The sequence below is a fragment of the Notamacropus eugenii genome, chromosome 3 (assembly GCF_028372415.1).
Source record: "Notamacropus eugenii isolate mMacEug1 chromosome 3, mMacEug1.pri_v2, whole genome shotgun sequence".
NCBI lineage: Eukaryota > Metazoa > Chordata > Mammalia > Diprotodontia > Macropodidae > Notamacropus > Notamacropus eugenii.
The window spans coordinates 96716474-96860652 of record NC_092874.1 but is presented as its reverse complement, the minus strand read 5'-3'; the positions used below and the strand labels follow the sequence as shown (position 1 = coordinate 96860652).

Sequence of the window (144179 nt, the reverse complement as noted above, 5' to 3'; positions counted from 1 at the left end):
TAGATTCTTTCTATGCATCAAGGACCAAAACACAAATGCCAAAGAGGTAAGCACTGAGACTTTACTCCCATCTGAAACTTCAGAAGGGAATATGAACTGGTAGGAAGCACAAAGAGCCTTCTTGGAAGAGCTTGGAAGAATTTAAAAACCCAAATCAAGGAAATAGAAGGAAAACAGGCCAACGATTTTAAAATTATGAGAAAGAATGCACTGAAGAGAACAGCTCCTGAAAAAAGAAAATTGGACAAATGGAAAGGGAAGTATAAAACCTAATTGGTGATAATAATGCCTGAGAACGGTAAAATTTGGACAGATGGAAAAAAAGATACAAAAGTTAACTGAATAAAATACTTTGATAAAGAATAGAATCTGGAAAGTAGAAGCTAATGAATCTATGAGACATCAAGAATCAGTCAAACAAAATCTATAAAATGAAAAGATAGAGTAAAATGTAAAATATCTAATTGGAAAAACAACTGACCTGAAAAATAGATCCAGGAGAAAAAATCTGTTGGTCTACCAGAAAGACAAAATGAAAAAAAAGAGCCTGGACAATATCATCCAAGAAATCATCAAGGAAAATTGCCCAGAAATCCTAGACGGAGAGGGCAAAGTCGTCATCGAAAGAATCCATTATTCACCTCCTGAAAGAGACCCCAAACTAAAAACACCAAGGAATATTGTTGTCAAATTCCAGAATAAACAAGTGAAGGAGAAAATACTACAGATGGCGAGAAAGAAACAATTCAAATATTGAGGAGCTACAGTAAGGTCACACAGGACCTTGCAGCTTCGATATTAAAAGATCGAAGAAATTGGAATATGATATTCTGCAAGGTAAAGGAGCAGGGATTACAACCAAGGATTAATTACCCAGCAAAGTTGAGCATAAGATTTCAGGCAAGGAGATGGGCATTCAGTAAAATAAGGGACTTCCAGACCTTCCTGATGAAACAGCCAGAAATCAATAGAAAATTTGATCTTCAAACGTAGGTCTCAAGAGAGGCATAAAAAAGTAAACAGAGGGGAAAAAAATTTGTTACACAAAATAGAAAAACTGTTTACATCCCCATAAGGGAAGATGACACTTGTTAACTTTGAGGACTAAGTATTTACTATGAAATGTAAAAGGGATATACTTAGATAGAGGAAGTGGATATAAATAAAGTGATGTGATGACAACAAATGTGATTTAAGGGTATGAAGGGATTGTAATAGGGGATGTAAAAAGGAGGAGGCACAATAAAAATAAATTCCATCACAAGAAGAGGCAGAAAAATACATTAGACAAGAGGGAAAAGGGGGAGGGAGATGAGCAGTTTTTGAGAGGTACTCTCATCTGATTGGATGCAAGGAAGGTAAAACAAACTCAGTTAAGTATAGAAATACAACTAGTTCCATAGGCAATAGGAGTGGAAGAGGGAAAGAAAAGGGAGAAGAGGTTAAAAGGGAATGGAGGAGTAGAAAGAGAAAAGAGGATTAAAAGGGAGAGGAACTGAAAGGAGGGAGGGAAGACTGAGGGAGGCAGTGGTCAAAAATTAAAACTGTTGGGGAGGGGAAGGGAAAAGGGAGAACTAAAAGCATAAACAACGGGAAAGGGGATGGAGGGAAAGACACAAATAGTCATCATAACTGTGAATGTGAATGGGATGAACTCTCTCATAAATGGAGGTGGATTGCAGAATGGAGTAAAAAAACCTTAATTCAATAATATATTGTTTGCAAGAAACTAGTTTGAAAAGGGGAGTTACACAAAAGTAAAAGGTTGGAGCAGAATTTACTGTGCTTCAGCTGACATAAAGAAAACAGGGCTAGCAATCCTAATCTCAAACAAAGTAAAAGCAGAAATATGTTTCATCAAAAGAGACAAGGAAGGAAACCATATCCTGCAAAATGGCACCATAGACAACAAAGGAATTTCATTACTAAAGATATATGCACCAAGTGGTACAGCATCCAAATTCTTAGAGGAGAAGTTAGGGGAGTTACAGGAAGAAATAGACAGCAAAAATATACTAGTGAGAGACCTCAACCTCCCCCTCTCTGAACTTGAAAATTCAAAAGGTGTCAGCAAAGTGATTTGTGTCCAGATTTATTGAACTTTCATAACATCCATTGCAATAAGAATCACTGATCTCTATTGAGAACAAGAAAGCCAGGGAGGGGCTCAGGTGTTCAAAGTTCTGTCTGAAACACCCTTCCACTTCTCTCTGCTCTGACCCTCTCTGCCTGTCTCTCTCTTTCTCTTTGCAGTTCCCTATCCCTAAAGCTTAAAACTTTGGTTAAATCATGAGGATATAGGAAGCATTTTCTTGTGGAGACAATATCTTCCAGGCTTCTGGGAATTTCAAGACAGATGTAACTTGAGAAGGAAAAGGTTTCAGAGAGGACAGTTTACCAACCCAGTGAGTGACCACTGAACCCCTGAAGGAGACATAAGTCCCTACTGGATTCTGCATAAAACAGGAGAGTTTTTAGCCTTACATATAACACATGAACTCAAAGTACTCCTGAATATTTTATTGCAGAAAACAAGGGCTAACTAGGAACAACATGCTGAGGTAAAAAGGCCTGAGACTGAGAACCAACATGACAGACCTGAACCCAGTCCCTAGGAGACCCCGCTTGCCAGAATCATTCCTGTAAATGTAAATTATATCTAACAAATACATGTATCCCTCAGATTTCCAGAACTGAAAGCTGTCCACTCCTGATGAGGTTTTCTTCACATCAGACATCACAACTGCTAGAAAAAAAAGGAGAGGATATCTTGGAATGAAATATTCTGAAAGGGAAAAGATAGAGTCTTAGAATCAAGAAGAATTTGCCCTGTACAATTGAGTATAATCACACTGAGCAGACATGGATTTTTAATGCAATACAGAACTTTCAAGCATTTCTGATGAAAAGACCAGATCTGTCTAAAAATATTGCAGCGATAAAACAGGAATCATGAGAAACCTGAAAAGATGACTTTCTTTGAACAAGTGGCTACATGGTTTTGGAATACTACTATTGTAATGGAAGTGACTGTGAGAGACAGGAGGGTGAGAACAAATGTCTCCTCAGAACCTTAATGTTCTCAAGGGATACTAAGAAAGTTAAAGAAGAAAAAAAGAGACCCTAGAAGGGAATTGGTTCTATTCAATGGATTTGAAGAGGAGGAAAAGAAGATTAAAAAAGGAACACATGAATGCAGGAAAGTGAAAATATGTTAAACTCAACAGGGAAACATAGTGAGAGGATGGCTGCTAGGGTTGGAAGCTCAATTCCATGTGGACAGTCTCAGGCGGGTAAAGGTGGGAACTTCTAAATCTTAGAGTTCTCACGAGGCCCCCCAGGAAAACGGCTGGGAATCCAGGTGAACCGAGCTATCTCGTGTATTTCCGCCTCTTCCCGTGAGAAACGTGATGGGAGAGAGCTCTCCCCGCCCTCGAGATTGTCCCGGATCTGGGCACATCTAACAGCACGGTATTCAGATGCAAACTATGCGGCTGAAGAGCTTAAGTAGGATCAGGAAAGCCTGAAAGCTTTCTTGGACGGAGGGGCCACATGTGAGGACACAAGGCTCCGCTTTTCCTCTCTCTTCTCTCCCCTCCCCCTCTCTCCTCACTTATACTTCTACTTCCAATCTCTTATTGTAAGATCTTTGCCTCCTTGGGAGATTCTTCGCTCCCTCCTAAGGAAGAATTCCCCTGCACTTGTAACCAGACCCTGAAATAAAGCTCAACCCTTGTTCGACTCTGGAACGTCCTTTCTCTCATACGAGCATCCGGCTTGACCAGCCGAAGACCTCGAGAGGTGAGGTAAGAAGACTCGGGTAGCCCACAGGCCTCTAGGCTTGGCAGTTGGCGTCTCCGAACAGAGGACAGGGAGTGCAGTTATCCTGGGTGCTTTGGGAACACCCGGAAGGGGCTGTGAAAGACGCGAGTCCCGAATCCTAGATTCGGAAGGAGAGAAAGAGTGAGAGTAGCTTCCCACACCCATGGGAAAAGGGCAGGGATGGGGAATCAATTGCCAGTAATAAAGCCAGAGCAACAGGAGGTCTGGGCTGAGATACTTTACAGGGAATGCAGGGAGGCGGGGGTCACTATAGAGTTAAACGACCTCTGAGAATTTTGTAAAAGGATTTGGAAAGTTTCTCCTTGGCTCGAGCAGACCAGAATATCAAGAGAAAGATGGGGAGCGGTCGGAGAACAAATGACCGCTTATGAGCAACTATGCCCCGGGGAGCTGGAGGATTTAGATTTCCTGATATTCGGTGTGATTAAATTAGAAGTGCCGGAGAGACCAGGGCAGGATTGGAATGAGAGTGGAAGTGGAGAGAGGGGAGGGGAGAACACTGGTGAGCAGAAAATTAAGGAGTGTAGAGAAAAAATAGGTTCGGAGCTCCATCTAGCAGATGGGAAAGGCGATGCAGGAAAGCATATACCGTGTCTTCCCTCTGCGCCTCCTTATAGCACGCTCCATACTGGAGCGGATAGGACCTGCCTTAGCGGTCACTCAGTACCCCAGCACTAGAAGCTTAAAGAAAGCCAGAGACCAGTGTGGGGAATAGGAGGGTGCCAAAATACCTTAGAGACAATGCACCCAGTAAAGTGGGAGGCAGAGGATCGCCAAGGGACCGTATGGCCGTTGGTGATTCCAGGACTTAGTTTTAACATCTGGGGCAGAGACATCATGACCTGCCTGGGGATGAAGCTATCAAATTTTTAGTAAGGGCCATTGCTGTTGCACTGGAGTCCCCACCCTTGAATTGGAAGTCAGACACCCCAATTTGGGTGGAGCAATGGCCCCTGACTCCAGAAAAACTCCAGGCACTACAAATACTGGTTAAGGAGCAATTAGCACCCTGGAATGCTCCTGTGTTTGTTATAAAGAAAAATCCGGGAAATTCAGGTTCCTTACAGATGTTAATCAAGCATTTGTGAGCACCTGGCAGCAGCTATACCAAAGTAAACAGCCACTATGCATTCTTATCAATTTCACCTTAAAGGCAATTCTCGCTAAACAAAAAAGGGGGAGATTAAGAGATTGCCTAACACAATCAGAGCTTGATACAGCTGTGTATACACACAATTTTTTGCATATCTCAAAAAACTCATATACTACTCCAGCTATGAGACATTTTGTGACTATTCCAAGACAACCCCGCAAGGAAAGTAATACCCAGGCTGAAAATATGGACACATGGGCCATGGTAAAGGATATGGCCTCAAGGAAATGGAAAGGTCCGTATAAGATACTAATATGGGGTCCAGGGTATGTTTGGGTCTCCACAGGAAAAGGGAATGCGTGGATTCCCATTAGAAGGATCCGTAGGTGTAAACCAATGTCGGAGACAACGGAGACGCAGTGAGGTGGAGACCCTGGAGAGCCCGGAGACCCCGGAGAAGGATCATGCACCACCTGAGTCTGCTGCTAACAGCTTTAACCCTGCTGCCCAGAGAGGAAGCAGCACTCATCCCAACATTGCTGACCACTCCATCTAGGCATCTCTTTCCAGTGGCTGAAGGAGGACTTTGATATCACAAACCCAGGACATTGTGGGGGGAAGGGGTGACCAACTTTTCGGGAGATGACCAACTTTTCGCCTGAATACCACAGGCTTGGCCATTCAGGCTTGGCCGTTGAGATCCATTTGCATGACTGAGGGGGTGGTGATGTGTAAGGCGCCAGCACTAGCTGCTTCTCTTAGAATATGCTTTGGAATTAGTGATTGCCCTTCCTCTTGCTGTAACTCAGCCATTTAGCTTCATCTTTGTTTTATTTGATGCCTCTCTTTGTCAGTTGTGCTAGCTGCAGATTTCTGTGTAAATGAAGTCTTGTTGTGGGGTATTCATATGCTAAAGGCCTTCCTAATCCACTCAGCCTCCAGCCACTGTTTGCTCTAGAGCCATGTGCACGCCGCGCAAAACAAAGAAGGGGAGATGCTGGGACTGGAAGCTCAATTCCATATGGACAGTCTCGGGCGGGTAAAGGTGGGAACTTCTAAATCTTAGAGTTCTTACGAGGCCCCCCAGGAAAACAGCAGGGAATCGAGAAGGAGACTGAGCTAGCTCGTGTATTTCCGCCTCTTCCTGTGAGATACGTGATGGATGGAGCATCCCTGCTCTGGAGGCTGTCCCGGATTGGAGCACACCTGTTCAATGGATTTGAAGAGGAGGAAAAGAAGATTAAAAAAGGAACACATGAATGCAGGAAAGTGAAAATATGTTAAACTCAACAGGGAAACATAGTGAGAGGATGGCATCTTCAGAAGGATAATATTGGAAGGAAATTGCAGTAAACAAAACAGACTTCTAAATTCTGAAGAGATCATTAAAAGGGGGGAAATAAGAAATGAGCTAGCATCTAAAGACGATTACATCATTTGGGGAATGACTGAGCTAATGACAGTATTATGCTTGTAACTGAATCTTCACTATGCCTAAGAAATGAGAAAGGATGATTTCTATGAATGCACAAAACTGATGCATGAAGATTGAAGTGAGCAGAAACAGTACCATTTCTATAAGAAAAACAACCTTGTGAAGAAAAGCAGTCAGAAAGACATAAGAAATCTGTTAAAAAGAACAACAATTATCAAACAAGTCCTCAGAGGAACTATAATGAAGCATATTATCCAGCTCTGAAGAGAGAGGTGATGAATACAAAGATCAGAAAGGGATGTTTATTGTAGCAAAAGAGTATCACCTTGCTTCTCCATCGGTGGGAGAGGAACTGGAGGGAGAGAAATTTGGAACTCAAAATTTAAAATGAATATTAAAAATTAAATAAGTAGATGGTGGAGTAGAAAGACAAAAAAAAAAATGCAAGCTCTCCCCACACAACCCATAAAATACCTGTAGAGAGGGCTTCCCAACAAATTTTGGAGCAGCAGAGTGGAGCACAACAGAATGGAGGAGATTTCCAGCCCAGGGTGACCTGAAAGGCCCACAGGAAACATCAGTTGCACTGGACATGGAGCCGAGCGTGGAGCCCAGCCCAGTCTTGGCCACAAGGCACAGCGTGACACGGCTCTGGGTGGAATCTTCAGTAGCAAAATCCCCAGTCGCAGCAGCAGAGTTCACAGATCCCTGAACCCACAGTTGCCAAAGGTCAGTGACAGGGGTTTTTTCAGCTGGCCAAGAAAGGAGAAGGGCCTTCCCATAGCTCTGGCCTCAGGCAGTGGCCCACAGAGGGCACTTCAGGCAGACAGCAGGAGTTCTCACAGCAAACTCCACAGCAGCCTGAGACCATAACTGGATCGTAAAAACCCCTAGGGACACTGAGGGAGCTGGTCTTTATCTCTCACTGAATGGTGCGCCTGCCCCCACAGCTTGACTGAATCCCACCCCCCCCAGTGCTAGCTTGGCAGAACTGGGGGTCAGGTACCTGTGGAGAGGAAACTCTGCTAAGATTATGGGCACAAAAATCCTTCCCAGTGCCCAGATCAGTACACGCTTGATTGTGCCACCTTGGAGGAACCGAGATCTTACAGGTCCCCAGAGTATACCCTGCTCTTGACAAAGGACCCAAAAGTCAAGTAACTGTTTGGGAAAATGCCCAAAACAGGGGAAAAAAAATAAGACCATAGAAGGTTACTTTCTTGGTGAACAGATATCTCCTCCCATCCTTTCAGATGAGGAAGAACAATGGTTGCCATCAGGGAGAGACATAAAAGTCAAGGTTTCTGTATCTCAAACATCCAAAATAAATATTCCATGGCCTCAGGCCACAGAAGAGCTCAAAAAGGATTGTTAAAATCAGGGTAGAGAGGTGGAGGAAAAACTGGGAAGAGAAATGAGACAGATGCAAGAAAAGCATGAAAAGCTGGTCAACACCTTGCTAAAGGAGACCCAAAAAAATGCTGAAGAAAATAACACCTTGAAAAATAGGCTAACTCAATTGGCAAAAGAAGTTCAAAAAGCCAATGAGCAGAAGAATGCTTTAAAAAGCAGAATTAGCCAAATGGAAAAGGAGGTTCAAAAGCTCACTGAAGAAAATAGTTCTTTACAAATTAGAATGGAACAAATGGAGGCTAATGACTTTATGAGAAACCAAGAAATCACAAAACAAAACCAAAAGAATGAAAAAATGGAAGATAATGTGAAATATCTCATTGGAAACAAACTGACCAGGAAAATAGAACCAGGAGAGACAATTTAAAAATTATGGGACTACATGAAAGCCATGATCAAAAAAAGAGCCTAGATATCATCTTTCCTGAAATTATCAAGGAAAACTGCCCTGGTAATCTAGAACCACAGGGCAAAATAAATATTTAAAGAATGCATAAATCATCTCCTGAAAGAGATCCAAAAAGAGAAACTTGTACGAACATTATGGCCAAATTCCAGAGTTCCCAGGTCAGGGAGAAAATATTGGAAGCAGCTAGAAAGAAACAATTCAAGTATCATGGAAATACAATCAGGATAACACAAGGTCTAGCAGCTTCTACATTAAGGAATCGAAAGGCATGGAATATGATATTCCAGAAGTCAAAGGAACTAGGACTAAAACCAAGAATCACCTACCCAGCAAAACTGAGTATAACACTTCAGGGGAAAAAATGGTCTTTCAATGAAATAGAGGAGTTTCAAGCATTCTTGATGATAAGACCAGAGCTGAAAAGAAAATTTGACATTGAAACACAAGAATCAAGACAAGCATGAACAGGTAAACAGAAAAGAGAAATCATAAGTAGGACTTATTAAAGTTGAACTATCCACATTCCTACATGGAAAGACAATATTTGTAACTCTTGAAACTTTTTTCAGTGTCTGGGTAGTTGGTGGGATTGCACACACACACACACACACACACACACACACACACGCACACACATACACACAGAGAGAGAGACAGAGAGACAGAGAGCATGGAGTGAATTGAACAGGAAGAGATCATATCTTAAAAAAATGAAATTAAAGGGTGGGAGAGAAATATATTGGGAGGAGAAAGGGAGAAATGGAATGGGGCGAGTTATATCTCATAAAAGGGGCAAGTAAATGACTTTTCAGTGGAGGGAAAAAGAGGGGAGGTGAGAGAAAAAACATGAAGGTTACTCTCATCACATTCGACTAAAGGAAGGAATAAAATGCGCCCTCATTTTGGTATGAAAACTTATCTTACAATACAGGAAAGTGGGGGAGAAGGTGATAAGTAGGGTGCAGGGGATGATGGAAGGAGGGCAGTGGGAGGAGGGAGCAAGTTGAAGTCAACACTCTTGGGGAGGGACAGGACCAAAAGAGAGAATAGAAGCAATGGGGGACAGATTAGGATGGAGGGAATTATAGTTAGTCTTACACAACATGACTGTTATGGAAGTCATTTGCAAAACTATACAGATATGGCCTATATTGAATTCCCTGCCTTCGCAAAGGGAATAGGTGGGGAGGGAGGGATGGGGAGAAGTTGGAACTCAAAGTTTTAGGAACAACTGTTGAGTATTGTTCTTGCAACTAGGAAATAGAAATACAGGTAATGGGGTATAGAAAGTTATCTTGCCCTACAGGACAAAAGAGAAGATGGGGATAAGGGAAGGGAAAGATGTTAGAAGAGAGGGCAGATTGGTGATAGGGGCAATTAGAGTGCTCTGTGTTTTGGAGTGGGGGGAGGGGAGAAATGGGGAGAAAATTTGGAACCAAAAATTATGTGGAAATGAATGTTGAGAAGTTACATAAATAAATTTAAAATAAATAAATAAAATTAGTATGAAAAAAAGATAATACATTGTTAGACTCAGTTACTGAGGAAATTTATGTCATTTGACAATATCTGTTACAATTTTCTTTCCTCTTTAGTGGGGAGCAACTTGAAGTAAGAAAAAAGAAGGAAATTCAGAAGGAAGTACAGAGAAGCAAGACAGTTTTGAAAGTAATGTGTGGAAGTTATTCTAAACAGACAGTTCTTGCTTTATGTAAGTACATCATTCTGCAGACCTTTATGGAAAATCATCTTTACATAATTCAAATGTAGTTACCCACTCACTTGTCCTTAGTCTATATAACAGAGGCATTCACAAAATAATACCTTCACACATCTTAGAATAAATGCTAAACGGCAGACATATTAAACTGTGCCATCATAATCAACAGCATTAGGAAATAAAAGGTAAAGTTAGTGATAAAGTATTCAACGTATTGCATGGCAAAGTTATCATAGGTGTGCAGTAGGGTGCCCCTTGTCTACTCACTGCACCTAGGCTTTTCCACTGGTGCTTGGCATCATAGCTTTTTTTGTGAATATATGGAGAGATGTTTGGATGCTACCTCTCATTTTTTTCTTTTTATATCACATGATAGCAAGGAATATTATCCTCAACTATTCAATAAACTTTTAAAAATCTTAAAGTATTTGGATACATATTTTCAATATATGAAAAAAACTGACAAAAATGATGAAATGTTTCTACCAAGGTTCTCCATGAGAACCTTTCTGCTTTGACTTTAGGTTCCAAAGTTTCTCTTTCTTCTTCTGAAATCTTTACAGATCAGTCAGATCCCCATTGGACAGTTCTTCCCCATGAGACTCAATCCACTCCTCCACATTATTCTCCTTCACTTCACTCCAGTTCTTCCAATTTTACAATCTTGTTGCTCACTTCTTTCAAACTCTCATGTTTGTCAGATCCAGGGCAAGTAGAATGAACTGCAGGCATGCTCTTTCCCAAACTCTCTTCATATATGTTTCTTTTACATCTTCCCGTGCCACAGAAAAACAAAATCCAAGCTCTCCCACTGCACCCAGGGCCATCTGCAGGCATCATGATCTGTATTTTGCCACTGGACCCAGATGGCTTAGGAGGAGAAAGTGAGGCTGGTGATACACAGCCCTACCTCACTTAAATACAATTCACTTTCATGTTATTGCAACACAATTTTCTCACTCATTTCTTCCTTCCTCCTTCCTTTTTCTTTTTTTCTTCTTTTCTCTTCCCTCTTCCCCCTTCCCTCTTCCCACCTCTTTTCTTCCTATCTCTTTCCCTCTGTCCACATAGGGTATCCTACCCTTATCTGCAGGTGCTCTGCCCAAATGAATGGAAATTTTGATCACTGAAAGCTCCAAGATATCTTGGGGTTTATGGCCTAGATTTCTTTCTTAAGGACCATGCCTTTAGCCCAAACCACTCTGGCTCTCATTGACTGGCCAAAAATAGGCCCCAGGCCAAACAGCCTAGGGCCACAGTCCAGTCTAGAAAAGGAGATACAAAAGGCCATAGTGGAAAGGTCCAACTTCACCATAAAGGCAATCCTCACTAAACAAAGAAGGGGAAGAGGTTGCCTAACACAATCAGAGCTCAACACAGCTGTATCAAAAAATTCGCACACTACTCCAGCTATGAGACATTTTGTTACTATTCCATGGCAACCTCAGAAGGAAAGTGATACCAAGGCTGGAAATAAGGACACATGGGCCATGGTAAAGGACATGGCCTCAGGGAAATGGCAAGGTCCATATAAGGTATTAATATGGGGTCCAGGGTATGTTTGTGTTTCCACAGGAAAAGGGGATGCGTGGGTCCCCATCAGAAGGATCCGCAGGGGGGAGCCACCTTCATAGACACCAGAAGCGATGAGTCTGAAGGCCCCAGAGTCTGCTGCTGACAGCTTTGACCTTGCTGCCCAGAGGGGGAGCGGCACTGATCCCAACCACTGCCACACTGATATAGTGCTGGGCACACTTGCCAAATCCACCATGGCGGGTCCTCATCCAGTGAACTGACACGTTGCCACCCATTATCAATCAAGGCAACTCCTCCCAGTGGCTGAAGGAGGACTTTGACATCACGGATCTAGGACGTGCCAGGGTGACAAACTTTCACCTGAACTTCACAGGCTTGGCCATGCAGCCTATTTGCATAACTAAGGGGGGTGGAAAAGTGATTAGGAGCCTGCACTGTACCACTTCTCATAAAATATGCTTTAAGATGTTAAAAGCCTCCCTAACCCACCTAGCTGCCAACTGCTATTCTCTCTGAGGTCACATGCACTCCATGCAAAACAAAAAAGGGGAGATGTTAAGTACCCACCAATCCACACCATTAGGCAGGTTAATGGAGGAGGTGGCTAAATGAAAGGGAGGGGGAACACTTAGACCCAGCCACAGCTGACAGCTCAGGCAATCTGCCTCTACAGAGAAGGTTTGGAGATGAAAGAGAGGGAGGCTTTAGCTCCTCCTCCCTCAGCACAGTGTGGGTAATAACTGGAGAGAATCACAAATGATTAGGTATCAGTTGTTAAGAAGCAGTTACAATATTATGACCTCTGGGATTATTTATTTTACAAGTGTAAACACTTTTTTTTTCCTGGCATTGGAGTGAAGAAAGAAAGGATTAAGAATCCTCTGGTGAGGAAAGGCATTTGTTTTTATTGCCACGACAAATAAAATAGAGATAGGAGGATGAACATTTTTATTTTACAGTAAAAATACTATTTCTCCTTGTCAATGTTTGAAGTGCTTTTGGACATGTAGGAAAAATTTGAGCAAAGAGAAAATTATTTGGAAATCCTTGTGTCATTCAGGAGACATACCTGGTCCTTCCATAAATGCTTAGAAATAGTTAAGACTACCAACAGTCAAGGCAGCAGGAGCCAGGCCTACCTGAGGTCACATCATGCAGTGTGACCCCTGAAGGAAGGAAAGATTAAACTCTATACCTCACAACCCAACGTTCCTCCTCCCCACCCCTCACCAAGTTGTCCATTATACAGCAGCAGACACTATATGCAGCAGCTGGAGAGTCAGCTAAAGAGAATCCTGGAGATACCTGAGGGAGCAGAGACACAGACTCTCTAGGAAATCACAGATAGAGAGAAGCCATTGATCCAGAACAAAAACATTTTCAATAAGTGGGAATTCTGACAGTAGAAAAAAGAAACAACTCAAGATGGCTGTCAAGAGTGAGATGGTGAGGAAGGGGAGACTCTGTGAGTCCAGATGTGAGAAATCAGTCCACCAGAGATGCTGAACTCAGGAGAAAACTTCTAGAGGGCTCTATAAAAAAGAGGCACAGAAAGTTGGTGGTGAACTGGACAGTGTGTCAGGTCTGGAGTCAGGAAGACTCATACTCTTGAGTTCAAGTCTGACCTCAGACACCTAATAACTTGTGAAATTGCAAACTCCTCCAGTAATTTTGCCAAGAAAAGCCCAAATGGGGTCAAGAAGACTCAAAAACCATTGAACAACCTACAGAGAGGAGAGGAAATATATTACAAAAAGAGTCGCCTATTTAGACATGTTTTACACTTACTTTCTAACACCAGTCACTCAGGGATTCCTAGGCAACAATCCCAAATTCCTGTCTCATTACAAGCCCCAACTGGGCAAGGATACGACATTTTTGCCCCTGTACTGAAGGCTTTCCTGAGGGGCTTCCCCCTTCTTCTCTGGAGCCTTGATGAAAACTCCCTTTTACCTGCACCCAGGGATGCAATACTGCCACCATTTTACCTAAGGGATCCTCTTTATTTCAGGTGAATTGACTTTGCCCATAATTGAATGAAAAGAGTTTCCCCTTTCCCATAGAATTAAAAGGCAAAACCTTTCCTACTATGTGTACACCTTGGTCTCTCAAACTCTTTATAAGAAGCATCTGGGAGAATGGTCCTTGGGGAAAGGAATCCTCACATTTTAGAAGGTCCTAAACCACTGTCTTGGGTTGCATAGACCCTTCTGAGGAAGCAGAAACCTCAAGACCCAGGAGACTGCCTACAGGATATGGGATAAGGAAGGACTGCAGGAGGTCAAGTAGGCTCAACTGTAAAATTTATCCATCCTTCTAGGGAAGAGAGAGTTCATTAAGGCCAGTTTTAAGGACCTACTTGAGGAGCCCATCCCATACTTAGTACTGTGCTGATTTAACAAACATACAGCTTCTCAAAGCTGGGACATGTAATGCTGATTGTCATGGGGATGATGATGGAAGTGATGCTTTAAAGGCCATTCTAGGAATCAATAGTGCCACCTGCCAAAGGGTGGAGAGGAGAGGGAGAGCCCAGGGAATATGATAAGAGTGGGCCCAGTCTCCTACCTCCTCTGCAATCAAAGTAGTGACAGACTCAGAAGCAATGTCCCAGCAGGACCCATAAGGAAGAAGACCCTGATGTCAGGGCTTGAATGCTGGCTGCCCCAGGGCGCTCATCATTGACATGAGAAGGGAGCATACTGAAGAAGAATCTCTTGGTGCTAGGGAAAATCTCTGACTTTGAGTTAGGGGAACAAAGTAAAGGTCCTCAGATTGCTAGTCAGAGGCACGTTGACCATCACATCAAAGGCAGATCTTTCAAAAGCAGCTGCTCCAGTTCAGATGCCTAGCAGTCACTGGACTACAGATCAGTCCAGTCCATTCCATTACCCTCCATAAACCACCATAGCTTGTGGAGATGGACCCTCAGTTGGTGGAACAGGGAATCCCGGCTCTCAGCCTAGAGCAACTCTGCTCAGAATATCATGGCTCCAGAATCTGGATGCAAGGATTTGGGTGGCTCAGAAGAACTGAGTGTTTGGGGAGCTATTTTAATTTTGCTGAAGCTGACGATCAGCTTTTTTTTTTCTTTTTGGTAGGAAGATCATAAGTTTTATTCTGGAAAGACAAAGGCTGAGTTGGTATTTGATCAAACTGTGATATTATAAAGGAGGTAGATATATACAATCAATTTTTTTCACAATACATTGAAATATAAGACCCATGTAACAACCAATGAAGATCCAAAAAAGTTAATTGATGACATGGGAAATACTACACATGGTAGCTTTGTAATGAAAAATATCCCAAAATGTGATACAGTTTGAAAATGGAAATTGCTTCTTGAAAACAGCACAAAAAACAGTACCTGAAAGGTTGTACACTTCTAGTTCAGATCATCCAAAACCTTCTCGTTAACATCAAGCAATATGGTTATATTCCCAGAAAAACATGAGAATCAGACAGAATGCATGTTGAATTGAACACGTACCGTGCCTTTCACCATATTCCTATTACAAACTCGCAGGTTTCATGTTTATTATCTCATTTAAACCCTATAATTTCCCTTTAAGAAACTATTTTTCTTAAAATTTCAAAAGTATTAGATTTGGATTTTGAGAACCTGGAAGAAAATTCAAACTCTTTCATTTACTGTTTGACTTTAAAATAATAAAACAAACTCTCAGTGATGAAAATTAGACATGTATAATATAAGAAACTATTATTCCCATCTTATAAGTAAAAGGAAACTCAGAAAACATTGATGTGTATACTTCCATACAGTTCTGAAAAGTCAGAGCCAGGTCCAAACTAAGCTCTTCCTGCTCAAATTTAACCCTTTTGTCCATTATACCAAGTGCATCTGCAAAATGCATATCTCATTTACTCCACGAAAATCCTCAGTAATGCCTATCTTTATGTTTTAGTATAAAACCCTGTTCCAAATTGGACTTGATTGGACGTTTCTAAATTTTTTCCCTTTTTATTGAATGTTCTTCTGCTTGGTTAAACTAAATAGTTTGAGGAAATAGAAAATGAATTTTATTGAGAAATGTTAGGTATGGTAAGGAAGTGGAAAAATAAAATGTGTCCCCAACAGAGTGGTTTCTAAAGAGGTGATAAATTGACATTGACTTTTAAGTGCAATAGGCTACATATGACCTTTTCATGCATTTTCATTTACAAAATAATCATATTAGTAATCTCTTCATTTCAAAGAGGCCTTGAATATAAATGCCACTATTAGAAACAATCACACACAGAGATTCATTTTTTAAATTATTATTTTATTAGATCAAGATGTAAGGTATTTAATTAAAGCAAATTTTAATTTCTTTGAACACCCAGGCAAAATATTTATATCCTATTTAAAATGCTTGATAGAGTCTAATTTTTTCTACTGCATCTGTTTCATTCTATATCAGCTCATACCAGCCGTCCTGAATGTCTTTGAAACCAACCCCTTTGCTGTTTCTTATGACACATATTCCATCCCATTAATATACCATAATATCTATACAATAAAGAACTTTATAAGACAAAACCATCAAATAATACAATGACGAATCATGATGCCAAGCCATTGTGATGAAGAAGGTTGCCAAGCTCTCGACAGATGATGGATTAAATATATAGAATGAGACAAACAGCTAGATATAGTCAAATGTTTTTATTATACATATTTGCAAGGAAGGTTTTAAAGGGAGGTAGAGGACCCAGAGCACTCGGTTTTCTAGACTGTTCTCAGTAACTTCCTGTGTGACCTTAGATAAGTCATTTCACCTAACTGAGTGTTGGTTTCCTCAACCATAGCAAAAAAGGAGAGGATTGGATGATTTTCAATTTGTTTCTTGGCTCTGAATTTTCTTTTTTTTAATATCTAAAATTATTTCATTTATATTTCGTTTTCAACATTTGTTCTTATAAGATTTTGAATTCCAAATTTTCTCCCCATCTCTCCCTTCCTCTCCACTCCAAGATGGCATGCATTTTGAATACCCCTTCCCCCAGTCTGACCTCCCTTCTAATACCCCACCACACCCCTGGTACCCACTTCCCCCTTTCTTTCATATATGGCAAGATAGGTTTCTATACCCAATTGCCTGTATATCTCATTTTCCAGTTGCAATTTTTGAACATTTATTTTTCAAACTTTGAATTCCAAATTCTCTCCCTTCTTCCCTCCTTACCCACTCTCAACGAGAAGGCAAGTAATTTGATATAGATTATACACATGTAGTTATGCAAAACGTTTCCATAACAGTCATGTTGTGAAAGAATAACTATATTTCCCTCCATCCCATCCCAACCCCCATTCATTCTATTCTCTCCTTAGACCCTGACCCTTTGCAAAAATGTTTCCTTTTGACTATCCTCTCCCCGCATCTGCCCACCCTTCTTTCATTCCCCACTTTTATCCCTTTCCCCCTTTTGTCTTAGAGTGTAAGATAGCCAATTGAGTGTGAATGTTATTGCCTCTTTAAGCCAAATCCAAGGAGAGTAAGGTTCATTCATTCCCTGTCACCTCCCAGCTCCTCCGCTTCATTGTAAAAGCTTTTGCTTGCCTCTTTTATGTGAGATAATTTACCTTATTCTATTTCTCCATTTTGATGTCTCCTAATATATGCCTCTCGGAACTCTTAGTTTTATTTTTTAAATATAATCACATCATGTTCAACTCACTCTGTGCCTGCTCTATAGATACACATATATATATACATGCATAAATATATATATGTATGTATGTATATATGTGAATGCGTGTGTATATGTATGTGTATATATATATATTCACATATACATACACACACGCATATATATGCATATGTGTATATATATATAATCCCTCCAGCTATCTTAATACTAATAAAGATCTCATGAACTACAAATATCTTTCCATGTAGGAACATAAGCAGTTATACTTTAACAAGTCCTTTATGATTTTGCCTTTTTGTTCAGTTTTTCATGTTTCTCTTCATTTTTGTATTTGAAAGTCAAATTTTCTATTCAGCTCTGCTCTTTTCATCAAGAATGTTTGCAAGTCCTCTATGTCTTTGAATATCATTTTTTCTCCTGAAGTACTATACTCACTTTTATTGGGTAGATGATGAGTAGCTTTTCAAAAAACATTAGTAGGACAGAAATAACAGATAATACTAGGATTATCTCTCTGCCATTTCCTGATAGAGTGTCTTCCTGCCTCTGGTACTAAGCCAAGGCCAGGGTTCAAGGCTGATTCCACCAAACATAGCCTCCTTCCTCTTTTAAAGTGAACACACCTCACCCTTTGTATCTCCCTTCACACTAGAAGGAGCTGGGTGGTACAATGCTGAACCTGGAGTCAGGAAGACCTGAGCCAAATTGAACCACAGACACTACCTAGCTGTGTGACCCCAGGCAAGTCATTTGGCCTTGGTTTGCCTAGTTCCCTCAACTGTTAATTGGAGATAATAGCAGCACCTACCTTCCAGGGTTGTTGTGAGGACCAAACGACATAATATTAGTAAAGTGCTTTGCAAACCTTCTAGTGGCATGTAAGTACTTATTCCCCTTAAACAAACTACTTCCTCTGATTACTCTCTAGCTCTGCCTCTGCCTTCTCCTAAATCTTTAACAAGATTCTATCTAAGAGGGCGGAGCCAAGATGGCGGAGTAGAAAGACGCACATACACACAGCTCCAAACCACAACCCATAGAACATCTGTATAAAGTAACTCACAATGAATTCTGGGGCAGTGAGGCCACACAACAGTGGAGCGAAGGAAATTTCTGTTCCAGAGGGACCTGCAAACCTCTCGCAAAAGGTCCGTCGCACTGCAGATGCAGAGCCCAGCCCAGCCCTGCCGTGGCTGCGGCACCAAGAGGAACAGACCCGAGCAGGCTTCAGGGACGGGATCTCCAGTGGCCGCGCAGGTCCCTCCACCCACAGGTGACAGGGGTCGGTGAGAGGGTCTCTTTGGGGGGTCGAGAGGGGAGTGGGGTGCCCCCATAACTCAGGCCCCCTCGGGAGGCAGAAGCTGAGGCAGCGGCAGACCAGGGCTCCCCAAGCAGGCAGGAGCCTGGATCCATTGTTGAAGGTCTCTGCATAAACCGCCTGAGGGAACTGAGCCTGAGAGGTGGCCCTGCCTCCACCTGAGCACCTGAACTTAATCTCACACTGAATAGCAGCCCTGCCCCTGCCGAAGCCCCGAGGCTGGGGAGCAGCATTTGAACCTCAGACCCCAAGCTCTGGCTGGGAGGATCAGGAGGCGAGGTGGGTGTGAGGAGAATATTCAGAGGTCAAGTCACTGGGTGGGAAAATGCCCAGAAAAGGGAAAAGAAATAAGACTATAGAAGGTTACTTTCTTGGTGAACAGGCATTTCCTCCCCTCCTTTCTGATGAGTAAGAACAATGCTTACCATCAGGCAAAGACAGAAGTCAAGGCTTCTGTGTCCCAGCCCACTCAATGGGCTCAGGCCATGGAAGAGCTCAAAAAGGATTATGAAAATCAAGTTAGAGAGGTGGAGGAAAAGCAGGGAAGAGAAATGAGAGAGATGCAAGAAAAGCATGAACAGCAGGTCAGCACCCTGCTAAAGGAGACCCAAAAAAAATGCTGAAGAAAATAACACCTTGAAAAATAGGCTAACTCAATTGGCAAAAGAGGTTGAAAAAGCCAATGAGGAGAAGAATGCTTTCAAAAGCAGAGTTAGCCAATGGAAAAGGAGGTTCAAAAGCTCACTGAAGAAAATAGTTCTTTCAAAATTAGAATGGAACAGATGGAGACTAATGACTTTATGAGAAACCAAGAAATCACAAAACAAAACCAAAAGAATGAAAAAATGGAAGATCATGTGAAATATCTCATTGGAAAAACAACTGACCTGGAAAACAGCACCAGGAGAGACAATTTAAAAATTAAAGGCCTGCCTGAAAGTCATGATCAAAAAAAGAGCCTAGACATCATCTTTCATGAAATTATCAAGGAAAACTGCCCTGAGATTCTAGAACCAGAGGGCAAAATAAATATTCAAGGAATCCACAGAACACCGCCTGAAAGAGATCCAAAAAGAGAAACTCCTAGGAACATTGTGGCCAAATTCCAGAGTTCCCAGGTCAAGGAGAAAATATTGCAAGCACCTAGAAAGAAACAATTCAAGTATTGTGGAAATACAATCAGGATAACACAAGATCTAGCAGCCTCTACATTAAGGATCGAAGGGCATGCAATAGGATATTCCAGAAGTCAAAGGAACTAGGACTAAAACCAAGAATCACCTACCCAGAAAAACTGAGTATAATACTTCAGGGGAAAAATTGGTCTTTCAATGAAATAGAGGATTTTCAAGCATTCTTGATGAAAAGACCAGAGCTGAAAAGAAAATTTGACTTTCAAACACAAGAATGAAGAGAAGCATGAAAAGGAGAACAGCAAAGAGAAGTCATAAGGGACTTACTAAAGTTAAACTGTTTACATTCCTACATGGAAAGACAATATTTGTAACTATTGAGACTTTTCAGTATCTGGATACTGGGTGGGATTACACACACACACACATGCACACACACACGCACACACACATAGAGACAGAGTGCACAGAGTGAATTGAAGAGGATGGGCTCATATCTTAAAAAAATGAAATCAAGCAGTGAGAGAGAAATATATTGGGAGGAGAAAGGGAGAAATGGAATGGGGCAAATTATCTCTCATAAAAGAGGCAAGCAAAAGACTTATTAGTGGAGGGATAAAGAGGGGAGGTGAGAGAAAAACATGAAGTTTACTCTCATCACATTCCACTAAAGGAAAGAATAAAATGCACACTCATTTTGGTATGAAAACCTATCTTACAATACAGGAAAGTGGGGGATAAGGGGAAAAGCAGGGTGGGGGGGATGATGGTAGGGAGGGCATGGGGAGGATGGAGCAATTTGAGGTCGACACTCATGGGGAGGGACAGGATCAAAAGACAGAATAGAAGTAATGGGGGACAGGATAGGATGGAGGGAAATATAGTTAGTCTTATACAACATAACTATTATGGAAGTCATTTGCAAAACTACACAGATTTGGCCTATATTGAATTGCTTGCCTTCCAAAGGGAAGGGGTGGGGAGGGAGGGAGGTAAAGAAGTTGGAACTCAAAGTGTTAGGACCAACTGTCGAGTAATGTTCTTGCCACTAGGAAAGAAGAAATACAGGCAAAGGGGTATAGAAAGTTATCTGGCCCTACAGGACAGAGGAGAGGATGGAGACAAGGGCAGAGAGGGATGATAGAAGAGAGAGCAGATTGGTCATAGGGGCAATTAGAATGCTTGGTATTTAGGAGGGGAAGGGGATAAAAGGGGAGAAAAATTGTAACCCAAAATTTTGTTAAAATGAATGTTAAAAGTTAAATAAATAAATTTTTTAAAAAAAGATTTTATCTAAGCTGAGCAAGTCAATCCATGGTTTCTGACTCCTTTGTGACCTCCATATGTCTGATATCTTTCCATCTGAGGGGAGTCACTATCTACTGCAGGAATCTTGGCTAACAGAGATGGCGGGAGCTTAGTCACTGAGCAATGGGTCACTTATGGGTGGGTCCTCCTGAAAAGTGATAACTACCCTAGACTTCAATTTTCTTTCCTTAGGGAAATGGCAGGGAAAGAACTTCCAAGCAGCCTGAACTTGAAAACCACAATGGAGATCCCAGCTCTTGGTCGACCCTTACATCTGGGAACACTGGATGACTGTTGCTCAGATACCTCCATCCCTGGTAATTACTCTTTTGAATGCAAGGCCTTGTTCCAGATGTCAACAGAGGGCAGTGTTACAAAAGAGTACTTTCTAGAGGAAAAAATGATCTAGTGTAAGAAAGTCAGATTCTGAGAAAGACTCCATGATTAGTGTCTCATCAGCATTTTTCTCCCACTTACAACCCACCTGGATCATTTTGTTCTGATGGGAGATGATACATGATGGCAAATCTCAGTCAGGAGTGATGAGAGCTGTCTCAAGAGGTCAGGGAAAGGAGAGGCTCATTCACCCTGGAAGGATGGAGATCAGAAAAAAAAGTACTTAAAAAAAAGACTTAACAAAAATATGACTGAGCTTTCTTAAAAAATAAAAACAAATACCTTTAGCCAGAGAGGGGTCAAGGCCTTAATTGCATCAGAAACAGTGGTGGGAGGTAGAGAAGGCAGATTGTTACACACAATCACTCACACACACACACACACACACACACACACACAAGCACACACATCTATGGTGCTTGTGCATGTTAACCATTATAGTTGAAATTCAGTTGAAAGGCAGCCTTGAAGGAGAAAGGATTGATGGTTCAGAATGAGGGATTAGGGGGAAGGTGGAAGGGTAGGCAGTTCCATCACTTTCCCTTCAGAAGGGGGAGGGTTACAGGTTGTTCGAATATACATTAGTTTTTGATACTGAGCAGCCTCTGGAAGAGAGGCAGCTGGTGCTTCAGTGCATAAAGCACTAGACCTGTAGTCAGGAAGACATAAATTCAAATTCAGACTTAGGCAGGACAAGTCACTTAATCTCTGATTGCCTCACAAAAAGATCCACTAGCTGCACTGGAGAAGAAAAGGGCAATCATTTCAGTGTGTTTGCCAAGAAAACCCCATGCACAGTTATGGTACATGGAGACAGGAAGAGTCAGAAACTATTGAACAAGAAGTATTTTGAAGACCCACTTTATTCTACCCCAGTTCTTGCCTTCCTAAGTCACACCCCAGAACCCAGTCAGTAGTATGCAGGTAGGTGGTACAATGCATGGACTTGAATAGACTGGACTTGGAATCAGGAAGACTTGAGTCCAAATCCAGGCTTCAACACATCCTAGCTCTAACACACTGGGCAAGTCACCTAATTCTGTGTGCCTTAGTTTCTTTCTTCACTCAAAAAATGAGAAAGACAATAAAAGCACCTACCTCTCAGGATTGTTCTGAGGATCAAATGAGATAATATTGCAAAGTATTTTGAAAATATTTCTTTATTACTTTTAATTTTATTTTTTCAATCACATGTAAAAACATTCATTTTATTTTTTTATTATATATTAATTTTATTTATATTTAGTGTTCTAAAATGATACTTAGAACTTAGATTTTCTTTCCCCTACCTACCCCCACTTCCCCTCTCTGTCCCCAAGATGGAATACAATTCTATATAAGATTTATTTCATACCTTTCTATTAAATACATTTTCACGATGGTCATGCTGTGTAGAACTAAAATGAATGGGAGAAATCATATAACAAGCCAAAACATGATGCACAGACACACACGCACACACACACAAATGATCTGCTACATTCTGATATTGAATTTCGTAGATATTTTTCTGAACATGGAAGGCATTTTGCCTCAAAAGGCCATTGGGAATTTTTTTCTAGTTCTTGCATTGCTATGAAGTTACAAGTCTACCAGAAAAAACTCTCACACATTGTGGTTGTTGCTGTGCACAAGGCTCTCCTGCTTCTGCGCCTTTCACTCAGTATCAGATCATATAAGTCTTTCTAGGCCTCTCTAAAGTCTTCCTGTTCATCGTTTCATATTGGGCAATACTATTCCATTACATTCATATACCATAACGTATTCAGCCATCCCCCAGTTGATAGGCATCCCTTTGATTTCCAGTTTTGGGGCATTTACAAAGAATGCTGCTTTACATATTTTTGTACATGTGGGTCCCTTTCCCACTTTTATGATCTCCTGGGGATACAGTCCTATAATTCACATTGATGGGTGAAAGGGTATGCACATTTTTGTAGCTCTTTGGGCATAGTTTCAAATTTTTCTCCAGAATGGTTGGAGCAGCTCACAGCTGCACCAACAATGAATTAGTGTTCCAACTCTCCCACATCTTCTCCAACATTTATCATCTTCCTATTCTATCATGTTTGCCAATCTGATAGGTGGGATATGGTACCTCAGAGTTATTTTGATTTGCATCTCTCTAAGCAAAAGTGATGTAGAGCATTTTATCATAAGATTATAGATATCTTAAATTTCTTCTTCTGAAAATTGTCTATTCATATCCTTTGACCTTTTATGAACTGGCGAATCATTCTTGTATTGTGGAACATTTGAGTCACTTCTCTATATATTCTAGAAATGAGGCCTTTTTCCCCAAGATTAGCTGTAAAAATTCTTTCCAAATATACCACTTCCCTCTGAATTTTGTTTGCCTTGGGTTTGGTTGTGCAAAAACTTTTCAGTTAAATGTAATCAAAATTATCCATCTTGCAATTCATAATGCTTTCTATCTCTTCTTTAGTCAAAAACTCTTCCATTCTCCATAAATCTGAGAAATGCACTATTCCTTGCTCCTCCAATTTGTCCATGGTATCAATCTTTATACTTAGATCTTGTACCCATTTGGACTTTATCCTTGTGTACAGTGTCAGGCATTGGTCTGTGCCTAGTTTCCACCACACTGTTATTCAGTTTTCCCAGCAATTTTTGTTGAACAGTGAGTTCATATCCCAGAAGCTGGGGTCTTTGTGTTTATCAAACAGGAGATTCCTATCTTCATTGCCTTCGGTGCCTTGAGTACCTAGTCTATTCCACTTGTCTACCATTCTGTTTCTCAGCCACTACCACGTGGTTTAGATACTTGCTGCTATATACTACAATTTGAGATCTGGGAATGTTCAGCAACTTCCCTATCATTTCTTTTCATTAGTCCCTTTCATATTGTAGACGTTTTGTTCTTCCAGATGAATTCTGATATTATTTTATCCAGCTCTGGAAAATAATTGTCTGAGAGTTTAATTGGTATGGCACTAAATCAGTAAATTAACTTAGGGAGACTTGTCATTTTTATTATGTTGACTAGGCCTACCCATGAACAACTGATGTTTCCCCACTTATTTAGATCTGACTTTATTTGTGTGAAAAGTGACTTGTAATTGTGTTCATATAGTCCCTGGGTTTGTTGTGGCAGGTAAACTCCCTAATATTTTATAGTGTCCACCCTAGCTTTAAATGGGATTGCTCTTTCTACCTCTTACTGTTGGACTTTGTAACTAATACATAGCAATGCAGATTTGTGCGGGTTTACTTTGTAACCTGCAACTTTCCCAAAGTTGTTTATTATTTCAAGTAGTTTTTTACTTGATTGTCTGGGATTCTCCAAGTATATCATCCTATCACCTGCAAAGAGTGGTAACTTAGTTTCTTCATTGCCCTTTCTTACTCCTTCAATTTCTTTATCTTGTCTAATTGCTACAGCTAACATTTCTAGTACTATATTGAATAACAGTGGTGATAGTAGACATCCTTGTTTCATCCCTGATTTTATTGGAAATGTATCTAGCTGAAGATTTTTTCATCATGGCTTTTTGGCAGGTCAATAATTCTTAAATTTTCTCTCCTGGATCTATTTTCCAGATAGGTTGTTTTTTGAATTAGTTATTTTACCTTTTCTTCTATCTTTTCATTCTTAGGTTTTGTTTGACTGATCCTTGCTGTCTCATAGAATCATTAGTTTCTACTTGCCCAATTCTAATTTTGATCAAATTGTTTTCTTCAATTAACTTTTGCATCTCCTTTTCCATCTGTCCAGTTATTCCTCTTATGGAATTATTTTCTCCAGTTTGTTTTTGAACTTCCTTTGCCATTTCTCCAATTTTCCCAGTCAGGTTTTTTGTTTGTTTTTCCATTTGTTCAATTTTCTTTTTTAAAGGGATGTTCTCTTCAGTAATTTCTTTTTTCATACTTTTAAAATCATTGGCCAGTTTTTCTTCTATTTCCTTCTTCAGCTGTTCCAGGAGAGCTTTTTGTGCATGCAAGCAGTTCATAGTGGTTTATGAAGTTTCAGATGGAAGTACAGTCTCAGTACTGACCTCTTTGGTATTCGTATTTTGGTCTTTGTCCCTATAGAAAGATTCTATGGTTTTTTTCTTCCTTGTTCTGCTTTTTCTTGCTCATGGTGGTGATTGTGTATTGTGGCTTCTGGTTCTTTCAGTTAAAAGTTGCAGAACTTGTTGTTGGGCTGACTAGTGTGAAAAAGCTAGGGGCAGGTGTATTTTTATCTTTTAGTTTTGTGTTTCCTCAATCAACCCTGGTGCTAGTGTGTTAAGCATGGGGGAGTGGAGGTCTGTTCACGGGAGATCTCCTCACCTGAGCTGAGGGAAAGGTAAGCTCAGGAGTTAGTGATCCTAGCTGCCCTATTGTCTTCCCATTTCCCGTGGAGCCCTGAGGTATTCCTGGATTCTAGTGTGAGTTTACACCCCTCCTGAGGCCCCTCTCCTTCTGGTTCACCCCTGCCATAGTAGGAGGAATCCCACTTAGCTATTTTCCTAGGCTCAGCTGTTATGAGACTGTTTGCCCCCTCAGCTGTTCCCAATGATCCAGGATCTTTCTGGGGAAATACTTTATCCTTTTGAGGTCAACAAGTGGGGAGGAGAGAGCATTTACTGATCACTCCTCCATCTTGGCTCTTAGAAATTCAAGTAGGTGACTTACAGATGTTTAATCTGGGGGCTGAAAGTCTCAGGAGCTGCAGTGGCTGATATCCAGGGCTCAGCAGTTGTCGCTCACTCAGCTCCACTGGTCTCTCACCTGAGGCTGCCACTCCACCATCTGCCTTCTGCTGCCTCAGGCCTCCCCAGGGTCCTCTAGGTGGATGTACTGTGCTGTGCACTGTGGGCTCACCTCCATGGAACCGATCCTTCCAACCTTGTAGTCTATCCTGGGCTGTCAGTCTGTCACAGTCTGTCTCATCTTGGATTCTACACCTTCAAAGTTTGGTCAGATTCTCTCCTTAGAGGTATTTGAAGGAGTTTGTTTAAGAGCTTAGGTGAGACCTTGCTCTCAAACCACCATCTTGGCTCTGCCCCCAAAACACACATTTTTTAAAAAATTTTTAACCTTTTTAATTTAATTTTGAGTTTCAAATTCTCTTCTTTCAAATTTCTCCCCTTATGAAAAAAATAAGAAATTTCCCCTTGATTATATATGTGCAGACATAGAAAACATGCCTGGGAAAGAAAATAGACAAAAGATGCAACAAAAATAGTTTCAAAATAAAATAACTTTTACATTCATTTGTTGCAGGTGGGCTGCATTTGCACCAAAACTTCTTCAGTTTTATATCATAGATGACTGCATGGTTTGAAAGCCCTAAGTCATTCACAGGTGAGTGTTGTTCAACACTGCTCTCACTATGTACTGTGGTCTTTTGGTTCTGCAGCAGTTCATGTAAGCATTTCCAAGTTCTTCTAGAAGCATCCTGCTCATTCTTTCTAATAGCACAATAGTACACCATCACAACCATACACTACAACTACCTCAGACCTTCCCCAATGTTCTGGAAATATTAAAGTACTATGGTAATGTTAGTGACTACTATTATTATTGGTTAGCAGCATAAAATATCTCAAAACAAGTGGCCTGTCCAAGACAACCCAAAAGGAGGTGTAATTCTTCACAGAAATAGCTACTGTTTTTCTGTCTCAGAGGATGTTTCAAAAATTGCATCCTCGGCTAACTGACAAAAGTGCTAGGTACATACAACATTCCTCCTCCACTCACCAGGCATTGACCTCACTCTGGGTCATCACCTCTTCTCTGTCTAGGGAAGGCATTATGTAGGCTACTCTTGGAGTCAGGAGATCAGGACCCTGCTTTGACCTTGACTACTTCTATGTTCTCCAAAATGTTAACCAATATCTCTCTTAGTCACACATTCTCTGGAAAATGGGGCTAGTGATGACAACACTACTTAATGCATAGGACTGTTGGGAGGAAAATGCTTTGTCAACACTGTGAAACCTATATCACCTGGGTCATGTTTCAGGATTCAGTCCACAGGTTGGGAGGAGGAGAGACTTCCCTACCTGTGGAAGGAACTGAGGAGTGAAGTGTGTACTGGGGCTGTTGGGTGAGAACAATGAGGATCCAGATTCAGGAGTTCAGAGGAGGGAGGGGTTTTGGAAGGATTCTCACTATCAGTAGGCTCAGAGGAGCAAGGGAGTTCCAAAAGCATAGAGAAGTTCTTTCCAGATCAGGAGTGGGATTTTCTCCACCTCTGCCATCTGGGTCTCTTGCCCTGCCTACCCTCCTTCTACCAACTGCCTCCCAGGTTCAGTTGTCCCTGCTGAAATGAACACCCTAAAGTGACAAAATGTGGTCCCTCTGCAATCTGTGATTTACTACCTAATGTCTATGTCCCATTAGGAATCACCTTGTGGGACAGGGAAAGCCTCCAGAAAAATGTGGTCACAGAAGAGCAGTACAGGACTGACTGACATCATCACCTCTGACTCTCTTGATGAGAAGGTCAATGCCATGAATATCCCTTCATAGCTGAAAGCAAGTGTCCTGGGGTTCTGGTTGAAATAGGAGGCTCTGCCAAGTATTAAATGACACAAAGACATCCCAACACCAAGCTCGGGTCACCCTCAAGTACAGTATGACTGCACAGTATTCCCACCTCATGATGAACCACCTGGGATATCAGAATATTGCTTACCCTGATGTGTTTGAAAATGGAGCAGCCACCCACGTGGTCATTGCAGTGTTCTATGGGGCTCAGGCTTTCTTTGTGTTTGATCAGAAAATGTCCACCAATGAAAATGTTGAGGATATAGAAGGAATATTAGAGGCTGAAGTAAAAAAGATTCCTCAAGTATCAGGAAAAGTGGGTGGAAACATGAAAGGGGAACATAGGCAGAGAAGATCAACCAAGGAATTCATGTGCAAGTTTTATGGGGATTTTGTCCTTCAGACCAACCCAGTGACTTATGAAGATGCAGTAAAAGTCTATACCTCACTTCCTAAGCTGCTTAGGGCCCGTGGGGTGCCCCTCCTAGTATGGCTCTACCCTCTGGAGAAGCTGAGCTCCAAGGCAGCCGCGCTGGCTCGAGGGATCAGCATTAGCTTGATGTGGGATGCCCAGAACACTCTGGAGAAGTTATCTAAGTGTGACAACAGGTGTAATGATATGTTGAAGGTACCAGGATTCTCAGTTTGAAGTACAGCCAGGGAAAAGATCAGGCTATTCCAAGAGCTAAATAAGCAGCACAGACAGCTGTTACAGAAGGAAATAGCCAAAGTCTTACCTGAGATCAGGGCAGGCAGAGTAGAGGAAGAGGAGCTAACCAGGATTTTAACCAGGGAAAACCAGTCCCCATTCAGCACTAGGAGGCTCTCAGAGTTTCTGGATCAGAAGCTCCAGGAGGTGACAGATGGTAAATTCCTACTTCAGCCTTCTGAAAGAGGTGCCAGTCACAGCTGACCAGAATGAGTTGGGTGATATGGTACTTAGACTCTCCCCACAGATTTGTCCTAGTGTTTTCATTCACCTCCTTACAGGAGAAACCCTACTTAGCAGATTAGAAACAGTGGCTATGGAATCCAGCATCATTCAGTCCTGACTGTGATCAATGGACATATTCCTTATGTCTGAAGGACAGAGAGAAAAGGAGAAAAGCAAGACAATTGGCAGAATCCTTTTCAATGTCTGCCAAGGCCAATCATTAAACTGAGAATACTCAGTTCATTGTGGCACCTGAACCAAATCAAGAGAACAAGGGGGTCTCCATTCATCTCTATGAAAAGGGCCTGCTGGTCAGCACCAACTTTGAGCTACCAATCAAGCCTCCCACTCCCAAAATTGGTGGGGTCACACATGACTGTGTAATGCTCACAATGATCCCAGCATTGGGAGGTTGTAGAGGATCAATGGCTATCAGGTAGAGGACCAAGTTGTAGGGGAAGAGGACTGGACCACCATCCCTGTGTCTCGAAGGCCAGAGGTCTTCAAAGTGAGTGGCCTTGAGCCTTGCACAGAGTGTGTGTTCTGGTTTGCTGAGGTGTGTGAGCTAGGACTCAGTGAGAGCAGTAATGTGAGCCTTGCTGTGAGAACACTTCCCCCAACCTGCACTCCTGGGAAACCAAAAGCTGTTCTTGTGAGACCACACTCTGTGTCCCTGAGCTGGGAGGGTCCAAGTATTGTTGGAGCAGGAGTCAAGATCAAGGAATACAGAATAGAGTAAAGAGAGGAAACTGAGGCAGTGGGTAGGGAGGGGGAAGGAAAATGGCATGAACAGAGAACAGGAAATAACAAGACTTACTGTGAGATTGATGGACTGACACCTCAGACTGCGCACAGGTTCCAAGTTTCTCCCATCTATGATAGTGGCTGGATGAGTGAGAGCAGTGACAGGAGTGACCCAGTGAAGACCCTCTCAACCATAGAGGAAGCTACAATCTCAGGTAAGGGGCTGTTAGCAACTATAATCCATTGAAATGTTTCTCATTACTGTAATATTTGAAGTGTTGCAGGGGCTGAGCACCAGATTCTCCTTAATTTCATAATCCACTCCAAAGGGCATTGACTCACTAAAAGTGAGAACTCAAGAAAGACTTTAGCTTAAAAAAGCCAAGGTCCTACACTGCAACCTGGGCCATTTCCAGGCATCCTGATGAACATCAGGCCACTGGACCCAGATGGCTCTGGAGGAAAACTTGAGGCTGGTGACTTTGCATGGCCCTACCTCACTGAAATCAAGATCAAGCCCATGACATGTCATCATGATTTCATTGACATCTTAGAGAACAAAGGACAAATCACACAATGAAATTACAGGGATCAGACTTTGAAAGACTTAATTTGCAATTTGTAAGGGTCCCTTTATTGTGGAGGGATTTGATCAAAGCACTTTGATCAATCAAATGCTCTCCTCCCCCTCCCAGGAGAATGTCAGATAGATAAGATATCTACTAATTCAAATTATTCAGTTAAGTGCCTGAAAGTATTACCCAGTTGAAAGTAATTATCCAGATTTTTCTGAGCTGTGGTTTTTATTCTAGGCATATAAAAAGTGATCCTTGACAAATTTTCTAGAGTTGAAAGGAGTCATAGAGCCTCACCTCTTCTGACCTCTGGCTGCAATAAACTTCATCACTACAATATTTCTTTGTGGAGACTCAGACATCTGTCTTTTCTCCACATGTAGGGTTACCTCTTAGAAGGCAGTGGGAATACTGCAGTTAAAATATTCCTCTGTCCTGTGCACAGGGCTCTAGGCACCCTCACAGGTTTTTCCCAGAGGCAGCTGGGGATTGCAGTGGATAGAGAGCTGGCCCTGGAAGGGAAAAGGCTTCCTGTGAAATCTAGCTTCAGAATCTTAAGAGCAGTGTGCCGCTGAGCAAGTCTCAACCTCAGTCTGCGTCAGTTTTTCATTTGTAAAATGGAGCTCATAATAGTACCTATCTTCCAGAACTGCTGTGAGGATCCAAGTAGATAATATTTCTAAAGCACTTTGTGAATCTCAAAGCAATACAACTTCCCCATCATCTGTTTCTCTCATTACCATCTGTCATGAGACTTCTTCCTGACAGGAAAGTAGCAATTTCTCATGGTATAGCTGATGTTGGTCACATTCTCAGTTGAGGACTGCATGGAATCATGGGAGTTGGAAACAACATTATCTTCCAACATCTAACCAGAAGAACAAATCTCCTTTATGATATGGTTAACAACTGTGGCCACTTCCAGTGATGGTGAGCTCACTCTCTCCCAGTCCATTCCATGGTAGGGGCAGCTTCAATTGTTAGGACATTCTTTCTTTTTAATGGAGCTAAAATCTTTCTCCTTATAACCTACACCTTTGGCATGAGCTTTCCTCTCTGGTACCAAGAAAGATGACTAATCCCTTTTCTTTATGATATTTCTCCAAACACCTGAGGGCACTGACCATGCTGTATCCAAGGCTTTTCTTCCCTAGTCTAAACATCCCCATTCCTTGGATTCTTCCTTCTGGCCCATCAACTCCACACCTACCACCTTCCTCACTCTCCTTCTCAGCATGAGTTCTAGCTGGTCCTGAAGGAGGAGATAAGAATAGAAATCAGAGGACCTCCAGTCAAATCCTGGCTCTGTCTTTTGACCTTTGTGACTTTGAGCAAGTCATTTAGCCTCTGTGACACTTAGTGTCCTCATTTGTCAAATGAATGAGTTGGATTTATACAACCTTACACACTCCTCCTAGCTCCCAAACCCATGATGCAAACTTCTGCAAATGTGGTGCCCAAATTGGAACATGCTGCTGCACATGGGACCTGCCTAGTCTGAGGTAGAGTAGGACTGTCCCTTCCCAGGATAAAAGCCTTGTACTCCTACTAATATATTCTAAGATTTTGTTAGCTTTTTTGACAGGTCACCTCACATTAAGTTTTTTTTTTTAATCTACACCTGTAATATTATCACAATTTCATGAAAAACTCCACAATGGAAACTCCTGTGCAGAGCAGGAACTCATTAGTAATTTATGCCTTAAGAGCAAGAGTTCTTGCTGTTTTTTCTCTTAGATCCCTTAACAGTGTGATGAAGCTTATAGACTCCCTCTGCAAAAGATTTTTAAAAGGATAAAATCAAAGAAGGGATCACAAAACAAATCAATTATATTCAAATGCAATTTTCAAAATGTGTATATTTTAAAATAATTCTACAAGTCTGTGGATTCCAGTGTAAAGACACTTAAAATTCAGGGATTTGTTGGAAGTGCACTGAGATTTAATGGCTTCACCTGCCTTCACATGGGACATGAACCCAAGTCTTCCTGACTCCAAGGCAGACCTGCATCCATTATCCCACACTGCTTCCCTCAAGCTTCTAGAGAGTTTCTAAGCACCAGGTCTTTCTGAATACCTCATATCACTAGAGATACTGTACGGCACAGAACTGGTATCTTGGATAAGAAACCTCAGCCACTTGTGATTCTATTAAAGTAACCTAATACTCCAGGAGCGTTTCAGCTGCCATGTCACCATGATGCCTCATTCAGGCTCAAGGTGAGTAGCTCACTAAAATATCTAGGCTGTGAATAGTTTTCCAGTCTTAACTGTTGCTTCTGTGTTTGCATCTGGTAGAATTCTCCCTGAGGACAGAGACTTTAATTTTTGTCTTTTTTTCTCCTTTAAGTCTACTGCTTCATCTGTTTTATGAATTCAATTTGCTCAGATCTTGTTTGCTTATTTCTGTTGGATCAAGCCCTATTTTCCTCTCCTATTTCCCATACACCCCTCCAGCCCCATTAGTACCCTGCCACCCTGGGCCCTTTGACTATGCACAGGGCTTAAAACTGCACTAAGGTTTTTGGGACCCTCAGTATGTATTCTGATGAAGCACTATTTCCCTAACCCCACCTCCTCACTCCTCCACCATCAGCCTGGGTCCTCTCACAGGACCCAAATCTCTTTCTCGCTGGTGGCTCAACATATAACAAAGTAAGCACAGCTGTTCTGGAAAGAGGATACCACGAACCTAGAAGCATGGCATCTGTTGCCAACTAAATCCTGTTATTTTCACAAAAACATACACCCCTCTCTTCCTCCCCATTCATGGCTCCACTCCCACCCCTAACAACCCCTGGGTTATTCTCTTGCCCTACCCTACCCTTACCAAGGAACTTCAGGCCACAGCAGAAGCCTGAGTGGAGACTCCATCTGAGTTCAGGAGGTTTAGAAGTGAGGACACTGGGTCAATTCCTCAAACCCATTTCAATGATTACACCAGGAGGGAAAGGCCTTTCCAAATCAGTGATTGTGTGATAATGTACCATCTGTAGTAGGAAGAGAAAGGAACAAAAACCCATGGGAGACTTAGATGTCCAAAAGAGATCTGTTAGAGGATATTCTTCACAGCTGGCTAGAAATGGGAAGGAGATTTTCAGTTAATTAAACCAGTCAAATGAGAAGTATTTACTAAGTGCTTACTAAGTGTCTAACTCTATGCTTGGTGCTGGGTGATACAAATACAAAGAAAGAAGAAATTTCTGCTCTCGAGCTCACATTCTATTGGGAAAACTTACATTCTCATGAAGGCCCCTTCCCGATGTGGGGGGAGGGTTTGGCAGTTCCTCCTAAGTTAGCTTCCCAGGTTTCTCCTTCTGTACAATAGAAATTCCCTTTTCTGATGGGTGTAAGGGATGTGCTCTTCTTTTGAGATGGGGAGAGGGGAGAAGGGTACAGAGTGATAATGGATGGGAGATGAAGTGCTGTCTGCCACTTTGGCTTCCAGATACATATGCTGAGATCTTTGGTCACTGTCATAGGGGGAGGGACATGCATTATAGGACTGGAATGTAGCCCCCACCTACTTGAGGTCAGCAAAGACACAGGATTCCACATTTCTGATCCTCAGTGCTAGATAGTTCACTTGGCTCAGGTGGACACTTATCTATAAAACCCTAATTGAGCAGACAGAGGGAGAACTCAACTAGGGCTCCTCACTGGCAGCAATGAGAACAAGGGATTCCTGAGTTTGAGGAATGTTGCTTTGGGTATTTTTTTTAAAGGAAGAAGACATATTCAAGGTACCCTACCTGTTTCCTTCATTTTGTGGTAATGAGTGATTATGTGGTAACTCAAGTGTCCACACTAGGAAGGGGGAAAAATATTCCAACCATAATATTTATGTGGTCAAAATTGACATTAAAAGTTATTCCTATATAGTTTCCCAAGGCCCAGCAGCGCTATAGATTAGAATGGTCCAAATCTACATTTGAATTGGGGTAGTGTGGAGGTTCCAAAAATGACTTTTCAGTTTCTCTTTATTGTATATGAAATATGTATATGTAGATCTCGTCTCTGATAGAGTAGTCTAATTTGGGTAGGGGTCAGGGTTAGAGATTCCAGGCTGATGCTATATGAGAACTAAGATGTTATTTGTTACCTCAGTTTCCAGATCTGGGTCAGCAGGCAAAATAGGAGCACAGCAACTGGTTGAGGAAAAAAGCGTAAGGAACTGAAAGATTCCTTGATTTATTCAAGATTGACTGGCAAGGAAGCTATAGAGAAACTTATCTGTGATATCAGGTGATATGGGCCATCTCAGCCAAGATGGACACTCCTCAATGAAGTAAATTGAACATGATGGAGAAACCTTCTTGACTGGTTTTAGAAGCAATAGCAAAAACTAATAGACAATTAATAAAAGGAAACTTGCCAATTAACTGTCAAGTGACAGGAGAATGGCCTTGAGTTGTTCTCATAAGGGAGGAATCAGAGATTTATAGAGATGCTCACATTAGTTTGTATTTTTTTTTCTGGGATTCTAGCTGTAAAGTGCGAATCTAGAAGGGATGAGAAATAAACTTTCTTTCTCATATTTTTTTATTTTGTTTAGTATTTCCTAATTACATTTGTAACTTTTTCATTCTTTTTTTTATTTTGAGCACCAAATACTCTCCCTCCATCCCTTACACAACCCTTTGAGAAGATGCGTTATACATTAGAAGTCTTACAAATCCTATAGCCATGTTAGCTATGTTGGAAAAAAAAGCAAGATAAATGAACAAAAAATATGTACTTCTATCTGCACTCAGAGTTCAAAGGTGATTATAGCTTTTCTCTTTTGGGATCCTCACTATGAAATAGGAATTAAGATTTGTTAGAAAAGAGAGAAATAAACTTTGACATTACAGAAAGGTCTTATTGTGAGAAAAAGCTTCAATTACTAATATAACTGGGTATGATGTGGCTATCTATAAATGTGTACATTCATGCATGTGTTTTCCAACAAGCAGCAATGATTCCTTCATTATATGCCCCAGAGGAAGGATAGAATTTTCAGTTTTATAAATTTGAGAAATGCTATCTCCTAAGATCCCTCAAACAACAGTCTCCGGGGGGTGATGGCCTTCCTTCTGCTGACAAGGATCTGTGAATTTCACTAGGACAATAATGAGTTGGCCATGCTCAAAGCTTGTCTAGATTAATAGGATCTTTCTCAGCTAGTGCTCTACTGGCATGGCCTTCACGAACCTAAGGGTCACCTCCTTGTCATGCTGGGATTTCTGAGAAAGGCTTTATTACAATTATCTAGAAAATCCAGTCATTCACTCTTCTTTCCTACTTGTTTCCTACAGACCCAGACAACCCTGGAGGAGGCTCAAGGGAGCCAGAACTCAGAATTGTCCTTGTGGGGAAAACAGGGGCTGGGAAAAGTGCAACAGGAAACACCCTCCTGGGCAGGAGAGAGTTTGAGTCCAAGCCTTCAGGAGGGTCACTCACCAAGGTCTGCAGGAAAGCCTGGACCACATGGAATGGGAGGGATATTGCTGTTGTTGATACTCCAGGCATTTTCGACACTGATGGTAAGGAGGAAAAAAACTTGAATGAAATATCTCATTTCATGACACTATCCTCTCCAGGACCACATGCTCTACTCCTGGTGCTGCAAGTGGGTTGTTTCACCCAGGAGGAGAAGTTAGCCATTGAAAGGCTTTATCATATTTTAGGAGCTGAAGCTGTGAAATTTTTAATCATTATATTTACCTGAAAAGAAGACCTGGGAGAAGAAAGTATAGGGGATTTTGTAAGAACAATTGATGATTCATATTTCCAGAAGTTGTTGGAGAAGTGTGAAAACCGATGTTGTGCGTTTGACAATAATGCTAGTGGAGCCCAAAGAGATGCCCAGGTTTCAGAGTTGATGGCCATGATTCGGGCAATGGTGCAAGCTAATGGGGGCACCCACTATACCAATGATATATATAAATCTGTGGAAGATCTCCTCCAGAAAGACACTGAGGCTCGTCAGCAATGCTACAAGGAGGAGTTTGAGAGAGAGAAAGAAGAAATAAGACAGAAATATGGGAAGCAAGAGGAAGAATTGGAAAAAAAGCTGAAAGAGGAAAGTGACATGGATGAGAAGCTGAAGGAAAATTTTGAGAAGAAAAAGAGGATCTGTAAGGATGAGAAAAAGGAAGCATTAAAAAAATTAAAGATGGTTTATGAGAAAGACTATAAAGGTGCCCGAAGTCAGGCAGAAAATAATCAGAGCACACTTTTTAATGTTGCAACGATTATTTTGTCCATTCTATTTGCTTTGATTGTACTTAAAAAATAGCCCTTCTGACAACCAGAATCATTTCATAGCTAGTTTCCTCCAATAGAGCTCCTGATACAGTGACTTTAAGTAACAGAGGTCACATGGTTAATAAGGGATTCAGACATCAGCTGAACCCAAGTCTCCTGACTACACGTCTAATGTTCTTTCCAGTCCATCACATGCCTCACTAAACAGTAATGTCCTTCAGGAAAATGTATCCTGATATTTTACAGTAGCAGATAAAATTTCCTAATTTCTTATGTTCAGGCTATGGGAACAGCCAGGAGAAGCCAAGAATTCAAAATTGAGTATGTACAATTAGGAACTAAGTGGCCGAGTTCCATTCTATGCTTTTTCCTCCCAGGAAGCCCTTTTCCTTAGCTATCACTCCTATCATACTCACTCTTTCAAAAACAGCTACAAACACGTAATCTCTTCCCAAAACTTCCCTACCTACAATCCCTGTCCACTCTATTGATGCTTGTTCTCTATCTTCTACAGCACTTCCTGGAGAGGTTTGATCAGATTGTGAGTCATGGGTTGCCTTATCACTGTCACCATTTAGGCTCACAAGTTTATATTGTTTTTATAAAAGTATTGTAAGTTTCTTGGTTACTGGAGGCTTGAATTAGTTATTTGTCTTCTTGAATTATCAGTCCTTCTAAGAATCCCTCCTCTACACCCCATACTTGTTAGTTACTATTGATGGGTTGTAAAAATCAGGATGTAGAAACCATCTCAAGTTAGTGAGAAGTTTACTGATTGTCACATGCAGTAAGCAGAAAGCATCCATGTATAGGCTGACTACATACCTGCAGGTAGCCCAAGAGACAGAATACAAAATTCCCCTAAATTGTCCCAGTTTTCATACTCTTATTTAACAACTATGGCTTCTCTTTAACAAACATAGTTCCCCCATTTGACATAATATTGATGCAAGTCCTTTGATTATCCTGAAGAAATTCTGTTTTCAAGAAAAAAAGAGGTCTCCCATACAAAGAATCCTGCAGTTTTTATCAACAACTCTATTGCCTCCTTTTTCTATTTTAGAACCTTGTGGTTCACCACAGATTATTTTCCCTTACAATAGTATTCTGTTATAGTCATGCCCAAAATTTAACCTTTCAAGATTTTAGGGGACACCATGTTTCACAGAGCAAAGGCCCAGCAAGCCAACTGTGCCCTGAATTTGGAATAACAACATGCCTCTGCACTCCGGATAATCTCACCTTCTAATAAAATGTATTGCTTTGACCACCACCAGATGTTCACTGCCCCCTCTTTCCCAGGGACAAGAGAACCAATGTGCTGCAGCCTAAAGCCATCCTTTATACCTCTTGAAATGCTCACAATCATTGTTTCTTATAACTGCTAAGTAAACCAAACCAAGTCCTGCACTCCTGTCCCCACCACACTAACTGGTTCTCTACCCTGCTGTAAGATTATCAACTTGGAGACTGTTCCCACAGGACCCAGGAACACCTGCATTGTGCATGTATGAGCCAGCACCAGGAACTGCTACTTAAGACCTAAGAATCATTGTGCTGTCATCCAACCCCTCCCCTGCCCCTACCTTGTGGCCTTTATGTATGTAAGCACTGTCTTTGCTCCAGCACGTGAAGCTCTCCTCCTCAGGAGGATTTCTGCTTATAAGTTTCCTCACTTTAAAATTAAATTTCTATATGTGTCCTGGGTCTCCTGCCTCTGGCCTGTTTTCTGTGGTTCCCACCACTCACAGATTAGAGGCTGGGTCTTCTCTGGTTAACATTAATTGGTGTCTGAAGTGGGATTAGACACAGAACTGGCTCATTGGACTCTCCAAAACCAGTGGAAGTGAACTGGGTACCATCAGAGATTTCTCCAGAGTCCAACCTCCCCCCTCTTCCTGTTCCTGTTGGATTCTCCTGGACTCACCCTTGATTGAGCTCACCTTTCTTTATGAGAAAAACTCTAGGGCCCATCCCTTGGCCTCCTTCTGGAAAGGGTATCCTGTGGACACCTCTGTTTTCCATTAGCCTCTATAAATTTGGTGCTATGTGCCTCTGGTTGATTTCTTTTTTGTTGTTTTTTCTGCATGCTTCAGAGCCCTGTGCCTCTCCTAACTGACTGTTCCAGCATGCTCTGTTGGACTCCAGTCATCCCCAGGTTAGAGACAATAAAAAAGGCCATTATATGTAATGGGGATAACCTAGAAACCTTCCCATTAAGCTCAAGGATGAAACAAGGATACCTATTATAACCATTACTATTCAATATTGTACTAGAAATGTTACCTTTACCAATAAGAAAAGACAAAGAAAGTGAAGGAATTAGAATAGGCAATGAGGAAATAAAACTGTTGCTCTTTGCAGATGATATAATGGTATTTTTAGAAAATCTTCTAAAAACTTTGCTAAAGTCGCAGGATATAAAATAAACCCACATAAAGCATCGGCATTTCTACATATTACCAGCAACCTCCAGCAGCAAGAGATAGAAATAGAAATTAAATTTAAAACTCCAGTCCATTTATAATTCCATTATAAATACTTGCAAATTAGTCACCAAGACAATGCCAGGAATTATATGAACACAATTACAAGGTACTTTTTACACAAATAAAACCAGATCTAAAAAATTTGGAAAATATCCATTGCTCATGGTTAGGCTGAGACAATAGAATAAAAATGTCAATTCTACCTAAATTAATTTATTTACTCAGTGCCATATCAAACTACTAAAAAAATTTTTATAAAACTAGAAAAAAAACATAACAAATTCATCTGCAAGAAGAGAAGGTCAAGAATATCAAGGGAATTAATAGGGGGAAAAAATACTAATAAGGTAGCATAGCTATGCCAGATCTCAAATTACATTACAAATGTCAATCATGAAAACTCTGTAGTATTGACTGAGAAACAGAGTGGTGGATCAGTGGAACATATTAGGTACACAAGACATAGTAGTAAATGACTATAGTGGTCTACTGTTCAATAAATAATACAAAGACCCAAGCTTCTGGAATAAGAACACACTCTTTGACAAAAACTGCTGGGAAAATTGGAGAACAATATGGCAGAAACTAAGTATAAAACAGCATCTGACACGATATACAAAGATAAGGTAAGGTCAAAATGGCTACATGATTTAGACGTAAATGGTGATAGTATAAGCAAAGGAGGAGAGGAAGGAATAGTTTACCTGTCAGATCTATGGAGAATAGCATAATTTATGACCAAACAAGAGATAGAAAACATTATGAGATGCAAAGTGGATGATTTTGATTATATTAAATTTAAAATGATTTACACAAACAAAACCAATGCAATCAAGATTAGAAGGAAAGCAGAAGGCTGGAAAATAATTTTTATAGCAAGTGTCTCTGAAAAAGGCCTCATTGCTAAAATATATATAGAATTGATTCACATTTATAAAAATATAACTCATTCTCTAATTGAGAAATTATTAAAGAACATGAACAGGCAGTTTTCAAGTAAAGAAATCAAAGTTATCTATAGTCATACGAAAAATGCTCTGAATCACTACTGATTAGGGAATGTACATGAAAATAACTCTGAGGCATCAGCTCACACCTATCAAATTGGCTAATATGACAGAAAAGGAAAATGATAAAGGTTGGAGAGGATGTGGGGAAATTGACACACTGTTAATGAAGTTGTGAATTGATCCAACCATTCTGGACAGCAATTTGGAAGTATGCTCAAAGGGCTAGAAAACTTTGATCTAGCAATATCACTACTAGGTCAAAAGGAGAGGAGGAAGGATATACATGGACAAAAATATTCATAGCGACTTTTATTGTGGTGGCAAAGAATTGGAAATGGAGAGTATGTCCACCAATTGAGGGAAATGGATGAACAAGTTGTGGTATATGAATGTAATGGAATGTTATTGTGCTACAACAAATGATGAGTGGGCTGATTTCAGAAAAACCTCAAAAGGATTACAGGAACTGACGCTGAGTAAAGTGAGCAGAACCAGAAGAGCACTGTACAAAGTTACAGAAACACTGTTCAATGATCAGCTATGATTGACAATTCAGGCAGCCTTGAGGCTACATGTGGCCTTCTAGGTCATTAAGTTCAATCTTTTGACTGAATTCAAATTTTACAGAACAGATATTTTTATTTTGATTAATACATTTTTGTTCTTTTATCTTTTAATTTTATTTTTATTTTTAAATTATTTATTTTTAGTTTTCAACAGGCACTTGCACAAGATTTTGGGTTCCAAATTTTCTCCCTATGTCTCCCCTCCACCAACCCCAAGACAGCATGTATTCTGATGACCACTTTCCCCATTCTACCTTCGCTTCTATCATACCCCTTCCTTCTCATATCCCTAATCCCTCTATTTTCTTGTAGGACAAGATAGATTTCTATTCCCCATTACCTGAATGTCTTATTTCCCAGTTGCATGTAAAAACAATTTTTAACATTCATTTTTAAAACTTTGAGTTCCAACTTCTCTCCCTTCCTCCATCCTCACCCACCCCATTGAGAAGGCAAGCAATTCAATATAGATTATACATGTGTAGTTATGTAAAACACTTCCATAACAGTCATATTGTGGACGATGAACTGTATTTCCCTCCATTCTATCCTGCCCCCCATTTTTCTACTCTCTCTTGACCCTATGTCTCCTCAAAAGGGATTCCTTCTAATTCTCTGAAGCCAGGAGTGTCCCAGAAAGAATGATTATCAATAGTTAACTGTTGTCTTTCCCTCCAAGCTCCATTTACTTATTTTTTTCTTTCTTTTGTTCATTAAAGGGGCCATTCCCTGTTTACTTCTTAAAGAGGCCTATTCACTGAATGGGCATTATCTAAAGAGGTCAAGGTCTCCCAGTGCATTCTGGGCCTTCTCCAGTCATCCTAATGAATATCTGGTCACTAGATCCAGATGCCCAGGTGGGGAAGTGAGGCTGGGAACCTTGCACAGCCCTCTCTCACTCAAAACAAAGTCAAGTGCAAGTCATATCATCATTTCTCTGATGTCATGGTCTTCTTCAAAAATGAAGGATGAACGCAGGCAAACTTCTAATTACCTTCTCTTCCCATCTGCCCTCCCTTCTATCAGACCCCCCCCCCACTGCCCCACCCTTATCCCCTTATCTGCTACTTTCCTGTAGTGCAAAATAGATTTTCATACTAAATTGAATGTACATGTTATTCCCTCCTTAAGTCAAATACAATGACAGTAAGGTTCATTCTTTGCATCTCCTCTCCCCCCTCTTCCCCTCCATTGAAAAAGCTTTTTCTTGCCTCTTATATGTGAGATAATTTGCCCCATTCTTTTTCTCCCTTTTGACTCCCAACATATTCCCCTTACCCCTTAATTTTATTTTTAGATATCATCCCTACCTATTCAATTCACCCTGTGCCCTCTGTCTATATGTATACAATTCCTTCCAACTACCCTAATGCCAAGAAAAGTCTCAAGAGTTGTAAATACAGTCTTTTCATGTAGGAATGGAAACAGTTCAGCTTTAATAAGTCCCTTATGATTTCTCTTTTCTGTTTACCTTTTCATGCTTCTCTTGATTCTTATGTTTGAAAGTCAAATTTTCTATTCACTCATGGTCATTTCATCAAGAATACTTGAAAGTCCTCTATTTCATTGAATGACCATTTTTTCCCCTGAAGTATTATACTCAGCTTTGCTGGGTAGGTGATTCTTGGTTTTAATCCTAGCTCCTTTAACCTCTGGAATATCATACTCCAAGTCTTCTTGTCCCTTAATTTAGCAGCTTCTTGATCTTGTGTTATCCTGATTGTATTTTCACAGTATTCAAATTGTTTCTTTCTGACTTCTTGCAACATTTTCTCCTTGACCTGGGAGCTCTGGAATTTGTCTACAATATTCCTAGGAGTTTTCCTTTTTGAGATATCTTCCAAGAGTTGATTGATGGAGTCTTTCAACATCTACTTTACCCTCTGGTTCTACAATATCAAGTCAATTTTCCTTGATAATTTCTTGAAAGATGATATCTAGGGTCTCTTTTTGATCCTGACTTTCAGGTAGTCCAAAAATTTTTAAATTGTCTCTCCTGAATCTATTTCCCAGGTCAGCTGTTTTTTCAATGAGATATTTCACATTGTCTGCTATTTTTTCTTTCCTTTGGCTTTGTTTTATAATTTCTTGATTTTTCATAAATTCATTAGCTTCCATCTGCTCCATTCTAATCTTTAAGGAATTATTTTCTTCAGTGAGATTTTGTACCTCCTTTTCCATCTAGCCAATTCTGCTTTTTAGAGGGTTCTTCTCCTCATTCCCTTTCTGGATCTCTTTTGCCATTTGGGTTAGTCTATTTTTTATTTTTATTTTTATTTTTAACACAGTTTATAAGAGATGAAGCAATTCAAACTTTTGGTCAGGTGATACATCTTTTTAGCCCATTTACAATATGGACCACAAAAGAATTTTTTTAAAAAAAACATTAATCTGCTGAGACACAGATATAATTTATGTTGCTAACTTCACAGGCTCTTGACCTAATTGTCTCCACAGTATTACTAAGAATTAAAGGACCTTAACTTAATGTTGTTGAACCAAAGTCCTATGCTTAATAGCTAATTTTAGACAACCTCAGATGTTCACCTATCCATAATCTATAATTGAATAGATCTGGTAATAAACTGACAAACCTTTTGACTATAGGAAATTGCCACTAATAGTAAGGACATTGCAGGGATACAATATCTCCCCAACTTCATGTTAATTCCAGACAGGAATTGCATTCAGTCAGGCTTCAAGTCTACCAGGTGTCAGTGGGGAAATTGAGTCAGGAGAATCCCACCTCAGCCCATGCTAAAGAGCTGCTCTCCCACCATTCCCTTGAGATCATCTATGCAGTTCATACCAGCATCTCATCAACTTACTGGCATCATGTATTGGAGGCTCAGTTTGCCTTTCTTGCTACCCATACCTGGAGTTAGACTCAAAAGAACATTTACTTAGTAGTCCCATAGCATTTAAAAGTGGCAAGTTCCAATAACCAGGTTTCAAATATGATTATGGTTTCACTTTGGCTAAGGAACATCTTCTGAGGCAAGTCTTAAGTGGCTTACATGCCTTTCTATACATGTTCTAGTTCCTGATTTAATGGCAATCATAAAATCAAATTTACCATTAAAACCTTGACTTTTCCATCAATGCCAAATTTTACCCGAGGTTACCTTCCTCTAGGAAATTTAGACTGAAATTCTTTTCTCCAAACTAAAGATGTCATTGATTTATTCTCAGTAATTAATTCAGTCTATTATTTTAATACTAATTGCTTTTACCTCACTTTGAAACATGTCCAGTTTTCTCCCCATCACTCTCCTCCCCCCGTTTCCTAATACTTTGCATTCTGATTACTCCTTCCCTCAGTGTACCCTCCCCTCCAACACACCCCACCCCTCTCATGTCCCCATCTTCTCTCTTTTCTTGCAGGGCAACATGAATTTCCATACCCCTATTCCTGTAGTTCTTATTTTCCAATTACATGCAATAAAAGTTCTCAACATTTGTTTCTAACACTTTGAATTCCAACTTCTTTCCCTCCCCCCCTCCCTCCCCAGCCCCACTGAGAAGGGAAGCAATTCAATACAAACTAAATATGTGTTGTGTTGCAAAAGACTTCCATAGTAATCGTGTTGTGTAATACTAATTATATTGCTTTCTGGCCTACCCTATCCCCCCTTACTTCCCCCCTACAATTCACCATGTCCCTTCTTGAAAGTGTTTATTTCCAGTGACTCCCTTCTCCCATTTGCCCTCCCTTCTAAAATTCCCCTCACTCCACTTGTCGTGTCCTCTCCTACTTTCCTGTGGTATATATAAATTTTCATATCAAATTTAGTGAGCATGCTATTCCCTCATTCAGCCACATGTGGGAAGAGTAGCTTTATTCTCCCCACCCCCCTTCTCCTTTATCTCCTCCATTGAGTAAGATTTTTCTTGTCTCTTTTAGGGGTTATAGCCTGCCCTGCTCCATTACTCCCTTTCTCTTCCCAGAATTTTCCTCCTTCACCCCTTAATTTTTATTTTATTTTATTTTACTTTGTATGTGTGTGTGTGTGTGTGTGTGTGTGTGGATATCATCTCTTCTGATATAACACACCATATACTCTCTATCTATCTATGTGTAAGTGTATGTGTATGTACAAGCTCTCCAACTACCTAAATACTGAGAAAAGATTCAAGAGTTAAAAATATTTTCTTTCCATGTAGTAATGTAAACAGTTCAGCTTCAGAGAGTCTTTTATGATTTTTCTTTTGCTGTTTACATTTTCATGCTTCTCTTGATTCTTGTCTTGGAAAGTCACATTTTTAAATACAGATCTGGTCTTTTCCTCAACATGAAATTTTGAATCTTGCCTATATCACTGAATGACCATTTTTTCCCTTGAAGTATTATATTCAGATTTTTTGGGTAGGTAATTCTTGGCTTCAATCCCAGCTCCTTTGACTTCTGAAATATCCCACTCCAAGCCCTTCCATCCCTTAATGTTGAAGCTGCCAGAACCTGTGTTATCCTAATTGTATTTCCACAATACTCAAACTGTTTCTTTCTAGCTGCTTACGGTGTTTCCTCCTTGATTTGGAAACTCTGAAATTTGGCCACATTCTTCCTAGGAGTTTCTCTGTTCAGGTTTCTTTTAGGGGGTGTTTGAAGAATTCTTTCAATATCCATTTTTCCCTCTAATTCTACAACATCAGGGCAGTTTTCCTTGATAATTTCATGGAAGATGATGTCTAGGGTCTTTTTTTGATCATGGCCTTCAGGTAGTCGAATAATTTTAAAATTATTTCTACTGGATCTATTTCCCAGGTCAGTTGTTTTTTCAACGAGATATTTCACATTGTCTACTATTTTTTTCTTTCCTTTGGCTTTGTTTTATAATTTCTTGATTTTTCATAAATTCATTAGCTTCCATCTGCTCCATTTTAATCTTTAAGGAATTATTTCCTTCAGTGAGATTTTGTACCTCCTTTTCCATCTAGCCAATTCTGCTTTTTAGAGCGTTCATCTTCTCATTGGCTTTTTGGATCTCTTTCACCATTTGGGTTAGTCTATTTTTTAAAATATTATTTTCTTGCACATTTTTTCAGTCTCTTTTAGCAAGCAGTTGACTCGTTTCTCGTGATTTTCTTGCATCACTCCCATTTCTCTTCCCAATTTTTGCTCTACTTCTCTTACTTCATTTTCAAAATCTTTTTTGACCTCTTCCATGACCTGAGACCAATTAATATTTTTCTTGGAGGCTTTGGATGGAGGAGCTTTGACTTTGTTGTCTTCTGTTTGTATACTTTGGTCTTCTTTATCACCAAATTAAGATTCTATAGTCTGATTATTTTTCCAGTTTTTCCTCATTTTCCCAGCTATTTGCTTAACTTGTGAGCTCATTGTCCAGGTAGTTCTCTGCTTCCAATGGGGGTGGAGGGGTGTACTGTCAGCCACTCAATCCCTCCACAATCTGTGGGCCTAGAGTTCCTAGATCCACGGCCCCTGCCCCTGCTACTGCTGTTGTGGGCTCCTTCTCTGCAGGATCCTTCAACTCCTCCAGTGCCCTGGAGCCAGGACCTGACCAAACCACTCTGCTCTCTCCCACACATCCCACAGATTTTCTCCATTGACTTTCCAATTGTTCCTCAGCGTTTTGGGGTCATTAAGTCTCAAAACTGACACAAGTGCCTGAGATTCAGTTCCCCCAAGGCCTGCTCAGGTCTCATCTGTGCTGGCATGGCCCACACTGGATTATGCTCTGCTCCCAGTGCTGCATGATAGACCCTTCCCAGGGAACTTCCAGGCTGTCTTGGGCTGGAGATTTACTTCACTCCATCATTCTGTGGTTGTGCAGCTCCAGAATTGAATAGAGTATTTTTTTACAGGTATTTGCTTGGGTTTGAGGGGAGAGCGCTAGAGCAAGTCTGTGCTGTTACTCTGCCATCTTCAATAAAATACTTTTTATTTTATTTTTTAAATGAATGTGTTTAAAATACTAAAGAATAAAATACGATTCAATGAAATAGTCCTTCCAGATTGACCAGCACAATTACAACATTAGGAATCCAAAAGGACCAAATTGGCAAATGCTATGCTCATGGTTTAATTCTAACCTCCCTGCTTGGCTGGTGCAACTACCACACAAAGCTGGTTGGGAAGAGTTTTGAGGGGTTGAGTATACCAGTCTGTTATCAGCTTTTGACAGTGGTGCACTGTGTTTCTGTTTGAAGTGGATTTGTAAATAGTAGCACAGTTTGACAGTATTTTTTAATTCTGTTTGCTTAATAGCCAATCATGTCAAAGAAGACCAAGAGAACACTGAAAGAAGAAAACGTTTTTTAATGTGGAGGAATTGCAATATTTTCTTGTTTCTGCTAAACATAAGATGATTTGCTTGCTTTGTGATACTGCAGTAGCAACATTAAAGAAATTCAATGTTCATCAGCATTATAACACCCATAAGGATCAAAAGTGTTTTAAATTTAAAGGGAGAGGCACTAAAGGTTGCATTGCAGAAATTAAAAGATGAAAAGCAAAAACAAAGATTATTTTTCAAGCAGCAATAAGACCTGGAAATAATGCCACTGAAGCCAATTATAAAGTCACTGATACATTCAGGAAAAAGATAGGCCATTCAGTGATGTGAAAATTCGGGGAAATGCATTCTCAAAATTGTAATGCAGACAGCCAGTACTGATGGAGTCTGAAATGTGAGTAACTTGAGACTTGTACTAGCATAAAGGCTGACATTCTCAGGATTGGCCCACCATTCCATTCCTGATAAGCAAGGATGAGATTGTCCTGACCCTGATTGTATACCCCAAGGTTGGTACGCAGAAGGAACTAAGATAAGGGAGGAAAAGATGTAAAAGATGTAAGCTAAAAATGTTCTCATGGGAATAACCTTCCTTGATTGCTTGCTAAAGAAAGTATATAAATCTTGACCCTCAGATCAATAAACTGTTCATGTACAGATGATATAGGCTCACCTAGCCCCCGCTGCTGTTATCTCTTCCTTTTCTATAACTGCCCCACCTCCAATTCTCCAGTTACTGGCACTGTAGGATGGTTAGACCCCAAAAATGTTTCAAAGTACAAAAAACTGCCTCTTCTAAGGAGAGCCAGCAGCATGAACTAGCCTTCAACTTAACAGAACAACTTCATGCAATACTTCAAAAGGAAAATATATATGATTCAAAGGCTTTGGATGAATCAGGTGATACTACTGACTCAGCACAGGTTTAATACTTCATTCAGGTCATGACAAAAGATTTTCTTTGCTATGAAGAGTTACTCACTTAGGGCACTCTTGCAAACAGAACACTGGAAACAGATATCTTCAACAACTTTCAAGATAAATATCGTGAAGTTCAACTGAATTTGGGAGATTTAGTGAATGTATATACAGACAGTGTACCTTCCATGACAGGAAAACATGAAGGGTTTGTTGCACAGATAAAAACAAAAAGTATTAGCAGATGCAGATACTCTCCGTCCTTTTCATTGTATCTTGCATCAGCAAAATCTCTATGCTACAGCTACTATTTTAAGTGAAACTTTGCTACAGGTTGTGTGTATTGTTAACTATATTAGTGCAAATGCAGCACGGCATCATGAGTTTTGTAACACGCTAAAGCTGAACAATGAGGTATTCAGTGTAGATTTGCCAAATCATTCTGAAGTGAGTTGGCTCTCACAGGGTCAGTGAATATTTAATCTCTGAGAGAACAAACAGTTAAATTTCATGAAGAACAGAATCAGTGATAAGAATATTGAAGGAAGATTGCTGTAGAAATGCTTCATTTCTCTGTACTATGTCAAATCAAAACAACTTGAATGCTTCTTTGCAAGGTAAAACTAAGTCTGTATATGATATCTGGCAAAAAAAAAAAAATCCAAGCATTTCAAAACAAAAAAGCTATCTTTTTTCAAAACACTTCTTCAAAAGGAAATTTTGAAAGAACATTTTCCCCAGTTAGCAAAGGTCATTGATGAGCAAAGTGATATATGTGAATCAATTGAAGAATATGCAGCTGTTATAAACCTGTTAACTGGAGAATGCAATGAAAGTTTCACTGACTTTGAAAATCATGACATCACACTCAAATTAGCATGTCATCCTCACCTCACTGATATCACCAAGGCACCTAAAGAACTACAGATGGAATTGATTGAGCTCTCAGTAGATGACATTTTAAAGTCATTATTTGATGCTAAGAAAGATCCAGTTGAAGTTCAACAACATGCCGAAAATGTTTTCTTGCTTTTCATTCACTTATTGCTGTGAATCTACATTCTCCTACCTAACCCAAAAAGAGATGCCCAAAGTGAACTCAGACCTCCTGTGGCTACAGCTGCTCAGAAGGTTTATACAGTCAGAAGCCAAGGGTTTTAACTGCCAGACATGAGGTTAACACAGGTCAGAAGAGTAGACAAGTATGACCTCATCTGACTTCCACTCTAGGTTTTATGGGCCTGACGAGCACTTCACCTAAGTGACTCCATATTGGTGTTCTAGCATCATAACTGTAACATCAAATAATGTAAAGATTACGATTTTCACAGTCCCCATTGTCTCTAGGAGAAAATTCAAATTCCTCCCCCTGCTGATTAAAGTCCTTCATAATCTGGCTCGAGTCTACCTTTACATGTGTATTTCATGTTACTCCCCTCCATTTTCTCCATACTCCACCCAAATAACCTTTCTGGCCTCTGAAGTTGCCATTCCATCTCCTCCCCTTAAGCCCTTCTTTGCTCAATTCATCCCCTAGAACTGGGGATTCTTTTTCTTGCTCACCTCTGCCTAGGAGAGTCCTGACCTCCCTTCAGTGCCCAGCTCAGGTGACACTTTTTTCATGTGGCTTCCCTTGCTTCCCCAAGTTGTCAGCATTTTCTCCTTCTTCAAGAACAGCCAAGTGGACTGAATCTGTGATGTCATTAGTACAGGGAACTCTCAGCAAGTAGACTCCCTTTACCAATGCAGGCTGGCAATTTCTCTGCAAGTTACATGCCTCAAGAATGGGAAATTAGGGAACGACTGAATAAGGTGTGATATGTGATGGTGATGGAATACTATTCTGATATTAGGAATGAGGAAGGAGGTCATGAGTGAAATTCAACAAAAGCTAGACTGTGGCAAGTTCTCTCTGGGAAATATACTAGTTCATTATCAGGCAAAGAATTGAAGATTCAATTTCTTTGAATGGGCATAGAATGAAGACCAGAACAAAACAGATGGGAAAATCGTGCAGTTGGTTATAGGTTGGCAGCCTCATGGGGGTAAGGAATTGATTACACTGAGGGATGAGTTTAAACTCACAGAAGTGAGAACAGGGCCTCCTTTCTCTCTTTTGAAGAAACTTAGTGGCATCTGGGAATGAAGTAAGACCACTTAAAACTGGGCAATGATAGGCCAATTTAGGACAAAGACAGCACATTGATGTCATGGAACTGAAGTTATGAGGGATAACAAGCTTCCTTGGCACAAAGTGGTTTATTGGCCGGTGGTGCTAGGAAAGCAGCTCCCTTAGAGATAAAGTGTTTTATGAGAGTATTGTACTTCTAAAGTTATCTCAGAGTTTTTCTTTAACTGAAATTAATCAATAAAAAGAATAAACTTTGATCTCTGGCTGTGAGAGAAGACGAATGAATTCTTGAACTCATGTTTCTTCACTTCAAGACAAAGAAGACTGACGTTTGTTATACAGCATGCGAATAGGGTTGCAGAACAGAATCAATTACAGAGTGAAAAATAAAATATTGGATCAATAAATAATTCTCACAGGAGAATGGTTTCAGAAAAATCTCGGAAGAAGTCTATGAACTGATGTGAACTGATACAAAGTGAAATGAGCAGAAACAGAACATTGTACACAGCCACAGCAACACTGACACAAGTCAAGTGTGGAATATTTAGGTATTCTGATCCATACAAAAATCCATGATAATTCCAAGGGACTCACAGTGAAAAATGCTCTCCAGCCTCAGAGAGATGACTGATAACCTCTGAGTAAAGATAAAAGCTTTTTGTTTTGACTTCATTATTCTTGCCTTTTTCTTTTCAACAGGGCTAATATGAGAATGTTTTACATGACTTTGCATACAAAAGGTGTATCCTTTGCCCTCACAGTGGGTGGGATACAGAATGAAGGAAAGGAGAGAATTTGGAAGTCAAGGTTTTAAAAATTAGTGTCAAACATTTTAAATATTTTTTAAAAAAAGAATGGAAAGAAGAGAATCTTAAAGCAGTCACTGACAGGGTATAACTTGCCCAAGGTCAGCTAGTATGAGGAGTGGGACTGGAAACGAAGTCCTCCTGACTTTGAGTCTTGATCTCTATTATACCACACTCCCTGTCTTCCTCCAATTTCCTTCTATTTAATTATTTATGCACATACTGTAGCCTCAAGTAAAATGTGAGCTCTTTGAGGACTGGGAAAAATTTTGCTTCTCTTTGTGTCCTCAGGGCTTAGCACAGTACCAAGCACATAGTAGGCACTTAGCAAATGCTTGTTGACTTGTTGATCTGCCCAGAAGGAAACAGTTATGAGTAATGGCATAACACAGTCATGTTTCCCAGGGAACAGACATATTCCTCCCCTTAGCAGAGAGATGACAAGGGCAAAGGGATGCACATATTGGACAAGGTAATTGTTTCAACTGATTTCCTTTCACTCTTTTCTTTGTTACAAGGGAGGGCTGCCTCATGGGGGAGGGCAGAAGATCTAGAACTGCTTCTGATGTAAAAAAAAAAAAAAAGGTATCAGCAAAAAGATTTGTGTCCAGATTTATTGAACATTCGTGGCATCCATTGCAATAAGAATCACTGATGTCTACTGAGGACAAGAGAGCCAGGGAGGGGCACAGGTGATCAAAGTTCTGTCTGAACACACCCTTCCAACTCTCTGCTCCCAATCTCTGCCTGGAGCTGCTAGAGAGGAGAAGGGAGAACAGAGCCTGCACCTTCCCCAGGGACAGGAAATCATCCCCTCAAGATCAGATGTGTTGACCTGAAAGTTGGTTAAAGAAAATGCAACAGGCAAAAGCATACATTTTATGATTTAATTAATTAAAAAATTCCCTTTTAAAGGAAATGGTACATAGCGCTATAGAGTCAGAGGTTATCTGACTGACTCAGTACAGAAATCGTCTGGCTTCAATGTATTTCACTGTGAGAAAGGAACTCTCTTAGTTAAACAAATTGTAAATTTAGTAAGACAAGACAATTAACAAAATAGTGTCAGTTGGGTTTTATAATCCCAAGCTGTGTAAATTTCCTCTCTGTAGCGTTTGTCTCCCTGACATACAATAAGAAGAAAATACCATCACTCTGATGGCAGGCATCCTGCCATAAACAGGTCCTTGAAGTCACTGACACAGAGTTGACAAAGTTAAAATTACAATCCAGGACATCTATGTTTTTCCTTATCACTAAGATGCCAGGAAAGGGTCTAGTAAGGAAGTTACTAAGTCAGCCCCATTTGCTTCTCTGACATACCAAAAGGCATTCTCTGAGTTTCCTTAAGATAGCAAAAGAGACTATTAGGTCCAGATTCTTCTTAATTCAAGTTCTGCCCCTTATTAAAGTCCAAGATTTATATTAAATATTATCAGATGGGTAGCCACTGGGAAATTGCTGCCAGACCAGCTGCTGCTGCTGCTGCTGCTATTCCCACCCACTCCCCTCCTCCCCATCCCAGCCTGCAGTGTTAAGCCTCACTTCCACTTCCCACGATGTTTCCATTCTCCTCATCCCACACCAGAAAACTGGAGAGGAAGAAGAGACCAGAGGAGCAAAGTCAAACAGGGGTGAGGAAACTGCCAGCAAACACCAAGACTTATTCATCAGTCTTAGATTATTCATCAAAAGGGGAGCTGAATGCAGGAAATTCAAATTCAGAAAAAACACAGACCCGGGAATCAAGGGCCAGGAGTCTGAGAGCAAAGGGATCTTTATACTAAAAATCCAATAGTTAGCTCTCATGAGCATGTTTGAACTGCCTCTAGCACCTCATGGTTATGAGAGTCAGGTTGTCCAAATCAAACCCCTCATGTAAGAGGTGAGGAAACTAAGACCCAGAGAAAAAAAGTGATTTGGGGATTTTTCACCAGACATGAGAAGATGAGGCCATTGCAGACCAGGGGGGAAAGACAGTTTGAGGCCACATCACACTTTCTCCTAACAGTAAAGGCTCATATTGATAGAGGCTTTATAAGTTTACAAATCACTTTTATAGATATTATGCTATTTGATGTGAACCTCAGAGAGAGAAGAATTGTGGTGGAAACAGAAAAACTTGTATGACATTTACTACCGTGTGAGCATGGACAAGTAACCTAACTTTTCTGGGCCTCAGTTTCCTTGACAGTTAAAGGGAGTTGGACCATGTGACCTCCAAGGTCCCTCTAGATCTATGACTCTCTCTGACTGTCTGTCTCTTTCTCTTTATATTTCCTTGCCCCTAAAGCTGAAAATGTGGTTAAACCATGAGGATATAGGAAGCACTTTGTTGTGAAGATAATGTCCTCCGGGACCCTGGAAATTTCAAGAGAGATGGAACTTGAGAAGGGAACAGACAGTTTCAGAGAGGGCAGTTTGGCAGCTCAGTGAGTGACTATGGAGCCCCTGCAGGGCAGTCCCTACTGGATTCTGCAGAAGAGAGAGTTTTCAGTCCTATATATATGACATATGAAGTCTAAATACTCCAGAACATTTTATTTCAGAAAACAAGTGCTGACCAGGAACAACACATTGAGGAAACAAGACCTCTGTCTGAAGATTAGCAGGACAGATTTGAACCTGGTCCCTGGGAGACCAAGCCTGACAGAACCATTCCCATGAATGCAAATTATGTCCACCAAATGTACGTGTCACTCAGATCCCCTGAACTGAAGGCTGTCCACTCCTCATGAGCTTTCCCTACTCTGACTATGGGGAAGAGGGTGGTAATTACCCATCCCCTCAAAATCTCAACTGCCCCATTCCCTCTCTGGCATCCTAGAAAATACTAAACTAAGAGTTTTCAGTATCTGAGAAGAGTCCCAGTGGAAGTTCCTGTTGTATTTTACCTACTCATCCTTCTGAACAGGGCCTTTGGTAAGACTGTAACTGACAGTCATGTCAATACCCACAATCATCTGTAGTGGGGACATGAGAGTTGGTGGGAGTCATATCATTCATAGGAGTTGGGTTGACAGGACCTTAGGAGTGTGGGGTGCTATTAATCCTCGTCCCATAACCTAGAGTGGATTTAGCTGTCTAGCAAGACCAGGTGTAGACTTAGTCTGAGGTAATCCTTACAGTGGTAGCATTTTGGACCTGCACGTCCTCTGAATGGGCTGCTTAATTCAGGATTACAGAATCAGGTCAGAAGGATCACTAACAAACTCTTCCTGCCTGAAGAGAATGTTTAGCTTAGGGAGGAGGTAGTATCAGGGAGTTCCCTATTTCTCTTCTGAAGAATACCATGAGAGAAAAGGAAAGAGCCTGTAATATATGCATCTGACAAAAGGGTGAAGATGGTAGCTTAGGGTGGGCTATTCCAGCTGGGGATGCTGGATAACTGCTGCCAAGGCACCCCCTTTCCAGGTCAATGCTCACATTGGGTCTGAAATCTTAGAAGGTTCTTCAGATCTTATCTGGGTGAGTAATGGGTGGGTTTCATATCTAATTTGTAATATTCAAAAAGGGATGCTGACAATATTTGATGAGATCTCAAAAGTTCTGATCTCATTGAATGGGGAAAATTCCCTGAGAATAGTCAGGGCCTTGGTGCTAGAGTTTCAGATATTGGTTTCAATTATATCAGCCAGGTGCAATCCAAGTTTCAGGGCCTGCTCAATATTAACCAGGCTCACAATAGATTTGGTGCTATCAACTAGAAAGTCAGTTAAGTAATATGTAAGGAGAGATTTTACTGCAGAGGTGACCAGAACACTCCATCAAGTGATAAAATGTTTAGACTGGAGGGCGTTTTTAGGCTGGTGCAGCATTTTCTCCTAAGGAAGGGATTCTATGGGGAAAATACAATGAAGAAGGGAAGCATCCTTGGGGAGCCTGAGACAGATTTCTCTTCTCCATATGTAGGGATAGTTTTGTGGAGGTGAGAGGGATGCTCCTGTTGGAAAATTCCTCTCTCCAGGGCCCAGGGCTCAAGGCACCCAGACAGAGTTTTCCTAGATGTACTAACTGTCACTTAGAGAGGTCGGCCTGGAGATGAAGAGCCAAGTCCAAATGCATCTTCAGACCCTTCCTAGGCATGTGACCCTGGGCTAGTCTCTTAACCTCTGCCTCAGTTCCTTCATCTGTAAAACTGAGATGATAATAATGCCCATCTTCCAGAACTGCTGTGAGGATCCAAGGAAATAATATTTGTAAAGCACTTTGCAAATTTTAAAGCAGTACTTCTCAATTAGCCTTTCCTCTCATTAAAATGTGTATTCAGGCTTCCTCTTGAAAGGAAAGTAGGAATTTCTAATGGTATAGCTGATGTTAGTCACGTTATAAGTCTAAGCTTTCAGAGAATCATAGGAGTTAGAAGCAACTTTAGAGTCTAACATCCTCCCTGAAGAATGAATCCCCTTTATGATACCTCTAACAATTGTGGCCACTTCCAGTGATGGTGAGCTCACTGTCTCCCAGTCCATTCCATGGTGGGGGCAGCTCAAATGGTTAGGACATTCTTCCTTTTTAATTCACCTGAAATCTTTCTCCTGGCAACTGTAATGTTAAGGGAATTTGAAGATCTTCCTTCCCCTTAATAGGCCCGTGTGACTTGCTTTGAACTTTGGGCCCAGCCCACATCCTGAGTCACATGGAGTCAGTGGTGGGAGGAGCTTGCTAAATGGGTGGAGCAGGAAGGGCACAGCCAGAAGACAGAGGTAGAACTGAGAGAGAGAGAGAGAGAGAGAGAGAGAGAGAGAGAGAGAGAGAGAGAGAGAGAAAGAGAGAGAGAGAGAGAGAGAGAGAGAGAGAGAGAGAGAGAGAGAGAGAGGAGACAGGGAGGCAGAGAAGCTAGCATAGGTGAGAGAGGAGCATTTTGCCTAAGGGAGCTTGTTCATGGGGGGGGGGGGGCTTGATAGAGGGAAGGCTTGGGGATGGCCATCCTCCTTCTGTTGGTGATGTGTACAAACTTTATTGTTACCATGGTAAAACTGGCTTTCTGGTATCTGAATAAATATTTTGATTTCATGTTTGAGGAAGAAAGTTTATATTTTGCAAATTTACCCTGGAAATACACCTGCATATCCATAGTGGCTGCCATGGGAATTGCATTGGTGCTATGGCAGCCTACACCTTTGGTACCAACTTTGCTCTCTGGGGCCAAGCAATATGGTGAATCCCTTACTAAGCCTTATCTCTTCTCTTCCTTCTATTCTTCCTTCTTGGCAATCATGTCCACACCTTCCACCTTCCTCATCCTCCTCCTCAGTCCAGGTCCTGAAGCAGAAGGAGATGAAAATAGAAGCCAGAGGATCTAGAGTAGGAGTGGGGAACTTTTCCACTTTGGGAGGCCACATTGATATTTAGCTGTAATCAAACAAGGCCACATTCAAGAAACTTCAGTTAGATATACTGGAAAATGTACAGTACTTTATATGTACTTAATAATTTCAAAAAATGAAAACTCTCTGTTAATTTTAAAGTTAACTAACTTTTTAATGATTCTGTTGTGTCTGCTTTTTATTGGAAAGCAGTTGAATATTTGGTTGCAGCATGGAGGTTCAAAGTTTCAGTTGATCCTCTGGATGGCTATCAGTCGTTTGTGACTTTTAGGATGTCTTGATTTAGGTTAGGGAGGAGAATGTGGATTCACAGCAATAAGTGACTTAAAAGCAAGAAAACTTTTTTTGCATGTTGCAAAAGGCATAGGTATCCACTGGGCCACCTAACTGTCCCATGTTTCCCTTATTAATGTTAAAAGTTAAAAAATAGAAAACAAAGTGAAATATCAGATCCAAAATACAACTGACCTGCAAAAAATAAAGGAGATCATTTTAGAATCAATAGTTCACCTAAAAACCATTACCAAAAGGAGACTCTAGACATTATATTTCAAGAAATTATAAATGAAAAATGCCAGATATAGTAGAATAAGAGGTATTGGGAGAAAGACTCTATTGATCACCTCCTCAAGCAAACCCCAAAAGGAAAAATCCTAAGAATGTCATAACTAAAATCCAGGGTTCACATATCAAAGATAAAATGTTGCAAGCATTCCTTGTCCTCCTAGAAAAAAAAAGAGCAGTTCAATTATGAAGGAACTCCAAGCAAGATCACACAAGATCTGATAGCTGCTAGCAGAAGTACAGAAGATCACGGAATGCAATATTCTGAAAGAGGAAAGATAGCCTTTCAATCAAGAAGAATTACCCTTCAAAGTAGAGTATAATACTGGGCAGACATAGATTTTTAATGGAATACAGAACAGCATTTACTCAGCATTTCTGATTATAAGACTGAAAAGCTGCCTAAAAACATTGAAGTGATGCCATGACATGCAAGTGAAATAGTTTTAAAGAAGGGAGGGCTGTGCAAAGTGACTAGCCTCACTTTCTCTTCTAGAGCCATTTGGGTCCAGTGTCAAGATATAGATCAGGATGACTGGAGATGGCCATGGATGCAGTAGGAGCCCTAGACTTTTCTAAGCCAAGGTCTCTAACAGGTCTCAGTTTGACTGAGGCAAAGCCCATTCGGTGAATAAGTTTAGGTAAGAAATGAGACAAAATATACACTCTTTTACTTGGTCAAAAAAAATCCATGTGTGAGGAGAAGAGCCTCTGAGAATAGTCTCCAAGTTGGTTGTCTCACAGCAGGTTACAGAGCCCAGTGACGGTGATGAGAACAGTACTTTGCTTGGTTTACTTAGCAGTTCCAAGAAAGAGAGATTGTGAGCATGTCAAGAGGTGGAATGGATGGTTTTAGTCTGCAGCACATTGGTTCTCTGGAATAGGCCTCATGAGAGTGGGGAAGAAAGGAAGCAGTGAAGGTTATTGCCATATGGCAAGAAAACAAAAAAGAAAAAGCAAGATTAAGTGAAAAAATATATTTTTCTATCTGCACTCAGAGTTCAGAGGGAATGACAGCTTTTCTCCTTTGGGATTCTCATTATGAAATAGTCCTTCACATTCCTTGGGGAAGGAAAGAATAGACACAAAGATCCTAAGATGGGTAAAGGCCTTGACACTGAATATAGCTGGGCATAATGTGGCCATAATTGTGGGAAGGGTTCTTGTCTTCTCCTAGCTATTCCTAGCTGCCTGTTCACATGGACTTAACATAAGAAATTAGGAAATTCTATGTGTTACTGTAAAATATCAGGCTGCATTCTTCTGAAAGGCATTGCTATTTAGCAAGTAATGTGATAGACCAGAAGGAACATTAGACATATTGTCAGGAGACTTGGGTTCAACTGATGTCTGAATTCTTTATTAAATATGTGACCTCTCTTAAACTCTTTGTATCACCAGCTCCCATGATGCAGACTAGGTAGGAAGTGATTCTAGTTGTCTAAAGAACTTCTTGAGTAAACCTCTGGTGGCAACTGGTATAACATTGTACAAAATTAATTTTGCAACTTTCAAAAGAGAACTCTCAAGATTTTCAGCCTCACTTCGAGCACCATCAGAAATTTTCTTGTACTTCTTCCCCAAGTATTTGAACTCTTCCTTCTTCTTATACTCATAGGACTTCTTTTTCTTCTTATAGTCTTCCCATTTCTTATCATCCTTTTCTTTTTCCTCTTTCCACTTTTCTTTTTCCTTCTCTAATTCTTCAAATATCTTCTCATATTTCTGTCTGATTTTTTCTGTCTCCGTCTCCAACTGCTCCTTGTAGTGTTGTTGAAGATCCTCTACATTCTTCTGGAGTAGATGTTCCACAGATTTGTATGTATTATTGGTGTAGTGGGTGCCTCCATTCGCTTGCACCATTGTCTCCACCATGGCCATCAGCTCTGAAACCTGGGCATCTCTCTGGGCTCCACTAGCATTGTTATTAAATGCACAGTATCTGTGCTCACACTTCTCCAACTCCTTGAAAGAGGGGTGCTCAATGGTTCTTACATAATCCCCTACACTTTGATCTCCCAGTTCTTCTTTCCGAGTGAAGATGACGATTAGAAACTTCACTGATGCTTCTCCTAGAATGCCATAAAGCTGTTCAACAGCTGCCTTCTCCTCCTGGGTGAAACGACCCACTTGTAACACCAAGAATATAGCATATGGTCCTGGAGAGGATAGTGTCATGAAGCGAGCTATTTCTTTCAGATTTTCTTTCTCTTCAACAGCAGTGTCAAAAATGCCTGGAGTATCAACAACAACAATTTCCCTCCCATTCCATGTGGTCCTGGCTTTCCTGCAGACCTTGGTGAGTGACCCTCCTGAAGGCTTAGACTCAAACTCTCTCCTGCCCAGGAAGGTGTTTCCTGTTGCACTTTTCCCAGCCCCTGTTTTCCCCACAAGGACAATTCTGAGTTCTGGCTCCCTTGAGCCTCCTCCACTGCTGCCTGGGTCTGTATAAAACAAATAAGAAAGAAGCATGAATGATTGCTTTTGCAGATGATTGTAATAAAGCCCTGCTCAGAAATCTCAGCAGGAGGAGGTGACCCTTAGGTTCCTGAAGGGTATGCCAGTAGAGCACTAGCTGAGAAGGGTCCTAGTAATCTACACAAGCTTTGAGCATAACTATGTATTGTCCTAGTGAAATTCACAGATCCTTGTCTGCAGGAGGGAGACCCCCCCCCACCCAGGTGACTGTTCTTTGAAGGTTATTAGGAGGTGGCATCTCCTAGGTTTATATAACTACAAATGCAACCCTTCCTCTAGGGCATATAGTGAATGAATTATTATTGCTTGTTGGAAAACACATGCATGTATGTACACAATTATGGCCACATTATGCCCAGCTATATTAAGCGTCAAGGCCTTTACCCATCTTAAGATCTTTGTGTGATGTGGAGGTTTATTCCTTCCTTCCCTAAGGAATTTGAAGGACTTTTTCATAGTGAGAATCCCAAAGGAGAAAAGCTATTATTCCCTCTGAACTCTGAGTGCAGATAGAAGAATATATTTCTTTCACTTAATCTTGCTTTTTCTTTTTTGTTTTCTTGCCATATGACAAATATGAATATATGATTTTCATGACTTCAGATGCATAATGGGAGTCATGCTGCTCCTCTTTTCAATGGTTGGGTAAGGGATGGATGGAGAGTGAGTATTTGGAGCTCAAAAAAAAAAGAATTTAAAAGGTACAAATGTAAATAGGAATCACTTAACAAAGAAAATAAAAATTAAATAGAAAGTTTATTTCTCATCCCCTTGAGAGTCTGAATTAGTAATAAATATGCAGAATTCCAAAAAAAAAAATGCAAACAAATATGAGCTGCTCTGAAAATTTCTTATTCCTCTCTTATAGGAACAACCCAAGGCCATTCTCCATTCACTTGACAGATAATTCCCAAGTTTCTCCTAGGGATTGTCTATTACTTTTTGCTATCCCCTCTAAACATGTCAAGAAGGTCTTTCTGTCTTCTCCAATTAACTTCTGTTCCATGGGGGTGAGCCCACAGTGCACAGAGCAGAACATCCAGATAGAGGGCCCTGGGGAGGCCTGAGGCAGCAGAAGGCAGATGGCAGAGTGGCAGCCCAGGGTGAAAGACCAGCAGAGCTGAGTGAGTGCCAGCTGCTGAGCCCCGGATATCAGCCACAGCAGCTCCTGAGACTTTCAGCCCCCAGATTAAACGTCTGTAAGTTGCCTACTTGAACTTCCAGGAGCCAGGATGGAGGAGTGGTCAGTAAATGCTCTCTCCTCCCCACTTGTTGACCTCAAACGGATCATAAAATATTTCCCCAGAAAGATCCTGGATCATTGGGAACATCTGTGGGGGCAAAAGGTCTAATAACTGATGAGCCTAGGAAAATAGCTAAAGAGGATTCCTCCTACTGTGGCAGGGGTGAAACAGAAGGAGAGGGGCTGCAGGAGGGGTGGAAACTCACACTAGGATCCAGGCATTCCTCAGGACTCCAGGGGAAATGGGAGGACAATAGGGGAGCTAGGATCACCAACCCCTGAGATTGCCTTTACCTCAGGTCAGGTCAGGAGATCTCCTGTGATCAGACCACCCCTCCCCCATGCTTAACACACTAGCACCAGGGTTGATCGAGGAAACACAAAACAAAAAGGTAAAATACATCTGCCCTTAGCTTTTTCACACTAGTCAGCCCAACACCAAATTCTTCAGCTTCTAACTGAAAGAACCAGAAGCCACAACACACAATCACCACCATGAGCAAGAAAAAGCAAAACAAGGGTGAAAAAACCATAGAATCTTTCTTTGGGGACAAAGACCAAAACACGAATACCAAAGAGGTCAGTAGTGACACTGTACTTCCATCTGAAATTTCAGGAACCACTGTGAACTGCTTGCATGTACAAAAAGCTCTCCTGGAACAGCTGAAGAAGGAAATAGAAGAAAAACTGGCCAATGATTTTAAAAGTATGAAAAAAGAAATCACTGATGAGAACATCTCTTTGAAAAAGAAAATTGAAAAAATGGAAAAGGAAACAAAAACCTGACTGGGAAAACTGGATAAATGGAAAAGCTAGTTCAAAAACAAACTGGAGAAAATAATTCCATAAAAGGAATAATTGGACAGGTAGAAAAGGAGATGCAAAAGTTAACTGAAGGAAATAATTTGATAAAAATTAGAATTGGGCAAGTAGAAACTAATGGTTCTATGAGACAGCAAGGATCAGTCAAGCAAAATCTAATAATGAAAAGATAGATGAAAATGTAAAATAACTAACTGAAAAAACAACTGACCTGGAAAATAAATGCAGGAGAGAAAAGTTAAGAATTATTGACCTGCCAGAAAGCCATGATGAAAAAATCTTCCAATATCTTCCAGGTAATCATCAAGGAAAACTGCCCAGAAGTGGTAGATCCAGAGGGCAAAATAATCATCGATACAATCCATCATTCACCTCATGAAAGGGATTCCAAACTAAAAACAACAGGGTTTATTGTTGCCACATTCCAGAACTATCAAGTGAAGGAGAAAATACTAAGCAGTATCCACCTAAAACCTTCAGCAAGCATTATATACAATTGGGATAAGCTAGATGCATTTCCAATAAAATCAGGGGTGAAACAAAGATGTCTATTATCACCACTATTATTCAGTATAACACTAGAAACGTTAGCTGTAGCAATTGGAGAAGATGAAGAAACTGAAGGAATAAGAATGGACAAAGAATAACCTAAGTTACCACTCTTTGCAGATGATAGGATGATATACTTAGAGAATCCCAGAGAATCAAGTAAAAAACTACTTGAAATAAGAAACAACTTTGGCAAAGCTGCAGGTTACAAAATAAACCCACACAAATCTTCTGTATTGCTATATATTAGTAAAAAGTCCAACAGCAAGAGATAGAAAGAACAAACCCATTTAAAGCTAAGGTAGACACTATAAAATATTTGGGAGTTTACCTGCTGAAAGAAACCCAGGGACTACAGCAACACCATTACAAGATACTTTTCACGCAAATAAAGTCAGATCTAAATAAGTGGAGAAACATCAGTTGCTCGTGGATAGGCTGAGTCAATATAATAAAAATGACAATTCTCCCTAAATTAATTTACTGATTTAGTGCCATACCAATTTAACTCTCAGATAATTATTTTCCAGAGTTGGATAAAGTAATATCAAAATTCATCTGGAAGAACAAAACATCTAGAATATCAAAGGGGCTGATGAAAAGAAATGCCAGGGAAGGTGGCCTAGCACTGCCGGATCTCAACTTGTATTATATAGCAGCAATTATCAAAACCACTTGGTACTGGCTAAGAAACAGAAGGGCTGAAAAATGGAATAAACTCGATACTCAAGGCACAGTAGGCAGTGAATATAACAATCTCCTGTGTGATAAGCCCCAAGGACCCCAGCTTCTGGGATAAGAACTCACTGTTCAACAAAAATTGCTGGGGAAACTGGAAAACAGTGTGGTGGAAACTAGGAACTGACCAATGCCTGACACTGTACACAAGTATAAAGTCCAAACCGGTACAAGATCTAGGTATAAAGATTGATACCATGGACAAATTGGAGGAGCAAGGAATAGTGTATTTATCAGACTTATGGAGAAGGGAAGAATTTTTGACTAAAGAAGACATAGAAAGCATTATGAAGTGCAAAATGGATAATTTTCATTACATTAAACTGACCAGTTTTCCACAACCAAACCCAATGCAACCAAAATTCAGAGAAAGTGGGATATTGGGAAAGAATTTTTGCAGATAATCTTGGGGTTAAAGGCCTCATTTCTAGAATATATAGAGAACTGAAGCAAATGTACAACAAAACAACAATTCACCAGTTGACAAATGGTCAAAGGATATGAATAGGCAATTTTCAGAAGGACAAATTCAAGATATCTATAATCTTATGAAAAAATGTTCTAAATCACTTTTGCTTAGAGAGATGCAAATCAAAACAACTCTGAGGTACCATATCCAACCTATCAGATTGGCAAACATGGCAGAATAGAAAGATGATAAATGTTGGAGAAGATGTGGGAGAATTGGGACATTAATTCATAGTTGGTGGAGCTTTGAGCTGATCCAACCATTCTGGAGAGCAATTGGAAACTATATCCAAAGGGCTACAAAAATGTGCATACCCTTTGACCCAGCAGTATTGCTTCTAGGATTGTATCCCCAGGAGATCATAAAAATCAGATACGGTCCCACATGTACAAAAATATTTATGGCTGCACTCTTTGTAGTGGCGCAAAACTGGAAATGAAAGGGATGCCCATCAACTGGGGAATGGCTGAATAAATTATGGTATATGAATGTAATGGAATAGTATTGCCCAATAAGAAATGATGAACAGGAAGACTTCAAAGAGGCCTAGAAAGACTTATATGATCTGATACTGAGTGAAAGGAGCAGAAGCAGGAGAAGTTTGTGCACAGCAATGACCATAGTGTGGGAGAGTTTTTTCTGGTGGATTTGGAACTTTGTAGCAAAGCAAGGACTAGAAAAAAATTCCCAGTGTTCTTCTAAGGCACCATGTCCAGAAAAAGATCTATGTAATTCAATCGCAGAATGCAGCAGATCATTTTTGTGTGTGTGTGTGTGTGTGTATCATTTGGTTTGTTATATGATTTCTCCCATTCATTTTAATTCTTCTACACAGCATGACCATAGTGAAAATGTATTTAAAATGTAATTTAAATGAAGGTATGTGTAAATCCTATATAGAATTGTATGCCATTTTGGAGACAGAGTGGGGAAGTGCGGGTAGGTAGGGGAAAGAAAATCTAAGTTCTAAGTATGATTTTAGAACATCAAAAATAAATGAAATTAATATATAATAAAAAAATAAAATGAATGTTTTTACATGTGATTGAAAAAATAAAATTAAGAGTAATAAAGAAATATTTTCAAAATGCTTTGCAATATTATCTCATTTGTTCCTCAGAACAATCCTGAGAGGTAGGTGCTTTTATTGTCATTCTCATTTTTTGAGTGGGGAAAGAAACAAAGGCACACAGAATTTGGTGTTTTGCCCAGTGTGTTACAAGTAGGATGTGTTGAAGCCTGGATTTGGACTCAAGTCTTCCTGATTCCAAGTCCAGTCTATTCAAGTCCATGCATTGTACCACCTAGCTGCATACTACTGACTGGGTTCTGGGTGTGACTTAGGAAGGCAAGAACTGGGGTAGAATAAAGTGGCTCTTCAAAATACTTCTTGTTCAATAGATTCTGACTCTTCCTGTCTCCATGTACCATAACTGTACATGGGGTTTTCTTGGCAAACATACTGAAATGATTGCCTTTTTCTTCTCCAATGGAGCCAGTGGATCTTTTTGTGAGGCAATCAGAGATTAAGTGACTTGTCCTGCCTAAGCCTGAATTTGAATTTATATCTTCTTGACTACAGGTCTAGTGCTTTATGCACTGAAGCACCAGCTGCCTCTCTTCTAGAGACTGGTAAAGATCAAAAGCCAACGTATATTCAAACAACCTGTAACCCTCCCCCTTCTCAAGAGAAAGTGATGGAACTGCCTACCCTTCCACCTTTCCCCCAGTCCCTCATTCTGAACCATCAATCCTTTCTCCTTCAAGGCTGCCTTTCAAATGAATTTTCACTATTATGGTTAACATGCACAAGCACCATAGATGTATTTGCTTGTGTGTGTCAATGATTGTGTGTGACAATCTGCCTTCTCTACCTCCCAACACTGTTTCTGCTGTAATTAAGGTCCTGACCCCTCTCTGGCTAAAGGTATTTGTTTTTCTTTTTTAAGAAAGCTCAGTCATATTCTTAAAAGTCTTTTTGTTAAGTACTTTTTATTTTTTTTTTTGATTTTCATTCTTCCAGGGTGAATGAGCCCCTCCTTTCCCTGACCTCTTCAGACAGCTCTCATCACTCCTGACTGAGATTTGCCATCATGTATCATCTCCCATCAGAACAAAGTGATCCAGGTGGGTTCTAACTGGGAGAAAAAAGCTGATGAGACACTAATCACTGGGACTTTCTCAGAATCTGACTTTCTTACACTAGATCATTTTTTCCACTAGAAAGTACTCTTTTATAACACTGCCCTCTGTTGACATCTGGAACAAGGCCTTGCATTCAAAAGAGTATGGTATCTGGAGGTATCTGAGCGAGAGTCATCCAGTGTTCCCAGATGTAAGGGTCGACCAAGAGCTGGGATCTCCACTGTAGTTTTCAAGGTCAGGCTGCTTGGAAGTTCTTTCCCTGACATTTTCCTAAGGAAAGAAAATTGAAGTCTAGGGTAGTTATCACTTTCCAGGAGGCCCCAAACATAAATGACCCATTGCTCAGTGACTAAGCTCCCCCCATCTCTGTTAGCCAAGATTCCTGCAGTAGATAGTGACTGTCCTGGGATGGACAGACATCACACTCATATGGAGGCCACCAAGGAGTCAGAAACCATGGACTGAGTTGCTCAACTTAGATAGAATCTTGTTAAAGAAGTAGGAGAGGGCAGAAGCAGAGCTAGAGAGTAATCAAAGGGACGAGTTTGTTTAAGGGGAATAAGTACTTATGTGCCACTGGAAGGTTTGCAAAGCACTTTACAAATATTATCTCATTTGTTCCACACAACAACCCTGGGAGGTAGGTGCTGCTACTATCTCCAATTAACAGTTGAGGGAACCAGGCAAACCAAGTCCAAATGACTTGCCTGGGGTCACACAGCTAGGTAGTATCTGTGGTTCAATTTGAGTCAGGTCTTCCTGACTCCAGGTTCAGCATTGTACCACCCAGCTCCTTCTAGTGTGAGGGGAGATACAAAGGGTGAGTTGGGTTCACTTTAAGAGGGGAACGAGGCTATCTTTGGTGGAATCAGCCTTGAACCCTGGCCTTGTCTTAATGCCTGAGGCATCAGGACAATCTATGGGGAAATGGCAGAGAGATAATCCTAGTATTATATCTTATTTTGCTCCTAGTAATGTTTTTTGAAAAGCTGATCATCACCTACCCAATGAAACTGAGTGTAGTACTTCAGGAGGAAAAATGATATTCAAAGACATAGAGGAATTGCAAGCATTCTTGATGAAAAGAGCAGAGCTGAATAGAAAATTTGACTTTCAAATACAAGAATGAAGAGAAACATGAAAAGCTGAACAAAAAAGGGAAATCATAAGGGACTTATTAAAGTTGAACTGCTTATATTCCTACATGGAAAGATATTTGTAGCTCATGAGACCTTTATTAGTATTTGGATAGCTGGAGGGATTATATATACATATGTATGTATATACACACACATTTACATACACATATACATATATATGCATGTCTGCATATGTATATTTGTGAATATATATACACATACATATACACACACACCCACTCACATATATACATACAAACATATGTATATTTATGCATTTATATGTATATTATATGTATGTATACAGAGATATATATAGATATATATATCTATACAGAGTGAGTTGAACATGATGTGATGATATTTAAAAAATAAAACTAAGAGTTCTGAGAGGCATATACTGGGAGACATCAAAATGGAGAGATAGAATAAGGTAAATTATCTCACATAAAAGAGGCAAGCAAGAGCTTTTACAATGAAGTAGAGGCGCTGGGGAGTGACAGGGAAGGAATGAACCTTACTCTCCTTGGATTTGGCTTGAAGAGGCAATAACATTCACACTTAATTGAGTATCTTACCCTCTAGGAAAAAAAGGGAGAATGGAATAAAAGTGGGGAATGATAGAAGGGTGGGCAGATGGGTAGAAGGGATAGTCAAAAGGAACCATTTTTGCAAAGGAACAGGTTCAAAGGAGAGAATAGAATGAATTGGGGGAGTGGGATGGGATGGAGGGAAATAAAGTTAGTGTTTCACAACATGATTGTTATGGAAATGTTTTGCATAATTACATATGTATAACCTATATCAAATTACTTGCCTTCTCAATGAGGGTGGGTGAGGAGGGAAGAAGGGAGAGAATTTGGAATGCAAAGCTTGAAAAATAAATATTCAAAAGTGTTTTTATGTGCAACTGGAAAATAAGATATACAGGCAAGTGGGTATAGAAATCTATCTTGCCCTATAAGAAAGTAAGCGGGAAGTGGGTAGCAGGGGGTGTGCTGGGGTATTAGAAGGGAGGTCAGACTGGGGGAAGGGGTATTCAAAATGCATGCCATCTTGGAGTGGAGGGGAGGGGAGAGATGGGGAGAAAATTTGGAATTCAAAATCTTATAGAAACGAATGTTGAAAACCAAATATAAATGAATTAATTTCAGAAATTAAAAAAAAGAAAATTTAAAGCCAAGAAACAAATTGAAAACCATCCAATTCTCTCATTTATTGCTATGGATGAGGAAAGCAAGGCTCAGTTAGGTGAAATGACTTATCTCAGGTCACACAGGTAGTTACTGTGCAGAGTCTAGAAAACTGAGTGCTCTGGGTTCTCTACCTCCCTTTACAATATTCCTTGAAAATATGCATAATAAAAAAATTTGACTATATCTAGCTGTGTGTCTCATTCTATATATTCAGTCGATCATCTGTCAGGAGTTTGACAGCCTTCTTCATTGCAATGTCTTGGAATCATGATTAGTCATTGCATTATTTGATGGTTTTGTCTTATAAAGTCTTTATTGTGTAGAGATTATGGTATATTAATGGGATAGAGTATGTGTCATAAGAAGCAACAAAGCGGTTGGTTTCAGAGAAATTCAGGAAGGCTGGTATGAACTGATATAGAATGAAACAGATGCAGCAGAAAAAATTAGACTCCATCAACCATTTTAAATAAGATATAAATATTTTGCCTGGGTGTTCAAATAAGTTAACATTTGCTTTAATTAAATACCTTACATCTTGATCTAATAAAATAATAATTTTAAAAATGCATCTCTGTATGTGATTGTTTCTAGTAGGAACATTTATATTCATGTCCTTTTTAAAATGAAGAGATTACTAATATGATTATTTTATAAAAGAAAATGCATGAAAAGGCCATATGTAGCCTCTTGCACTTAAAAGTCAATGTCAATTTATCACCTCTTTAGAAACCACTCTGTTGGGGACACATTTTATTTTTCCACTTCCTTACCATGTCTAACATTTCTCAATAAAATTCATTTTATTTTTCCTCAAACTATCTAGTTTCACCAAGCAGAAGAATATTCAGGAAAAAGGGAATAAATTTAGAAAGGTCCAATTAAGTACAATTTGGAACAGGGTTTTATACTAAAGCATAAAATAGGCATTACTGAGGATTTTCATGGAGTAAATGATATATACATTTTGCAGATGCACTTGATATAGTGGACAAAAGGGTTGAATTTGAGCAGGAAGAGCTCAGTTTGGACCTGGCTCTGACTTTTCAGAACTGTATGGCAGTATACACATCTGTGTTTTCTGAGTTTCATTTTACTTCTAAGATGGGGATAATAGCTCCTTATATTATTCATGTCTAATTTTCATCACTGAGAGTTTGTTTTATTTTTTAAGATCAAACAATAAATGAAAGAGCTTGAATTTTCTTCCAAGTGGTCAAAATCCAAATCTAATGCTTTTGTAATTTAAGAAAAACAGTTTCTTAAAGGGAAATTATAGGGTTTAATGAGATACTGTATATAATACCTGCTGCACACTTTTTGAAACATGCGAGTTTTTAATAGCAATATGGTTATAGGCTTGGTACATATTCAATTCAACATGTATTCTGTTTGATTCTCACGTTTTTCAGGGAATATATAACCATATTGCTTGATGTTAACGACAAGAGTTTGGATGATCTAAACTAGAAGTGTATAGCCTTTCATGTACTGTTTTTTGTGCTGTTTTCAAGAAGAAGCAATTCCTGTTTTCAAACTGTATCACATTTTGGGATGTTTGTTTTCATTACAAAGCTACTATGTGTAGTATTTCCCATGTCATCAATTAACTTTTTTGGATCTTCATCGGTTATTACATGGGTCTTATATTTCAATGTATTGTGAAAAAAAATTGATTCTATATATCAACCTCCTTTATAATATCAGTTTGATCAAATACCCATTCAGCCTTTGTCTTTCCAGAATAAAGTTTATGATCTTCTTACCAAAAAAAAAAAAAAAAGCTAATCATCAGCTTAAGTACAATTAAAATAGCTCCCTAAACACTCAGTTCTTCTGAGCCACCCAAATCCTTGCACCCAGATTCTGGAGCCATGAAATTCTGAGGAGAGTTGCTCTAGGCTGAGAGCCAGGATTCCTTGTTCCAACTGAGGGTCCATCTACACAAGCTATGGTGATTTGTGGAGGGGAATGGAGGGGACTGGAGTGATCTGTAGACGAGTGACTGCTAAGCATCTGAACTGGAGCAGCTGCCTGTGAAAGATCTGCCTTTGATTCCAAGTGATTGTCAACGTGGCTCTGACTAGCAATCTGAGGACCTTTATTTTCTTCCCCTAACTCAAAGTCAGAGATTTTTCCTAGCTCCAAGAGATTCTTCTTCAGGGTGTTCCCTTGTGATGTCAGTGAGGAGTCCCCTTGGGGCAGCCACCATCCAAGCCCTGACATCAGGGTCTTCTTCCTTATAGGTCCTGCTGGGCCATTGCTACTTAGTCTGTCACTCCTTTGATTTCAGAGGAGGTTGGAGACTGGGCCCACTCTCATCATATTCCCTGGGCTCTCCCTCTCCTCTCCCACTCTTGGGCAGCTGGCACTAGTGAATGCTGGAATGGCCTTTAAAGCATCACTTCCATCCCCATGACAATCTGCATTATGTGTCCCAGCTTTGAGAAGCTGTATGTTTGATAAATCTGCACAGTCCTAAGTAGGGGATGGGCTCCTTAAGTAGGTCCTTAGAGTTGGCCTTAATGAACTCTTTCTTCCCTAGAAAGATGGATGATTTTTACAATTGAGCCTAGTTAACCTCCTGCAGCCCTGCCTTATCCCATATGCTGTAGGCAGTCTCCTGGGTCTTGAGGTTTCTGCTTCCTTACAAGGGTCTATACAACCCAAGATAGCAGTTTAGGCCCCTCTAAAATGGGAGGATTCCTTTCCCCAAGGACCGTTCAGCTAGATCCTTCTTATAAGGAGTTTGAGAGCCCAAGATGTACACATATTAGCAAATGTTTTGCTTTTTAATGCTATGGGAAAGGGAAACTCTTTCTTTTCAATTATGGGAAAAGTCAATTCACCTGAAATAAAGAGGCTCCCTTAGCTAAAATGGTGGCAATACTGCATCCCTGGATGCAGGTAAAATGGAGCTTTCATCAAGGCTCCAGAGAAGAAGGTGGCAGCTCCTCAGGAAACCCTTCAATACAGGGGTGAAAATGTGGTATCTTTGCCCACTTGGGGCTTGGAATGAGACAGTAATTTGGGATGGTTGGCTAGGAATCCCTGAGTGAGTGGTGTTGGAAGGTAAGTGTAGAACATGTCTAAATAGGCAACTCCTACTGTAATGTCCTTCCTCTCCTCTCTGTAGGTTGTTCAATGGTTTCTGAGTCTTCATGACCACATTTGGGATTTTCTTGGCAAAATTACTGTAAAAGTTTGCCATTTCACCCAGTTATTAAATGTCTGAGGTCAGATTTGAACTCAAGAGTATGAGTCTTCCTGACTCCAGACCTGGTACACTCTCCAGTGCACCACTAACTTTCTGTGCCTCTTTTTACAGAGCCTTCTAGAAGTTTTCCCATGGGTTCACCATCTGTGCTGAACCGATTTCTCACAGCTGGACTCACAGAGTCTCCCATTCCTCACCATCCCACTCTTGGCAGCCATCTTGAGTTGGTAGCTGGTTCTTGTTTGTGCTGTCAGAGATCCCACTTGTTGAAAATGTTTTTGCTCTGGGTCTATGGCTTCTCTCTATCTGTGAATTCCTAGAGAGTCTGTGTCTCTGCTTCATCAAATATCTCTGGGATTCTCTTGAGCTGACTCTCCAGCTGCTGGATACAGTGTCTGCTGCTGTATAAGGGATACCTTGCCAAGGGGTGGGGAGGAGGAACATTGGCTTGTGAGTTATAGAGTTTAATCTTTCCTTCCTTCAGGGGTCACACTCCATGATGTGACCTCAGATAGGCCTGGCTCCTGTTGCCTTGACTGTTGGTAGTCTTAACTATGTCTAAGCATTTATGGAAGGACCAGGTATGTCTCCTGAATGACACAAGGATTTCCAAATAATTTTCTTTTTGCTCAACTGTTTCCTACATGTCCAAAAGCACTTCAAACATTGACAAGCAGAAATAGTATTTTTACTGTGAAATAAAAATGTTCATCCTCCTGTCTCTATTTTATTTGTCTTGGCAATAAAAATAAATGCCTTTCCTCACCTGAGGATTCTTAATCTGTCCTTCCTTCCCTCCAATGCCAGGAAAAAAAAGTGTTTACACTTGCAAAATAAATAATCCCAGAGGGCATAATGTTGTAACTGCTTCTTAACAGATTGATACCTAATCATTTGTGATTCTCTCCAGTTATTACCTACCCTGAGCTGAGGGAGGAGGAGCTAAAGCCTCCCTCTCTTTCATTTCCAAAACCCCATCTGCAGAGGCAGATTGGCTGAGCAGTCAGCTGGGGCTGGGTCTAAGTGTTCCCCCTCCCACCTGACATTTAGTCACCTCCTCCATGCCATGTCCTGGCATCATTCCCTTCTCTCATCTGTACCTGCTTAACTTTCACTACTGGCCTGCCAAGTGCTGCTGCTGAGCCTGACCCTATACTTGAGTATAATAATAAAACTTAGATTTTTACCTTTTCAATATCTGCCTCATGGTAAAAATGTATTTGACAGCAGTTACCCCCACCAGGAACTCAGAAAGGAGATATTTCTTCCATAACTCATCATGATCCTATTAAGACTTTAGGAATTTGAGAGCGTGTTTGCAATGCAACGTTTAGCTCCTGCTTGACTTTTTGGTTCATATGCAAACAACCTGCATGAAATGTCAGTCTGGAAATAATCCTTGCTCATACAAACTGTTAACTTGACCAAAAAAAAATCAGTCCAACCAAGTGATCATTAAATAAGGTGAGGCATTTTATTCATGGAACCAGGCAAATCTGTTCTCCACACATATCTCCCTCACTGTCCCTGAAATTCTCTCCTTGGTAGGTTGTCCTTTTGGGTTAAGCATTACCTCCTCCTTGAGGACGAAAGGTTTATGGGCAGGATAATACCCTGCAACACGCATACTTCTGTAGGAGTTACCTGTGATTTTTTAGATGACTTTATTTTCTGCTAGGAGAAATAGGGCGGCTCTGGGACCCTGGGCTCTTCGTGAAGAAGGAAAAATTTCCTGGCCAAAGGTCATGGAGCAAAGTATAGAGAAAAGAGGTTGGGAGTAACAAAGATAAATTGTGCAGACATCTGTTTCTCTGGTACAATGAATGCTGGGCAGATGACACTGTATAGTCAGGCAATTCCCTCAGGCTCTATTTTGATGTCCCTAGGCATCAGGCCTATGCTGGTAAATGTTTCACAACCAGCTTTCCAAGAAAAAAATGAACCTTTGAAACACTTTTAAGTCTACTCAAACTTATTAACATTTTCTCCATGAGTTTTAAAAGTCTATGCAAAAATTAAAACAATGAACCATAGCCCGATTTTTAGGGCTTTCTAGAAAATTTAGCACTTGGCTCTAGGGGGTCTAGTGAGAGTTGCTTCCAGTGTGCATCTCTGCCAGGCACAAAGTAAACTCTTAGTAAAAGCTTTATCTAAGCCAGTTTCTGATAAACCAGTTCATATTAAAGTGAGAATGGCATCGAACAGTTTGCTTGAGGATATTTCTCATCCTAGAAGAAGATTTACTTAGTCTTCCACTAGGAAAAACTTTTTTGCTGTGTTTATGGGTTGAAGAGAGGATGGAGAGAAATGGCCAGAGCACCCACCAGGAAGGTCTGAGGAAGGAAGGACAGCCTGAGCTGACTTTCTGCTCTCCCTTTGGGGAAGGTTAAGTAAATCTTCCTTTAGGATGAGAATGTAGCCAGAGGATACCTGGAGAAAGCAATGCTTACCCCAAAGAAATGAATGTATATTGATGAGATAGGGATCCAGAACAGGTTTTGGGAGCAGAAAAGGCAAGAGGAGAACTTTTTGGGGAACTGAGGCTTGCCTTTCAACTACAACACTCAGGACACCTCTTTTCTGAGTACGTGTGATGCTGGCTTTCCATTTTAGGGTCATGACGTTGTTTGTGGGTCCCTGGATCCTCACTAGTAACCCCAAACTCAATCCATAATGACACTTACCTGACTGTATGGGCTTGAGTGTATGTTCCTTCTTGAGATTTGCTGAACCAGTGCTGATTTCTTCTTCTGTCACCTACCTCCTCTCACTCACAAATCTGTCAAAGTGTGAAAGGATAGTCATTCACTTGGGAAGGGCTTGTCCTCTAGGAGCCAAACATGGGGTTCTTCCAGGAGTGGAGACTCAGCCAGTACACATATACTTCATCCTGACTTAAGAGGAACCAAAGCTAAGGTTTTAAGAAAGCAGAGAAACAAAGTAGACTGAGAGGGGCAGGTTTGCCTCCTAGACAGATGAGGGAGCCCACCCTCCCAAAGAGGTGCTGCCAGCCTCCTACCTGGTCAATCTGAGCACTGTGGCTTCATCAAAATAAACAGCTTTCTTCCTTCTCCTGGCAGACTGAGCTTTGGTGTGGAGTGTGCCTGGAGCTTGAGTGTGTGTGAGCAGCAGAAGGCAGATTATAAAGCAAATGAAGTGCTGGAAAGTGAAAGTAATCTGACCCAGGGACCGCACATTTCCTGTAATGGGGACAGTTGGAGGAAATGTTTAAGGTCCCCTGAGTGGTCACCTGACAAGTTTCCTAAGCTGGGGAACCAGAAAAATGTGAACTTAATTGGATTCCAAGTCACTCCTCTGGACTAAGAAGAAACCAATTCTTAATTACTAGAGCTGTGGAGTAACTAGACCTTTGCTCATTCTATCTCCCTTGAACTTACCCCGGTTTGGACCGTTTTCCTACCTGCTCCCCTGACAGTTATATTCAAGTTCCTCTTTCCTCTCCCACTAAAACCTTGTGAGAAGTGAGCCTTCCTCTTTCTCTCACCCTGGAAGCTACACTATCCCTTTAAGAGCTTTTTCTCCTGGAACAGTTTTGTGAGGAAAAAGAAAGAAGTTTTCGTGTAAAAGCCTTAACTGTTAAGGGATGTACGATATTACCACTGTTAACAGATGAAACTTTGGATGCCCAAAAGGAAGTGGAAAAGAATTTTGTTTTATTTAATAAAATCCCTTATAGAATGTATGTGTAAAGGAACTGCTTTCACGTGGGATTTGAGCAGTTTCAGGTGAAGTTCACTGTGGCATCCATATGAAATACTTCAAACCCTCACTCGACCCTGTCATCCCAAGCAGCTCTCTTCTACTTGGGGGCTGAAACTCTTCAAAAACTAGACTCCAATCAGAGCCTTCTGTCTTTTTTTCCTATTCCATTCTTCTTTTTAAATATAACTTTTAAAAAATCTTGAACTCCAGCACCAAAAAGAAAAGCATATCAATATACACAGGCAAAAAACCAAACCAAACGAAACCAAACCCCATAAGACCGTCCTATCTGAGATTGTGAATGTGTTTTATACCGCTATTTTTAGAAGTACAGACAGCTCTTACTTGGCGTACATGTGCATGGACTTTCTTTAAAGAATTCTGAATAAAAAGTCTGCATTCCAGTTTTGAAATCACGCAGGATTTCACTATGTGTAGCTGCCAGGAGAGGCTGTTAGTGCGGGCATTGAGGCTGCATACACGTTCTCAGGGCTCCTGCGGAAAACCCTGGATCAGTCCCTACTTGTGGGTCGGGTCTATTTGATCCCCGAAAGCCACCTCCAACCGACATGTCAGCGGCGGCTAGAACTGTGCTGGGGGATAAAGCTTTGGAAAACAGAATTTCTGGGAAAGTAAAGTGTCCGTGGGCCCTTCAGGGGCACAGACTTCCTCCGCGGCAGTCCTCCCACGACCAAGCGCTCTGAACGCGAGGAGGGGACCTTGTCTGGACTCGCTCTGTGTGCTGAGCGTGCCAACATCCCAGCGCCAATGGCCAGCTTCTCGGAGACCTCGTCCGTGCCTCCCATCACGAAGCCCAGGTCAAAGCCAAGCACAACCCAGGCTCGGGCACGAGAAAGATGGGAGGTAAGTACACAGTGACTGCGGTGCCTGGGTTGAGAGCAAAAATACCCCATGCTTTTGGGCTGTTTGTAATGTAGGTGGTGGCTACTGTCCAGAAAATGCAGCAACTCCAGAACGGGCTGTTGTTAACAGTGCCAGCTGCTGTTTAGTGGGACCTCCTGCCCAGTCCATCTCCAACTCATTCTGCAGCCCAGCCTTCCCCTGCAGGCTCTGCCATGCCAGCTGTCATCAGAGTTGTCACATCAGAGGCACCAAACACTGCCTTGATTCCTGCCTCTTCTGTGAGAAAATCTACCTTCGATGTAGGGGGGAACTTCATTGAAGAAAAATTGTTCTGCTGCTGAATGCGAAGGCTGTAATTTTCTTTCCCTCTGAGTCTTAAAAGTCCAAAGAACAAAACTACCATACTCTTTAAGAAACAGCCTTATATACCATGGACTTGTAGTTTATTTGTGTAGTTTATTCAAACCAAAATACTACCTTTTGAGATTCCAAAATCTTCAGATCTCCAAAGGATGTATCCAAGATATTTTGGAGCATCTTCCTTGAAGAAAAAGCAATTCAATCACTTATATTCAACAAAAATACCCAAAATGTTCTGCACGAATCCTTGTGGCTAGCTGTCTTTTATTTTAAGTAGCTGCTGTTGTGGGATTTTCCCCCTCTTACCATGACATGCCTATTGCAAATTTTAAAACATTTGGTGGACTCCCTGTCCTGAGCTGACAGTTTCATAACTTTTAGCAGTTACAATTTAGGTATTTTAAAGCCTAAAAGCTTCATTATTCCCATTTTCATTCTGGACATAAGTTCATAGATTAAATTGTGAGAAGAATGTGCCAAACCATAAATATGTAGCAGGATTTTGTCCGTTCTTTAACAGCACCTTATCATTGGGAAAACAAAGAACAGTACCTTGAATTAAAGATAAGACACAAACAAGGTAGGCTGTAAGTGTAAATGAATATGTGATTTGTCATTTTTCATTAAGAAAAGTAACATGGGCTCAACTTTCTGATCAGCGGTAATGTGAACTCAAATTTTGTAGAAACTCAGTAACATAATATTATGAAATTCCAAAGTCTCACCTACTTGATTTTGAGACTAAAGAATGTGATATAGTAAGTTGAAACTATTCGTAAGTTAAATTCTTCAATATTTTTGTGTGCATCTACTAAAATATTTTATGAGATTTTATTTTTGAAGGGACTGAATAATTTTAGGAAAATATGAGGTATATTTTGCTTTACATGTATTTTCCAAAAGTTCTTTGTATGTTGCTGCTGTACCTTTTAAGCATTACAATTTAGCTTTCCTAGAAATTTTTAATTTGCTTTATAAGGCAAGGAGGAAACAAGTACTAATTTGAAAATCTTCACAAGTTCATTCTTTATTAAAAAGAGGCAAGCAGAGTTTTCAAAGAGATATGACCAGAAAAATTTCAGGAAATGACAGGTTTTTTTGTGAGTGTGTTAGAACAGATTCCTATAGGTCTTACAATTATTTCATGGTCATTCCCATTAAGAGGATTAAAAAAAAATATCCCTGTGCTTATAAGAAAATAGATATACTTTGGAATACATCTTTCATTAAATACTAATTTTTCCAATCACAGAACAAATGGATATTTTTAATAAATGTTTTCCTTACAATCTTTTTTCTCCATTAATATTCAATTTGATTTAGCCAAGAAGAGACTTAAAATAGGTGTCATATTTTTCTTAGTTCATTCTTATACTTGTCATATGGTCCTTGGTGGCTTGTTTGTAGCATTACTGTGGCAGCAGATGGCATTGCATTGGTTTATTTTTTGGTGGTGCTGGTAGAACTGAAAACCCTTCCTGAAATTAATTGAATTACATTAAAGGTTCCTAAAGTTTGACTGTTTTCTCTGTTATGTGCTGGTACAGATAAGATTGTTTTTCTTACATATTTGCATGCCTAACTTTATCAAGTGCCTTAATTGGTGCCTTTAAAGTTTCTTTTTTTTTAAGTGAAAGGTTAGGATGGCTTACCTGACTGAATTGTGGTTTTATTGTCCTGAATGGAAATAAATATTTTGGGAAAATCTGAGTTTTGGTTTCCATGAATGTCAGGATTTTATGTAAATGCTATAAAATTAGATAAGAAAATATAATTCAATTTCATGTTTACATTGGAGAAGGGAGTAAAAAGTAGCAGGAACAAAGGGTACTTCTTTTTTCTAAAACCTCTTAATATTCTTGCCTAAAAATGTTGGCCTTGCTACATAAGTTATCAGTGCTAAATGTAGCCATTTAATAAAATTAGCCTGGTTGGAAGGACTTGAACTCTTACTCTGGGTATTGCTTGATTAGTAAGAAACCATGCAAAAATTAATTTACAAAATAGCTCTTACTATAGAAATTTGAGTTTTGAAATCCATTTCTCTCTCCATTTAGTGGTTCAGTATTCTCTTGAGTAACTAAGACTTTGTAATTTAAAAAATTTTTAAGCTATGCAGTGAGCTTTGCAGAGTTTGGTTTTGTTTGTAAAACGAATTCAAATGTTTTTTTCTCCCCATCTGACCTTCTACTTAACAGTTGTTTGTTGCTTAGGCAGATTGCTGAATACTGAATTTGAATTTCATGTTTTTGGTGAAGACAACGCTAAATCAGTCTGTAATCATCACCAGACTGATTTAAAATAAATTCACATGTTGAATCAAAAAAAAAAAATCAAGAAAAATAGATCTGCTCTTTTGCTTGGAGGAAATGATCTGGGATTTCAAATGAAAACCTGCTCTTGTGCACCACTCAAAAAATCAGAGCATGGGATGGAATCAGGAAGGCAAAAGGATCTGTGGGTTATTTTGCTAACCTTGAAAGCATGGATAACCCTTCGGATCTTTGAACAAGCTTGCTTCATGCACTCTTCATTCTCAAAGTTGAGAAGTTTTGTAATGCCAATTGCATTCCTTCTAAGATTCTATTCCTTTTGGATAAAGCCTCAAGTCACCCCACCCATCTGGATGAGTTTAACAAAAATGTAAAGGTGGTCTACCTTTCCCAAAACACAACCTTGTTATTATAACTTTTGGATCCGGATGTAGTTGTGAATTCCAAGGCATATTATTTAGGAACTAGATGAGCCCAGGCAAATGCAGCTTTGGATGCAGATAAGGAGAACACATTGAGAGATATCTGAAAGTCTTATAATATTGGCCATGTAATGTAGAGTATTGCTTAGGCATGGTTTATTGTTTATCCTTCTTTCTTAAAGAAGGCCATGGCATGGGGGAAGTGATGCCATGACATGCAAGTGAAATAGATTTAAAGAAGGGAGAGCTGTGCAAAGTCACTAGCCTCACTTTCTCTTCTAGAGCCATTTGGGTCCAGTGTCAAGATATAGATCAGGTTGACTGGAGATGGCCCTGGATGCACTGGGAGCCCTAGGCCTTTTTAAGCCAAGGTCTCTAACAGGTCTCAGTTTGACTGAGCAAAGCCCATTCAGTGAATAAGGTTAGGGAAGAAATGAGACAAAATATACACTCTTTTATCTGGTCAAAATAAAATCCATGTGTGAGGAGAAGAGCCTCTGGGAATAGTCTCCAAGTTGATTGTCTCACAGCAGGGCACAGAGCCCAGTTAGGGTGATGAGAACAGTACTTTGTTTGGCTTACTTAGCACTTCCAAGAAAGAGGGATTGTGAGCATGTGAAGAGGTGGAATGGATGGTTTTAGTCTGCAGCACATTGGTTCTCTGGAATAGGCATCATGAGAGCAGAGAGAAAAGGAAGTAGTGAAGGTTTGGGGAGAGGCCATGTGTGTTTAGCTGGTTCTTAAAGGATGAGAATGATGGGAGTGACAGCGAAAAAAAGGGGAAATGCTTCCTGGGGGGATAATACCCAAAGTGGAGCTATTTATTAGTTCCTAATAGTACGCAATGAGTTTTGAATTCTTGCCTTCTCCTGGCTATTCCTAGCTGCCTGTTCACATAGACTTAACATAAGAAATTAGGAAATTCTATGTGTTACTGTAAAATATCAGGCTGCATTCTTCTGAAAGGCATTGCTATTTAGCAAGTAGTGTGATAGACCAGAAGGAACATTAGACATATTGTCAGGAGACTTGGGTTCACCGGATGTCTGAATTCTTTATTGAATGTGTGACCTCTCTTAAACTCTCTTTGTTTCACCAGCTTCCATGGTGGAGACTAGGTAGGAAATGATTCTGCTTGTCAAAAGGATTTCCTGGAGAAAACACCCATAGCAACGGGAAAACAATGGGCAAAATTAACTTTGCAATTTCCCAAAGTAAACTCTCAAGATTTTCAGCCTCCCTTAGGGCACCCTCACAATTTTTCATGTACTTCTGCCCTGAGTCTTTGAACTATGCCTCCTTCTTATCCTCATAGGACTTCTTTTTCTTCGTATAGTCTTCCCATTTCTTATCATCCTGTTCTTTTACCTCTTTCCACTTTTTCTTTTCCTTCTCCAATTCTTCAAACATCTTCTCATATTTCTGTCTGATTTCTTCTCTCTCGTTCTCAAACTGCTCCTTTTAGTGTTGTTGAAGAGCCTCTGTGTCCTTCTGGAGGAGATCTTCCACAGATTTGTATGTATCATTGGTGTAGTGGGTGCCCCCATTAGCTTGCACCATTGTCTCAACCATGGCCCTCAGCTCTGACACCTGGGCATCTCTCTGGGCTCCACTAGCATTATTATTAAATGCACAGTATCTGTGCTCACACTTCTCCAACAACTCCTTGAAATAGGGGTTCTCAATGGTTCTTATATAATCCCCTGCACTTTGTTATCCCAGCTCTTCTTTCTGAGTGAAGACAATGATTAGAAACTTCACTGATCTGCCTCCCAAAATGCGATAAAGCCCTTCAACAGCTGCCTTCTCCTCCTGGGTGAAAAGACCCACTTGCAAGACCAGGAGTAGAGCATGTGGTCCTGGAGAGGATAGTGTCGTGAAATGAGATATTTCTTTCAAATTTTCTTTCTCCTGAGTGTCAGTGTCAAAAATGCCTGGAGTATCAAGAACAACAATGTCCCTCGCATTCCATGTGGTCCTGGCTTTCCTACAGATCTTGGTGACTTACCCTCCTGAAGGCCTGAACTCAGACTCTCTCCTGCCCAGGAGGGTGTTTTCCGTTGCACTTTTCCCAGCCACTGTTTTCTCCACGAGGACAATTCTGAGTTCTGGCTCCCTTGAGCCTCCTCCACTGCTGTCTGGGTCCGTAGGAAACAAATAAGAAAGAAGCATGAATGACTGGGTTTTGTAGACGATTGTAATAAAGCCCTGCTCAGAAGTTCCAGCATGACAAGGAGGTGACTCTTAGGTTCTTGAAGGTCATGCCAGTAGAGCACTAACTGAGAAGGATCCTAGTAATCTGGACAAGCTTTGAACATGGCTATATATTGTCCTGCTGAAATTTACAGATCCTTGTCAGCAGAAGGAAAGCCCCCATCCCCATGTGACTGCTTTTGAGAGGTGTTAGGAGGTGACATCTCTTAGATTTATATAACTGCAAATTCCACCCTTCCTCTGGGGCATATAATGAATGAATTATTATTGCTTGTTGAAAAACACATGCATGTATGTACACAGTTTTAGCCACATTATACCCAGCTATATTAAGACTTGAGTTCTTTTCCCATGTTAGGATCTTTGTGTGATGTGGAGGTTTAATTCTTCCTTCCCCAAGGAATTTGAAGGACTGTTTCATAGTGAGAATCCCAAAGGAGAAAAGCTATCATTCCCTCTGAACTGTGAGTGCTGATAGAAGAATATATTTTTTCACTTCATCTTGCTTCTTATTTTTTGATTTCTTACCACATGGCAAATATGTATATATGGTTTTCATGACTTCAGATGTATAATGGGAGTCATATTGCTGCTCTTTTCAATGGTTGGGTAAGGGATGGATGGAGGGTGAGTATTTGGATTCAAAATAAAAAAAGGAATCAAAATGGTACAAATGTAACCAGGAATCATTTAACAACATAAATAAAAATTAAAAAGAAAGTTTATTTCCCATTCCCTTGAGAGGTTGAATTAGTAATAAATATGAAGAATCTCAGAAAAAAATGGCGAACAAATGTGAGCACCTCTGTAAATTTCTGATTCCTCACTTATGGGAACAACCCAAGGCCATTCTCCATTCACTTGACAGATAATTCCCAAGTTTCCTCCAGGCATTGTCTATTGCTTTTTGCTATTGCCTCTAAAACCAGTCAAGAAGGTCCAATTAACTTCATTGATGAGTGTCCATCTTGACTTAGATGGCCCATATTACCTGACATCACAGGTAAGTTCATCTATAGCTCCCTTGTCAACCACTGCTGAATAAATTGGGAAATCATTCAGTTCTTTTTGCTCTTCTCCTCCACCAGTGTCTTTGCTTGTAGATTGTACAACCTAGACCTGGAAACTGAACAAATAACACCTCTGTCCTCATATACCATCAGCCTGGAATCTCCACCTCCCTCTCCACCCACCCACATTAGACTACTGTAACTGAGATCACAGCAGGGACTTTTCATATACAGCAAAGGGAAAATGAAAAGTCATTTTTAGAGTCTCCACGCAACCCCAATTCAGATGCAGATTTGGAGCAGTACAGCTTCCCATTCTGATCTGCAGTCCTCCTGGACCTTGGGAAGCTATATAGGAGTAACTTTTAATAAATCAGTTTTCAACATATAAGTCTTAACTACAACAACTCCTTCTCATCTCTAGCCAACTGTGAAAATATCCTGTAACAGATCTCTTTTGAACATCTAAGTCTCCCATGGATTTTTCTTCCTTTCTCTTCCTAATATAGATGCTACCTTATCACATAATTAGTGATTTGCAAAGGCCTTTTCCTCCTGGGGTAATCACTGAAATGGATTTGAGGAATTGACCAAATGTCCTCACTTCTAAATCCCCTGAACTCAGAGCCTTCACTCAGAGTTCTGCAGGCAGGGGCCTGATTTCAGAGCCATGGTAAAGAAAGGGTAGGACAAGAAGATCAGCCAGGGGTTGGTGGGGGTGGGATTGGAGTTATGAACAGGAAGGAACAGGAGTGTATGTTTCTGTGAAAATAAAGAGACTTAGTTGGCAGGAGATGCCATTTTCCTAATTTCACGGTATCCTCTTTCCAAAACACAGTTTTCCTTCCTCTATTAAAATGTTGAGCCACTAGCCAGAAAGAGCCTTGGGCCCAGTCAGAGGGCCCAGGCTAGTGGTGGAGAAGTAGGGGTGGTGTTAAGGAAATATGGCATCAGTGGACAGAATACATACTCTGGGTCGCAAAAATCCTAGCAAAATTTTAAGTGTGAGGCCCAGTCAGAAGGCCCAAGGTGGTGGGGAAGTAATTGGCAGTGTGGGGGAAAAAGGGGAGGGAAATAGGGCTCCAGCAAACAGAAAAAAACAAAGCCCATCTGAACAAGTTTAATTCCTGAAAACTGATCAAGCACTAGGATTAAAGGAGAAAAAAAAAGACACAAATTTATCTCTGTCCTAATTTTACAAATTAGGACAGGGTAATTAGAATTCTTCAAATTCTACCAGATGAAAATGTAGAATAAACCATTTAAGATTGAAAAACTGTTCACAACCTAGAAGTTTTAGTGGGCTGCTCAGTGTGGGCCTGAATGAGGCATCGAGGTGACATGGCTCCTGAAACATTTGTGGAATGTTAGGTTGCTTTAGTAGAGTCATAGTAGCCTAGATTTCTTCCCCAGATGTCAATTCTGTGCCATACAGTGTCTCTAGAGATATGAGATATTAAGTAAAACCAGCTGCTTCCAAACTGTGTGGAAGCATGAGGGAGGCAGTGTGGGATAATGAGTGGTGGGCCAGCCTTGGAGTCAGGAAGACCTGGGTTCATGTCTCATGTCAGGATGGGTGCATCAGTGCACTTCCAAAGAATCCCCAAATTGTAGGTGTCTTTACCCTGGGATCCATGAACTTGTAGAGTTGTTTTAAAATATACATATTTTGATATTTGCATTTGAATATAACTCTTTTCTTTTGTGATGCCTTATTTCATTTTATTCTTTAGGAAACATTATGCTGTAATAAGTGTCCATAGGCTTCACAATATTCCTAAGGGATCCAAGACAAAAAAGAGTAAACACTCCTGCTCTTAAGCCACAAATGACTAATGAGTTCCTGCTCTGCACAGAAGGAGTTTCCATACCAAGATTTTTCCATGAAAATGTGATGATAGTATAGGTCCACATTAAAAAATAAAAGGCTTAATGTGAGGTCAGCTGTTAAAAAGCTAAGAAAATCTTAACCTATTGAAGGACTACAAGAATTTTATCCTAGGAAGTAACACTCCCACTGTCCCTCACACCAGTCAGGTCCCATGTTCAGCAGCATGTTCCAGTTTGGGCACCCCATTTGCAGAAGTTTGGGAGCTAGGAGGAGTGTGTAAGGTTGTGTAAGTCCAAGTCCTTCATTTCACAAATGAGCAAAGTAAGTCTCACAGAGGCTAAATGACTTGCCAGAAGTCATGAAGGACAAAAAGAAGTCAGAATTTGACTCGAGGTCCTCTGATTTCTATTCTGTTATCCTCCTTCAGGACCAGCTGGAGTTCATGCTGAGGAGGACAGTAAGGAAGGTGGAAGGTGTGGACGTGATTTCCCCGAAAGAAGAATCCAAGGAATAGGGGATGTTTAGACTAGGAAAGAGAAGCCTAGGATAGAGCATGATCAGTGCCCTCAGGTGTCTGGAGGTATGTCATGAAGAAAAGGAAGAAAAGGATGAAGAAAAAAGTCATTTTGTTTAACTCCAGTGAGCAAAGCTGGTGCGAAAGATGTAGGTTACAAGGAGAATGATTTCAGCTCCATTAAAAAGGAAGAATGTCCTAATGACTGGAGCTGCCCCCATCATGGAATGGGCTGGGAGAGAGTGAGTTCACCATCTGTAGAAGAGATCACAGTTGTTAGCCACATGGTAAAGGGGATTTGTTCTTCTGGTAGGAGGTTGGACTCTAAAGTTTCTTCTAAGTCCCATGATTCTCAGAAGGCCTGAGAATGTGACCAGCATCAGCTACACCATGAGAAACTGCTCCTTTCCTGTCAGCAGAAAGCCTGACTAAAACATTTTAATGAGTCAAAGATGATGGGGAAATTGTACTGCTTTGAGTTTTACAAAGTGCTTTACAAATATTGTGGCCATGGATCCTCAAAGTACTTCTGGAAGATAGGTGCTATTATGAGCTCCATTTTTCAGCTGAAAAACTGAGGCAGACTGAGGTTGAGACTTGTCCAGGGGCACACATATAAGACGGGTCTGAAGCTAGATTTCTTAATAAGACTTTTCTTCTCCAGGGCCAGCTCTCTATTCACTGTAGCACACAGCTGCCTCTGGGAAGACCTGTGTAGGTGCCCAGAGCCCTGTGCACTGGACAGGGGAATATTGTAACGGGAGTAATCCCATTGCTCCAAAGAGCTAACTCTACATGTGGAGAAGAGGCAGATGTCTCAGACTCCACAAGGAAATGTTGTAGAGATGAGGTTTGATACAGTCAGAGATCAGTAAAGGTGAGGATCCGTGACTCCTCTCAACTCTAGAGTATTTGTATTATACTGAGGAGTGGCTTGAAATTCTCAAATAAAGCAATTGAAGATGACTTTCATTTTAAAAATAAATCTATGTCACAGATCACATTTTGACACCTGGAATAACAATCATAGCTCAAGACAATGTGGGGAATTCCTGTCACCTGGGTCCGATTTTCAATGCTAACAAATTTAGACACTTAAGAATTTGAATTGGTAGATACATTATCTATCTGACATTCTCCTGGGAGGGGGAGAAGTGGAATTTGATTGATCAGAGGTGCCGTCCCACAATAAATGGATCCTTAGAAATAACAAGTCTCTCAGAAGGATGTAGGTGCTATTGTTATCATTCCCATTCTGTAGATGAGGAAACTAAGGTAAACAGGGTTAAGGGACTTGTCCAGGGCCTCACAGCAAGGACATGCCTAAACCTGGATTTGAACCTAAGTCTTCCTGATTTCAGGTCCAGTCCATTTAGATCTCTTCATTGCACTGCCTAGTTGCACAGTTCTAGCTGGTTCCTGCGAGGTGCCTCAGGAAGGCAGTAAATGGGATAGAATTAAATGACTTTTCTAAGATACTTGTTGTTTAGTGGTTTCTGCATCTTCCTGAACCCATGGACCATAGGTGTGTATGGGGTTTTCTTGGGAAACATACTGAAGTAATTGTATTTTCCTTTTCCAGTGGATCCTTTTGTCAAGCAATCAGAGGTTAAGTGACTGTCAGCCCAGGATCCTACAGCTAGTAGGTATCTGAGGCTGAATTTGAACTCAGGTCTTCCTGACTTTAGGCCCAGTGCTCTATCCACTAAGTCACCACCTGATTCACTTCTAGATGCTGGTAAAGATCAAAAATCTATGTATATTCAAACAACCTGTAGCTCTCCTGCTTCCCAGAGGAAAGTGATGGGACTGCCTACCCTTACACCTTCCCCCCAAACTCTCATTCTGATTCACCAGGTCTTCCTTTCTCCTTCAAGGCTGCTTTTCAACTTTATTTTCACCAGATTGTTTAACGTGTGTGTGTGTGTGCGTGCGTGCATGCGTGTGTGACAATATTCCCTCCTCTCCTCCCAACACTGTGTCTAATTTAACTAAGGCTCTAACCACCTCTCTGGTTTGGTTCGATCTTTCAAAGATTGCTTCTCTTTCTGACCTCCACCCTTCCAGGGTGAACGAGCCCCTCCTTACCCAGACCTCTTCAGACATATCTCATCACTCCTGGGTAGAATTTGCCATCACTTAGCATCTCCCATCAGAACAAAGGGATACAGGCAGGTTCTAACTTGGAGAAAAAAGGTGAGACTCTAATCGTTGAGGCTTTGTCTGATGCTGACTTTCTTACACTGATCATTTTTTACCTAAAAAAAACTCTTTCTAACACTGCCTTCTCCTGATGCCTGGAACAAGGCCTCACATCCAAGAGGATGCATTCAGGGATGAAGGTACCTAAGTCAAGATCTGGGATCTCCATTGAGGTCTTCCAGGTTCTGCTGCTTGAATTGAAATCTAGGGCAGTTATCAGCAAACTCACTTTCAAGCAGGCTCCAACCATAAATGCCCCATTGCTCAGTGTCCAAGCCCTCCCAATCTCTTTTAGACTGGAATTCTGCAGAAAGTAGTGTCTGAAAAGATATCATTCTTGTATGGAGGCCATAATGGAGCCACACACCATAGACTGAGTTGCTTAACTTAAAGAGAATCTTATTAAAGCGCTAGGTCAGATGGCAGAGCTAGGGCCAGAGAGTATCCAGGACTTGTTTTTGTGAAAGGGATAAGAACTTATGTGGTACTAAACGGTTTGCTGAGCATGCTACACATATTACCTCCTTTGGTCCTCAGAACAACCCTGGGAGGTAGGTGCTGTTGTCATGCCCATTTGACAGTTGAGAAAACTGAGGTGAACTGAGGGCAAATGACTTGCCTGGGGTCACACTGCTAGGTAGTGTCTGAGATTGAATTTGAAGTCAGATCTTCTTGACCCCAGGTAGTCACTGCCCTATAGTCACTGTACCACCCAATTGCTTCTGGTGTGAGGGGAGATACAATGACTGAGTTGGGTTCACTTTAAGAGGGCAAGGAGACTGTCTTTGGTGGAATCAGTCTTGATTCCTGATCTTGGAGGGAATGGAGTGGAATGGAGGAATCGGTAGTTGAAGGACTGTTTGGCATCTGAACTGCAGCTGCTGCCTTTGAAAGATCAGTACCATATGATTCCAAGGGACTGTCAACCTGCTTCTGACAAGCACACTGATGAACATGACCTTCTTCCCCTACCTCCAGGCAAGAGATTTGCCCTAGTACTAAGGGATTCTGCTTCAGGATATGGCTTTGTGATGTCAATGATGAGCCTCCTGGGGAAGCTACAATCCAAGCCCTGACAGCAGGGTCTTCTTCTTTACAATTCCTGCTGGGCCATTGCTTCTCAGCAGGCCACTCATTTGATTGCAGAGCAGGTTGGAGAGTGGGACCACTCTCATTATGTTCCCTAGGCTCTTCCTCTCCTGTCCTATCCTTGGGCAGCTGGCACTGTTGAATGCTGGAATGTCCTTTAAAGCATCACTTCCATCATCATCCCCATGACAGTCAGCATTATGTGTCCCAGCTTTGAAAAGCTGCATCTTTGATGAATCAGCACTGTCCTAAGTAGGGGGCAGCCTCTGCTCTGTAGCAGCTCTTTAGAACTGGCCTCAGTGAACTCCACTTCTTCTAGACAGATGCAACCTTTATACAGTTAGGCCTAGGTGACCTCCTGCAGCCTTCCCTTATTCCACAGCCTGTAGCCGTTTCCTGGGCCTTGAGTTTTCTGCTCTCTCAGAAGGATCTGTACAACCCAGAAAAGTATCTACCCTTCTATCTCTATTTTATTTACCTTAGCATTAAAAATAAATGCACTTCCTCAATTGAGGAATTTGAGTCCTTCCTCCCCTCCCTGTAATTCCAGCAAAAAAAAGAAGTGTTTATATTTCTGAAAGAAATAATCCCAGAGGGCATAATGTCTTAACTCTTGTTAACACATTGATACCTAATCATCTGTGATTCTCTCCAGTGATTACCTGCCCTGGTCTGAGGGTGGAGGAACTGAAGCCTTCCTCTCTTTCATCTACAAAGCCCCATTTGCAAAGGCAGAGGCAGATTAGGGAGGTAGAGAGCTGGCTGAGCAGTCAGCTGGGGCTGGGTCCAAGGGTTGCCTCCCTGACATTTAGCCACCTCCTCCAGGCCATATCCTGGCCTCATTCCCTTCTCATGTGTACCTGCTTATGTGTCAGGACTGGCCTGCCAAGAGCTGCTGCTGAGCCTCTGGTTCCCCTGCCCCCCATCTAGAAGAAGGGGTAGACTGAGATTTTAAATCCCTCAGTGCTTTAACTCGTTGTTTAATCTGTCCTAGGAAAGAGTTCTGGGTTTGTTGTTCATCCTCCTTTCTCAAAGAGGACCAATGGCATCATGAGGGAATGTCTTGGCATTGTTTAGCACTGACCCCCTTCTCCTTGAATTTTTTTTTTTTTTACTGTATCAATGATTCTCATTGGGGTTAGAGAATTCCCAGTGAGGAAACTTCTTCTCCCAGTGCAAGTCAGTCCCTGCTCTGCAATTTATAGCTTGAGCACATTTCTTGGGGCACTGAGAAGTTTAGTGACTTGCCCAGGGTCACATAGTCAGTACGCGGCAGAGAGGGTCTGGTGTCTTTCTGCCAGAATCCCTTCTGTCCTATCTCTGAGGCCAGCTCTCTACCCACCAGTCCACATTGCCTTTCATTTTCCTCTTTTGGGTAAGGCTCCATGTGAAATGACACTCATTACTTATACACAGTATAAGGTTCTAAGACTAAAACACACAGATTTGTGACAAGTAACTAAGTTTGTTAAACTTTTATAACATTGAAGTAAGTATAGGACTAGGATCTATCTTCCTTTTCAATTTCAGGGTTTAAGAGGAATGTCCTAGACTATGTGACAGAATCCTTTCTCTGTCAGTCTGATGTAATTTTTATATAAGAAGCCTTGTTAGAGTCCCACTTGGGGTTCAGGAGTTCTTTGAGGCCTGAACCTATGCTTGAGCATAGTAATAAAAGCTTGGTTTTTACCTGTACAATATCTGCCTTGTGATAAATATGTATTTGACTGCAACCACCCACAACAGAAACTTAGAAAGGAGATATTTGTCCCACAACTCATCACAATCCTATGAAGACTTTTGAAATTAGAGTTGGTTTGCAATGCCACGTTTGCATTTTGCTTTACTTTTGGATACATGTAAAACCAGCCTATAGCGAATGGCCATCTGGAAATAAACCTTGCCCATATGAACTGCTAACTCGTACAAACAATTGCACCAGCCAGGTCATCAGTAATAAAGTGCGACCTTTTCAGGATGGAGGAAAGGCAACCAAGCAAACTTCTTTTCCTCATGTGTCACCCTTACTCTTCCGGAAATTCTGTCCTTGTTAGGTCATTCTTTTGGTTTAAACACTGCCTCCTCCCTGAGAACCTCTTTTAGAGGACAAATGATTTATCAGCAGGATGGATAATACCCTGCAGCACTAATACTTTTGTAGGAGTTACCTGTCAGTGTTTTAGATGACTTTACTCTGACAGAAGAAATGGGGCAGCATTGGGGCTCTGGGTTCCTGGTGCAGAAGGGATACTTTCTTGGCCAAAGGTCATGGAGAAAAGTACAGGAGGGGGAGCTTGGAGGCACCAAAGATAAACTAATTACTCAGATATCATTTTCACTGGGACAGTGACCCTGCTGGGGAGAGGACACTGTGTAGTCACAGAATTCACAGAGAGAAGATGTAAGAGTCATCTTCATGCAAAATTGGCCTGGGGTGGGTAAGAAAGGAGGCCTCCAAGGTCAGTGTCAGGAGCAGAGCCAGCTCTGGCTCCCATCCTACCCCTAACCTGCCTGGGGGCTCCTGACCATTCTTCTCTGCTCTTCTCCCTCCTGCCCCCCACAGTTCTTAGATAGGACAAATGGGGCCATCTAGTTCCACACAGCTGCTTCTGCAGGGACCTTCCAGCTCCATGACAGAGCCCCCTGTCATTTCAGGGATTCTGTGTGGGTATCACAGTGACCAAACTTGGGTACTCTTAGCTAGCTCCCTGCAAAGGGTAGCAAACTGTGAAGTGAACTCAGTTTGTGTTTGAGATCCCATTGCCCCCTGTTCCTTCCCCTTCCTTTTCTCCAGTGCACTGTTTGGATCATCCAGGGACCTAATATTCTCCTTGGCTGTAGAGAGATTTCCATAATGTAATGGTATCCCATTTTGTTCAGAATTTAGAATTATCCTTTCTTTTTTCAATTTTAAATTTTGGAATCAAGCATGCATTTCCATAACGAAGTATAATAAAGATGATTGCACATGAAACTACATATCTATTACATGTTTGTATGTGGGGAGGGGGAGATGGAGAGAAATGGTCAGATCATCCACCAGGAAGGTCAGAGGAAGGAAGGGCAGCCTGAGTTGACTTTCTTCCCTTCTTTTGGGGAAGGTTAAGGAAATCTTCTTTTAGGATGAGAATGTAGCCAGAAGATGCCTGGAGCCAGCAATGCTTACATCAAGGAAATGGATGTGTGATGGTGAGATAGGTATTTAGAAAAGGTATTTGGGTACAGAAATAGGCAAGGGGGGCTTTTGGGGAAACTGAGGCTTGCCTTTCACCTACAACACTCCGAACACCACATTTTCTGACTAATGGTGATGCTGGCTTCCCATTTTGGGGTCAGGACTTTGTCTGTGGGTCCCTGTATGCTCACAAGTAACTCAAACCTCAGTCCATAATGACACTGACCTGACTGTATGGGCAGGAGATTGATTTGTTCCTTCCTTCACATATGCTGATCCAGTGCTGATTTCATCTTCTCTCACCCACCACCCCTCAAGAACATCCCTCACTAACAAATTTGGCCAAGTGCGAAAGGGCAGTCATCCACCTGAGAAGAGATTGTGCTGTAGAAGCCAACCCTGGGGCTCTTACAGGGAGTGGGGACTCAGACACACATATATTTCACCCCAACTCAACAGGAACCAAAGGTAAGATTTTAAGCATGCAGAGAAACAATAAAGGGCCAGGTCTTCCACCTGGAGGGAACAGGAAGCCCACCCTTCCGAAGAGGTGCCACCAAACTCTCACGTGGACAATCTGGGCCCTCTGGATTTACCAAAATGTACAGCTTCCTCCCTCCTCCTTACAGAATCGAGATTTGGATTAAGTTTTAGTACAGAGTGTGCCTGGAGGATGTGTGTGTATAAATAGCAGGAAGGAGATGGAAAATGAAAGTTGGCACACCCAGGGGCTGCTTATTTCCTGAAAATGGGGAGATTTAGAGAAAGAGAAATTCAAGGTTTCCTAACTGGGTGTGCTCTCACCTGCTGGATTCTTTTGAGCCAATAGGTCTCTAAGCTGAAGAACCTGAAAAATAGGTCTTTTTGTTATTTGTTTTTTTTTTAAACTGGGCACAAACCACTCCTCTGGACTAAGGTAACCAACTGTTAATTATTAGGTTTGTGGATCAGTTTGCCCTTTGCTCACTTTCTATCTGTCTCTCTGCTCCCCTTGGTACCCACCTCCCCACCTGCCATTTTCCTGCTTGCTCACTAGTCCATTATTTTCTTTTTTTTTGTCTGTTTTTTTTTTTTATTTCAAAAAAAGTTCATGATTCATTGAGAAGTCATACAAGATGGTTTTCCAAATCAAAATCATAATCTTTACAATTTCTGTAACAATAAAATAGAAAGTGTTTTTCTTTTTTTCTGTTTGGCACCTACACTTGAAGATTCGTTTTTACCAAAAAGAAAAGACTGCTAACTTTTGACTTAAAAAAAGAAAAACAACCCAACATATTATTCTCCCTTCTGGTAAATTTGTATTATTGCTTAACTTATGGCAGCAGCAACTAGTATACCAACACTTAACCGTTTTCTTCCCATCATTAAAAATTTCTTTCTAAATGTTATTATGTCTGTCAGGAAAACTATATGAAAAACTGCAACCAAAGAGAACATGACAGTGGCCTATTTTCACTCTCCCCACTATTTTTCTGATTTAAATTTAGAATTACTGAGTAATTCTATGAGAGGTAGCAAAATGTCTGGCACTGGTTCTGGCTTCATGATTATAGATTACAACTTCAGCTCATCATTCTTCCAAAGCATTTGTATTAAACTAATAGTAAAGAAACAAAAAGCAGAGCATCAACAACATTTGCTACATGCACAGGAATTTATCAGTGCTTTAAGAGAAAAAATAATTTTTAAATGATGAGAATTACTTTGGGGTTAAAATGGTGTTTGTATATTTTTAATGCCAATTATTGTGTGAAATTAGCGCAAGCATGAAATTTTTAAGTGTGTTGTAGAATTGTTACTGGGATTGTTTCTTCAATTAAAAAGCTGAAGTATAAGAAAGGTGAAGTATAAGAAAGTGTACTTTTTTTTCAAAAGTTCCCATACAATCTTTGGACCCTTAGGGAAGAACCAGACAACAATGTTTAAAAAAAATAAAGGCAGAACAGATTATATTTCATACCTTAAGTATGTATGAATGAGATTTATGAACTTCATAGTGACTTAATTGAGATAACTTAAGTTTACATTTTAGCTGCTTTTCAAATTGTTCTGGGAAATACTAAGAAAATCTGACTATAAAAGTCACTCAACTTTGCTTGTCATTGAACAGAACCAAACTACATGCTTTGTAATTTAATGATTTTTCTGACTGCCATTAATAAAATGGTAAAGTGTTATATTGCTGTGTGTAGAAGAATGTCTGGTTTTTCCTCCTAAAACTTAAAGAAGGAGAAAATTTTAACTTCTAAATGAAATGGTGATATCATAAAACTCGAAAAATATCATAACCTACAATACAGTGTTTTTAAAATTAACACTGGATTAGGTTCTGCTTGTGGTACTAAGTTTGCTGTTTTTAAACTTTCAGTTTTAAAAAAATGTCAGAGGAGTAGTTCCATTCCAGGGAAAATGGGTCATTTATTTCTGCCAGCTATTGATTGATTCACAAATCTCTCTTTTGTTTTTCATTGAAAGAAGTAATGCATGAATCAAGTGAAGAGAAAAGGCAGTACAAGTGAAGAAATATAGTCTACCTTTCATGAATCCAGCCCGATGTCCTCAGTGGCAACTGACAGATTTGATCCACCTTCTCAGCAAAGACAGTAAACAGCATGTTTCTTTAAAACTCTTCTTATTCTTGCTGGGTTTTTTTTGTTTTTGCTATTCTTATCTTTGTTTTCTGACATCTTCTTTGCTCTTATTTCTCTCATTAGATCAAAGAATACCTTGTCTACACTGGCTCGAGTTTTGGCAGATGTCTCTACATACTGGACACCCAACTCTTCTGCTTTACTTCTGAACTTTTCAATGGGTACGGGTCTTCCCTCTTCCAAGTCAGATTTGTTTCTCACCACAAGCAAAGGAATTTTATCTTCTTCAGCCTTAACATGCAGAATCTGTCCTCTGAATTCTGCTGTGGCTGTAAAGGATTCATGTTCTGTTATGGAGAAGACTAAGAGAAACCCAAATAGCTGCATAATCTGCTTGTCCAGCTGTATCCAGAATGTCTATCTGCACTTCTTCTCCATCAAGAAGCTGTCAGCTTTAGTAGGTTCATAGTCTTCTACAAACTCATCATACATGAACTGAAGGGCAAGTGCAGATGTGCCCACCCCTCCACTACCAACCATGATCACTCTGTGAAGAAGTAATGAGCTCTGGTTCTTATTCTTGTTTGCAGCCATTGCACTTGTTGTCTAGGGTTGCTGAGCGCTGTCCAAGGAGCTGCTGAAGAAGGCAGTTGAAATGTTATTTCAATTTCTTCAGGAAAGATTAATAACACAATTAATAACACAATAAATAACAATAATTAATAACACAATAAATAACAATAATTAATAACACAATAAATAACACAAATTTGAACCTTCCTCTTTTAATGAGACCTGGACCTGAGAATGTCCAGCCCACTCCTCCTCCACTTCTTTTTATTCTCCTTCTCAGCCCCAACCCAGCCATCCCTTACTCCTGGGTGCTTTTAAATTTCCCCTTCCTCCTCCCCTGCCAGGAAGCAGGCCACACTCTGCCACCGCAGCTGCCTCCTCAGTATTGTCATTGAGCCGCCCAGGCACTATTTTCTTTTTTTTTTTGAAAAATGATTTTAAATATTTTAAATTATTTTGCTATTAATTTATGCAATAAAATAAGCATTTCTATAACATAGTATAATTTTTCTAACTAAATTTATTTATTCTCAATTTTAAACATTCACTTGCACAAAATGTAAAATTTAAAATTTTCTCCCAATATGCCCCCTTCCCCCACCCCAGGACAGCATATGTTGTGGTTGCCCTTTCCTCCAATCTACCCTCCCTTCTTTAACCCCTCCCCATCTCCTTCCCTTCTATTTTTCTGTAGAGTACAATAGATTTCTATATTCCATTGCCCATATATTGTATTTCCTAATTGCATGTAAAAACAATTTTTAACATTCATTTTTAAAGCTTTGAGGTCCACTTTCTTTCCCTTCCCCTCTCCCTACCCACTCTCATTTGGAAGGGAAGCAGTTTTGTATAGGTTACACATGCATAGTCATGCAAAATACTTCCATGACAGTCATGTTGTGAAAGACTATATTTCCTTCTATCCTGTCTCAGCCTCCATTTATTCTATTATCTCCTTTGATTTGTCCCTCTGCAAAAACATTTGCTTCCAGTTACCCTTTCTGCTGTCCCTTCTATTATTCCCCCTCTCTTTTCCCCTTCCTATCTGCTTTCCTTTAGAGTAAGATAAACTTCTATACCCAATTGAGTGTGTATGTTGTTCCCTCTTGAAGCCAAATCCAATGAAAGTAAGCTTCACTTATTCTGTCTCACTATTTCCCTCTTTCCCTCCATTATAAAAGCTCTTTGTTGCCTCTTTTGTGAGAGATTATTCACTACATTCTCCTTTTCCCTTTCTCTTTCTCCCAGTACATTTCTCTCAACACAGTTTTATTTTTTAGATATCATCCCTTCATATTCAGCTTATACTGTTCACTCTCCTTCCTTTGCTCCCTTCCTCTCTCTCTCTCTCTCTCTCTCTCTCTGTATATATATATATATATATATATATATATATATATATATATATATATATATATGTAAAACACACATATATATTTTATATAATAATATTTTACAATTATCTCTCCAACTACCCTAATACTGAGAAAGGTCTCATGAGTTTAAAATATCATCTTTCCATGTGGGATTGTAAACAGTTCAACTTCAAGAAGTCCTTTATGGTTTCTCTTAACCTGTTTACCTTTTCTTGCTTCCTTTGATTCTTGTATTGGATAGTCAAATTTTCTATTCAGCTCTAGTCTTTTCAACAAAAATGCTTGGAAGTCCTCTGTTTCATTGAAATTCCATTTCCCCCTGAATCATTATACTCAGCTTTGCTGGGTAGGTGATTCTTGGTTTTAATTCTAGCTCCTTTGACCTCTGGAGTAGCATATTCCATGCTTTCTGATCCCTTAGTGTTGAAGCTGCTAAATCGTCTGTTGTCCTGATTGTGTTTCTACAATACTTGAACTGTTCCTTTCTGGCTCCTTGTAATGTTTTCTCCTTAACCTGGGAACTCTGGAATTTGACTACAATATTCCTAGGAGTTTTCCCTTTGGGATCTCTTTTTGGGGGTGATCAGTGGATTCTTTACATTTCTATTTTACCCTCTGGTTCTAGAACATCAGGGCAGTTTTAATTGATAATTTCTTGAAAGATGATATCTATGCTCTTTTTTTGATCATAGCTATCAGGTAGTTCAACAATTTTAAAATGATCTCTCCTGGATTCCTTTTCCATGTCAGTTGTTTTTGTAATGAGATATTTCACATTGTCTTCTATTTTTTCATTCTTTTAGTTTTGTTTTTACATTTTTTTCTTTCTCATTAACCATTAGCTTCTGTTTGCTTCATTCTTATTTTTAAGAAATCATTTTTTTCATTGAGCTTTTGGATCTTCTTTTCTATTTGGCCCACTGTGCTTTTTAAGTCATTCTTCTCCTCACTGGCTTTTTGTATCTCTTTTACCCTCTGGGTTATTCTAATTTTAAAGGTGTTATTTTCTTTTCCTTTATCAAGCTGTTGACTCACTTTTCTTAATTTTCTTGCATCACTCTCATTTCTTTTCCCAATTTTTCCTCTACTTCTCTTACTGGATTTTCAAAATCCTTTGTGAGGTCTTCCATGGGCTGATGCAAATCCATATCTTTCTTGATGGCTTTGGATGCAGGGTCCTCAACTTTATTGTGTTCTTCTGGTAGTATGCCCTCATCTTCCTCATTATATATGACATAAGAAAATACCTTTCCTTTAGAAAGTAAGAATCTATAGTCTATTTTTTTCTCCCCTTATTTGCTCATCTTCCCAGTCAGTCACTTGACCTTTGACTTTAAGTGGAGGGCTCCAACAGGAGCCTTTGCTTCAGCTGCAGCCACCCTGGGATGGCTGCAGAGCTGGGGTGGGACTGTGGCTGGTCCCAACCATGCTCTCCTCCCAGACAGGTGAGAGACCCTTTCCACTGACCTTCTAAGCTGTCTTTGACATTTGTGGGCTGAGAAGTCTTAAAACCACTGCAACCACCAGTAATTTATTTCCCTAAAGCCCTCTCCAGCTCCATCCACATCAGTGCAATCCACATGAAACTGTGCTCCTTTCCCAGTCTAGTATGATAGACCTTTCCTGTCCACCTTCCAGATTGTCTTGGGCTGGAAATTTGCTTCAGTCTGTATTGTGTGACTTCTGCTGCTCTAGAATTTATTTAGAGTAATTTTCAGAGGTTTTTTTGAGGAATTTTGAGGGAAAGCTCAAGTAGGTCCCTGTTTCTACTCTGCCATCTTGTCTCCACCCACCCCATAGAATAATTTAAAAAATATATTGCACATGAAACTGTAAATCTATTATGTACAACTTGCTATTCCTTTTAAATATATAATAAGGTTATCATGTAAATTATTTTTTCTATTTGCTGTTAACCCCACCCCAGCCCCACCTAGGAATGGCTACCCTGAGACACAACTATGTGTACATTTGTAAAATCATTCTATACATACTTCTATTAATCAGTTCTTTCTCTTCATATGACTTTTGTAGTTAATTTGGGTATTTATAGTAGTCACAATGACTTCTTCACTCAAAGTTGTTCTGAGAACAATAGTGTTGTTCCTGTATACAATTGTATACTGTTGATTATTTAGTCAAGTATACCTATGTTTTTCTAAGATCATTGAGTTTATCAATTTTTATAGCACAGTAGTATTCCATCATAATCAAATACCACAACCTGTTCAGCAATTACCCAGTTGATGGGCATCCATATAATTTCTAATTCTTAGCCATCACAAAGAGAGCTGCTAATTTGCTCCATTCCATTTCTCCCTTTCTCCTCCCAATATATTCCTCTCTCACCCCTTAATTTTATTTTTTTAGATATGATCCCTTCCTATCCAACTCATCCTATGCTGTGTGTGTGTGTGTGTGTGTGTGTGTGTGTGTGTGTGTGTGTAATCCCACCAACTACCCAGATAGCAAATTATCTCTCATAAAAGAGGCATGAAAAAGCCTTTTCAATGGAGGGAAAAAGGGGGGAGGTGAGAGGGAAAAAGTGAAGCTTACTCTCATCCCATTTGGCTCAAGGAAGGAATAACATGCACACTCAATTTGGTATGAAAACCTATCTTACAGTACAGAAAAGTAGGGGAGAAGTGAATAAGTAGGGTGGGGGGATGAGGCAAGGGAGGGCAAATGGAAGGAGGGATCAATTAGAAGTAAACACTCTTGGGGAAGGACAAGGTCAAAAGAGAGAATAGAAGAAATGGGGGTCAGGAGAGGATGGAGGGAAATATAGTTAGTCTTACACAACATGACTATTATGGAAGTCATTTGCAAAACTACACATATATAACCTGTATTGAATTGCTTGCCTTCCTAGTGAGGATGGGTGGGGAGGGAGGAAGGAAGAGAAGTTGGAATTCAAAACTTTAGGAACAAATATTGAGTATTATTCCTGCATACAACTGAGAAACAAGAAAGACAGGTAATGGAGTATAGAAATTTATCTTGCCCTACAGGACAAAAGAGAAGATGGGGATAAGGGAAGGGAGGTGTGTTAGAAGGGAGGGCAGATTGGTGGAAGGGGTAATCAGAATGCTCAACATTTTGGGGCAGGGGGAGGGGAGAGATGGGGAGAAAATTTGGAACACAAAATGTTGTGGAAATGAATGTGGAAATCGAGCATACTTGCAATAGCAAGAGCAGAGAATGTGGTCTGAGAGGGGACAGTGTCAGGAAACAAAGTATTTCTTTCAAATTTTCTGACTCTATAGTGTTAGTGCCAAAAATGCCTGGAGTATCAACAAAAGAAAGTACTCTCCCATTCCACCTGGTCCTGAATTTCCTGCAGACATTGGTGACTGACTTCCTGAACATGGGCTCAAACTCTCTACTAGTCAGGATGGTGTTTCCTATTGCACTTTTTCCAGCCCTGTCTTCCTTATGAGGACAGTCCTGAGATATGACTCCTTTGATTTTCCTCCACTGTTTTCTGGGTGTATAGGAAAAAAAAACCCACCAAGAAAGAAGAATGAATGACTAGGTTATCTAATAAAGCCTTGCAAAGAGCCCTGTAAAAAATATCTGAACAAATTCAATTCAACTAGAATTGATTAGCAACCATGCTTCTTATAGGGAAGACAGAGACACATCTTCTTCTAACCCTTCCTTTTTTTTTTTTAAACAACATAGTTCTTCTTTAGCTTCCATGTGTTTCCTTTTGCTTTTCATATTCTCCCTTTTGCTCCTTATACAGTTCATTTTCCTTCTCCAAGGAAAGTCTCTGTTCTCGGGGAGAATTCTACCAAATGCAAATTCAGGATAAACCATTTAAGACTGGAAAACTGTTCAAAGCCTAGGAGTTTTAATGGGCTGCCCACCGTGGGCCTGAATGAGGCATCACAGTGATATGGCAGCTGAGAATAGGCTTGGAATATTAGGTTACTTATATGGAATCATTATGGCCTATGTTTCTTACCCAAGATGTCAATTTTGTGCCATACAACAACTCTGTGAGGTATGAATTAATACCTGGCTATAAGCTTAAGAGCAGAACTGTGGGATAAGAGAAAACATGCTGGTTTTGGTATCAGAAACATCTGGGTTCCAATCCTATGGAATAATGGGCAAAGTCACTTAACCTCTTAGTTGCTGTTGTGTTTGTCCTTCATTCTTGAAGAAGACCATGACATCAAGATGATGACATGATTTGCAGTGTACTCATAACAGATCCCTAAATTATAGGTGTCTTTATCCGAGTATCCATGACTTTGTGTGGTTGCTTTGAAAAACAAAAATGTGATAATTGCATTTTGACATAATTGGTTTCTTTGGTAATTCTGTGTTTTATTTTATGCATTTCACAACAGTATTCTGCAAAGGGATCCATAAGCTTCACTATATTGCAAAGGGATCCAGGACACAAAAAACTGTTAAAAACTTCTACTAATCACCATAAATTACAAAGGAGTCACTACTCTCCACAGAAGTTTCCATCACGAGAATTTCCCATGAAGTTGTGATATTACTGGCCCAGAAGAAAAATAAAGCTTAATATGAGGTCAATTGTCTAAAAAAGGTAACAAAATCTTAGGCTGTATCAGTCAGAATACGATTGTTTTATTATGGAAGGTGACAGTCCTACTTTACATCAAACTAATTAGATCTCATGTTCAAGCTCATATTCCAACTCAGGCCCCATGTTGTGAGGAGCGAGGAGAAATATCTAAGATTATATAATTCCTTGCCTCCTCCACCATTAGACGAATGAGGAAACATAGCCCTACAGTGATTAAATGACTTGCCCAAAATCAGGAAGGCCAAAAGAAAGAGCATCAGAATTTGACTCCAGATCAGGGGTGGGGAACCTGTGACCATAAGACCACATTTGTCCTATTAGGTCCTTAAGTACAGCCTTTTGAGTGAATCTACATTTCACAGAACAAATCCTTTTATTTTTATTCATAGATTTCTGTTCATCTGCTATAGTTTTATTGTATTTTAAAAAATGAACATATTTAAAATATCCAAGAATAAATTAAGTTTCAGCAAGAATATCCTCCCAGATTGGTCAGCACAATTAGAACATTCATAAGTCACAAGGACTTAACTGATGGCTGCCATGCTCATGATTTAGTTCTAATTTCCCCCACCTGAATGGTGCCACTACCACATGAGACAGGTTGGTGAAAGTTTGTGGTGGTCAAGTACTCAATTCTGTTATAGCTTTTGGCAATGGTGCACCGTGTTTCTGTTCACAGGGGAATTTATGATTAATCAACAGTATTTTTATTTCTGTCTGCTCAACAGTCCATCACCTCAAAGCAGACCAAGAGAATGCTGATGGAAGAAAATAGATATTTTAAAAAAAGGATTGGTAATTGCAATAGTATCTTGTTTCTGCCAAAGATAAGATGATTTGCTTGCTTTGTGATACTGCAGTATTAGTATTAAAGAAATTTAATGCTCCTCAGCATCATATCATTCAGAAGGACCCAAAATATTTTAAATTTGAGGGAGAGGCATGAAAGGTTGTATTAGAGAAATTAAAAGATGAAAAGCAAAAGCAAAGACAATTCTTTCAAGCATCAATAATACCTGGAAATAATGGGACTGACACAACTTTTATATACTTGAGTTTATATACTTGAGAGAAAAGGGAAGCCATTCAGTGATGTAGGAATTGTGAAATAATGTATTGCTGAAGCTGTAGGATGTTTAGACCGCCATAATATTTCAAAAGTGCAAACAATTACCTCTTTTAAGGAGAACCAGAACTGATTGGCAGCATAAATTAGCCTTCCACTTACCAGAATGAGTTCAGGAAAATATATACTATTCATTCACTTTAGATGAATCAGTTGATACTACTGACTTGGTGCAGGTTTTATACTTCATTTGGTGCATAACAGATGATTTTCTTTGCTACAAAGTTACTTGCTTTGGGCAGTCTGTGCTCTGTTTGAACACAGGTAATAGATAATCTTCAGCAATTTTCCAGATAAATGTTGTGAATTTGGAATAAATTTGGTAAATTTAGGGAGTGTATGTACAGAATGCACTTTCCATGGCAGGAAAACATGGAAGGTTTATTGCACAGATAAAACAAGTGTCAGTAGATCCAGATGTTCTTTCTTTTCATTGTACCTTGCATTAGCAAAATCTCAGGGCTAAAGCTACTATTTTACACGACACTTTGCAACAAGTTGAAAGTGTTCTTAATTATATTTGTGCAAATGCAACATGGTATCCTCAGTTTTGTAATATGCTAAAGTTGAATATTGAGGTATTCTCTGTGAATGGCCATATCATTCTCAAGTGTGTTTGACTGTTATAGGGATAAGTATTAGCCCAAATTTGATCTCTGAGAGAAGAGATGGTTAAATTTTGTGAAGAACAGAATTAGCAATGAGAATTATTGAAGGAATAGTTATATAGGAATGCTGAATTTCTATGTGATATAATTTCAAATCAAAATAACTTGAATATTTCTTTGCAAGGTAAAACTAAGTCTATATATAATATGAGGTAAAAAATCCAAGTACTTTGAAAAAAAAGCTATATATTTTTTTCAAAGCACTTCTTCAGCAGGAAATTTTGGAGGAATGTTTTCCCCACTGAACCCCAGTGAAAAGAATTCACTGATGAGTTCTTTAAAATAGAAAATTGGATGAATGGAAAAGGAAGTACAACACCTAACTGGAGAAAATAACTCCTTGAAAGGAACAACTGGGCAAGTGGAAAAGGAGATGCAAAAGTTAACTGAAGAAAACAATTTACTACTCTATGTGAAATCAAGGGGATGCCCATCAATAGGGCAATGGCTGAACAAGTTGTGGTATATGAATGTAATGGAATACTATTGTGCTATAAGAAATGATGAACAGGAAGACTTCAGAGAGGCCTGGAAGGACTTATATGAACTGATCCTGAGTGAAAGGAGCAGAACCAGGAGAACTTTGTTCACAGCAACAATCGCAATGTGCAAAAACTTTTTCTTGTAGACTTAGTCCTTCACAGCAATGCAAGGGCCTAAAAAATTTTCAGTGGACTCTTGAGGCAAAATGTCTTCCATATCCAGAGAAAGAACTATGGAATCTGAATGCAAAATGAAGCAGACCATTTTCTCTTATGTTATGGTTTGTTTTGTTTTATTGTTTCTCTCATTCACTATAATTCTTCTATGCAACATGACTAAGATGAAAATATATTTAATAAGAATGTATGTGTAGAACCTGTTAAAGATTGCATGTTGTCTCAGGAAGGAAGGGGAAAGGGTTGAAGGAAGGAGAGAGAGGGAGGGCCAAAAATCTAAGGTGCATGGAAGTGATTGTAGAAAACTGAAAAATAAATTAACTTAAAAAATTAACAAATAGTTTTCATTTTTTGAAATTATTAAGTACGTAGTTGTTAGATTTTTACAAAATAATATGCCTTCATTTGTGTATCAAATTATGCTTTCTTGAACGAGACCTTATTTGATTGAGACTAAATATTAATGTTGCCTTCCAAGATGGAAAGTTTCCCCACCACTGACCTAATGTATTCCATTGATCTACTCTCTATTTCTTAGCCAGTATGAAATACCTTGATGGCTGTTGCTTTATAACGTAGCTTTATATGTGGTAGGGATAGACCATCTTCCTTTACATTTTTTTCATTAATTCCCTTGATATTCTTGACCTGTTGTAATTCCAGATAAATTTTGTTATGATTTTTGGTAGTTTGATTGGTATGGCACTGAATAAGTAAATTAATTTAGGTAGAATTGTCATTTTTATTATTTTAACTCAGCCTATCCCTGAACAACCGATATTTTCCTCCTTATTTAGATCTGACTTTGTGTTTATTTTACTCGTGTTCATATAGTTCCTGTGTTTGTCTTGGAAGGTAGACTTTGATATGTTTTTATATTCTCTACAGATATTTTACATGAAATTTCTCTTTCTATCTCTTGCTGCTGGGCTTTGTTATTAATACATAGAAATGCTGATGATTTATTTGGGTTTATTTTATATCCTGCAAATTTGCTGAAGTTTTTTTATTATTTCAAGTGGGTTTTTACTTGATTCTCTACGATTCTCTAAGTATATCATCATATCATCTACAAAGAATGATTACTTTATTTTCTCATTGCCTATTTTAATTCTTTCAATTTCTTCTTCTTCTTTTAATCCTAAACCTAACATTTCTAATACAATAATGAATAAGAGTGGTGAGAATGGACATCATTGTTGCACTCATCATCTTATTGAGAAAATGTCTAGCTTATCCCCTTTATATATAATGCTCACTAATGGTTTTCGATAGATAATACTTATAATTGTAAGGAATACTCCATTTATTCTTATGCTCTCTAGTGTTTTTAATGGGATTGGGTGCTGCCTTCTGTAAAAATGTTTTCCTGCACCTATTGAGATAATTACATGATTTCTGTCAGTTTTGTTATTGATATGGTCAATTATGGTGATAGTTTTCTTAATATTGAACCCTGCATGACTGGCATAAATTCCTGGTCATAATGTATTTTCCTCATGATAATTTGCTCTAATCTCTTTGCTAATATTTTATTTAAAATTTTTGCATTAATATTCATTAAGGAAATTTGTCTATAATAGTCTTTCTCTGTTCGGGCTCTTCCTGGTTTAGGTATCAGCCACATATTTGTATCATACAAAGAATTTGATAGGAATTCATTTTCGCCTATTATTCCAAATAGTTTATATATTGTTGGAATTAATTATTCTTTAACTGTTTGGAATAATTCATTTGGAAATCTGTCTGTCCTTGAAAATTCTTTCTTAGGGAGCTAACTGACATCTTATTCAATTTCTTTTTGTGAAATGGGGTTAAGTATTTTATTTCTTCTGCTGTTAATCTGGGCAATTTCATTTCTGTAAATATTCATGCATTTCACATAGATTGTCAGATTTATTGGCACACATTTGGGCAAAATAGCCCTAATTATTGTATTAATTTCCTCTTCATTCATAGTGAATGTACCCTTTTCATTTTTGATACTGGTAATTTGCTTTTCTTCTTTCTTTTTTAAAATTAAATCAATAAAATGCTCATCTATTTTATTGGTATTTTGTTGTTGTTGTTGTTGTTCACAAAACCAGCTCTTAGTTTTATTTATTAGTTCAATAGTTTTCTTAATTTCAATTTTATTAACCTCTCCTTTGGATTTCAAAATTTCTAATTTGGTTTTTAATTGGGGATTTTTAATTTGTTCTTTTTCTAGCTTTTTTAGTTACATGCCAAATTGATTGATCTCTTCTTTCTCTTATTATGTAAGCATTTAGATATATAGAACTTTTGATATATTTGATTTTGGTATATTGTCTCATTATTGACATTCTCTTTGATTAAGTTATTAATTGTTTCTATGACTTGTTTGACCCTCTCCTTCTTTAGGGTTAGATTATTTACTTTCCACTTAATTTTTAATCTATCTTTCTAGGGTCCTTTATTACATATAATTTTTATTGTATTGTGATCTGAAAAGGATGCTTTTACTATTTCTGCCTTTGTGCTTTTGATTATGAGGTTTTTATGTTCTAATGCATGGTCAATTTTTGTGTAAGTGCCATGTACTATGCAGAAAAATGCATATCCCTTTCTATCTGCATTCCATTTTCTCCAGAGGCCTAGAATATCTAACTTTTCTATAATTCCATTCACCTTCTTAATTTCTTTCTTGTTTATTTTGTGCTTAGATTTATCTAGTTCTAAGAGGGGAACGTTGAGGATCCCGCTAGTGTAGTTTTGCTATCTAATTCCTCCAGTAATTCTTTTGACTGTTTTAGAAATTTTGATGCTATACCATTTGGTACACATATGTTCAGTAATGATATTACTTCATTGCCTATGTACCTTTTTAACAAGATGTAGTTTGCCCCTTATCTCTTTTAATTAGACCTATTTTTGCTTTTGCTTTGTCAGAGATTGATTGCTAGCCCAGCATTTCTTTTTTAACTTCAGTTGAAGCATAATGTATTCTGTTCCAGCCTTTTACCTTTGCTCTATGTGTGTCACTTTGCTCTATGTGTTTCAAATGTGTTTCTTATACACAACATATTTTGGAATTTTGATTTTTCAATCACTTTGCTATCCACTTTTGTTTTGTGGGTGAGTTCACCCCTTTCACATTCACAATTATGATTATTGTGTATTTCCCTCTATTCTATTTTTCCTCTGTTTATGCTTCTATTTCATCTGTGTCTCTGTCTTTCGGTCTCTGTCTCTCTCTTTGACTCTGCCCTTCATCAACAGCGATTTGCTTCTGATCACTACCTCCCTAAATCTGCCCTCCCGTCTATCATCCCTCCCTTTTTTCTTGTCCCCCTCCACTCCTACTTCTCTGCATGGAAATACTGATTTATATACCCAACTGAGTGTATATGTTATTCCTTCTGAATCAAATCTTATGAGAGTAAGGTGTAAACAATGTTCACTTCCTTCCCTCCTTTGCAATAGATCTTTCATGCCTCTTCATGTGATACAATTTATCCCATTCTGCCTCTCCCATCCACTTTATCCCAGTGCAATTCTCTTTTTCACCCTATTATTTTTTATATCTTCACCTCAAAATCAACTTATACCTGCATCCTCTGTCTATGTATACTTCTTCTAACTGTCCCAATAGAGATACATTCTTAAGAGTTACAAGTATCACCTTCCTGTGTAGAGATGTAAACAGTTTAACCTTATTAAATAACTTTTTTCTTTCATGTTTACCTTTTTATTCTTTTGACTCTTATTTAAAATTGAATTTTCAGCTCTGGTCTACTCATCAGAAAAGTTTGAAACACTCTTATTTCATTGAATATCTCTTGCCTTTCATGAAAGATTATGCTCAGTTTTGCTAAGGAGGTGATCCTTGGTTCTAATCCAGTTTCCTTTGCCTTCCAGAATATCATATTCCCAACCCTCTAATCCTTTAATATGTATGGATGCTGTGAAATTATATGTCATCCTGACTGTGACTATTTGATATTTGAATTGTTTCTTTTTGGCTGCTTGCAGTATTTTCTATTTGACATGAGAGTTTTGGAATTTGGCTATAACATTCCTGAGACTTTTCACATAGGGATCTCTTTCAGGAGATGATTGGTGGATTCTTTCAGTTACTATTTTATCTTCTGGTTCTAGGATATCAGTGCAGATTTTCTTGATAATTTTTTGAAAGATGCTATCTATGCTCCGTTTTTTTTTTTATCATGCTTTTCAGGTAGCCTAATCATTCTCAAATTATGTCTCCTTGATCTATTTTCTGGATCAGCTGTTTTTCCAATGAGGTATTTTACATTTTCTTTTACTTTTTCATTCTTCTGATTTTGTTCAATTAATTTTTGATGTCTCATAGAGTTATTAACTTTCCCTTGTCCAACTTTAATTTTAAGAAATTTTTTTCTTTTTTTTTTTTTGGAGGTGGGAGGCAAGGCTTTCAGGGTTGAGTGATTTGCCCCAGGTCACACAGCTGGCAAGTTTCATGTGTCTGTAGCCAGATTTGAACTCAGGGCCTCCTGACTCCAGGATCAGTGCTCTATTCTCTGTGCCACCTAGCTGCCCCAAGACGAGAAAAAACACCATGTCACATGCACAGGAGAACCTAGGAGAAGATACAGAATGTGTATAAATAACATTTCAAGAAAGCCTATACATTAAATACTATGTGTTATGTTGAAAGCTGTCCATTTTTTCTTTGCTTCCTTGTAGGTTTTCTCTTGTTCTGTGCTGTGCACTTCTTACTTTGTTCTTTTTTCCTTTCCTTCCCTCCACCCCCAAAGTTCCAATTGAGCATGGATATGTTCATATATAGATATTGACATATACATACATGTATACATACATATATAAATATATACTTTCCCTATGAGATTTTGCTCCTAATTTTGTATGTATGTTTGTGCATATCTCTTTTTTCCTATCTCTCCTACCTGCTACCTTGCCATCCTATTACTTAACCTACCCCAGTTCCAGTGATCCTTCCCTTGTCCTCTCATTCCCCTAAATATAAAGGCCCTTCTATATTCCCCTCACCCTTCCCTTTAAAGATCCCTACTTTATTTGCTCTCCTTCCTTATCCCCTTGGAGTTTAATTTCTAAGTTTAGAAGACTTTTATATTCTTTTATATGTATATGTATTTTCTCCTCAACTCATCCCCGAAGAAAGTAGGTTTCTAGATCTAACAGCCCCTCTCCCTTATCTAATTCTTCTGTGTTGATTCTTCTTCTTGCACTTCATTTGTATAAGATAATTAATCTTTTAACTGTTCTTGAGAAGTTTTATTTTTTGAAGTCATTTCATATTGAGGTCTACTACACCAATCTTTCTTAATAACTATTGAATTGCTAGTAACTATCTTTTTTATTATTATTATTTTTTAATGTTTAACAATCACTGCCATACAATTGAGATTTTATCCCCGTCACACCTACCCCCCACTACTCCCCTCCCTTCCCACGACTGCATACAATTCTGCATAGGTTCTACATATACTTTCCTATTGAGTACATTTTCACTATAGTCATGCTATGTAGTCAGACTAAAATAAATGGAAGAAATCATATAACAAATCAAAACATGATACACAAAAACATACACATACACAAACATGATCTGCTACATTCTGGGAATGACTTCCATATTTCTTTCTCTGAGTGTGGAAGGCATTTTGCCTTAGAGAACCACCACTGGGATTTTTTTTTTTAAGAAGTTCTTGTGTTATTATGAAATTCCAAGTCTACCAGAAAAAACTCTCACACACTGTGGTCGTTGCTGTGCACAAAGTTCTCCTAGTTCTGCTCCTTTCACTCAGCATCAGGTCATGTAAGTCCTTCCAGGCCTCTCTGAAGTCTTCTTGTTCATCATTTCTTATGGCACAATAGTACTCCATTACATTCATATACCATAATTTATTCAGCCATTCCCCAATTGATGGACATCCCCTTGACTTCCAGTTTTTGGCAACTACAAAGAGTGCTACTATAAATATTTTTGTACATGTGGGACCCTTTCCCATTTTTATGATCTCTTGGGGATACAGTCCTAGTAGCGATATTGGTGGGTCAAAGGGTGTGCACATTTTTGTAGCCCTTTGGTCATAGTTCCAAATTGCTCTCCAGAATGGTTGGATGCACTCACAGCTCCACCAACAATGAATTAGTGTTCCAACTCTCCCACATCTTCTCCAGCATTTATCATTTTCTTGTTCTGTCATGTTTGCCAATCTTATAGGTGTGATGTGGTACCTCAGAGTTGTTTTGATTTGCATCTCTCCAATCAATAGTGATTTAGAGCATTTTTTCATATGATTATAGATATCTTTAATTTCTTCTTCTGAAAATTGCCTGTTCATATCCTTTGACCATTTATCAATTGGAGAATGACATGTATGATTATACATTTGAGTCAGTTCTCTATATATTCTAGAAATGAGGTCTTTATCCCTGAGATTAGCTGTAAAAATTCTTTCCCAATTTACTACATCCCTCCAGATTTTGGTTGCATTGGGTTTGGTTGTGCAAAAACTTCTCAGTTTGATGTAATCAAAATTATCCATTTTGCATTTCATAATGCTTTCTATCTCTTCTTTAGTAAAAAATTCTTCCCTTCTCCATAAATCTGATAAATACACTATTCCTTGCTTCTCCAGTTAATTCATGGTATCAATCTTTATACCTAAATCATATTTGGACTTTATTCTTGTGTACAGTGTCAGGTATGGGTCTATGCCTAATTTCCGCCACACTGTTATCCAGTTTTCCCAGCAATTTTTTTTGAACAGTGAGTTCTTATCCCAGAAGCTGGAGTCCTTGGGTTTATCAAACAGAAGGTTGCTATATTCCTTGCCTACTGCGTCTTGAGTGCCAAGTCTATTCCACTTGTCTACCTCTCTGTTTCTTAGCCAATACCAAGTGGTTTTGATAATTGCTGCTTTATAGTACAGTTTGAGGTCTGGTAGCGCTAGGCCACCTTCCCAAACATTTCTTTTCATTAGTCCCTTTGATATTCTGGACCTTTTGTTTTTCCAAATGAATTTTGATATTATTTTATCCAGCTCTAGAAAATAATTGTCTGATAGTTTAATTGGTATGGCACTAAATAAGTAAATTAATTTAGGTAGAGTTGTCATTTTTATTATATTAGCACGGCCTACCCATGAGCAACTAATGTTTTTCTACTTACTTAAATCTGACTTTATTTGTGCAAAAAGTGTCTTGTAATTGTGTTCATATAATCCCTGGGTTTGTTTTGGCAGGTAGACTCCTAAGTATTTTATACTGTCTACCCTAGCTTTAAATGGGATTTCTCTTTCTATCTCTTGCTGTTGGACTTTGTTGCTGATATATAGGAATGCAGAAGATTTGTGTGGGTTTATTTTGTAACCTGCAACTTTGCCAAAGTTGTTTATTATTTCAAGTAATTTTTTACTTGAATCTCTTGGATTCTCTAAGTAAATCATCCTATCATCTGCAAAGAGTGATAATTTAGTTTCTTCTTTGGCTATTCTTATTCCTTCAATATCTTTATCTTGTCTAATTGCCACAGCTAACATTTCTAGTACCATATTGAATAATAGTGGTGATAATGGACGTCCTTGTTTTACCCCTGATCTTATTGGGAATGCATCTAGCTTATCCCCATTGCATATAATGCTTGCTGAAGGTTTTAGATAGATTCTGCTTATTATTTTGTGGAAAGTTCCCTTTATTCCTACGTTCTCCAGTGTTTTTAGTAGGAATGGGTGTTGTATTTTGTCAAAAGCTTTTTCTGCATCTATTGAGATAATCATGTGGTTTTTGTTAGCTTTGTTGTTGATGTGATCAATAATGCTAATAGTTTTCCTAATATTGAACCAGCCCTGTAGTCCTGGTATGAATCCTACCTGATCATAATGTATTAATCTCATGATAAGATGCTGTATTTGTTTTGCTAAAATCTTATTTAAAATTTTTGCATCTATATTCATTAGGGAAATTGGTCTATAATTTTCTTTCTCTGTTTTGTCTCTTCCTGGTTTGGGTATCAAAACCATATTTGTATCATAGAAAGAATTTGGGAAGACTCCTTTTTCCCCAATTTTCAAAAATAGTCTATATAGTATTGGAATTAACTGTTCTTTAAATGTTTGATAGAATTCACTTGTGAATCCATCTGGCCCTGGAGATTTTTTCCTAGGGAGTTCATTGATGGCTTGTTCAATTTCTTTTTCTGAGATTGGGTTGTTTAAGTATTCAACTTCCTCTTCTGTTAATCTGGGCAATTTGTATTTTTTAAAATATTCATCCATCTCGTTTAGATTATCGAATTTGTGGGCATAAAGTTGGGCAAAGTAGTTTCTAATTATTGTTTTAATTTCCTCCTCATTGGAGGTGACTTCACCCCTTTCATTTTTAATATTAGTAATTTTATTTTCTTCTTTTTTTTAATCAGATTGACCAAAGGTTTATCAATTTTATTAGTTTTTTCATAAAACCAACTGTTGGTTTTATTTATTAATTCAATAGTTTTCTTAATTTCAATTTTATTAATCTCTCCTTTGGTTTTCAGTATTTCTAATTTGGTATTTACTTGGGGATTTTCAATTTGTTCTTTTTCTAGCTTTTTCAACTGCAAGCCCAAGTCATTGATCTCCTCTTTCTCTATTTTATTTATGTAAGCATTCAAAGATATAAAACTTCCCCTAATAACTGCTTTTGCAGTATCCCATAAGATTTGGTATGTTGTCTCACTATTGTCATTCTCTTGAATGAAATTGTTGATTGTTTCTATGATTTCTTCTTTAACCCAACCCTTCTTTAGGATTAGATTATTTAGTTCCCAATTGATTTTTGGTTTATCTTTCCATGGCCTTTTATTACATGTAATTTTTAATGCATTATGATCTGAGAAGGATGCATTGATTATCTCTACCTTTCTGCACTGGATTGTGAGATTTTTATGTCCTAGTACATGGTCAATTTTTGTAAATGTTCCATGTACCACTGAGAAAAAGGTATATTCCTTTCTATTCCCATTCAATTTTCTCCAAAGATCTATCATATCTACCTTATCCAGACTTTTATTTACCTCCTTAACCTCTTTCTTGTTTATTTTGAGGTTAGATATATCAAGTTCAGAGAGGGGGAGGTTGAGGTCCCCCACTAGTATAGTTTTGCTATCAATTTCTTCCTTCAACTCCCCCAACCTCTCCTCTAAGAATCTGGACGCTATCTCACTTGGAGCATACATGTTTAGTAATGATATTGCTTCATTGTCTATGGTGCCTTTTAGCAGGATATAGTTTCCATCCTTATCCCTTTTGATTAGATCTATTTCTGCTTTTGCTTTGTCTGAGATTAGGATTGCTACTCCTGCCTTTCTTACATGAGCTGAAGCACAATATATTCTGCTCCATCCTTTGACCTTTATCCTATGTGTATCCCCCCATTTCAAATGTGTTTCTTGTAAGCAGCATATTGTTGAATTATGGCTTTTAATCCATTCTGCTATCCGTCTCTGTTTTATGGGAGAATTCATTCCATTCACATTCGCAGTTATGATTACAATCTGTGTATTTCCCTCCATCCTCTTTCCCACCATTTGTGCTTTTAGCTCTCCTGTCTCCCTTCTCCTCCTCAATAGTATTCACTTTTCACCCCCTCCTCCTGCAGCCTTCCCCTCCTTCTTTTAGCCCCCCTCCCTTTTACTCCCCTTTACTCTTATTGCTTCTTCCCTCCCTTTTAGCCTCCCTCCCCTTTCTTCCCCCTTCCCCTCCTACTACCTATAGAGCTAGTTAGGACTATCTACTTAAGATTATTGTTCCCTCCTTTAAACAAATCAGATGAGAGTACCTCTCAAACAATGCTCATCTCCCTCCCCTCCTTCCCTCTACTATAGTTTTGTACTTCTTCCTGTGGTGTAATTTGCCATTTTCTGCTTCCTCCTTTTCACACCTCCTATTATAATCCCTTCTCATACTTAAATCATATTTTTGACATGACATCATTTACTTTATACCCATTCCCTCTATGTATATCCCTTTTATCATAATAGCTGCACAGTTCTCAAGATTAACAGGTATCATCTTCCCTTATAGGGAGGTAAACAGTTTGCCCTAATTGAGTAACAAGTTTTTGTTTTTGTTTTTCCCCCCGTTTACCTTTTTATGATTCTCTTGAGACCTGCATTTGAAGATCAAATTGTCTATTGAGTTCTGGCGTTTTGGTCAGGAAGCTCTGGAAATCCCTTATTTCGTTGAATGACTTTCTCCTTGCCTGAAATGTTATGCTGAACTTTGTTGGGTAGTTGATCCTTGGTTGAAGTCCCAACTCCTTTGCCTTACGGAATATTGGGTTCCAATTCTTTCGATCTTTTAATGTAGAAGCTGCAAGGTCCTGTGTGATCCTGACTGTATGTCCTTGATATTTGAATTGTTTCTTTCTGGCTGCTTGTAGTATTTTCTCCTTCACTTGATAGCTCTGGAATTTGGCAACGATATTTCTTGGGGTTTTGAGTTTGGGATCCCTTTCGGGAGGGGAATGGTGGATTCTTTCGATGACTATTTTGCCCTCTGAGTCTAGTACTTCTGGGCAGTTTTCCTTGATGATTTCCTGGAAGATATTGTCCAGACTCTTTTCTTCATCATGGGTTTCTGGCAGGCCAATAATTCTTAAATTTTCTCTCATAGATCTATTTTCCAGGTCAGTTGTTTTTCCAATTAAGTATTTTACATTTTCTTCTATCTTTTCATTATTTAGATTTTGTTTGACTGATTCTTGCTGCCTCATTGAGTAATTAGCTTCTACTTGCCCAATTCTAATCTTCATCGTATTGTTTTCTTCAGTTAACTTTTGCATCTCCTTTTCCATCTGACCAATTTTTCCCTTTAAGGAGCTATTTTCTCCATTTAATTTTTTGTACTTCCTTTTCCATTCGACCAATTTTCCCAGTTAGGTTTTGTGTTTCCTTTTCCATTTGATCAATTTTCCCAGTTAGGTTTTAGGTTTCCTTTTCCGTTTGATTAACTCTTCCTTTTAGGGAATTATTTTCTCCAGTTAATTTTTGAACTTCCTTTTCCATTTGTTCAGTTTTCCTTTTCAAAGTGATGTTCTCATCAGTGAATTCTTTTTTTATAATTTTAAAATCTTTGGCTAGTTTTTCTTCTATTTCCTTCTTCAGCTGTTCCAGGAAAGCTAGTTGTGCTTGGAGAGGTTCATAGTCCCTTCTGAAGTTTCAGATGGAAATACAGTCTCAGCTCTGATCTCTTTGGTGTTTGTGTTTTGGTCCTTATCTCCATAGAAAGATCCTATGGTTTTTTCACTTTTCTTCTGCTTTTTCCTATTCATGATGTTGGCTGAGTGTTGTAGCTTCTGGTTCTTTCAGTCAGAAGGTACAGAACTTTGTGTTGAGCTGATGTGTGAAAAAGCTAAAAGCAGGTTTTTGTTTTTTGTTTCCCAGATCAACCCTGGGGTTAGCTTGTTAAGTGTGTGGGAGGAGTGGTCTGGTCACAGGAGATCTCCTCAGCTGAACTAAGGCAAAGGCAAACTCAGGGGGTGGTGATCCCAGCTTCCCTATTGTCTTCCCTTTTCCCCTGGAGGGCTGAGGCACGCCTAGATGCTAATGCATGTTCCCACCCCTCCTGGGGCTCGTCTCCCGGTGCTGAGGCTTGCCTGGGTCTCAGTGCGAATTTTCTCTGCCCTGGGTCCTCTGTCCTTCCGGATCGCCTCCGCCACAGTAGGAAGAATCCCCCTTTGCTATTTTCCTAGCCTCTGGTGTTATGAGACTATTTGCCCCCTTCTGCTGTTCCCGCTGATCCAGGATTTTTCTGGGGAAATATTTTATGGTTCTTTCACGGTCATCAGAGGGGAGGAGGGAGCATTTACTGATCACTCCGCCATCCTGGCTCCTGGAAGTTCAAGTAGATGACTTGTCGAAGTTTAGTCTTCAGGCTGAAGGTTTCAAGGGCTGCTGTGCTGATATCTGGTGCTCAGTGGCTCTCACTGGCTCGGTTTGGCTGGTCTCCTGCTCCACTGGTTCCGCCTGCCGCTCTCAGGCTTCTCAGGTCCCTTCCGCCCTGCTGCCCTGACCACGCTGCGCTGTGTGCTGGGGGCTCACCCCCGCAGAACAGATCCTTCCCGTGGACCTTCCAGTCTAACCTGGGCTCTGAATCCATCAAAGTCTGTCACCCACTGGATTCCGCACCTCCAAAGTTTGGTCAGATTCTCCTTTCAGAGGTATCCAGAGGAGTTTGTCCAGGAGCTTAGGTGAGTCGTTGCTTTCACTCCACCATCTTGGCTCCGCCCTTCTCTAGTAACTATCTTAAACATAGGTTTTACATTTTCCATACATAAAGGACAAACACTCTATCCTTATTTAGTTCCTTGTAATTGGTCACTGTTATGTACTTCATATTTCTCTTGGATCTTGTATGTTAAGTCTTCTGTTGAGTTCAGGTTTTTGTTTTTTTTTTAACAGATTCCTGAAAGTCTGACAGTTGATCAACTTTTCCCCCCAGGAGAGACAATATCAGAATTATTGGAATACCTGAAAGCCATTAACAAAAGGAAGACCTGAATGGAATTACTTTCTTAAGTTAGCTTTTGTACCTCTTTTTCCATTTGGTCAGTTCTACTTTCTTGGGAATTGTTCTCTTCTGTGAATTTTTGGGCTTTCTTTACCAGGCCGTTGACTCTTTTTCTCAATTCTCTTGCATAATTCTCATTCCTTTTCCTAATTTTCTTCTATCTTTTGCATTTGATTTTTACAATCTTTCTTGAACTCTTTCAGAAAACTTTCTGGGGTTGAGATCATTTCATATTTCTCTGAGGCATTTTGTATTCATTTTGACATTATTGTCATCTTCCGAGTTTGTATCTTGATTTCTCCATCACCATAGAAGCATTAGATGATCAGGGCCTCCCTCTCCTTCACTTTACAGCCTATTTCATGAATTTTAAAGATGAGCTCTGCTCCTGGGTTTGCGGGGGCATCATCCCAGTTTTTTTTCACAGAGTGCCAGAGATTTGGTCACTGGCTTGTTACATGGGGGCCTTAGGAGCTGAGGCTTGTCTGTTGGGCCGGAAGTGGGGGTGAGGGCCTCTGGGGCTGGCAATTCCCTCACTGCACTGTGGTCTCCTAGCCTAGTTGAGACTGTTGCAAAGCAGGGTGGGGAGGCAGCGAGGATGGGGTTATCTGGTTCTGTCAGTTTGTGTGCTGAGCTGGGGCTGCATACTTCACAGCTAGCTGACTTGCTGCTGGCCTGTGGTGTACCCATCCTGTGGCCTTGGGAGCTGATTTGGACTGGTTGGTGCTCAGAGCCTTCCACTAGCTTGCCTGAACAGCACCTGTGCTAGGCTGTACACCCCTTGTAGTCAAGTGAGACAAACCTTTCCTGCAGTTCTTCTGCGTGATCTTAGGCTGGAAATTTGTTTCACTCCATCTTGTTGTGGGTTCTTTTCCTCCAGAATTCATTTTGAGGTTTGATTTAAAGTTGTTTTTAGAGCGCTCAGGCAACTTTCATCCTTCATCTCCACCATATTGGCCCTGCCTCAATTTCTCCCTAGTCACCTCTGGTTATCTTGGGGAAACCATTTACATTATAATTACTGAAACTTCCCAGGAATGGTTCTGGTAGAGAGAGGGAAAGGTAGCCACTCCCTTGTCCTTACAGGGCTGGGAGAAGGAAAGGTATTAATTTTGAAAGTGTGTTTTACCTAAATTTCTACTGCTTTACGAAATTTATCATGCTCCTTCAATATGTGCTTTGTTGTACAGAATCAGAATTTCTTATTGTTTTTTTCCATGTTCTCTTTTCGCATTCTGGTGAAACCTACGGATCCCTTATCAGAATAACGTTTTTAAATACATAAAATAAAATACTTAAGATTATGATAGAAGTTAACTACATGAAAATAAAATTAATAAAATATTTTTTAAAAGAGTTCATTGATCTATGGTTAACAACCCCTGTGAGATGAAGCTGGGATAGAAGAGAAGTATTTAATTCAACAAACATTTATTAAGTTCCTTTTATGAGTTGCCTACTGAATTCCTTGGCTTCCTTTAAGTCCCAATTAAAATCACTTCTTTTACTGGAAGCCTTCCTCATCCCCCTCTTAATTCTAGTAACTTCCCTCTGCTAATTATTTTCTATTTATTCTGCATATAGCTTGTTTGCATATATTTGTTTGCATGTTGCTCCTCCCTCCCGCCCCCATTAGATTATAAATTCCTGGAAAGCAGGGACTGTCTTCTCCTCTTTTTCTATCCCCAACCCTCAGCACAATGCTTAACCTATAGTAGGTGCTTAAGAAACCTTTATTAATTTCTAGGCCTCAGAGATCAAAACAACACAAAAGAACTGTCTGACTTAAAGTAACTTATATTTTGGAGTGAGAGGAATAGCAGGAACACAGATAAGTAAAATGTATTTATGAAATTCCCCCAAAATTTTACTTTACTGTCTCTGTCTGCCTTTTTAATCTCTCACAGGCTTTCTCATTCAGAAGCAGTGCAAGACAGAGCCAAGTCTAGACAGGACTTTTTGTAAATGGCTAACCAGTTTGTGACAGAAAACATGGATATAATTTAGGGCCCTTTCAAAACTTCTGGAAGGTGTAAAATTTTCATCCTCACTACAAGAGGGAGAGTGGGTGTGGGAATGTGAGGGGTAAACTCAGTGTCCACAGGATGAGAAGTTTCCCTTGTCTCACAGAGCCTGCTGTGGATCATCAGCTGCTACAGACCCTGCTTAGGAATAAAAATCAGTGAGCCTTCGAATTTCTTTGCTTTCTCCTCCCTTCTTGTCTGCAAGAAATGCTGTGAGAATCCTGTTCATGTATGTTGTTTGCATGTTTGGGGGGGAGCAGAAGAAGCATAATTTCTCATCATGGAAAAGGAGTTGAGAAGAGAAAAGAAAAGAAAGAATTAGCTTCTCAATGAGGAGGAGGTGAGTGTGTCTGGTTTATGTTTATGTTCATTTCACATCTGATAAAACTCCAGTGATCTATGTCTTGCATATTTGGATATGGAGGAGACAGTGGTGTATCTCTCTCTCTCTCTCTTTCTCTCTCTTTTGATGTTTTTCTTTTTATTCCTCCCCCCAACTTAATAGTATTTCATTTCACATCTATTAAAAATCCTATGATCTATGTCTTACATGTTTGTATACAGAGGAGTAAGAGTGGTGGTGTACCACAAGGGGTGGGGGTACAACCAAGAGAAATGCAACAATTACCACATTTTACGGACTTATTAGTCAGGTTTAGCCTATGACCTCAAGAAACACACCAGGAACAAACATTTTTCCAGGTGTGAAAGACAAAAAAAATTAATTTTTAAAGTTGACCTGAGTGATGTCTCTAGGGGTGACTCAGATATTACATTCAGAGTTCTTCCAAATCCCTAGAATGGTTTCTAATATGTCTTCTTATATATTTTCCTAAAGGTTGTGGTATGAACTAAAACAAAAGTTTCACATCTATAGTGAAACCCAAAATTTTGTGTGTGACTCTTACAGAATGCTGTTATAAGGGAAAATAATTAGTGTTAAACCACAAGTTTCTAAAATAGAAAAAGGAGGCAATGGGGTTGTTGATAAAAATTCAGAATTGTTTGTATAGGAGACCTCAGGTTGTTTTCTAGTATGGAAACAAAGTTCTTTTTTTTTTGTCACACAGTTTCATGTTGTTAAATAGTTGTGTACTTTACTGTACAGAGGAGCATATTTCTGTTTAAAAAAGCCCAAGTCCAAGGTTTCTTGCAGGGCAGCACTTTCCCCAATGATGGCTCAGCATAAAACACTCCCCTTTTTATTTCTGCAGGAATGTAGCTACAGACAATGCCAAATACTGAAGAGCATATGGCAATAGAACTTGGTAGTTCTGCATTTCATTTCCCTGGGAAGTCTGATGTTACCTATGGCAGGATTTCAGTGTATGCATAATGAAATTGCACATTTCCAGGGGTTTTCTTACCACACAGTTCTAAGGATCAAGAAGTTCATAACACTCAGCCTCTATTTCCCAGAAATAATGCTTGATTGCACTTCACATATATTTCAAAGTAATAATCAAAGTTTGAAGAAGGAACAAGTCAAAATCTTGAGCTTCTGAAAGAAAGGGTACAGGAATGAGATTAGATTGAGGTAACAGATCACAAGACACACACACAGAGGATTTGGCAAGAGTAGCATATGCAGCAATCTCTGCCAGTTTTGTTTTTACTGAAATGTTTTCAGTGCTTAAAAGGGAGCAAAATCTGATAGAGAGCCACAAGAAATGCCAATTAGTAAACTAGAAATGTAGCTTTAAAGCAACTCTGATTTCATTTCTTTTTCAGAATAATATCTGAGGAGGTGTTCATGCACCCATGGATCCATGAGATTTTGCCATTTTTCTCATTTTCTTTATGCCATGTCATAAAATGCCACCATAGTAACAGTTGTGATGTGGTAAGAGATTATGACTTTGGAGTTTCAATAAGCGGAATTGTTATTTTCAAAAGCAAATTAGGTTGTTTTTTAAAGAGCTATTCAAAGAAGTCTAAGCAGTGTACTTTTGGAAACAGTTTTTCACAATGTCATTAATCTATTTGAATAGTAAGCTATAAGTCAAATCAAAAGCAAATAGCTAAGGCAGCCTTAAAAGAAAGAAGACAGAATACATAGGTATAATTTTACAGAGAATAAAACCAGCAGACTTCTCAACTGTACATGTGCAGAGCTCCACTCTGAACAGATTCAATGTATTTTGTTAGGGAAATCGCAGAATCTGGGTTAGAAGGGATCTCAGAGGTCTCACAAAATCAGAGTGGTAGAGATGGAAGAGATCTCATCCCATCTAGTCTAAAACTTGCCATTTGAAAGATATGCAAAGCGGAGGCCAGGATATCAGAAGGTCTTGCCCTAGATCACAAAGTTGGTTAAGAGCAGTCTTGAGGCTGTAGAGTCCCAACCTGGAGCTGTCTCTCAGATCACACCTGTCTCCTCATCTTCTGCCCTTCCTCTCTTTCAGGATCCTCTCTACCTTATCTTTAACATGATCAATTGTTCTCTGATTGAACACCGATGGTGACAATACCTTGTAGGTGATTATTCCATTCTCGGATACTCCTAATTGCTGCAAGGCAATTTTTCATGTTCTAAGAAAGTTGTGTTTCTTTTTCCTGTACCTTTCAGGAGTAGTACTGGTATTGCTATAAACTTTCCAACTCTTTAGAGTTTATTTTTTCTGACTTTATAGTCAGTCATAAACATATAAGTCAAACCTTTCATTGTTTTTGCTTCTTTGTATATTTGTAATTCATCTCTTTTCTCTTTATCTTTTAACGTATCAACCTTGTGAAAGAAAGATTAAAATGCTCATCACATTAGCTTTTATGTATATGTCTTCAAAACAAGTCTTATGTAAAAAAAATGGTCAAAACAGACAGGTCTGTCAATTCATCTTAGCCTTTACCTGTAGCACACCGTTATTCTAGTTCCCCCCCCCCCCAAAAAAAACCAAATTTTAAATATTGATTTTTTTTTTTCCATTTTGAAACAAACAATTCTACCAGGAACAGATTTATCTATCTTGCTCATGGTATTTTTGGCATCCAAGTGCAAGAGAGCACAAAGATAAAGTTCACTGATATAAACGTCCTTCATTTGTGTCCAGAAATTACATGAATTTCATCAATATCGTGTTAAATGGGGAACTATGTTTGATAAAGAGGGGATACCAGAGGTGTTTTCTCAAGAGTATGAAAGCTGGTGTGATTTAGGGGAACTTTTAGTCTCTCTCTTGGGCTAGCTGCAGATATGTATTCAACCTATACACAGATGCATTCTGGCTTCTGTACGTGACAATCGGTCAACTCATTAAGCTGGGATTGTTTCTGTCTCTGGATTTTGCCCTTTCCATGTGGTCCTGGCTTTCTAGCAGGTCTTGGTAACTGACCGTCCAAAACACTTGGACTCAAACTCTCTCCTGCCCAGGCGGGTGTTTCCTGTTGCACTTTTCCCATTCCCTGTTCTCACCGCAAGGCCACCACTGCCATGTGACTGTTTTTGAGGGGTGTTAGGAGATGGTGTTTCTTAGAATTACATAACTGCAAATGCCACCCATCCTCTGGGGCATGAAATGGAATAACTGTTATTGCTTGTTGGAAAACACATGCCTGCATTACACGCATACATAGCATTTATGCCCAGTTCTATTAATAATTGAGGCCCTTTTCTCCATTTTAAGATCTTGGTGTGATGTGGAGGTTTATTCTCCCCTTCCCTAAAGAATCTGAATTCCTATTTCATAGAGAGAATTCCAAAAGGGAAAAGCTATCATCACTTCTGAATGCTTTGTGCAGATACAAGTACATATTTTTCCACTTGATCTATTTTCCTTTTCTCTCCTTCTTTTTTTTTTGCAACATAACTAATATAGATATATGCTTTGCTTGCCTTCTAATGCATCTTTTGAATAAGTTGTGCAAGAGATAGATCATGGAGGGATAGCTTTTGGAACTTAAAATAATAGAATGTAAGAAGATACAAATATAATTAGGAAATATCCAATGAAATAAACGAAATATAAAAAGAAAGTTTATTTCTCATCCCCTCTAGAGTCTGAGCCCTTCATATGTAGATAGAATCCCAGACAAAACACAAACATGAGCACCTCTGTAAATTTCTGATTCCTCACTTGTAAGAACAACCCAAAGCCATTCTCCAATCACTTGACAGATAATTGGCAAGTTTGCTTTAGGGATTGTCTATTAGTTTGTGCTATTGCCTCTGAAACCAGCCAAGAAGGTCTCTCCAACTTGTCCAATTAACTTCATTGATGAGTGTCCATCTTGGCTTAGATGACCCACATCACCTGACATCACAGATAAGTTTCTCTATAGCTCCCTTGTCAGCCAATCTTGAATAAATGAGGGATTGTTTTCAGCTCCATATTCTCTTCCCCTTAAACAATCAAGACCCACACCTGGAAATTGAGGTAGCAGCTAACACTTTGGTCCTCATCATCACTATCCTAGAATCTCCCCACTCCTGCCCACCAAATTAGGCTACTCTAGTAGAGGTCAGAGAAGGGACTTTTCAAACACAGTAAAGAGAAACTGAAAAGTCATTTTTGGAACCTCCCTACTACCCCAAATCAGATAGAGATTTGAAGCATCCCATCATCACACCCCTATCTACAACCCTCCTGGGCCTTGGGAAGCTATATAGAAGTAACTTTTAATAAATCATTTTTTTGAACATATAAATCTTGTGGCTGGATTTCCTTTACAGTATCCTAGGGTAGACACTTGAGTTACCACATAATCACAGATTGGGAGGCACATTTACCACCAAATGAGGGAAATGAAACAGGGTACCTGTAGGGTACCCTGAATAAGTCTTTTTCCTTTAAATTAATAAGAAAAGAAAACAACTTCCTCAAACTCAGGAATCCCTTGTTCGAAATTGTTGCCAGTGAGAAGCCTTCCTTGAGGTCTCCCTCTGTCTCCCCAGTTGGGATTTTATACATATGTCCACCTAAGCCCAACAACTATCTAGTACCTGTGATCATAAATGTGAAATACCACATCCGCTTTCTTAAGTCACCTCAAGTAAGTGAAGGTGACCTTCCAGTCCTATAATGCTCATCCTCTTCTACCTACGACAGTACTCAAAAGTCCAAATATATAGATCTGGAAGTAACAGTAGTACATAGCACTTTTTCTCCCATTAGTGATCATCCTGTGACATTCTGGCCATAGTGTTGTCTTGGTCTGGGATAGATGATACAATGAATTGAGTCTTCTCAGTGGAATGATTGACCTTGGCAAACATTGTAAAGGATTCTGCCAATTGTATCACTTTTCTCCTTGTCTCTCTGTCCTTCAGCCATGAGGAATATGTCCTTTGCTCACATTCAGGACTGAATGATGCTGGATTCCATAGCCACCATTTCCAATCTGCTAAGTAGGGTTCCTCCTGCAAGCAGGTGAGTGCAAACAGCAGGACAAATCTGTGGGGAGAGTCTAGTGCTGTATTGTCCACCACATTCTGGTCAGCTATGACTGGCACCTCTTTCAGAAGGGTAATGTAGGAATTTACCATCTTCATCTCCTGGAGCTTCTGATCTAGGATCTCTGAGGGCCTTCTAGTGCTGAATGGGGACTGGCTTTCCCTAAAGTATTGGTTAGCTCATCATCAGAGGTAAGACCTTGGCTATTTCCTTCTGTAACAACTGTCTGTGCTGCTTATTTAGCTCTTGGAATAGCCTGACCTTTTCCCTGGTTGCAGAAAAGACTGAGAACTCTGGTGTCTCCAGCATGTCATGACACCTCTTGTCACACTCAGATAACTTCTCCACAGTGTTCTGGGCATCCCACATCATGCTAATGTTGATCCCTCGGGGAGCTCAGCTTCTCTAGAGGGTAGAGCCAGACTAGGAGGGGCACCCCACAGCCCCTAAGCAGCTTCAGAAGGGAGGCATAGACTTTTACTGCCTCTTCATGTGTCATGGTATTGGTACCAAGAACAAAATCCCCATAAAACTTACACTTGAATTCCTTAGTTGATTTTATGATACTGTCCTCTCCCAGTAATCTTCTTGCTGCATGGGCAGTCTTCTCTGCCTCAGCCTTCAATGTTGCTTCTATATCCTTGACATTTTCATTGGTGGGAACTTTCTGATCAAAAACCAAGAAAGCCTGGGCCCCACAGAGCACTGCAGTGATCACATCGGTGGTTGTTCCATCATTAAACACCTCATGATAAGAAATATTTTGATATTTCAAGTGGTTCATTTTGAGGAGGGAATACTATGTAGTCATACTGCTTTTGGCATGTCTTGGTGTCACATAAATACTTGGTAGAGTCGCCTATTTCAACCCCCCAGGACACCTACTTTCAGCTCAACAAGGATGTTCGGGACATGGACTTTTCATCAACAGAGTCAGAAGTGATGATGTCAAAGTCAGTCTTATATTGATTTGTGCTTACACTTCTCTCAAGGGTCTTTGCGACCCACAAAGTGAAGCCTAGAATGTGACGGAGACATTAGGGGGTTAATGTCAGATTATAGAGGGACAGCATCCTGTCACTTCAGGGAGTTTTTTCCAGCAGGGACAGCTGGGCCTGGGAGGCAGCTTGTGGAAGGAGGGTAGGCAGGTCAGATGCCAGAAGTGGGAACAAATCTCACTCCTGACCTGGAAAGAACTTCCCTATGCCCCCTGCAGCTCCCTCATTCCACTGAATCTTCTATAACTGATAAGGGGAACCCTTACTAAGCCTCTCCCTGCTCTGAACCTCTGAATCTGGATCCTCATTCTTTCTGCCTCACAGTCCCTGTACACACCTCCTTCCTGTGAGTCCCTCTGTTCTTTCCACAGGTAGGGAAGCCTCTCCTCCTCCCAGCCCGAGGATTGCATCCTATAAAAAAAGCTCTTGGTGATAGAGGTTTCACAGGGTTTACAAAGCACATTCCTCCCAAAAGTTTTATGAATGAAGTAGTGTTATCATCATTAGCCCCTTTTCCAGAAAAATGCAATGTTGGTCACCTTTTTGGAGAACATATAGCTAGTACATGTCAAAGCAGAGCCCTGATCTCCTGACTACAAGAGTAGCCTACACACTGCCTGCCCTAGATAGAGTGCATGAGGTGACCCAGAGTGAGGTCAATGCCTGGTGAGTGGAGAAGGAATGTTGCACGTATGTAGTGGGTTTGGCAATGTGAGCTGAGGGTACAGTGTTTGGAGCATTCTCTGAAACAGAAAAGGAGTAGTTATGCTTCTGTAGAAGTATTGCTCATTCTGGGTTGTCCTGACTGGGCTCCCCTTGCTTTGAGACATTTTATGCTGCTAGCTAATAACATGACTCCTAAGCATTATTATAGCACTTTAATATCTGTAGAGTATTGTGGAGTGACTGAGCAAGTTGTAGTATGTGATTGTGATGGAACACTATTGTGGTATAAGAAATGAGGGGCAGGAGGCTTTCAGAAAAGCCTGGAAAGACTTACATGAACTGATGCAAAGTGAACAGAACTAGGAGAACATTGTACAAAGTAACAGCAAAATTGTACAGATGATGACTTGTGAATGACTTAGCTATTCCAAGCAATACAGTGATCCAAAACAATTCTGAAGGACTTTTGGTGAAAAAAGCAATCCACCTCTAGAGAAAGAATGGCAAAATAATTCTTTTATTTTTAAACTTTTTTTTGTGGGTTTTTTGGATATTATTTGTGTGAGTTTTTCATAGCATGACTGATACAGACATATGTTTTCCACGACTGCATGTATATAATCTAGGTGAAATTTGTTATTTTTTCCATAAGGAGAAACGGGAGAGAGGAAGAGAATTTGGAATTCAAAATATTTTTGAAAAATGAATGCTGAAAATTTGTGAATTTTTTACAAGTGATTGAAAAAAACAAAATTAAAAGCAATAAATAAAGATTTTCAAAGCACTTTGTGATGTTATCTGATTTGATCCTCAGAACAATCAGGAGAGATAGGTGCTTTTATTATCATTCCCATGTTGTAAAGGAGGAAAGTAAGAAAGACAGGGTTAAGTGACTAGCCCAGGGTCTTACAGCTAGGAGGTGTGTAAGGCTGGTGTTGGACTCAAGTCTTCTGATTTCAGTCCCCATCCATTCAAGTCTATCCATTGTACCACCTCTGCTGCACAGTACTAGCTAGCTTTTGGGAGGTGACTCAGGAAGGCAGTAAGTGAAATAGAATTAAGTGAGTCTTCTAGATACATGTTGTTCAGTAGTTTTTGACTCTTCCTGACCCCAAGGACCATAGCTGTGCATGGGGTTTTCTTGGCAAACATACTGGAGTGATTTCCTTTTCCAGTGGATCCTTTTGCCAGGCAGTGAGAGGTTAAGTGACTTGCCCAGGGTCACATACCTCATTTGAACTCAGGTCTTGCTGACTCCAGGCCAAGTGCTCCAACCACTGAAGCATCAGCTGCCTCTCTTCTAGATGAAAAGCCAGTGTATATTCAAGCAAGCTACAGATCTCCCCCTTCCCAAGGGAAAGTGGTGGGATTCCCTGCTCTACCACCTTCCCACCAATCCATCATTAGGTCTTCCTTCCTCCTTCAAGGCTGCCTTTCATCTTAAATTTAACCAGATTCGTTAATATGCACAAACACCTTAGGGGTGTGTGTGTGTGTGTGTGTGTGTGTGTGTGTGTGTGTGTGTCTGTGTGTCTGTGTGTCTGTGTGTGTATGCGCGCGCGCGTGCGTGTCTCTGTCTGTCTGTGTGTATGTGTGACAATCTGCCCTCCCCTCCTCCCAACACTGTGTCTCATTTAATTAAGCCTCTAACCCCTTCTCTGGCTAAAGCTGTTTTTAAAAAGCTCAGTCTTCTTTTGCTTTGATGTTTCAAAGACTGCTTCTTTATCTGACCTCCACCCATCCGTGGTGAATGAGCCCCTCCTTATCCTGACTTCTTCAGACATCTCTCATCACTCCTGGCTGGGATTTGCCATCACATAGCATCTCCATTAGAACAAAGTGAGGTGTAATATATGTGTGATGGCTGAATACCCTGCAAGAGTCCCAAGGTTGGCTCCTAGAAGACAATCCCTTCTCAGGTGAATGTCCTTTCACACTTTGCCCAATTTGTGAGTGAGGGCTGTTCTTGAGGGGAGGTGGGTGAGAGAAGACGAAATCCGCGCTGGATCAGCAAAAGGATCCAAAGCTAAGGTTTTAAGCACGCAAAGAAACAAAGTAGACTGTCTGAAAGGGGCAGGTCAGCCACCTGAGCAGAACAGGGAGGCCACCCTCCCGAAGAGGTGCCACCAACTTCTCCCCTGGGCAATCTAGGCACTGTAGCTTCACCCAAATGAACAATCTTCTCCCTCCTCCTCGAAGAGCTGAGTTTATGGTCAGGGTTGGTGTGGGGTATGCCTGGAGCCTGGGTGTGTGAACAGCAGAAGGCAGATTGAAAAGGAAAAAAATTGCTGGAAAATGAAATCTCACCTAAAGGCTTCAGATTTCCTGAAAATGGGGAGATTAAAAAAAAAAAAGAGTTGTCCAATGTCACCTGACTGGTCACCTGAGTGTGCCCCTAAGCTGAGGAAACAGTGAATTTAATTGGACACAAATAACTCCTCTGGATTAACAAGAAACCGGTTCTTAATTACTAGATCTGTAGATTAACTAGACCTTTGCTCACTCTGTCTCCCTTGGTACTTAACCCCCTTTGGACCATTTTCCTACTTGCTCCCCTGACCATTATATTCAAGGTCCTCCTTTCATCTCAATAAAACCTTCTGATAAGCGAGCCTTCTTCTTTCTCTCACCCTGTAAGCTAGACTGTCCCTTTAAGGGCCTTTTCACATGAAACAGTTTTGTGATGAAAAAGAAAGCAAAGGAATATTTTTGTAAAAGAAAACCCCTAACTGTTAAGGGATGTAAGATATTTCCAGTGTTAACAGATGTAACTTTGGATGCCCAAAAGGAACAGGAAAAGAACTTTGTTTTATTTAATAAAATCCCTTGTAGAATGTATGTGTAAAGGAACTGCTTTCACATGGGATTTGAACAGTGTCAGGTGAAATTCACTGTGGCATCAATATAAAGTCCTCCAAAGCCTCACTCCATCCTGTCATCCCAAACAGCTTTCTTCTACTTGGTGCCTGAAATTCTTGAAAAAGTTGCTTGCTGTTTTCCTACTCCATTCTTTTTTTTTAAACATGTCTTTTTTTTTTTTAAATATTAAGTCAAACACCAAAAAGAGCATTTCCATGTACACAGCAAAACAAAAGAGACCCTCACATCTGAGATTGTGACTGTCTTTTATACGATTATTTTTGGAAGTACAGTTTTCACTTTGTGTAAATTTGCATTGACTTTCTTTAAAGAATTCTGAATAAAAAAAATCTGTATTCCCAGTTTTGAAATCATGCACGATTTCATGTATATCTGCCAGGAGAGGCTGTTAGTGCAGATATTGGGGCAGCTCGGAGTTCCTACAGAAAATCCTATTTCAGTCCTTATTTATGGGCTCCAACCTGCATCTCAGCGGAGGCTAGAACTGTGCTGGGGCATAAAGCTTTGAAAAAATCGAGTGACTGGGGTAGTGGAGTCACCGTGTGACCCCCAGGGGTACAGACTTCTTCCGCGGCAGTCCGCCCCTGAGCACCAGCACCCTGAACGTGAGGAGGGTACCTTGCCCGGCCCCGCAGGGCGTGCTGAGCGCTACAACACCCCAGCGCCACCTTCCGGGAGACCTCCTCTGTGTCGCCCACCACGAAGCCCACGACGAAGTCCGGTAGGACCCAGGCTCGGGCACCAGAAAACTGGAAAGTAAGTACGCACTGACTGCGGTTCCTGTGTTGAGAGCAAAAATACCCCATGCTTTTGGGCTGTTTGTAATGTAGGTGGTGGCTACTGTCCAGAAAATGGGGCAACTCCAGAACGGGCTGTTGTTAACAGTGCCAGCTGCTGTTTAGTGGGACCTCCTGCCAGTCCATCTCCAACCCAAACTCATTCTGCAGCCCAGCCTTCCCCTGCAGGCTCTGCCGTCCCAGCTGTCAACAGAGCTGTCACATCACAGGCACCAAGAACTGCTGTGATTCCTGCCTCTTCTACGGGAAAATCTACTTTCGATGCAACTGGGGAACTTCATTGGAGGAGTTGCCTTCCTGCTGAGTGGGCAGGCTGTGGTTTTCTTTCTCTTTAAATCTTGCAAGTCCAAAGAACAAAACTACCAAACTCTTTATGAAACCTTATAACATGGACTAGTAGTTTGTTTGTGTGGTTTATTGAAACCAAAATATTACCTTTTGAGATGTCCTACATGGAAGACAGTCTTTCAAAATCTTTACATCTCCAAAGGATGCATGGAGGGTATTTTGGCCCATCTTCCTGAAGAAAAAGCAGATCAATCACTTATATTCAACAGAAATACTGAAAATATTCAGCATGAATCCTTGTGGCTAACTGTCTGTTATTTTAAATGGATGCTGCTGTGGGACTTTCCCCTTCTTACCATGACATGCCTTATATAAGTACATTTGTGTATATGTATGCATACACACACACATATAAAAATTTGGTGGACACACACACATATATAGACAGAGAGCACAGGTTGAGTTGAATCAGAAGGGATGATATCCATAAAAAATAAAATTAATGGAGGAATATATTGGGAGGAGAAAGACAGAAATGGAATGGGGCAAATTCTCACTCACAAAAGAGATGAGAAAATTCTTTTTCAATGGAGGAGAAAAGGGAGGAGGTGAGAGGGAAAAAGTGAAAGCTTCCTCTCTCCATGTATGACTTGAGGGAATAGCATGCTCACTTAATTTGGAATGAAAATTTATATTATACTATAGGAAAGTAAGGGAGAAGGGGAAAAGTAGGGTGAGGGGGATGATAGAAGGGAGGGCAAATGGGAAAAGGGAGTAAGGGACAAGGTCAAATGAGAGAATAGAATAAATGAGGGACAGGGTAGGATGGAGGGAAATATAGTTAGTCTTACACAACATGACTATTATGGAAGTCTTTTGCAAAACTACACATATATAGCCTGTATTGAATTGCTTGTCTTTTCAGTGGGAATGGGTGGGAAGGTAGGAAAGGAGAGAACTTGGAATTCAAAGTATTGTTTTTAATTAATTTTATTTATTTTCCGTGTTCTACAGTCACTACCATACAACTTACATTATTATTTTTCCCCTCCCTCCCCAAGATGGCATACAATTTTATATAGGTTCTACACATACATTCCTTTTCAATATATTTTCACTACAGTCATGCTGTGTAGAAGAATTAAAATGAATGGGAGAAGTCATCTAACAAACCCAAACCCAATACATACACACAAAAAAGTGATCTGCTACATTCTGCAATTGAATTCCATAAAACTTTTTCTGGATGTGCAAGGCATTTTGCCTTAGAAGACCATGGGGAATTTTTTCTAAGTTCTTCCATTGCCACAAAGTTCCAAGTCTACCAGAAAAAACTCTCACACACTATGGTGATTGCTGTGAACAAAGTTCTCCTGGTTTTGCTCCTTTCACTCAGCATCAGATCATATAAGTCTTTCCAGGCCTCTCTGAAATCTTCCTGTTCACCATTTGTTATAGCACAATAGTATTCCATTACACTCATATACCATAATTTACTCAGCTATTCCCCAATTGATGGGCATCCCCTTGATTTCCAGTTTTTGGCTACCACAAAGAGTGCTGCTCTTTTAATATTTTTGTACATGTGGGACCCTTTCCCATTTTTATGATCTCTTTGGGATACAGTTCTAGTAGAATTCAAAGAATTAGAAATGAATGTTGAGAATTGTTATTGCATATAACTGTGAAATAAGAAATTCAGGTAATGGAGTGTAGAAATCTGTCTTGCCCTACGGGAAAAGAGAGAAGATGGGGATAAAGGAAGGATGGTGTGTGATAGAAAGGAGGGCACAATGAGGGAAGGGATAATCAGAATGCAAGGTATTATGGGGTGGGGGGAGGGGAAAGATGGGGAGAAAAATTGGAACTCAAAATTTTGTGGAAGTGACTGTCAAAATCTGAAAATAAATAAAACTACAAAACAAAGAGATCCATATAATTGGCCATATTACCAAGGGGTCCAGCACATGAAAAACCAGATGAACTCCTGCCCTTAACCATAAATTGCAGCTCTCTAGCCCTTTGCCCTGTGTAAAAGTATAAAAGGAACCAGGAAGTGGGCAGAGAAAAAGGCAAGGGGCATGTCAATGGGCTGGGCAGTTCTTTATTCTGCCTTTACCCTTGTGAATCCCTTCTCCATGGGAACACTTGTGTCCATAGCCATAAGGGCCATAGAATTCCATTAAATTTTTTAAAAAAATCTCTTTTGTTAAATATTTCCTAAGTACATGTAAGGTTTTTGAAACATTCCTCTTTCAAACTAGTTTCCAAATTCTCTTCATCCCTTCCATCTCTCTCATCTCTTTGAGAAGACAGGTAATTTGCTATCGGTAATACACATGAAGTCAGGCAAAATTCCCCATACTTAACATGTTGCCAGAGAAGACACGGATGGGGAAAAGTTCTTCATCTGGGCTCCACAAGCCCCAAGAGATCCATGGATAGATTCCAAGGAGTCTCTACACTTGAAAAGGAACAATTATTTTCACTTACCTTTAAAAACCAATACTGTCCCACTCACCCCTTCAGAATGCAGTCCCTAGAGGGATTCAAGTTGTCCAAGATATAGTGAATGTGAATAGAGGTAAAACAGAGATGACTAGTGGTCATCTTTCTTTTTTGTAATGGAAATGAAATTTTTAAAAAATGTGCTGGAGCAAGGGAATTGTACTCCAGAATATTTTTAAAACTTTCTTTGTTCCCAATTGATAAATGGTCAAAGGATATGGACAGTTTTCAGAGGAATAAATTAAAGCTCTCTATAGCCATGCGAAAAAATGCTCTAAATCACTATTTTTAGAGAAATGCAAATCAAAACAACTCTGAGGTACCACATCACACCTACCAGATTGGCTAACATGACAAAACAGGAAGATGATAAATGTTGGAGAAGATGTGGGAGAGTTGGAACACTAATTCATCGTTGGTGGAGCTGTGAGTTAACAACTATTTTGGAGAGTATTTTGGAATTATGCCGAAAGAGCTACAAAAATGTACATACCCTTTGACCCAGAAATATCGCTTCTAGGACTGTATACCAAAGAGATCATAAAAATGGGAAAGAGTCTCACATGTACAAGAATATTAATAGCACCTCTCTTTGTGGTGGCCAAGAACTGGAAATCAAGGGGATGCTCATCAACTGGGAAATGACTGAAGAAGTTGTGGTATAAGAATGTAATGGAATACCATTGTGCTATAAGAAATGATAAACAGAAAGACTTCATAGAAGCCTGGAAGGATTTACATGAACTGATGTTGAGTGAAATGAGCAGAAGGAGAACATTGTACACAGTCACAACCACAGTGTACCAGGAATTTTTCTGGTAGACTTAGCACCTCACAGCAATGCAAGGCCCTTAAACACTCCCAAAGGACTCTTGAGGCAAAATGCCATCCACATCCAAAGAAAGAACTATGGAGTTTGATCACAGAATGAAGCAGACCATTTTCTCTTGTGTTAAGTTTTGCTTTGTTTTTTCTCATGGTTTCCCCCATCCATTTTAATTCCTCTATGCAACATGACTAATGTGAAAATGTGCTCAATAAGAATGTATGTATAGAAACCATGTAAGATTGCATGCCATCTTGGGGAGGGAGTGGGAAGAAAGGGGGAGAAAATCTAAGACTTACAGAAGTGATTGTAGAAAACTGAAAACAAATAAATTAATGAAAAAAACTTCCTTTAATTAAATTGAAGCACTTCTGTCAATGGTGAATAAAAAGAAACACTTCTAAGCAGGGTTCAAGAATTTTAGGCACATGGAAAACAGTTTTATAAGGCAAAAAAATGTTAAAAATTCCTAATTAACACAGGTGGGCTTAGGCAGAAAGAGGGAAATTTCAATTCCTTTAATTATTTGTATGGATATTTAACAACTTTTACCATCAGACACAATTTGCTTTCTTTCTTTACTTTTTTTAAAACTATGTTTTTTTCTGATCTATGTGAAAAAGAAATATTTTTAGTATTGCCTCCTAAGCTTTATTAAATATAAAAATGATATGGTTTTAATCAACCTGGTGAATCTAGACTTGGAAAGTTTTATTTCCCTGTGTGTTCCCTGAATAAAAGAGTCTTACACATCTTGACACCTGGAGGAATTGTCTTCAACCCCCCAGGGGGAGTGATTTGTGGGAGTTAACCACTGACATGAGGCTGATATTATTTCTATATTTCAAAGTACCTCTGGACTTTCTTCATGGATTTGTAGTAGTCAGCTAATCTAAGTATTTAGCAACATAATTGAAACCAGAGAAGTGTGAAGGTTTTATGGACACAGAAGATGCTAAAGATCAGGTTTGTTCCTATAGACAACACATTTCTCTGCTGGCAACCTTATCAAAATATACTGTGTTGGCAAAAAAATCTCTAAAATAATGGAAACTTCCTTCAAGATAGAATGAGCCAGGCTCTGTTTATTAGGTTTATGAGGATACTTGTTCTGAGAAGTAGATGTTTTCCTCAAACTCACAAAACACAGGTTTTTCTGTTTCCTTCACAATTCGTCTCTTTTTGAGTTTCAGATCAAATAACATAATGTCTGTGAAAGTGATTTGCCAACTTGTAAAGCTTATATAGAGATGAGCTACTGTTATTATGAGAAAGCGTGATAGGACTTCAAAATGTCTTCCTCGCTGGCCTTCATTGACCACATATAACTCCTTTCTTCTGATGTAAAATCCTCACTTGATTTCTGTGGGTCTTAGTTTCCTCACCTATAAAATGAGGAGATTGGACTAGATAACTTGACCCTCCTAATCATGATGTCCTCAAGGCAGCTCAAACTTGCTCAGGAGAACTGACTATTGAATTTTTAGTATGAGCATCTCTCTGCTCTCAGATTCCCTGTCATTAGTTTCTGGGTCTGTGTTTGTCCTGAGGGTGAATTAATGACATTCAGGTCTCCCTTTTTTTTTAGTGATTTGGTGAACAAATAAAGGTATTTGCTGGCAGTTTCCTAATCTCTGGGTGATTTTGCTCTTCTTATCCCTCCTTCCTCTCCAGCTTTTTGGTGTGGGCTGAGGAAAAGGAAAACATCCTCAGGGATGAAACTGAGGCTTAACACTGCAGCCCTGGGTGGATGAGTGGGTGGCAACATCATCAGCACTAGCTGCTGGATTGTCAGCAGCTTTCCAGTGGCTACACCTCTGACTCCATGTGCATGAACTTGACTGTTTCCTATCCCTGGGGAAGTTGGAAGCCCTTCTCCTATCCAGCAGCTCCTGACAGAGAGACTTGGAAGCCTATGTTCAGAAAGAATTTTGATGCCCTGTCCCCCTCCTTGGCTCTTTAGTACTCAGTGGAGGTCAGTGGGGTGTAGGGTATGTTCAGGGAAGACCAGTCCCTTTGGTGTGATGGCTGCCAAGCCCTTTTCAGGGCTCTTTCCACTTTTAGTGTCTACCTGTTCCACCTAACTCTCACCTGTGTCTCCAAGAAGCTGCAGCGTGTGCAGCAACCACACCCTGGTAAACCATTTCAGCAGACAGGCCAAAGCAGGTTGAGGGTAACCAAGGGTTCTCAAACCCATTGATGAGTTAGGGGGGTGTCTACCCCAAGTATGTGAAGACTTCATCTGGTGGAATGGGCAGATGAGAACAATTTGTTCCAATGGCCATGAAGACAGATGAAGCAGGTGATGTGGAACACTTAGAGCTTGGTTAGACATCAAAGACACCAAGGTCATTCACTGCATTCTGAGCCATCGCTGGCGGTCTGGACTCTGTCCTGCCACTGGACTATGATTACTCAGGAGGAGAGAGTGAGGCTGATGACTTTGTGCAACTCTGCTTCACTTATATCCAAATTACACATGAATCAAAGAACATCACCCATAATATTTCACTATTATGCCTCAAAGTCCTGTGGTGACAGGCAAGTGATGATGCAGCAGGTGCAGATACACTGGGAGCTGTAGTCATGACCCTGCACACAGGTGTCCCAGGCCATAGGGTCACTTCTCACTGGAAGCAGCAGTGGGACTTGGCAGCCCCCTGGGTGTCTGAGCAGCCTTTTAAGGATCTCATTGTTCACCTCCTGGTGTGAGGAAGGGGGCTAGAAAAGGTGCCCTAAATATTGCCTGCTTACCCAACCCTGGCCTGATTATAGTAGCAGGTGGAGAATCCCATTATGTGGTGGAAACACAAAAAATTTACGAAAACATCTGCAAAGATGATTCCACTCACCATCGGCCCATGGAACATGTGCACACTAATAGACAACACAAAATCCAGCAGACCTGAAAGAAGAACTGCTCTTATAACAAGAGAACTCAACAGGTATGACATCCAAATAACAGCACTGAGTGAAACAAGGTTAGCAAATGAAGGCCAGCTTACTGAAGTTGGAGATGGATACCCATTTTTCTGGAGGGGGCACAGTGAAGGGGAGCACCATGAAACTGGTGTGGGTTTTGCAATCAAAACTAATCTAACTAGCAAGCTGGTATGCCTGCCAAAAGAAGTGAATGACAGGGTCATGACAATGCGATTGCCACACACAGGAAAACACCATGCCACCATCATCAGTGCCTATGCTCCCACCATGACAAACCCTGAAGAAATCAAAGAAAAATTTTTATGAAGACTTAGAGACCCTTGTCATCAATGTGCCAAAAGAGGACAAGCTTATGATACTGGGTGACTTTAATGCTAGAGTAGGCTCAGACTACCAGACTTGGCAGGGAGTCCTAGGGAGGAATGGAGTTGAAAACAGCAATAGTAATGTTCATTTACTGCTGAAGACTTGTGCATTGCATGCATGACCTTCTCATCACCAACACTGTCTTCTGTTTACCTAAATGCAATAAAACTTCATGGATGCACACTTGCAGCCAACACTGGCATCTAATAGATTATGTGATTGTAACGAGAAGAGACAGACAAGATGTGAAGGTGACAAAGGCAGTGTGTGGTGCAGAGTGCTGGACTCATCATAGACCTATCATTTCCAAGCTAAATATTCATATTCATCGAAAGCTGCATCCCCAAGGCAAAATGACTACCAGAAGAATTAATGTCAACAAATTAGAGCTCTTCTCTGAACGTGAACAATTTGCTGCTGACTTGGAGGGAAAGTTGAGCCAACAAGACAGTTGGCAACAGTGGAGGAGAAAAGGAGTGGACAGCTCTCAGAGATTTGGTGTACAGTCCTGCATTTGATCATCTGGGTCAGAACACTCGCAAACACCAAGACTGGTTTGATGAAAAAGATGGGGAAATTCAGAAGCTGCTAAATTAAAAACAAGAACTCCACAGGATATACCATCAGGATAGTTCATCCACCTCTAAGAAGGCAGGATTTAATTCCATCAAAAGCAAAGTACAAGCAAAGCTTGGAGAGATGCAGGATTCCTGGCTCAGTAAGAAGGCAGATGAAATTAAGTTTCATGCTGATGGTAACAATCCAAACTGTTTTTATGATTCCCTGAAAGCTATTTATGGACTAAAAACTTATGGTACATCACAACTACTTAATGCTGATGGAGCCACATTGATTAGTGATAAGGACATGATCCTAGAAAGATGGGCTGAACACTTCCATAGTGTTCTTAACAGATCATCATCAATCAATGCTGAGGCTATTGATTGTTTACCTCAGGTTGAAGTCAATCCTTCCTTAACTGAACTTCCAACTGAAGAAGAGATTTTAAGGGCCATTAGGTTCCTTTCACGTGGCAAAGCATCTGGTGGTGATTCTATTCCAGCTGAGATTTACAAGGTAGGGGAACCATTGGTCATGCAAAAGCTGCCTGAAATTTTCCAGGTTATATGGCAAGAGGAGGTTATCCCCCAGGAGTTCAAAGATGCCCCCATTGTCCATTTCTATGTACAATAAAGGGAAATTGAAAGTTTCTTTTGGAACCTCCTCACTACGCCAATTCAGATGCTGATTTGGAGGATTACAGCTTCACATTCTAATCTATAGCCCTCCTGGGCCTTGGGAAGCTATATAGGAGTAACTTTCATTAAATAATTTTTGGACATATAAATCTTATGATTGGGTTGTCTTTTCCCCATTCCTAGTGCAGACCCTGAATTACCACATAATCACTCATTTGGATAGAATTTACCACCAAATGAAGGAAACAGGTAGGGTACCTTGAATAAGTCTTCTTCCTTTAAACACACACACACACACACACAGACACACACACACACACACACACACACACGTGCACTCATGCTCATGTGGGCTCACGCACATCACTTCCTCAAACTCAGGAGTTCTTTGTTCTAATTGTAGCCAGTGAGGAGCCCTAGTTGAGTTCTCCCTCTGTCTCCCCAGGTAGGATTTTATAGGTAGATGTCCACCTGAGCCAAACCAGTTATCTAGCACCTGGGATCATAAATGTGAAATTCCACATCCTGTTTCTTAGCTGTCTTCAAGTAGATGGGAGCTAAATTCCAGTCCTATAATGCATGTTTCTCCCACTTATGGCACTGATCAAAGATCTCAGCATATAGATCTGGAAGCAAAAGTGTCAGATAGCACTTTTTATCCCGTCAACCACCAACCTGTAATGCTCTATTGTACCCGTCTAAAAAGAAGATCACATCCCTTACAACCAACGGAAAAGGGATTTTCTTGCACAGGAGGGGAAGTTAACTGTCACATTCCCCCCACCCCCAAATCAGAAAGCCACTCCCTTCATTAGAATGTACGTTTTCCCCAATAGAATGTGAGCTACTTGCAAGCAGGAATTATTTTTTCTTTGTATTTGTATCACTCAACACCAAGCACAGAGTTAGACACTTAGTAAGCACTTAGTAAATACTTCTCATTTGATTGGGTTAATTAACTGCAACTCTCCTTTCCATCTATAGCCAGCTGTAAAGAACATCCTTTAATACAACTGTTTTGCACACCTAACTCTTTCATGGCTTTTTCCTCGTTTCACTTCCTAGTATACATGTTACATTATCACATAATCACTGATTTAGAAAGGCCTTTTGCTCCTGGTGGAATCATGGAAATGGGTTTGAGCAAGTGACCAAGTGTCCTCACATCTAAACTCCCTGAACTCAGAGCCTTCACTCAGACTTCTGCAGTGTGTGATCCGAATTCAAGTCCATGGTAAGGGCTGAGTAGGGTAAGTGCATCACCCAGGATTTGTTGGAGGTGGGAGTGGAGCCATGAATGGGAAGGAACAGAAGGGTGTATATTTCTGTGAAAATAACAGAAATTAGGTGGCAGGAGATGTCATTCTCCTAGTTTCATGGTATACTCTTTCCTGAACACAACTCTCCTTTCTCTGTTAAATGATGTGTCACTAACCAGACAGAGACTTGGGCCAAGTCAGAGGGCCCAGGCTGGTGGTGATGAAGTGGGGAGTGGTGAGGTTAGAAATATAGGGCTCCCAAAAATCATAGTGCCATTTTAAGGATTGGACACAGAGTGCTCCAGGTCGTGGGTGAGCAAGGGGGTAGACAGGAGGTATGGGGGAGGGAAATTTGTCTCTAACCAACAGAAAAAAAACAAACAAAATCTGAATAAATATCATTCATGAAAATTGGTCAAGCACTAGGCTTAAAGGAGAAACAAAGACAAAAACTAAACTCTCTATCTTCAGGAAGAATTCTTCCACATGCAAACAGAGAAAAACAGTTAAGACTGGAGAACTGTCCATAGCTTGGGTCTGAATGAGGCATCACAGAGACATGGCTGCTGAAAATTTCATGGAATATTAGGTTACTTAAATAATCTCATAGTATCCTAGGTTTCTTACACAAGATGTCAATTCTGTGCCATAGAGTTTCTAGTGATACAAGGTATTAAGAAAGACCTGGTGCCTAAAAGGTGTCCAGAAGCTTGAGGTGTAATGTAGCAGGCCAGGTTTGGAGTCATGAAGATCTGGGTTCATATTTCATGTGAATATGGGTAGAGTCCCTTAAACCTCAGTGCACTTCCAACAAATCCCTGAATTGTAGGTGTCTTTACCCCGAGATCCACGAACTTGTAGAGCTGTTTTAAAATATACATATTTTGAAAATTGCATTTGAATTATAATGGTTTCTTTTGTGGTCCCCTATTTTATTTTTTTAAAAACATTATTCAGAGGGCATCTATAGGCTTCACCACATTGCTAAGGGATCTAAAACAGAAAAAAACCCCAGCAACCCCCACCCCCAGCTCTTAAGTCATAAATTACTAATGAGTTCTGGTTCTGTAGAGGAGTTTCCATCATGGAACATTTTGTGTGAAATTATGAAGCTATTATAGATCTATGTTTAAAAAAAGTGTAATGTAAGGTTAGCTGTCAAAAAAAACTAACAAAATCTTAGACAGTAGCAGGAGTACAAGGATTTTATCCTGGGAATTGACTGTCTCACTGTACCTCAAACTACTCAGGTGTCATGTACAACAGCATGTTCCAGTTTGGGCAATACATTTGCAGAAGTTAGGGAGCTAGGAATAGTCTATAAGGCTACATAAGTCAAACCCTTTCATTTGTCAAATGAGCAAATTAAGTTTCACAGTGGCTACATGAGTTGGCCAGAGTCATAAAGGCCAGAAGACAAAGAGTCAGGATTTGACTCTGGTTATGATTCTCTTCTCCTACACAACCAGGTAGAGCTCATGCTGAGGAGGACACTGAGGATGGTGGAAGGTGTGGAGATGATGGTCCAAAAGGAAGAATTCAAGGAATAGGGGATGGTTAGACTAGGGAAGAGAAGCCTTGGATAGGGGACAGTCACTGCCTTCATGTGTCTTGAGGGATGTCAAAAAGGGATTAGTCATCTTGCTTGGCCCCAGAGAGCAAAGCTGGTACCAAAGATGTAGGTCAAGGAGAAAGATTCAGCTCCATTAAAAAGGAAGAATATCCTAACAATTGAAACTGCCCCCACCATGGAACGAACTGGGAGAGAGTGAGCTCACCATCGCTGGAAGTGGCCATAGTTGTTAGCCATATCATAAAAGGGCTTTGTAGGGGCAGAGGCAAGATGGAGGAGTAAAAGCAGGGACTTGTTGGAGCTCTCTCCCCAAACCCCATGAAATATCAGTAAAAAAATGACTTTAAACAAATTCTAGAGCTGCAGAACGCATGAAATGATGAACTCAAACAGAACTCCAGCCCAAGATAGCCTGAAAGATCAACAAGAAATGTCTATCACACCAGGCTGGGAGTGGAATGGAGCACAGTCCAACATGGGTTGCAGCAGCACAGACAGGGTTGAATCAGGCCTCAGAGGCCTGAATCACTGGAAGCTGTGGCAATTTCCAGACTTCTCAAGCCACAAATGGTAAAGAAAGTGTAGAAGGTCAACGGGAAAACTCTCTGGAAACTAATCTGGCAGGAGTCTGGCCTCATTCTTGGGGCAGAGGAGGAAGGGGCACTGGTGCTGATAGCAACAGTAATGACAATAGAGACAGCAGCAGCAGTGGCTGCTTCCAGAGCTCTGGACTCACAGATGGTGGACGAGTATTGTGACTGATATAAAACCCCTGAAGCCTGGAATAGTACATCCATCCCCTCCCCCACCCCCACTGGAAGCAAAGTCCTACCTTGAGAAAGAATTAGAAGGTCAAGTATTTGGCTGCAATCATGAGCAAACAGTATAAAAAAAACTCAGAATATTGTATCTTACTTTGGTGACAAAGAAGATCAAAACATACAACCAGAGGATAACAAAGCCAAAAGTCTTACATTAAAAGCCTCCAAGAAAAATATGAATTGGTCAAAGGCACTGGAAGAACTCAAAAAGGATTTTCAAAACCAGGTATGAGAAGTAAAGGACAAAAGTGGGGAGAGAAATGAGTGATGCAAGAAAATCTTGAAAAATAAGTCAACAGGTTGCTAAAGGTGATCCCCCAAAATAGTGAAGAAAATAATGCCTTAAAAAATAGACTAACACAAATGGTAAAAGAGGTCCAAAAAGTTAATGAGGAGAAGAATGCTGTAAAAGAGCAAAATTGCCCAAATGACAAAGAAGGGCCAAAAGCTCACTCAAGGAAGTAATTCTTGAAAATTAAAACATAGCAAATGGAAGCTAATGACTTTATGAGAAATCAAGAAAGTATAAAACAGAACCAAAAGAATGAAAAAAATAGATGTAAATAAAATGTAAAATGTCTCATTGGAAAAACCACTGACCTGAAAATAAATCCTGGAGATCTATTTTAAAATTTATTTTAATTTAATTTAAAATTTCATTTTAATTTAAAATTTAATGTATTTCTTAAAATTTAAAAATTATTGAACTACTTGAAAGCCATGATCAAAAACAAGAAGCCTAAACATCATCTTTCAAGGCATTATATATGAAAACTGCCCTGATATTCTAGAACCAGAGGGTAAAATAGAAGTTGAAAGAACACACTGATTGCCTCTTGAAAGAGATCCCCCAAGGAAAACCCCTAGGAATGTTGTAGCCAATTCGAGAGTTTCCAGGTCAAAAAACAAATATTGCAAGCAGCCAGAAAGAAACAACTCGAGTATTATGGGAACACAATCAGGACAACACAAGATCTAGTAACTTCTATATTAAGGGATTGAAAGGTTTAGAATATGATATTCCAGACATCAGAGGAGCTAGGATTAAAACCCAGAACCACCTACCTAGAAAAACTGAGTATAATACCTTGGGGTGGGGGGAAATGGAATTTCAATAAAATAGAGGATTTTCAAGCATTCTTGCTGAAAAGACCAGAGCTGATTAGAAAATTTGACTTTCAAACACAAGAGTCAAGAGAAGCATGAAAAGGTAAACAAGAAAAATAAATCATAAGGGATTGATTTAAGTTGAACTGCTTATATTCCTACATGGAAAGATGATATTTGTAACTCATGAAACCTAGCTTAGTATTAGGGTAGTTGGAGGAGATAGCTAGCTACCTAGCTGAGCAGCTTAGAAGGGAGGCATAGAATTTACTGCATATTTATAAGTCATGGTATTGGTACCAAGAACAAAATTCTCATAAAACTTACACCTGGGGGTGGTGCCAAGATGGCAGACTAGAAAGACACACATATGCTGGCTCTCCCCACACAGTCCCTAAAATACCTGTAGGAGGGACTCTTAACAAATTTTGGACCAAAGTGGAGAACAACAGAGTGGAGGAGATTTCCAGCCCAGGGTGACCTGAAAGGTACACCAGAAACCTCCATTTCACCAGATGTGAAGCAGAGCCCAGCCCAGCCTTAGCTAGGTGGGGGCAGAATCTCCAGTTGCAGCAGCAGCAGTTCACAGATCCCTCAACCCACAGGCGCCAAAGGTTAGAGACAGGGTTTTATTAGCTGTCCAGGAAGTGAGAAGGGCCTTCCCATAGCTCCAGCTTCAGGCAGCATCCACAGAGGCCACATCAGGCAGGCAGCAGCAGTTCCCACAGCAGCCACTACAGCAGCCTGCATCCATTCTTGGATCATAAAAACCCTGGTGGCATGGAGGAGCTGATTACCTCAATCCTGTGTAGAGACCCTGAGGGAGCTGATCTTACAAATATTGTTTTTCCATGTAGTAATGTAAACAGTTCAACTTTAGTAATTCCCTTATGATTTCTCCTTGCTGTTTACCTTTTCATGCTTCTCTTCATTCTTCTGTTTGAAAGTCAAATTTTCTTTTCAGCTCTGGTCTTTTCATCAAGAATGCTTGAAAGTCCTCTATTTCATTGAAAGACCATTTTTTTCCCCTGAAGTATTATACTCAGTTTTTCTGGGTAGGTGATTCTTGGTTTTAGTCCTAGTTCCTTTGACTTCTGGAATATCATATTCCACGCCCTTCAATCCCTTAATGTAGAAGCTGCTAGATCTTGTGTTATCCTGATTGTATTCCCACAATACTTGAATTGTTTCTTTCTAGCTGCTTGCAATATTTTCTCCTTGACCAGGGAACTCTCGAATTTGGGCACAATGTTCCTAGGAGTTTCTCTTTTTGGATCTCTTTCAGGTGGTGATCAGTGGATTCCTTGAATACTTATTTTGACCTCGGGTTCTAGAATCTCAGGGCAGTTTTCCTTGATAATTTCATGATGTCTAGGCTCTTTTTTTGATCATGGCTTTCAGGTAGTCCCATAATTTTTAAATTGTCTCTCCTGGATCTATTTTCCAGGTCAGTTGTTTTTCCAATGAGATATTTCACATTATCTTCCATTTTTTCTTTCCTTTGGTTTTGTTTTGTGATTTCTTGGTTTCTCATAAAGTCATTAGCCTCCATCTGTTCCATTCTAATTTTTAAAGAGCCATTTTCTTCAGTGAGCTTTTGAACCTCCTTTTCCATTTGGCTAATTCTGCTTTTTAAAGCATTCTTCTCCTCATTGGCTTTTTAAACCTCTTTTGCCGATTGAGTTAGCCTATTTTTCAAGGTGTTATTTTCTTCAGCATTTTTTTGGGTTCTCCTTTTGCAAGGTGTTCACCTGCTTTTCATGCTTTTCTTGCATCTCTTTCATTTCTCTTTCCAGTTTTTCCTCCACCTCTCTAACTTGATTTTCAAAATCCTTTTTGAGCTTTTCCATGGCCTGAGCCCACTGAATATTTATTCTGGATATTTGTGATAGAGAAGCCTTGATTTCTATGTCTTTCCCTGATGGTAAGCATTGTTCTTCCTCATCCGAAGGGATTGGAGGAGATATCTGTTCACTAAGAAAGTAACCTTCTATGGTCTTATTTTTCCCCCCTTTTCTGGGTATTTTCCCAGTCAGTGGCTTGACTTCTGAGTTTCTCTTCCACTGTCAACTTGCCTCCAGATCCTCCCAGCCAGTGCTTGGGGTCTGAGATTCAAATGCTGCTTCCCAGCCTCAGGGCTTTGGGCGGGGGCAGGGCTGTTATTCAGTGTGAGATTAAGTTCAGGTGCTCAGGTTGGGGCAGGGCCACCACATAGGGCTCAGTTTCCTCAAGGGGTTTATGTGGAGACCTTCAACTATGGATCCTGGCTCCTGCCTGTTTTGGGAGCCCTTGTCTGCTGCCACCTCCGCTGCTGCCTCCCAAGGGGGCCTGAGTTACAGAGACACCTCACTACCCTCTTGGTGAGCCAAAAAGACCCTCTCACTGACCCCTGGCACCTTTGGGTGGAGGGACCTGCGCTGCTGTTGGAGATTCTGCACCTGAAGGCTGCTCGGATCTGCTCCTCTTGGTGCCACGTGGCCAAGGCAGGGCTGGGCTCTGCTCTGGGTCCGGTCTGTGATAGACCTTTCTTGTCAGTTTTTCAGGTCTCTCTGGAAGAGAAATCTCCTCCACTCTGTTGTTCTGTGGCTTCTGCTGCTCCAGAATTTGTTGGGAGTTCTTTACAGATATTTTATGGGCTGTGGGTTAGGAGCTAGCATATGTATATCTTTCTACTCCACCATCTTGCCTCCTCCCCCTCGGGAGCTTATCTTTATCTCACTGATCTTTATCTCACACTCAATGGCGGCAGAACTGGAGGCCTGGTGACTGTGGAAAGGAAACTCTGCCAAGATTCTGGGCATAAAATTCTCTTGCTGCTCCCAGACCAGTGTACATGCTTGATTATGCCACCTTGGAGGAACTGAGATCTTACAGGTCCCCAGAGTATACCCTACTCTTGACAAAGGACCCAAAAGTCAAGTAACTGGTTGGAAAAATACCCAAAAAAGGGGAAAAAATAAGGTTACTTTCCTGGTGAACAGGTATCTTCTCCCATGCTTTCAGATGAGGAAGAACAATGCTTACCATCAGGGAAAGACATAAAAGTCAAGGTTTCTGTATCTCAAACATCCAAAATAAATATTCAATGGGCTCAGGCCATGGAAGAGCTCAAAAGAGATTTTGAAAATCAAGCGAGAGAAGTGGAGGAAAAATTGGGAAGAGAAATGAGAGAGATGCAAGAAAAGCATGAAAAGCAGGTCAACACCTTGCTAAAGGAGACCCCCAAAAAAGCTGAAGAAAATAATATCTTTAAAAATAGGCTAACTCAATTGGAAAAAGAGGTCCAAAAAGCCAATGAGGAGAAGAATGCTTTAAAAAGCAGAATTAGCCAAATGGAAAAGGAGGTTCAAAACTCACTGAAGAAAATGGCTCTTTAAAAATTAGAATGGAACAGATGGTAGCTAATGACTTTATGAGAAACAAAGAAATCACAAAACAAAACCAAAAGAATGAAAAAATGGAAGATGATGTGAAATAACTCATTGGAAAAACAACTGACCTGGAAAATAGATCCAGGAGAGACAATTTAAAAATTATGAGACTACCTGAAAGCCATGATCAAAAAAAGAGCCTAGACATCATCTTTCATGAAATTATCAAGGAAAACTGCCCTGATATTCTGGAACAAGGGGACAAAGTAAATATTGAAACAATCCACCAATCACCTCCTGAAAGAGATCCAAACAGAGAAACTCCTAGGAACATTGTGGCCAAATTCCATAGTTCCCAGGACAAGGAGAAAATATTGCAAGCAGCTAGAAAAAAACAATTCAAGTATTGTGGAAATACAATCAGGATAGCATAAGATCTAGCAGCTTTTACATTAAGGGATCAAAGGGTATGGAATATGATATTCCAGAAATCAAAGGAACTAGGACTAAAACCAAGAATCACCTACTCAGCAAAACTTCAGGGGAAAAAATGGTTTTTCAATGAAATCGAGGACTTTCAAGAATTGACTTTCAAACACAAGAATGAAGAGACGCATGAAAAGGTAAACAGCAAAGGGAAATCATAAGGGATTTACTGAAGTTGGACTGTTTACATTCCTACATGGAAAGACAATATTTGTAACTCTTGAAACTTTTTTCAGTATCTGGGTAGTTGGTGGGATTAGACACACACACACACACACACACACACACACACACACACACACACAGAACACAAGGTCAATTGAATAGGATGGGATCCTATCCTTTAAAAAAAGAAATTAAGGTTTGAGAGAGAAATATATTGGGAGGAGAAGGGGAGAAATGGAATGGGGCAAATTATCTCTCATAAAGGAGGCAAGTAAAAGACTTTTCAGTGGAGGGAAAAGGGGGGAGGTGAGAGAAAAAAACATGAAGCTTACTCTCATCACATTTGACTAAAGGAAGGAATAAAATGCACACTCATTTTGGTATGAAAATCTATC

The 144179-nt window shown here is 40.0% G+C and overlaps 1 protein-coding gene and 6 pseudogenes across 5 annotated transcripts; 3 read left to right on the top strand and 4 right to left on the bottom strand.

The window, feature by feature from the left end:
- Nucleotides 1-28728: 28728 nt before the first annotated feature.
- On the top strand, nucleotides 28729-38325 carry LOC140533048 (GTPase IMAP family member 4-like; annotated as a pseudogene).
- Nucleotides 38326-57674: 19349 nt separating this feature from the next.
- LOC140533045 (GTPase IMAP family member 4-like) lies at nucleotides 57675-73782 on the bottom strand. Of its 5 annotated transcripts, none has more exons than XM_072652331.1 (3): nucleotides 73352-73782; nucleotides 73017-73222; nucleotides 57675-58780 (listed from the first exon to the last, which is right to left on the bottom strand). In XM_072652331.1, exon 3 carries the CDS (start codon nucleotides 58512-58514, stop codon nucleotides 57753-57755), a length of 762 nt encoding a protein of 253 aa, XP_072508432.1. In that variant the 5' UTR covers nucleotides 58515-58780; nucleotides 73017-73222; nucleotides 73352-73782; the 3' UTR covers nucleotides 57675-57752. The 5 variants fall into 5 exon arrangements, 2 of the variants coding, with proteins under 2 accessions (XP_072508432.1, XP_072508431.1); XM_072652330.1 differs by having other exon boundaries at nucleotides 73017-73111; nucleotides 73352-73745; XR_011976774.1 differs by lacking the exon at nucleotides 57675-58780 and adding an exon at nucleotides 64611-65050 and having other exon boundaries at nucleotides 73352-73684.
- A 154-nt stretch (nucleotides 73783-73936) lies between these two features.
- On the top strand, nucleotides 73937-93378 carry LOC140531840 (sialomucin core protein 24-like; annotated as a pseudogene).
- LOC140533044 (GTPase IMAP family member 4 pseudogene) lies at nucleotides 78543-80237 on the bottom strand (annotated as a pseudogene).
- Nucleotides 92572-93197, bottom strand: LOC140533047 (ras-related protein Ral-B pseudogene; annotated as a pseudogene).
- Nucleotides 93379-121248: 27870 nt separating the features above from the next.
- On the bottom strand, nucleotides 121249-122315 carry LOC140531839 (stonustoxin subunit beta-like; annotated as a pseudogene).
- Nucleotides 122316-123188: 873 nt separating this feature from the next.
- LOC140531838 (sialomucin core protein 24-like) lies at nucleotides 123189-127700 on the top strand (annotated as a pseudogene).
- Nucleotides 127701-144179: the final 16479 nt, after the last annotated feature.

Coding starts and splice junctions, on each gene's coding strand:
- LOC140533045 (XM_072652331.1), bottom strand. CDS start 58,514: ATGACACTATCCTCTCCAGGACCATATGCTATATTCTTGGTGTTACAA.